Source organism: Bemisia tabaci, chromosome 3 (genome assembly GCF_918797505.1).
Source record: "Bemisia tabaci chromosome 3, PGI_BMITA_v3".
Classification (NCBI taxonomy): domain Eukaryota; kingdom Metazoa; phylum Arthropoda; class Insecta; order Hemiptera; family Aleyrodidae; genus Bemisia; species Bemisia tabaci.
The window spans coordinates 8,340,860-8,485,038 of record NC_092795.1 but is presented as its reverse complement, the minus strand read 5'-3'; the positions used below and the strand labels follow the sequence as shown (position 1 = coordinate 8,485,038).

The 144,179-nt window shown below is 40.2% G+C and overlaps 2 protein-coding genes across 2 annotated transcripts; both read right to left on the bottom strand.

The window, feature by feature from the left end:
- Positions 1 to 2,564: 2,564 nt before the first annotated feature.
- On the bottom strand, positions 2,565 to 60,130 carry FMRFa (FMRFamide related propeptide). The gene is made up of 3 exons (XM_019044377.2): positions 59,825 to 60,130; positions 4,734 to 4,942; positions 2,565 to 3,790 (listed from the first exon to the last, which is right to left on the bottom strand). Exons 1-3 carry the CDS (start codon positions 59,825 to 59,827, stop codon positions 2,755 to 2,757), a joined length of 1,248 nt encoding a protein of 415 aa, XP_018899922.2. The 5' UTR covers positions 59,828 to 60,130; the 3' UTR covers positions 2,565 to 2,754.
- Positions 60,131 to 81,685: 21,555 nt separating this feature from the next.
- On the bottom strand, positions 81,686 to 143,456 carry LOC109032303 (nose resistant to fluoxetine protein 6). The gene is made up of 12 exons (XM_019044368.2): positions 142,395 to 143,456; positions 114,831 to 115,063; positions 111,625 to 111,842; positions 104,203 to 104,288; positions 103,625 to 103,818; positions 100,277 to 100,431; positions 93,447 to 93,615; positions 91,017 to 91,210; positions 88,993 to 89,134; positions 88,011 to 88,200; positions 87,128 to 87,273; positions 81,686 to 84,668 (listed from the first exon to the last, which is right to left on the bottom strand). Exons 1-12 carry the CDS (start codon positions 142,717 to 142,719, stop codon positions 84,246 to 84,248), a joined length of 2,475 nt encoding a protein of 824 aa, XP_018899913.2. The 5' UTR covers positions 142,720 to 143,456; the 3' UTR covers positions 81,686 to 84,245.
- Positions 143,457 to 144,179: the final 723 nt, after the last annotated feature.

Sequence of the window (144,179 nt, the reverse complement as noted above, 5' to 3'; positions counted from 1 at the left end):
TGACCATGAAAGTGAAAGGAAGAAAGTTTTAATGGTGGTCAATCGTGTTTCAAGGGTTTCTCTCAAATCGATGAGCTTATAAAGTGAAAGAAATATATTATTATGCGTTACTAGTACCCAAACATATACGGAAAAATGGATTGCTGATTTAACAATTCAATTGTTAAAAAAAAGTGTCTGCAATGTTTCAAATGCACATTTTACAATAGTAAAAAGCTAATTTAACCACGGGGGTCGTTGAAGTAACATTTTTTCGTTGTAAAATCTACATTTAAACATCCTTTGTTTTTAACTAAAAAATTGTTAAATCTGCATTTCAATGTTTTCCGTGTTAGTATACTCTGTATTGTGAAAGAAATCAAATTTCTATTCAGTGGATTTCGTTTTTAAATTTCCCCAATTTTAATGTTGGAACTACCTCAAAAATGGGAAACGTTAAACGCAATTGCGACTTTTATTGTCTATAAACTGTTGAAGAAAAAATGCAAAAAGCACTATATCTGATTTCTTTTGGTAGAAATTTGACGATTAAAAAATTATACGAAGGCTGTCCCGAGTAAACTGAGAGTTGACCCGCTCAAAGCAAATTATTGAAGATATTGGAATTATGTTTGTAGAATCTTGTAGTTCATCTCATTAGCTTTCTAAAGAGCTCTTGGTGAGGTCATTAAATGAAAAATTAGCATTTCTACGGACATTTTTCGGCGGCGTGTAAAAGAAACCTCTCTTCCGAACTTTCGAGTTATTCCTCTTTCCAACTCCTCTTGATAAGGACAAATTAGCACAGGAAATAAAGATTGCAACCTTATAGAAGCAAGATTAGACTAATATACTACAGATCTTATGAATGAAGGTCAAAAGCTCACAATCAGCCTATCCGAGATTACCTCCACGTAGGCGCGGAAGAGTGTTTTCTCCAGTACGATCCCTTAGAAATTTAAGCAGCAGTAGGTATTATTGTTTTACCTTCAAGCTCATGACCCATGAAACGGTTACAGGACATTCCGTCACCAATTTTTTGTCCGCGCACCTGTTTTTTCCAGTAATTTACGTCCACGAGTTTTTTCGGCATGGGGTTTTTGGTCCACATGCCAGTTGAGACCCAAAGTTAATTGGCCCACATATAAATACAAACGACAATTGCTCACGACGTTTTTGGATGAAAACGTAAAATGTCTTGGAAGAATGAGGGTTTGCTTGTTTTTTTGTTTTGTCTGTTTGGTCCAACGGAGAATAATATATAGTTGAGAGTTTTGGTAAAAATGGGGGAGCGTCAGTTCCATGAGACAAAATTCACTAAAACTCTCTACACCTCTTTGGTGTAACAGGACTTAATTATCTTTCAAGAAGTTCCCAATTTGTTATACCTGAACCGGATGAACCTCTTGATTTGCCTCAGCTAAAGGCTCTTAGATTTTTCCTGTATACGATAAGTATCTTGCTTTATTTTGCGAGGAAAGATCTGTACTTTTAAAGGATGTCTGTCATTCTTTATACGTTCAATTTTGTATAATAGTGTGCAACCCCTCTGTTGTGAAATAGTTGCTTCAGGCGCCACCGCATGGCGGGCGGGCGGCCATCGCGAAACGCGCATTGGCGCCTACAAACCTAAGTGGATACTTCAAGCATTGTGCAATGCGTAAAGTATCCACGCATACGGCGCCTACAAACCTAAGTGGATACTTCAAGCATTGTGTAATGCGTGAAGTATCCACTTAGGTTTGTAGGCGCCAGTGAACCTCTCGCGCTGGCAGCACACCGCTCCGCTCTCTTAGGCTTTAATATTTATACTCGCATAGTCAGCGTTTTTTAACTCATGATTTTGAAATGGTTGCACACTCTGCATTGATTATTCTCATTTAAATTGATGGGAAAAAAAATATGTATCAATTTATATCAAAGGAGAATAATAACATGATATGTGTGTTTTAAATATTGGTGGCTCCGTGTCAAATTTAATGATTTCCAAAGCACTTCAATTTTTTCTTTTAAATTTTGTGTATGATGGGGGTTGCAAAAAAGTGTTTCTTTTGACTTAAGAGCTTTCACAAAATTTCATGTCTCCATCTTTATTTTTTCAAGTGTTACAGTTGGACTGCATTTTGCAATTTGGAACTATACATGCTGGCCTGGTTTAAAAACAACGTATGTGCCATTAGTTTCCCTATGCACATAAGTGTTTTTTTCAGATGAGCCAGAATTTATAGTTCCAAATTGCAAAATGCAGTCCAGTTGATCTCAGGTGCTGGTGGTATGGAATTTTTTCATCACCTTGTACACGCATGTTCAAGATATTAAATAGAATGGCCAATTTACTTTTTGGTCCACACAAAATACTAATGAATTTTTGCTGTGGATCATTTTCCATAATTGATTCGATGAATTTAGATCAACTTTAAAAATGTATTGTTGCAGATCATCAAATACTTAAAGTAACTGTAATTACCCTCTCAATAGCCACGAGGGTGAAAATTTCGAAAAAAATAGAGTGTGTTGGGATGGAAACTCGGCCGAATCGCTTCTCCTCAAGAATAAGGTATCAAACTCGAAAAATATCTATATCGTTCAGTTTTTCAAACTTTATTCTCCAAAAATATCGACAAAACTTAGAGCCTTAATATTAAAACAAAGAAACAAAAAAGGAATAAAAAAAATATCGATCGAGGAACAATAAGTTTATTAAAACTAGATTGATTAGAAAACAGAAACCTTTTGGTGGGAACGAAACAAAACAAGGAGGAAGAACAGGGTGCGTCAACCCACTTTGACCACGTAGTCTTTGGACAGGCTCGGACCTAACCTAACCATCGGCGAGCAGTCGGCGCTTCCGGCCAGCGCATCGTAAACATTACTATTTAACATGGCTAAATCCCGCGGCCTATAATCTTCGTACGTCCGCCTCTTGTGACGGATCGACGGAATGTGGAAATTCTTCTCCGGTGGTTCCGTCACCGGGAAATCGTTCATCTCGGTCGAATACCCGTCTTCCGTTTCGTTCCGACTTCCGTTCTCGGACCCATCCATCTCCGGTTCCGGTTCGACGCCGCCTTCCGATCCTGGTGGAACCACCACCAAGCCTTTGAACCCGATCTTGGGCACTACTTTCGGTTCTGGTGTACTCGAGTCTACGTCATCTAAAGAGCGTTTCCGGCGGTCTCCCATTTCCGGTTCTTTACTTCCGGTAGCCTTGGCGCGGCCTAGGCGGATGAATCCGGAGCTCCGACGGATCTCGACGGGGTTGACGTCGGCGACGAAGAGAGCCGGGAGGGGGTCTCCGGCTCGGGCGAAGCGGAATTCGTCGCCGGAGCGTTTGGAGCGGTAGTTGATGTTATCCGACGGCGTCCCAACTTCCGCGTTCCGCCCGAAGCGAATGAAGTTCTCCGCCCGGCCGAAGCGGATGAAGCTGTTCTTGGCCCGCGGGTCGCGTTCGGCCAAGTCGTCGGCGTTGCGGAAGTCGTCTTCGGCTACCTCGAGGTCGTAGTTGGTCTCCGGGTAGTGGAGTAGGTTGGAGGCGTCGCCCCGGCCGAAGCGGATGAAGTCCTGCTTGCCCCGGCCGAAGCGGATGAAGTCCTGTTTCCCGCGCCCGAAGCGGATGAAGTCCTGCTTGCCCCGGCCGAAGCGGATGAAGTCTTGCTTCCCCCGCCCCAGGCGGATGAAGTCCTGCTTGACGCGTTTCGCTTTGGGCTCACTGTCGTCGGCGATGAGTTTGTAATCCGATGGCGTCATGTTGATTATCTCGTCTAGTTCTGGCTCGTCCTGGTGTCCTTTGTCCTCCGAGCGCTTGCCGAACCTGAAAATAATCATAACCTTAGACCCCAGCCAGAAGGACGCCAACTCTGAGGACAGAGCATAAAATACTACTTCCAGTTTTTTCACACAGAACAGAGAAAAAGAGATTTTCCCCTCTACAGCGCGAATACTTCGCAGGGTCATGACGTCAACAAAGCTTTGATCGTATTATAACCAACTTGTGTCTATTATTTTTTTTTTAGATTTTCGTTTCGACGGATTCGTAATGGTCAAGACCAATGAAAATATGTATAACCATGGAAAGCACGAGGTAGCTTTCGAAAAATGGTTTAGAGTGGGGTTTCATTGAACTTGCATCGAAAGCTGACCGAACACCCCATAAGTAGGATGAAAAGCAGGAGTCACAGTAGAGGGGCAGAAGTAGGATAAAAAACATCGGAAAATGTTTACGTAGTACGAAAATATCTAAGTTAAATTAATTATAAAACTGATTTCGACGCAAGAGAGCAAAATCACCATCTTCATGCCAAGATAACTTTTGAATCGAAGCGCAAAAATTCGCACGCGACAAAAATGATGTGTGACAACAATTTTGAGTGACAAAAATTTGATACGTAGCTGGCATTGAATGAGAATTTTGGTCACGTTAGAGGTAAAAGGCGAGAACGGCCAAATCAAAAGAAATCTGGAAAGTACGGAGAGTGCTAAGTACTTAACCGTGATCACTTACTGAGTTTTATTTAACGATATAAAAAGAAATAATATGCACACAAATTTGGAATGATAAAGTAAAGCCCCATCACCCCTTTCACGAACCCCAAAGTCTGTCATCCTTTTTGCCACCAAGGCGATTATCTGGATTGCTTTCCTGTAAATCAGGTCATGTTAAGAGCGGAAACTAATACAATAATAGGATGTAAGGTGGCGAAAATAGAAAGCAGGTGACATGCGAGGATGCAAAAGTTGGTGTTAATAACGCTCACCTCATGAAATTTTTATCGAGAGGGCTCCTGCGCATAAGGGGGTCGATGGCCCGCTGGACGAATCGCTTTTGGACGACTCCCACCTCTGTGTCGTCATCATCGAGCGACCCTGTGTCCAGACCGATGACCTTCTCCGCTTCGACCAGGTCCGTGGAAATCCACTCGTAGACGAGCACGAAGAAACTAAAGTAACATAGCTTCAGATTCATCTGAAACAGAAAATATTTAAAATTAATAGATTTGTTGAAACGGTGTTAATTATCGCCTGAGACCTCCCTTCATCACGATGCAAACCGAAACCACGTGGGCCTTCCTGGGTAAAGGAGCTGTTAATATACTACTTTGAATATCGCCCTATGGGACCGCCTCTACATTTATCACGAAATGCTTAATTTGCGGTTTTTGACACCCCCCCCCCCCAACCTCTGTAACTCTCCGTAACGCTGTTTTAGACCCCCTAGAAAATTACGTAACGCTTGCTCCCCCCCCCCCAATTTTGATGAAAAATAATCTAAAAATCACCTTACATTAGGTACTGAACGGATTGGCTTTACTATTTGGTGAGGATAAGTGAAAGTATTGGACTGAATATTCTCGAGATTCTTTAAAACTTCCGACGAAAAGTCTATGAAAAATCCAAAAAAAGGCACTTAAACTCGTTACGCAACGCTTCGCCCTGTACCCCCCTCCCCTTCCTACCATGACCTGTAACGCCACGTAACGCTGGCATAGACCTCTCCCCTTTTTGGAGCGTTAAGTAATTTAGGGATGGCCCCCGTAAATCGTGAATTGCATTCGATGACAAGACGAAAGAAAAGTATGCTTTGACACACAACATTTGAATTTTTATCAGCGAGGATGCCTAAGTCTGGAGGTGCTTACGGAGTTTTACCTCAACACGGTGAAAAAACCAGCCGAGCATTTGAGATTTTTATTGCAGCGTCTATTGATTCCGAGTCGATATGTGAACTGTAACCTCACATTAAAAAGACGTATAGCTTCCTCACCCACAAGAGCGATTGAATAATTAATAACGATCGAATGGGATCGTCCTAGGACGATCACCTCAACCTTGCCACCCTCACACTCGCAGCGCATCATGAGCGTTTTGAATTCCTCCGAAAAGCTGAAAATCCCTTTAAAAGTTCGTTCACGCCCCGCTGAACTACCTTTCCGCGGGAAGTGCTGTATTTTAAGTCTCATTTCGTCGCTCCGCTGACCAGAGGGCGTAACTCAATTTTGACGTGAGCCGTGAAAAGCATCCAGTGATACGGACGAAAAGGTTCATCTTAACGTGAAGTTGCACCCTTCAGCGGCGATTTGGTTCCTCTAATTTGCCGTAACTTTTGAAAAATAGGAGGGCGGAGGAGGTTGCGAAACCCTCTTTCTTTGCGATTTAAGAGTACTGGGTGGAAAACTTATTTGACTCGAATCTTGAAAAATCTGACAGCTCAATGCCACTGACTGATTCAATTTTATTTATTTTTTCTGCAGGGATTACATTCATGAAAAATTGAGTACCGATTACAGGGAAATGGCATTTTAATGACCCTGATGAGCAACTTAGCGAAAATAAAATAAAATTCGCCAAATGATTATTGATGAAAGTTGGGGTTGCCTTAGCGAATATGCCTCTCCTAAACTGCCGTGCTAAGGAAAAGCGCCGTATGAACATTCGAGAGTTGCCAAGTTTTCTTCGATAAAATGTTCATCATTGAGGGAAGTTATGAATATTTTTCCTTGAAAGTTTCAGGAACTTTGCTTGAAAGTGCGAGCAAAAATCATCTTGAAAAATTAGCAGAAAAATGTTCTGAAGTTTAGCAGAAAATATTTGGCAAAATATTTTCTGCTATACTATATTTTTCGAAATTTGGCAACGCATGAAGGTTCTTACGGCGTTTTTCCTTAGCACGGCTGTATATAAGTGCGGGGTCTCTGGAATATACTGCCTCTGGTCAATCGTGAGCCTTCCTCGCCTTTTCTGATTTTGCTGACCCATGTTCTGGGAAATTTTCCTCCGCGTGTTTTGTTCATGGTCAACAAATATGGACTAAATTACTTTTCGCTCCTCAAAAATACACCGATTTGTACCAGAAAATACAAAATTGAGGCACTAATTTCACCACCGATAGGGTGAATTTCCAACATTTTAGTGAAAACTCCCTATATAATTCCAAACTAAACGAAGTCTCTCACCCTAAAAAAAATTGAGTTATCATTTGGACCGCTTTTGACAGAAACAAACCAAATCGCATTTCGTTTTAAAAGAACAGTCATTTGATAAAACGGGACGACGACTTTCTTTAAAAAGAGTAATACTTTAAACAAATTATTATTATCATCAGTGAAACTGGAAATTGATTTCGAAAGAAAATATTCGCTTAGGAATCAGGATGAAATATTGAATCTGAGCGACTATTCCTAGGAACTATGCCAGACAGAGAGACTTTACCTATTTGAAGCATTAAAACTAATTTTAAATGGGTTGAGAGGAGTGGCAAAAAGGGGAGGGTAATCATTCAGCGAAACAATAAACTTCAAAGCAAAGGCGTCACCTGCTTATTCATATACAAATTGCATCGTAAACTGATTTAAACTTTTCCGTATGCTGCAACTTCGTTATCTCTACGACGAAGAAACAGTTCCCGCCATCTTTTGAGCACGGCGAGAGCAGCGTAACAAGACAAAAATATCAAAAAACGACGAAAGGAAACAAAAAGCAATTTAAGTAAATTTGAACTTAAGTTCACTATATTACTCTCGAGTGTCGGGAGGCTGAGCTTGTTTTTATGTGACCTGTTTGCATTCAGATGAGACCTGTTGAAATCATGGAAATAGAGTGATATGTCTTAGATTGATAATTGGATAAAAAACGGCTGTAATATCGGTGCAACCAATCATCAAAATTTCTGTTAAAGAGCTCTACATGAATTCTCTTTTTTTTTAGATTGAAATTCATCCCTTAAAACCGCGTGTCGCATTACATTTTAACCGCAAAATGTACACTTTTTCGTAGCCCGCGGGGGTGGGGCGGAGGGGTCTTGTGGGTCTGCCTCCTTCTATTGTCCGGAAAATGATCTCAAAAAACTGTATCATCGTGTGATCATCGGGAAAATTTTAAATTAAGACCTCTCTGTGACACATTTTTAACTGTTTATGCCACTGTCTTTAGAAAGGAGAGATGAGAGGATTGTGATATTTGAAGAAAAATTAAAACCCTAAAACTATGCAAAATTATGCATTAGTATGAGAGATGTGACATTTCAGAATGTATACTTATTCCAAAGTGCGTAGTTTTTTTAAACACTGAGGGAATTAGAGGCAACGCGTACACATTCTTTTTTATTGACGTAGAAATAAAGCAACGCAATTGAACACGTTAGTAATAATATGCTTTCACCACCAATGGAAGTTATTTATGGTGCCTTACGCATCGCATATCGCTTGGTACATACTAACGCAGTAATTGGACCGCGTTTAGCAGAAAGGAGCCAAGCCACTTCAGCTATTGCCAAATTTAACTGGGCAATTTAATTTTTTAGAAGAGAACGTTTGTGCGGAATCCCTTGAATATTTTAAGGAATTTGCTTCGTACTATGCAGAAAATTCACTGAAATTTGCTCACGAATCCGCACAACTGTTTTCATGTAAAAAATAAATTGCCAAATTAAATTTGGCAATAGTTGATGTGTCTTGGTTCCTTTCTGCTAAACGCAGTCCAGATGGAAATGGCGCTTTCACATTGCACTGTCGCGTAGTTGCATCGTTCTTATAAGCTGTTGCCATGAAGAAAGCGAAAGCGCCTTCAATTTTTGGCTATGCAACATGGACATCCATTAAGTACGAAAAGTTGTATCAAAGCGCCTGAAACTCGATTGAATCGGCGTTGCCGAGTGAAAATTGGACTAAATCTTGAAATGGGGAACTACAATTTCTAATTAATCACGGAGACAACAGATTTGTCATAAATTTCCCGATGAAGATATGTTTTTTGTATATTAATTAGAAATAGTAGTTCCTTATTGCCAAAATTTAGTCCGATAAACATGTCTCCTATTTGCCCGATTCTCCTACTTGTGTTCTCCTATTTTGCACAATCTCCCACCCGTGGTTGATCTCCGGCGAAGATTCCTTGTGACGGCCAGGGAGAAGGGAGGAGGGACAATGACTTATAGAGTATGTGAAATTAGATCAGTGTTAATTAAATCGCAGCTAGGGTGAGTAGATAATTGCCTGCTTAGTCAAGGCGACAGCCTGAGCACAAGAACACTGACATTTCATGTAAGAAAGCGGGTTTCTCTGCTGGTGTAAAGCCAGATATGCGCGACTCAGCGCTGAAACTTATATTTTTACTGTCACTTACAATCAGTAACATTGGAATACTTTAAAAATATTTCCCATTTTTCCCCCAAAACAGTCATTGATATATTAATTAAAGGTACGGACAATTTTTAGTTATCAACACTGCAGTCGTATAAGGAAAAACGCCGTATGAACCTTAAGGCGTTGCCAAATTCCCTTTGATAAGATACCAAGTTTCAGCGAGAGTTGAGAATATTTTTCTTCAATTTTTCCAGCGAATTTCTTCTGCAAATACTTAAATCTAAAGGATCTGAAAATTTCAAACAAAAATGTTCATGATATTTCTGAATAATAAATAGTTAATGTAGGGTAAATTCGGCAACGTCCAAATGTTAATAAAGTGTTTTTTCAGAAGCACTGCAGCAGGTTGATTATTAAAATTGATGGAGAAAGCGATGGACAAAGAGAACATGGAGCGACCCTACATGGATCACATTTTGCAAAAAGGAACCACTATCTCTGGCTAAAAGCACATATCTGCATAGGGAAACCTATGACGTGTATACTGTTTCCTAAATGGGCAAGAAATAGTGGTTCCCTTATTGCAAAATGTAATCCATAGATTGATGGAAGTGCGTGAATGCAAAAATAGGTAAGTAATAGACAAATGCAACCCACGAGAGACCCTATAATTATTAGTACATCACTTTCTCCCTTAGTCTCTAGGAACTATCCGTTTCTACCGACAGGATCGCACCATTTATCCTTTATCTCCTTTGTCTATAGCTTTGTCTATCAATTTAAATAATCAGCCCACTGAGCAACGCTTATTTTAAACGATGGGTGAATCGTATGGAGAGGAAGAAATGGCGTGAACGATCGATCATCGATATTTCCCCATTTGAAGCTATGGTAAATAATCGATTATTAAGGTATACCCTGTTTATCGACCCTTTCCCATGGATTTAAATGGCTGATCAATCGATATAACGCAAAAGATGCCACGCAACTGAGAAATTGAAAGATCAAAAGAGGCAAGTTGCGGGTGGGGATACGAAGCCCAGAATCCGGGGAGGATCGCTTCCAGTGTCGCATCTTCGAGGTCAACTTTCCTCCGCTCATATTTCGGCGCCCAACCCCCTCCCCGCCCTCGCACCCCCATCCGCCCACCGAAATTTGACTGCGCTCTGCCGCCGCGGCCACAATCGAGTTTCAACCCCGTGTGAGAAATCGCAGATGGAGGGAGGGCATGGCCTCATGCATCCACGGTCTTAGTGCTATGCCGCCGATTGAATTTTAAAGCGTCAAAACTCCGATGGGTCCTACTGAAATATTTAAGAAAAAGTTTGTTTGTGACCGTTTCCGGGAGAGGGTCTTGGACCTGGGGGAAAATTTATTGAGATGAGTGATTCTCGTCGAACTGGGTCGGTAAATTGATATTTGAATCGATGCCTGCTGAAAGGACGTAAGTTCGAAGACTCACGAGCCTTGTCTTTCGTTGATCTCGTCGGACGCTAGAGCTCATGATTAATTTGACCTACGCCCACGGTAGCGGTCTATTTGCAGTTTCCACGATATTCACTCTCCTTAATAAAAAATATAAACATCGAATGGGATCTCATGTGTAACATAAATTGTCGAGTTCAACGTTTCGTGAGATTGCTCTAAATGTAGGGAGTAAAAATCCCGGACCACGAGGAAAAAACTACCTAGTAGGTGAACTAACGTAGACTCTATGGCTGTATTGATGACCAAAGCTCAAAACCACGTCCATTGAAATTTGTCTCGGCCTTCATTTTTTATGTTTTGTTTAAATTGTATTTCAAGAGAAACAAGCCAACTTTATAGCTAGACATTTACGCAGAATATTCTTCTGACAGAGATGAAAAATCATGTCAATTTTTGAGCAGTTACGACAACCAGTTTTCCAGAGAAAGAATATAGAATGACAGGAAGTCCGCAACGTCGCAAACGGAGATACGTGGTTTCGCACCTTTGTCATCGATATACGTCTATCTACCCGTATGCATACTCTCGTCTGCGTCCGAGGCGTTAAAATCACAACATTCAGAGCGATCTCACGGAGCGTGAAATTCGACGATAAATGTTACAATTTTTTTCTACGTCTGGTATTCCAAAGAATAACGCGAGCGGTATCTCTAAGGTTTGCTCCAAAAAAGTGCAAAGAAGAGTTATATAATGCATTAATTCTAAGTTTCAGTCCTCGGTTTATGCAACTACTTAAGCTTTTTTATAGTTCGGTTTGGTTTGAAATCTCGGTTGCACGGACCGAGGATACAGATACGGTTTCTTGAACCGGCACACAGGGCGGCATCCGTATGGACGATGCGGACAAAAATCGGTAAAAGACACTTAACTCTAAATAATGCCCTAGTAAAAATTGGCGATAAGAGCTGCGTTTCAAAATACCATAGGAATTCTTATAGCCGGCTAAAGAAGGCTATAGAAATCATATAGCTGGCTGTAGAATGCGGAGAAAATCATACGACCGGGCTATACGAAGCGATAAAAAAATATGCAGCCGGGCTATAGTTCCTATAGCCGGGCTTTACACTTTATCGCCTGGCTGTTGCTTTTTCGCCATCGATTATAAAAGGCTATAAGAAATTGTGTATAAATTCGTGTGCTTTGGAAATCATTAAGTTTGATACGGAACCACCTTAATATTTACAAAACACACGTTATATTTTCCTTTAATACATATTTCTTTTTCATCAATTAAAACGAGAATAATCCATACAGGATGTGCAAACATTTCAAAATATGAGTTAAATAACGCTGACTCCGCGAGATTAAATATTAGAGCCTAACACAAAGCGGAGCGGCCACGCACTGGTGCCTACAAACCTAACAGGGATACTTCACGCATTGCGCAACGCGTGAAGTATCCCTGTTAGGTTTGTAGGCGCCAATGCGCGTTTGCGCTGGCTGCCCGACTGCCGCACGCAGCGTGCCACGGCGCTTGAAGCAACTATTTCACACCAGACGTATTGCACAGTATCATTCTAAACTGAAGGCGCTCTATTATTAGGAATGACAGGCATCTATCAAACGTACGGAGTTTTCCTCGCAAAATAAATCTGAGAAGTAAGTAAATGTCAACCACCCAGAGCATTTTGCGTTTCAAGCGAGAAATCTTCATTTGAAGTTGACGTCTTTTTCCCGTGTATTTCTAATGGACCAGTGATTCTCGACCCATTTCCCGCCTACTTTCTACCCACATTTGAAGTAGTTTTGAGCGAAAAATTTGAAAATGAACCATAATTGTGAGTCAGAAATATCCTAAGGATGACAAACTCCAAAAAAAATAAAATATTCAAATGTCGAGTTGTGAATTTTTTTACTTTTGTCCACAGAGAGCCGCACGATTACATGAGCCGATAGCACAATTACATGAACACACTTGTAGTTAGACGTCATTTTGCAACAGAACTACAAATCATGGCTTACAATCTGTTTAGAAACAACATTTGCGCCATTAGTTTCCCTTTGCAGATAGGTTTTTTTTTATCAATGGGCCAGAAATTGTAGCTCCTTGTTGCAAAATGCAGTCCAGCTCATACTTTCAATCAATCTTGTTTTCAGTATTGTGTGGTGACTGCGGAACACCAATTTCAAGCGATCTAATCATGGTGAGGCGTGAATGATCGATTATCGATACTTCCCCATTTGAAGCTATGATAAAGAATCGATTATTAAAGTTTTCATCGCCAGCAACCTATTCATCGATACTTTTCCATAGGTTTAAATGGCAGATCAATCGATCTATCGTAAAGCACACCACACCACTGGATCTAGTATTACTTCTTTTTGCGAGATGCACGAGAGGGTGATCATCATCTCGTATTTTTGGGGACTCCGCGACGGGTGTGAGAACGGACACAATCCAGAGAGATCGCAGCGGTCGTCGCTCCTCTGACGTAAGGGCGTATCTCTATTCCCACATGAGCCCTGAAAAACATGGTGTTATATACAGAACAGGGCTCAGGCAAAAATAGAGGTACGCCCTTACGCCACGGGGACGACGGAATGAGCCCTTTCGTGCTGGAAATGCGGTCGAATAGAAGCCGGCGAGGCGGAAATCCAAATGGGAAGAAAATATTTGTGTTGCCGCAACGTATAAATACTTGTTGAGACGCCCCCTCCCCCTCCCCGTCCTCTATACTGCTTTCCGGGACTCCGGCTCCAGATGATCCGGCAAAGAGCTCCAAAAAATCCTCCCTTCTGGACGCGGGCTCTGTTTCCGGGATCCCGTCGCTAATGGCAGAGGTTAAAATTCGATAACCGGAGGGCAAGTTCCGTTTTTCGCTGACCTGCGGGCTGATTGTTGAAATTGATAGAGAAAGCTATAGACAAAGAGGACATAAGGAGTATGGAGCGATCTCATCGGTTGAAATGGGTATTCCTTAGGCTAGCGCAAATGATGGACTGACTAAGTCCAGATTTGTTAAAACTGAAAGGTGTCGTTGATTATCCATTGCCTATGGAAAAAACTCTTTTTAACAGTCGTCTTTGATTCACGAAAAATAGAAAAAAAAACACATTGTCAGAGTCTAGACTCTAAACATCGCAGAAGAAAATACTCTTGCTCCGTCAATTTTAATCAAAACACTTGAAAGTGGTGTCAAGTTTGACTTATCCATATGGCCATATGGGAAATAATACTCATATTTTTAACTAAGTATGTACAATCTTTTGCCAGGTTAAGTTTTTAAAGGGTATCACACAAATGTCAGGTCAGACGTTGGCAGAAAAGGGCCCCATTTTAACACAAAACAGCAGTGCGCACACTGCCGTCCAACGCAAAAACGCCGTAAACGCCATTTTACATTTTTTGGAAACAATGTATCATCGCAGAAAAACTTGTGTACCTGGGGTCAATGTTTTTACAGAATTCTTTCGCAAATACTATCAAGAACATAACCTGAAAATTTGAGGTGCATGGGTAAAACAGTTTTTATTTTATAGAGTTTCAAGTTCCAAAAAACGAGGGAAAATCTTGATGGATTTACGGCGTTTTCGCTTAGTATGGCAGCATATTTATCATTTAAAATGCATTTTTCGACTACGTGCACATTTTCTTCCTCGCCTTACGGATTGAACTTAGAAATTTTCAATTCGTTTTTTGTTTTCTGTGTGAACGTTTGGTGGGGAAATGTACGTTATGGTGTTTGAATTATATCTTTGTGGTCTATGCTCTCAAGTAAAACGTGGATATTCAAATTCCCGTCCACACCGTGCAAAAAACGGACCGAGCTGAGGCAAGCGCGAGGAGTAGTTTAGCAGCGCACAAATTAAACGAATCACTACGGGGGATTGGAATTCATTAGTCAACGGGGAAAAGAACGAAGGGGAGAATGCTGCGGATAATGCAGCGAGCAACTTTCGAAATGTTTTTGCTCGCAGAATATCAAATCACATGCGCTTCGCAGAGAGGGTTGTTGCGAACCACTGACTCCGTTGAGATATATAAGAGACGCCTATATCTATCACTGAAAAAAAGTATGGTAACATCTCTATGAGTCTACTTGATTTTTTACACAGTGATACTATTCAGAGAAAATAACCAGAATTATAGCAGTATTCACCAGAACTCGAGTGAAACTTACCATACTATGGTAAATGCTACAATAAAGTCTGTGCTGATACCATACTTGGATCACTGTATTAGAGTATGGTAAAATCTATCATATTATTTTTTCATGTATACGTATATGTATATATACGTGACATTGCTCATTTTTTGTCACGTTCTATTGTTTATGAGCAAATAAAACAACAATATTCATGATCAGTTAGGTTTTCTCGTATAAATATTGAAACGAGTGATAGCGAATCTGCCCACTCGTTACGAAAAATTCACAATGTATACAGAGTTTGAACATATACGATGTAAAATTAAAATTTGCACAAGGAAGCAGCTGCGAGATGTCTGATTTTCTCAACCATGAAAATAAAGAGTTTTGGGAATTTTCTCCTAGCTAAATAATTGAACATTTTTGGACAGCGAATCGTTCCAGATCGAAATTATCCCAGGAAAAAAAATTAAAATGCAAACATTGTACCTTCAAAATGGATTAAAATGCATGAGATCAAATGACTATATCTCTCGATGACTCATTAGACTTTGGTATTGGTTGTAGGACATTTCGTTAACGATGTTTTGTCCGTGCCCCTGTTTTTTCCAGTAATTTACGTCCACGCGTTTTTTCGGCACGGGAGTTTTGGTCCACGTGCCAATTGAGACCCAAAGTTAATTGGCCCACATGTAAATACAAACGACAACTGCTCACGGCGTTTTTGGATGAAAATGTAAAATGTCTTGGAAGAACAAGGGTTTGCTTGTTTTTTTGTTTTGTCTGAGAGTTTTGGTGAAAATGGGGGAGCGTCAATTCCATGAGACAAAATTCACTAAAACTCTCTACACCTCTTTGGTGTAACAGGACTTAATTATCTTTCAAGAAATTCCCACCTTGCTATACCTGAACCGGATAAACCTCTACATTTGCCTCAGTTAAAGGCTCTTAGATTTTTCCTTTGTACGATAAGTATCTTGATTTATTTTGCGAGGAAAGATATCGACGGTGAAACTACCAAACCACGTATCTCGGTTTGCGACGTCGCAGACTTCCTGTCATACTTTATTTTTTAAATGAAAAGCTACTTAACGTCCAGTCTTGAAAATTTCCGTGATTTTTCCTCTTCGTGCGGAGAAAATTCTGTGAAAATTTCAAGGAATGATATTGATTTGGTCTACTTCAAAAAAATAAAATGTGAGCGGAGATTTTTAAACACCGCAAACGAGATACGTGGTTTGGTAGTTTCACCGTCGATATGTACTTTTAAAGGACGCCTGTCATTCTTAATACGTTCAATTTCGTATAATACCGCGCAACACCTCTGTTGTGAAATAGTTGTTTCAGGCGCCGTCGCACGGGGGGCGGGCGGCCAGCGCGGAACGCGCATTGGCGCCTACAAACCTAAGTGGATACTTCAAGCATTGTGCAATGCGTGAAGTATCTACTTAGGTTTGTAGGCGCCAGTGTGCCTCTCGCGCTAGCAGCACGGCGTTCCGTTCTGTTAGGCTTTAATATTCATACTCACATAGTCAGCGTTTTTTAACTCATGAATTTGAAATGTTTGCTCACTCTGCATTGATTATTCTCATTTAAATTGATGGGGAAAAAATATGTAACATTCTGGATGTAAGAAAGTGTGTGACAGCTCACAAAACCCTGAATTGATCGCTACGGCTACAGCAGTTACTTTAGCAATGTTAAGATGTAAGACTAACTGCTGTAGTGGATTATTCAGCATTTTGTGAGTTGTCGCACACTTTTTTTACATCCAGAATATTAAATCAGCATTCTTTTTATTCGGTGTAACATGCGAGCAATAATAGATTAGCGTTATTTCAACGGAAAAGGGAGCCAAGAGAAATTAAAGGTTTAAGGTGATTCGATGATCGCCATATTTTGTGTCAGAACGGTATGCGATATATCGCATCAATTGGCTCCATTTTTTCAGTTACTCGTCATTATTTTCGAATTTTGAGATCGCAATTCTGTTGTCAGGAGACTAAAGCACTCCTTTACCAATTTTAACAAAGAAATTCAACGTGATAAAGGCGTGGTTTTTTTATAAAGAAAATATCGCATTCGAGTGCAGTTTCGATATCAGTATCGAATGCTATGTTTTCTCTCTAAAAAACCACGCCTTTATTACGTTGAAATTCTTTGTTAAAATTGGTAAAGGAGTGCTTTAGTCTCCTGACAACAGAATTGCGATCTCAAAATTCGAAAAAAATGACGAGTAACTGAAAAAATGGAGCCAATTGATGCGATACATCGCATGCCGTTCTGACACATAATATGGCGTCCATCGAATCACCTTAAATGAGAGTCTGCACATCAAAACTTTAATATGCGCCGGTACAAAACCAGAAACCAGGGGTCAAGCAGGTGCATTGGAACGATTTATACGTCCGTCATCTTTTTTTCGTGTAGGCGCCAGAATAAAAGTATTATTATGAAATGAAAACAAGGATCCAGAGATAAGATTTTCGGCAAGGCGATTTGCTGCGGGCAGGATTTGGCGCGGAACTCGTTCGGCGAAAGAGGGTTGTTACTCGGTGGGAGTGAGGGCTGAGGGATCCCGTTGACAAACAAGACCCCTGTGACAGTGACAGACCGCTAATCCGCGTGCTCCTTCCCGCCAGAATTGGACGCCAAACATCTTAATATCTCAGCTTCCTCGTCGCGGTCCGCATGATTTCTCACTTCCCTTCTTTAACCACAGCTCCACATTTAACTTCATTCTTCCGCATCAGATTTGTGTAATGTTTTCCTCCTGGAACGTCATAGAAATTACCAGGAGGTGCGCCCTCTGGCCGCTGCGCGGCTCAACCCCGGGAGACCGCTTCGCGCTCTTTAATGATTGCTTCATGGGCTCCTAGTGCATTAGGGTCGCATTCGGCTTACATTTTGCAATAAGGAACCGTCATTTCTGGTCCATTTTAGAAAAAAACATATATGCCATTGATTTCCCTATGCAGATTAATGCTTCAATGGAGATCCAGATAGTGGCTCCTTATTGCAAAATATAATCCATTTATAGTCGTTCCTCAAATAGCACCTTCTCCCGGTAGGCTCTTTATACCCATACCGTAAAGGCTATTGGATCTTCTCCTAGTATAATTATTCGCTCCGAACTTATAGATGTTGGATCTTTTTTATCAAATGAACATTTATATAATGTTGTAGTAACTTCTCATGCATGTATCATAATTTTCTTTATAACGATACCTTTAGTCATTGGTGGCTTTGGTAATTGGCTTATTCCGTTAATGATTGGTGCTCCTGACATGGCTTTTCCTCGTATAAATAATTTAAGTTTCTGACTTCTTGTACCCCCTTGGGTATAGGAGGCTCCTTGTGCCTATTGTGTCCAAGGGAGGTTTAAGGGAGCCCTAAAAAATATCCCCCAAAAAGGAAAAATTTTCTAATTTCGAGTGAAATCCAGCAATATAACTTTGGAAACGAGTTTCCTTGAGAGGGATTACTATTATTGCTTGTCATTGCAAAAAATACACGATACGAAGGAAATATTGCAAGTTTTGTAAACTTTAGCGTGAGTTCGCACCTACCGTAAAGTTTGCCAAAATCACAGAATTTTGTCTCATGTCACGAAACTTCGCATGGCGCTTGTGATACTCTGGCCGGAAGGTGACGAAATATGGGTCATATTTCCAAAATTTGGAAAGAAGGAGCTCATCTCGGGACCGTCACCTGTCAATAGCCGCAAAAATCAAGGAAATCGCCCCGGTAGAATGGTGGAACAGACTGTGTGGAAAATGAACATTCAGAGGGTCAGAGAGCTTAAATGAATGATTTTCCAAACGCTGGGGGCCGTATCTTTGTAGTTCTCCCTTAATCGACTCCTTCCTTCATGCAGGGTTCACATGCGCTTCAAGTTACGATTAACAGGAAGCAGGCCCCGTGGGTGGAAATAAGGGCAGTGACGTGGCGTGCTTTGCGACATATCGATTGTTCTTCTATTTAAACCTATGGTGAAGAATCTATTATTGAGGTGTTCGCTGCGAACACCCTGATTATCGATCCTTTTTCATAGGTTTAAATTACATAACAATCGATATATCGCAAAGCACGCCACGCCACTGAATAAGGGGAGTCGAGAGGGTAGCCAGATATCTACTTGGCCTTTCCCAAGAAATGTGAGATATTTTGCTGAAGAAATGCGTTGCACATCATTCATCTTTGAAATACAAATAGTGCTTCGATCAGTTTTTTGACATGGACAGCTTTTTTATCGCTCCTGACACGACTCAATTTTCCACAATTTTCCCGGGAAGCCCCGTGCCTCCTATGACGCTAAGGGAATCCACCGAGCTCTCCTTAATTGTTATGGGTTCCTTCAGATTCCCCTTTATAGGGTATCTTTTAGTGCCTCCTCAGCTGTGGACTTCCTCAGTTGCTCGTAAAGAATCATGACTTTACATTTCAAAGTAGTGGAATCAAAAGAATTATCTGGGAAAGAATGTATGAATATAAATGATACCGAATGCAATGTGAAGCAAAATTTTACAATTCCCAGAAACTTGGCACGTAATTTTTGAATCGCTCGGAGAAACCGAATAAAGTCCTGAACAAATGAAGTGAATAGTGAAAACTCTGAGAAATAACTCATTAGATACTGCAAAATCTGAGTCGGGGGGAGAGCAATGTACCTCATTACCATTTCATCTAATTAGGCTCTATGGATGGACGGAGAGGGATCAAAAAGTGAGGAGAGTGAAAAGATGGAACATAACAGGAAACTTACACGCGAAGAGAGTGGTATTATTGCTAACTTCAATCCGATGCTCCCATTATGGTCTACATATTTTAAAGTAGGTACATGAATACTGGTATAGATTTACACATAGGATATGCCAAAAACTGATATTTTTTATACAAAGCAAACGAACCAACGCAAGAATGTAAGGATCTTCCATATTAAGTCACGATTTTACGTGGCGTTTCAAAATGTTTGCTTAAGGCTAAACTATTTTTGAAAATTCCCGCCGAATGCATGTCCACCTAACTCCTTGCCCCTTGAAATTTAAGCTCCAGCGGCTAAGTTAATTTTTATTCTTTAATCACCGGAAAAAAGTCTCTTGAATCCAGAGTCCAGACTCTAAAAAAAAAATTGACAAGAAAAAATATAGTCTTGATTCAATCGGATTTTGCTTGCATCTTCAGCTAATCCTTTTAATTCAAGCAAAAATCTCTTCGAGTCAAGAGTTTTTTCTGTCAAATTTTTTAAGATTCTGGGACATAGATCCAGGAAACTTTTTTCCGGTAATTTCTTGTACTGATGTATGTAATTCTACTATTTTCAGCTGAAATCTACCATACATCGATACGTCGCAGGCGATCAGCAATCGTCGGAAATTTTCAAACGATTGTCCCAAGAAAAATGAAAAAATGCTCATCGGCATAATGAAGGTTTGATGAATTATTACCTTCAAAAGCACGATCTCAGCTTGGAGCGCCTTCACTTTGTCCGATACTCTACGCTTTTCCTCGGAGTTAGTTTAGTTGCAGCTATTTGCGCAGCTGCAGCACTGTTGATACAAATTTGTACATAGGTTAGGGGTGATTTTATTGCGTGATCCCCTTCTTTCTGAAATTATTGGTGTTTATATCGCCTAAATGGCTCAGCCGCAGCCGCAGGGGACCCATCTTTCAGGCTCTCTGCTCTATGGGTCCACTGGATGGATCAATCGTTTACAGCCAGAATTGAGACGTTGTGCTAAGAAAGAGTATTTCTGGTTACGAAATTTTAGAATCTCCAATGCTAATTTTTATTTTAGAGAGAGAACTATTGGGTGAATTTTCTGGAATTTTACGTTTTCAGCACTATAAAATCATAAAGAACATTAAGTGAAAGCTACCACATATTACATACATTTTCTTCAATCATAAAGGATGTAACCTTCGCGGAAATTTTGAGACACTGCAACCGGCTAGAAAATCCGGCAATTTAGGAATTTTATACAAAAAATGAGTCTACACCGTACCTACACCGCTGCAAAGATTGTTCAGCTAAAAATGTATTTTACTGATGAACCTTCATTAAAAATTACATTCGAAATATTTTTCAAGAGAATTTACTTAAAATTCAAATAGTAATTGAGGGGAGCACGATGCCTATGAATGTTCTTTGGAATGGACTCAAGATTGCAACGAAGTCTCACAATCTGAGCAGTGTTAAGTGGCAGAGACGCCCGTATTGTACTTAATACTCCAATTTAAAGTTGCAATTATCATTCCAATTAATTTCTATCCGTCACCAATGGTGAAAAACCCTAACGCCTAGACGATAAATCCTTGTAAAATTCTCCCTCTGATGATTTGACATCACGGTAGGAGCTGCGCTTCTAACTCCAAGCGCCAAAATTTTCAATTTGTGTAACTACCGCTCATGGTTGTTTACAAAAGCCGAGCAGACGCCACAAGCCGTACAGTGGAACGAGACTTTGAAGAGGTTGGACATGAAATTTTCTACTAAAATTGCGAAATTGCGATGTATTTTCTTTTACGAAATGAATTTTAGAGGGCACTTCTTGAAAAAAATGTTACGAGAAAACCAATGGAGGAACCACTTATAAACTTCCACATTTCATATCAACGGAAATATAAGCTTTTAAGGTCTTCATAGCATGTCTGACCTCTTCCATTGACTCGATCAACTGTGCGCCTCCGCGCAAAAATACTCCTAAAACACCATAAGAAGACCGCAAACATGTCCAGAACTTTTTTTTTACCGACCCGCTATCGGGGTTTCAAGTGGTAGCCCGATCGAATTATCTCCACGCTATGATGGTATCAATCGTTCTTTTCCATCACGTTCCTCTTGATTTCTCTCGATTTTCTGCTTCTCTTCACCACATTGACGTTGCAGAAAGAGTGCATTTCACCCATTGCAATGAATATTTGGACGTATTTCTGTCAAACGGAACTATGTGCTTTAGGACTTGAGCCCTGTTATGCATATTTTCTTATGGGTCTCAGGGCTCATGTCATAATGCACATAGTTCCGTTAGGTAGAAATACGTCCATTTGAGCCCGTATTCAGAGACAAATCGTCGCCTACCTGACATAAGGGCGTAACTGCACTATGCAATGAACCCTGTCTTCTACACGTTTCAATGCTTTTACGGGCTCATCTCAATGTGTATCTCCTTACGTCAGCCAAGCGACGAAATTAACGGTGAAACTTCAAAACCACGTATCCCATCTCGATGGCCAAAGTGCGAGACCACGTATCTCCATTATGGTATTGAAACATGTCTATTCCTATTTAATTTTTCGCAAAGAAACAACTCGACTTCATAGCTTGGTACCTAGAGAATATTCCGCTAATAAGAGGAATCAAGGTTTTCGGGAAATTACGTTCACTAGCTATCCAAATAAAAAATAAAGTATGAAAAAGAGTCTGCAGCGTCGAAAACGTAGATAAGTGGTTTCGCACTTTGGCTATCGATTTGCGGTGTTTTAAAATCCCCGTTCCTATTTTATTTGTTTTTAACAAAATGGCATTTTGTCGGTACCGTGCCTTCAATTGAAACATTATTTGACGGTATCGTAACCGGAAAATCTTATTAGAAAATTGTGTGTAAAATGGTGTACTGCTGGTATCTAATATTCATTTGATAAAAATTCAATACGAATGTACGTGGCTGCATTACAGCACGCAACTATTACTGCTCCTGTGCCGCTCACATTGCCTACTTTAATATTGAAGGCGCACTGGTCAAAAGGAGCGCACAATAGCACCGCGAGTAGATATTAGTTCACCAATGTGATGTTTGATACGAATAAACGTGCACTGAAAAAAAGATTGGTAGAATTTACCATTCTTTCACGCTGTATTTCACACAGCGTGAATTCAAAGTCGATTCTGCGAAGGAATGGTTACCTCTAACGTTTACCTTCCTTCTGGCAGAATTGACACTGAATATACGCTGTGTGAAATACAGCGTGAAGGAATGGTAAATTCTACCAATCTTTTCTTTCAGTGTGATAACATATATGCAAGCAACTATTAATGCTCCGAAGCCGCTTACATTGCCTCCTTTCTTATTGGCGGATTTTCGATGTATTAGCCGTGCAAATTTGACAAAAGAGCGTTCCAGATAAGTTGATCACCCTTAGAGCGTTTTATTGTGAGAAGGGCCGCCGCACGGGCACAGCGAGTACACTCCTTCCCATATCGTGCTGAAGAATCCGAAATTTTCTACATTTAAATTCATGTAAAATATTCATATTTTATCTCAAAACCAGGCAACCTCGGCTCCGTTTGACGGGAGCAGAGCGTAGCGTCTTCATGAATATTTCGCCTCGAACGGGGGAGTTTTGTGCGCGCTTGTCGCGAAAAACAAATGCCTCCGACTCCTGCCGCGGGGAGGGTATGCAAACTGCACGCTCGGAGTCGCAGTCACACAGTCTGCACCCTATGGAAAAACGCAGTATAAGCCATCAGACGTTGCCAAATTCCCTCCGACAAATCAAGAATTTTCAGGAAAGTTTGTGAATATTTGTCTTCGGATTTTTCAGAGGATTTTGTTCGTAATTTAATCTAAAAATTCTGAAAATTTCAAGGAGAAATATTTATAAATTTCTTGAAAAATGAATGTTTTTCGAGAGGAAATTTGGCAACATTCGAATGCTCATGCGGCGTTTTTTCCCAGCACGGCAGTAGTGCCTCGTGCGATCAGATTAGTCGACCGAGAGGGTCTTGGATCTTGTGACAAAGGGGGCGAGGATGTCAGACCGGGTGGTGAAAAATAAAGATACCGATGATGAAACATCCAAACCACCTAACTCTTTTGTGGTGTTTTAAAATCGCTCTCCATGTGTTTTTTTGAAGGAGGGTAAACCATTATTATTCCTCAAAATTTTCACAGGATTTTCTTCGTTCGAAGAGGAAAAGTCATGGAAGTTCTAGAGAATTGACTTTGAGTATTTTTTTATATTTTCAATTTTTCCAGTAAATTCGTTATTTGTTGAAGGAGATATGGCAACGTCTGAAGGCCCATACGACGTCCCTCCTTAGCATGGCAGAATAGGTCACAGGTCCTAATATCGGTAATGGCGGAAAATCTTCGAGGAATTGGACGTATTTCCATCAAACGGAACTATGTACATTATGATGTGAGCCCTGTTACGCATGTATTCTTAAGGGTCTCAGGGCTCATGTCTTAATGCCCATAGTTCCGTTTGATAGAAATACGTCTAATTGACACGTGGATCCTCTAAAAAAGATTCCCTCGGCCCTTAAAAAATAAGGAAAGCAGGGCACACGTATCAGCTGAACTTTTGCAAACTCTTTTCTGTCTAAAAAAAAAAATGGATTTAATCGTTTCATCTTCGGTGAGAATTGAGAGAAATTGAAATCACGATCTGAACTGTGCCAGCGTATTAAAACTCTTTGGGTTATTAATATGAACGCTCGCAGATTTGGCAACATTGTTGTAAACCGACCTTAGACAGAAGTACACTTTCGCGCAAATACATATATGATGAAAAAAAGTTCTTTGGGACGATGAGTATGCATTTCGCTTTTGATGCAAAGATTTCCTCTGACACTAAATAACGAGTTTCAGTTTTTCAGCGTGTTATCAGTGACACGCTCTATTTTTCTTACTAACACAAAGTGAGAGGATGTGAAATTCGTTGATTTAACCAGAGTCTTACTTCATAAAATTTTTAGAATCAGTAGTTCATGCAAAATCAAGACCGTGCCGTCGCAAAATGTAGCATAATTTTACCAAATGCGCATGAAACCAAAGGCAACAATTTGAAAAATCACCATTAACGTCGCCATGTTAAGAAAAAACGTCGTAAGAGCTCTCGCCGGTTGTTAAATGGGCTCTGATAAAGTAATTACATACTCTCAAAAAGAGGAAATGAATAATATTTTCCTTCCCGATTTTCAGGATCGTTATATACTCCTTTAATTGAGAACAAGATTCTGTGGGGCATCCTAAAAAACAAAAAACACATCAATTAGTGAGAAAATCGACTTTCATCTCAGAAATTTTGCAACATCCGGATGTAAATACGGTTGTTCTGCTCCAAACGGCAGACCAGGACAATAGCATATCTCAGTTGTAACTGGCGAGAGCTTATTGCGTGTAAATTTGGACTTGTTGCGTACTTATGGAAAAAAGAAACCAGAGCACCTACAATCTTGCGTGTATGCAACGCGGACATCCTTGGAGCACGTATAGTTGTATTCAGGCGTTATTATCAACTTCGTGTCGCTCCACTGAATTACGCCATGGTCTCATTTCTTTAACGGAAAACTTGGCAACTTTCTGACTTGAATCTCCATGATTTTATTATTTAAAATCCATGGAAAGTTCGGAGACAAATTACGCCAATATTTTTACAACATGTTTTCAACATTCATAAGATAATTTCAAATCATACAGAAGCTATTTGACTTTAGATAATTTTGTTGAAACTAAGCAAACTGCGCATATTTTACATTGTTTGTTTTTCATCCACTGCGAAGCTTATTTATGCCTGAAAAAATACCTCATATTTGCTGAGTTCCATTAATTTATTTCGTCTGATGATTAACCCCACCTAAATGAGAGTGGATTAGAGTGACCCAGTTCTTTGCCCTAAGTTCTAATTTTACCTTTTTCTTGCGAAATTAGGGTTCTATATGAGAACTTCACCCCAGGTGAACGTAAATGTTTTCAATTTGTTTTAAAATATTTCGCCTTATGCATATTTTACATATTTCTTGATTATATTCAAACAAGTTTAAGAAAATATTACAAAAATACTGTGAAATTATTTGAGATACAAGGTTAGAATGTCGTTGACCCGAAAATATTGTAAAAATAATTTAAAGGCTTCGGCGTAGCCAGAAAAATCTTTCAGGGGAGAAGGGACAGCAAAGGCCCATATATCCTTCATTCCCGACCATTTACCAGTATTAAGCGGCTACAAGCTATCGAGAATTTTTTAGGGGACCACCTTCGACTTTCTATAAAAATAAACTCACGACATATCAGGCTGAGTATAGCTTAGATTTCCATAAGAAAAGTAACATGAAGCACGCACTTGACGCAACGTTGATTATAATGCTATTTGTGCCTCATGAGATGTCCTTGTTGCATAAACACCAAATTTCAGGCAATCTCCTCTCTGTCGGCGTCCTGTGGTGAAGTGGTTGTGACGCTTACTCTATCAAAGGGAGGCTCCGAGTTCGATCCCCGACTAGGTGACTCGAGTTTGATGGCCTCAAACAAAGATTACCTGGGGCTGGCTTGATTAGGGACTGAAAAAGGATGCGGCTTTAGGGAGTTTTCGTCTCTTTTTACCACAAATACGCGCCCGCGACGAGCTCCTTCACTGGAAAAAAAGGCGTTTTGATCTAGAGTCTAGACTCTTTAAAACAACGACGAGAAAAAATACTCTTGATTCAATCGGATATTTTGCTTGAATGCTTGATTCAAAAGGAAATCTGCCTCAATTAAGAGGATTGGTTCTCAATTTAAGCAAAAATGCGATTGAATCAAGAGTATTTTTTCTTGTCGTTGTTTTAAAGAGTCTGGACTCTAGATCCAAGTGGCTTTTTCGCGGAAAAAAATACTCTTGATTTAATCGGATTTTTGCTTGATTCAAAAGGAAATCTGCTTAAATTAAGAGGATTGGTTCTCAATTTAAGCAAAAATCCGAGGGAATCAAGACTATTTTTTCTTGTCGTTGTTTTCAAGAATCTAGATCCAAGCGATTTTTTCCCCGGTGAATCACGGGGGGGGGGGGGTGTCAGTCCCACAGGGATCCCTGCACCCCATGTTTCGAGAGTGTCTATGTAACTGTGACCTTTCCGGTTTCTTAAACGGCCTTGTTTGCTCGAGCCCGGGAACCAAGCCTCGATTTCAGGCGCCTTTGAAAATGCTGCGACCACAAATGCGGAGCCCCTTCTCGGAAGTCCCGATCAGCCGCTGGTCACGGGTCGGTGAACGGCCGACCACACAACACATGCTTCACCGAGCGCCTTGATAACTCCGCAGATCCCGCGGATGCGCCAACTTTCATATTTAATAAACCCCTCCGCGAGGAAACCGAAGCCCGTCAACTATCCGCCAAGATTTAATTAAATTAGAGCCGGTGTCATGATGAAAGGCGATATTTTACAGTTTCTAATTAAAAGCAACTTTCCGAATGCGCGCCCCCGGCGGACGGGAAGACGTTGGACAGTATTTAAACAGGAAGTTGTTTGGATACTCAGCCGCGATTTTTCATCGGCTCCCGAGCTGCGGCCCGCCAACTTATCTCGTTTCGGGTTAAAAACTTAATCAAACGTTCGTGGTACCCGGAACTCGCAACTGGGAGGAGAGTAATCAGTTATTGGAAGCAACTCCGCGCCCTTTAAGTAACGGTTCCGCCGTCGGACACCGCTGGGGGCTGGGCTGGTCTTTTTCACCCCCCGCCCCCACGTTCTCTTGGAGCACTTGCGTGATTCCCGTTTCGGCGGGGCTGTTCTGTTTTGGCGCCAAAAATAGAAGACGTTGCGCGACACATTTTTCCAGGCCCATAAGACAGATAAAGTGACTCCATTCGGTAGAAGCACAATGGACCACTAGATGGACGTATTTATACGAAAGGGAACTAAGCGCCAAATTTCCAAATTTCAGTTTTTAACGGATCTGGATTCACCATGTAATAGGCTGCTCTCACACGTTAATATGCCCCCAAAATACTAATCTCATCCCCTAGAATCAGCCCCTGAAAAATCGCAAAACAGGGAATCAGCGATTACGAATAAAATCAAAAGGAACTATATGTAATTCCCTTTGATTTAATGCGCTAACCCGGATTCCGAATTAAATCAAAAGGCGCTATCTCCACTTGAATCACTTGATTGACGCGCGCGCGGCGAAGCTTGGTGGAAACTTGGTGAAATTTAGTATCGGGGGGTATTTTTGGACGGGAAACTCGAATTTCGGGTCAAATTTTGAAAATTCAGAAATCCAAGATGGCGGACATGGCCTAAAATGCTATCTCGGCCCCTATCCAGCCGATCTTTGTGAAACTTGGTATCAGGGGGTATTTTCGGACGGGAAACTCGAATTTTGGGTCAAATTTTGAAAATTCAGAAATCCAAGATGGCGGACATGGCCTAAAATGCTATCTCGGCCCCTATCCAGCCGATCTTGGTGAAATTTGGTATCTAGGGGTATTTGCGGACGGGAAACTCGAATTTTGGGTCAAATTTTGAAAATTCAGAAATCCAAGATGGCGGACATGGCCTAAAATGCTATCTCGGCCCCTGTCCAGCTGATCTTGGTGAAACTTGGTATCAGGGGGTATTTTCGGACGGGAAACTCGAATTTCGGGTCAAATTTTGAAAATTCAGAAATCCAAGATGGCGGACATGGCCTAAAATGCTATCTCGGCCCCTGTCCAGCTGATCTTGGTGAAACTTGGTATCAGGGGGTATTTTCGGACGGGAAACTCGAATTTCGGGTCAAATTTTAAAATTTCATAAAGTCAAGATGGCGGATGTGGCCTAAAATGTTATCTCCTATTTAAACGCGCATCGCCAAAAAATCCCAGATGTCGTCCCCTGAGTGACGGTCACATATCGACCGTGCGTTCCCTCTGGCTCGATCGATGTCAGTGTGCACTGACATGGACAAGGGGCTTTTAACGAGCGAACAAATTAACGAACCCATCGGAATCACTTAATTTTCATTAAAATCACTGTTAGGTACTTTATTGGAATCGGAACAGTATTTAGAAATTCATGAGTATTAAGAGCGCGCTGGAAGGATTACGTGGTCCAAAGCGTGACCGTCACCTAGGGGTTCGTCAGGCCCCATCTTGACTTCCTCGGAGACGCGAGTTTAAATGGGAGCTCAGAATACGCAACTTCGAACTTGTTTTCCGTGGGTTAATAATGTTTCAAAAAATCGGAGAAAATTCCAGCGAACTGTGCGTACTCAATCCTCCAAAAAAATGCAAAAATTAAAAATTACTGAATAACCTCATTGTTAAAATTTTAAACTCCAATATGGCGGATGTGGCCTTCAACAATAGCTCAATGCCTGAATCGTTTGTGTGAAGTTCGGTATTAGGGGCTCAAAATGACAACAGAAACTGTTTTATTTAGATACGAAAATTTTAACATAGGTAATCAGCACATGAAGGGAATTCACGATCCGACGCTGCTAGGTAAACCACGCACCTCGACGAGGCGGTGTATTGTGAACGTACACGGAGAAAAAAACTTCGTGCGTGGGACCCGAAGTTTAGGTCATATGGATCTGTGAAGTTTTCGGATTGAGCATCTGAACACTTTCGGTCCAGCTGCTGAGGTTTTGATCACACATCTGAAACTTCAGTTCTTACATCTAAAGTACTTCGGTTTTCACATCCGAAAATTTCGGTTCTCACATCCGAAAAACTTCGGTTCTCACACCTGAAGACTTCAGACGTAAGAACTGAAGTTTCAGATGTGTGATCCGAACCTCGACAGCTAGACCTAAAGTGTTCAGATGCTCAATCCGAAAACTTCAGAGATCCATATGACCCAAACTTCGGGTCCCACGCACGAGTTTTTTTCTCCGTGTAGAGTGCCATATATTTAAAGTTTACAAACGTGGAAATTTCCACATCTCATCCACATTGGCAAGATGCAGCGGGAAAGCAGATTGAGGTTAGGTAGGTATATTTGGGCTCCCACCACCTCCGGCCTTCACAGCCCGGCCCGTGCGCTTTACGCAGGTTCATTGGCGGCCATTCTAGACGTGTAGTGCGTTTGTTTAAGAAATAGATATCATTTTAAGCCACATCCGCCATCTTGGATTTCTGAAATTTTAAAATTTGACCCGAAATTCGAGTTTCCCGTCCGAAAATACCCCCTGATACCAAGTTTCACCAAGATCAGCTGGACAGGGGCCGAGATAGCATTTTAGGCCATGTCCGCCATCTTGGATTTCTGAATTTTCAAAATTTGACCCGAAATTCGAGTTTCCCGTCCGAAAATACCCCCTGATACCAAGTTTCACCAAGATCGGCTGGATAGGGGCCGAGATAGCATTTTAGGCCATGTCCGCCATCTTGGATTTCTGAATTTTCAAAATTTGACCCAAAATTCGAGTTTCCCGTCCGAAAATACCCCCCGGTACCAAATTTCACCAAGTTTCCACCAAGCTTCGCCGCGCGCGCGTCAATCAAGTGATTCAAGTGGAGATAGCGCCTTTTGATTTAATTCGGAATCCGGGTTAGCGCATTAAATCAAATGGACCTACGTGCAAAATCCCCTATATCTCGCTTAATATGCATTTTTTCCTAATTTTGGCAACGTACGTAATTAGAGGAACTCTTCAGCTTTCAAACAAGCTAAAGTAAACCAAAATCGGTCCATTAGTACGGAAACGCCAATTGTTTTAGTCAAACTTGCTTTACTGAGAAGTTTGGAAATGGCGTTTAGCGCCTTTTCGCATAAATACGTCCAGATAAGGTACGAATTTCAGCATTCTGATACGTGTTTCTTAACTAAAATTTCACGTAGAATACGACGCGCACAACGAAAATTACCGAAATCAACTCCTTCCAAAGATATTTAATGATTCTTTATGCTTGAATTCAAACCACCTGCTCATGACAACTCAATGCTCTGTGTGATTCACATCGTGCGCTAAACGTTATCATGACAGTCTCTGGGATATAAAATTCTGGCAACCTCAATCTTGACGCTTTGGCTCAGATATAGCCCATTACTTATAGTTTGAAAAACACATGGTAGGAAATGAACATTGCTTGGCTGAAAAGCTTGCTGAAAATGTTGTAGTGCGCGCTTTGACTCACGTAGAGCTTTGAGTTTCTTGCGAGCGGGCAGTTCAAATTCCTCGTAACCAATGTGAAATAAAAATGTTAATATCTCCGTTAGGAGTTGGTTTCAATAATTTTCGTTGCGCGAATCGTGTTCTACGTAAAATTCTGGTTAAGAAGCATGTATTAGAATGCTTAAATTCGTACCGTGTCTAGTGGTCCATTCTTTCAAAATAGCTCCCTAAGAGTTTGAGTAGCAGTGGCGTATTGTGCTTTGGGGTGATTCCATTTAAACCGATGGAAAAGGATCAATACACAGGGTGTTCGCAATAAACACCTTAATAATAGATTCTTTGCCGTAGCTTCAAATGGGGAAATATCGGTAAGCTCTATATGTGTGCAAAAGTTTCATAGTGAATTTTTTCGAGCAGGTCATCAATTACTTATATCAGTCTTTTTTAACATATTTTCTAACTAGCCGATTTCGTTTTAAACCCTAGCTGCCCAAGACTTTAGAGTGTGTTTCTCACGTAGTCCTTACAGCACTTCTTCAAATTAGACAAACTGATTTAGTACAGCAAGGAAATAGAGCAAGGGAAATGGCACGCATTGATGACGGCGCAGAGATACAACTATTCGTGCTTGATGGATGTCTGTGTTGCGTCTGCAAAATTGAAGACACTATGGCGGATACGTGAACTTGCAATGCTCCGCTCTATGCTCCCGATGAGGTGTTGCTCAGATTAGAGGGAACAATTGAAAAACGAGACTCTGGTACATACGTCTATCCTATCTTATGCTGTGTTGACTCTCGGTTTTTTTCTTTTTTTTAATTTGGTGTCTGATTCTTTTCTTATGATGTATTTGTAGACCTATATCTAAAGCTCTTTACCGGTCTCATGAAACCCCCGGGCCGCATGTTTTAGTGAGCCTTGGGTTAATTTAACCCGACTTGGGCATCTAAGGGTTTAAAACTTAATGATTCTCCCTCTCTCTCACTCTCTCTCTATGAAGAACAGTCTCTGAGAATGTCATGAATAATGTGAATATACTATCTTTTTCGTGTGTAAAATAGGAACGGTAATTTTGAAACACAGCTAAGGGATGTTTCTTCATCGGAAATTATTCTTATTTATCACTGAAAAAAAATCCCGTCATGTGATCCGAGCGTTCGGTGTTCCATATCATCCCAAATATTCGGTTTTTCAAACTGAACTTTCGGTTTGTGTAATGTGTAACCGCGAACGTTCGATATATGACCAAACTTTATTCGTCAGGTTACTTTACCGCACAAGTATGGTTACACTAACTGAAAGTTCGGTTTGATAAACCGAAAATTCAGTTTGGCAAACCGAATTAGTTGAGATATGGAACACCGAACTTTGGTACATACGACCGGACTTTTTTTTCAGCGTACATGAGCTTCGACCTCCAATTTGCAAAAATGAGGCACCGATATAACTGATGACTAAAGCTTTGGCGAGCGTTTAGTACGTAATTCTCACGACTGTATTTCCACAGCTCGTTTGGCGAGGAGGATTCTCACATATTGATCGCAATTTTCACCACTTCATACATAGGCTGTCCAAAAAGTACCGAGACTGGTTCTATAACTCAAAAACCAAGATAGCTAGAGGCTTGATCTTGGTCTTATTTAAAAGATCAACTCAATATCTATCGATTGAGACCAAAATCAAAACTTTCGGTCAAATATTTCAAAAGTTACAACACTGTTTGTAGAAAAAATATCTGGACCCCCTACCGTTTTTTATGACTATTTTCTCTTGCCGGGAACACTCTCTAAATTATTGATGATCAGTGCACGGTTCTTTTGCAACTAATCATGGCGAAACCTAATTGATTTGGAAACACTGTCAAGCCGTCGTCGTCCGACTACGGGTATAAGAGTTCAAAATTCCACGGGGAAAGAATGAACCATCGGTCAGCCACCCCTAAAAAATCCAGGAAATTTTCGGCAGTTGCTGACAATTCACAGTGCGTGCGTGGTCTACGCTGCAGATAGTGAGTGATTTTGTTTCTGTGTTAGATATTTTTGATACCTATATGGAAAGAGATAAAGCAGTGGTATTAAAAATTTCGAACACAGAAACAAAACCACTCACTATTTGCAGCGTAGACCACGCACGCACTGTGAATTGTCAGCAACTGCCGAAAATTTCCTGGATTTTTTAGGGGTGGCTGACCGATGGTTCATTCTTTCCCCGTGGAATTTTGAACTCTTATACCCGTAGTCGGACGACGACGGCTTGACAGTGTTTCCAAATCAATTAGGTTTTGCCATGATTAGTTGCAAAAGAACCGTGCACTGATCATCAATAATTTAGAGAGTGTTCCCGGCAAGAGAAAATAGTCATAAAAAACGGTAGGGGGTCCAGATATTTTTTCTACAAACAGTGTTGTAACTTTTGAAATATTTGACCGAAAGTTTTGATTTTGGTCTTCAATCGATAGATATTGAGTTGATCTTTTAAATAAGACCAAGATCAAGCCTCTAGCTATCTTGGTTTTTGAGTTACAGAACCAGTCTCGGTACTTTTTGGACAGCCTATGTAGTATCATCGATCATCGGCTTATTCTTTATGCGTTGATTCAGAAACCACTTCCAAGCATGACTGAGTTTCTCTCTCAAGCGAAAATATCTGGGGGATTATTCCATATCGAGTAGGTGTCTTCCCAGCTTGAAAATTTTGCATCAGCCTTACCTATTTGGTTTCTCGCACAGCAATATCGATAAATCGATAACGGGACTTGAGAAACACATACATCGACGGAGTGACGCCGCAACCACGTATCTCGGTTTGCGACGTTGCAGATTTTCTGTCATACTGTATTTTTTAAATAGAAAACTACTCAATGGTAATTCTTGAAAACTGCCGCGACTTTTTTTTCTCCGTGGAATGAAAATTCTGTGAAAACTTCAAGGAGTGATGTCTATTTGTCCTCCTTCAAAAAAATATAATAGGAGTGGAGATTTTCAAACATCGTAAACGAGATATGTGGTTGCGGACTTACACCGTCACTTCAATAGTTGGTGGATGATGTCCTTTGAATTTGACGGATTTTTTTCTTTGTTTGAAGAAAATGTTTTTTATTTGGAAAGAATTTCTCCCATTTTTGGTACGTGCCGTCGTTTCCTAGCCAAACAAACGTAACTACATACTAGCGATTCCAAATTTCTACTCGAAGATTTCAATGCTCCTTGGAAACTACATGTATTTTTATCCGAATAATTTTCAATGTTTTTTTTCTCATCAACGCACAAAACTCAACAAAATTTTGAACGATTTTTCAATCTAAGCAGTCGAAAAAATTTTAATTAATTGAATCGATTTTGCAACCTTGGAGTGGAGTTACGTTCCTTAGTCTGGGAAACTACAATATTATTTACAATTTAATCTAATCTACTTGACGCTATCAAGGAAATATATCAGTGGCTTTTTTAACAAATGAACATTTAATCGAGAAAAATTTGACAACACTAAAATGCTTTTGCGCCTTTTCTTCTTCTCACGACAGAACGGTCAAGTGATAAAGTAAGTACATCACTCGAACCATCCTCACAGTACCGGCATTTCGGTCTCCTTAATGCTCTTCGAGCTCCTTCTCCGGACTTTTTTCTTCCTTTTGCTTTTTTCCGGTTCTGCCTCGTAACAAGGATATATTAAAATCTTTCCTCGTCAATTCAACCAAGCGCTAAGACCGTCAAAATTGCTTATTTCAAAGGTTTAAACCGCTTTTTATTTCGAAGTCCGCGACTCTGGAGTTTCCAATAATCTCACATTAGCAAAGTACGCTGCGAGACGTGGTGTCTCCGGGATACGAAACGAGCGGTTTCCATCTATTTTTTCCACGACAGGCTTAGTGCGTGTCTAAGGTTCTCTCCTGCAACTCTATGCAAGTTTATTTATTGAAACTTACAACTCGATTTTTTGAGTTTTTTACTGAGTGAGACAAACATGAAAATAATTACAATTTCCCTGTTACATACCGATTGCAGAGAATTTTCAATACTTTTGCCGTGTTTAAGGTGATCATACCATATTTTTACAGGTAAATAACAGGTAATTATTTCACTAAGTTTAGTTCTCGCACGTTCTAAGCACGGTTCTCGTTGTGATTTAGGAGAATTTAAGAAATCCTTTAACACAGCATTATACGGAGAACAATTGAGCGTTTGAAGGTGAAACTTTGAAAACGCGTATCTACAAAAGATTATGACGATCTGCCACCACGAAGTAATAAGTAATTATAAAAAAAGAAATAATTCAATGATATTAGCAGATTTTAAGGTAGGTAATTTTAATAAGGCTCGCCTTCAAATTTGTAAAATCCAGAAAAATGTCCTTTGATATTCTACATTTTTTAAATGAAAAATCAAGGCTATTAAGTGTTTCAAATAAAACGTCGCGTTGTAAACGATAATCATCGAAAAACCCTATCAAATTTAATATCAGTTCGTGTTTTATACGACTCATTTAAGTTTATTTACGCAAAATACTCGGTAGGGATGCTGGGAAAAATCCAATCGATGACCTAAAAAAGACCAAATTTTGCGTCCTAGAAAAGAAGGGTGTTGGAAAAACTACCTAGAATCAAAGTAACGTATTTATCTCTTCGAAATTTGATCCTGAAAAGTGGACATTCCCATTCTCACATTTACGAGAAACATGGGGATACTAAATTCCTCGATGAATTTTTTCCACGGCGATTCGGAAAAAAACGATTTAAAATACTGCAATATAACCATGAGAGATAATTAAACAGAGGGAAGGAATGTTTTAATTTCAATTCCCTTGCTTTTAATGACCGGACGAACTACATTGTATTGAGGTAGCTCCGGTCAAAGTTCCTATTTAAAGCGTTCGTGTATCAGCAGAAATATTGCTTTCAGGAATATTGCTATTTATGTTCAAAGTCGACCTTCCAGAGATTAAATGAAAGGTGATCCAAAAGCAAATTTCATTTCAATGAAAATTAGTTTTCACACCCGAACCTTGCGGGCGAGCATTTTGTTCGAGTTCCGGACCTTGATGAGTCTTGAATCCGGACATTCCGATTTTTTAATGGGTTATTTTGAGTACCATTTTGCGAGTTGATTGGTTAGAATTTTAAGCTTTTATGCATTTGTGATCGGATCTGTCAAAAGGGACCTTATATTCCGGAGATGAATCTCCCTCATCTTTTTGCAAGTACATGGAAGAATAGAATTTAAAAATTCCGACTCAAGTGTTATCCTGAAAGCTCAAAATTGAAGTAAACATACGAGTCCTGAAGCTTCAAAACAAAAATTCTAGGATAAATTGGTTAAAATTTTTGAAAAAATTTGAGAAAAGTTTTCTTCCAGAAGACAAGGTTTTGATCCACAGAGCTGATCGCATTTAAGGTGATTCAATGGACGCCATATTTTGTGTCAGAACGGCATGCGATATATCGCATCGATTGGTTCCATTTTTTCAGCTACTCGTCATTTTTCTCCAAATTTGAGATCGCAATTCTGTTGTCAGGAAACTAAAGCACTCACTTACCAATTTTAACAAAGAAATTCAACGTAATAAAGGCGTGGTTTTTTTGGAGAGAAAATATCACATTCGAGTGCAGTTTCGATTTATCAGTACCGAGTGTGATGTTTTCTCTCTGAAAAATCACGCGTTTATTTAGTTGAATTTCTTTGTTAAAATTGGTGAGTGCTTTAGTCTCCTGACAACAGAATTGTGATCTTAAAGAGCCTCCCAAAATTTCGCCCCTTTTTCGGTATTCGATTCGACCATCGAACCAAGGTTTATAAGGAAGCTTATAATAACAGAAAACTCAGAAGAAAATTTCAAGATGAGTATAGGAACCGTTTTCGAGTCGCGGGGGGGGGGGGGGGCAAAGGGGTCAAACTCCGGCCTTTTCTTTGCTATTTTCTTGTTGAATTGATATGTCTACAGGGTTGTTATCGTTGTCTACACATGTTACACACACCGGTTCCTACATATTTTTACACGCAAAATAAAGTTTTAATGATGAAGAGTCGATATATTGATCGGTTATATCGATTTATTAAGATTCTTTACGGAAAATCGACGATTTTTTGAGATTGAAATTGTTCATTTTTGATTCATGTATGACTAAATGCACCTAATATGACTGAGGTACACCGACATCTACATATTTTTTCTTGTAGAATGGATTTTTAACGTTAATGATTCGATATGTCAATCGCTTATATCCAATTTTTGCGATTTTTTAGGAAAATCATTGATATAACTTATTCTCTCACGAGAAGTTCCCATTAGTGCATTCTAAAGAGAAACCGATTGAGTCATTTTTCAGAGGGAGCGAGGAAGACCCGAAAACAAACATAAAGCCATTCACAGCACGAAACACTTAAACGTGTGTAAAACGCATTCGAACAATGTCATCGTTCACCATATCGTTTTGGGGCTGGCGCGAGTAAATACTTTGAATAAGTAACGACGTTTACATCGAACGAGTCACGATCGATAGCATTTCGCTGCATAAGATATTTATTTATTCCAAGCTTAAAAACCCGCGGAGAGCTTGCATTCTTCGCACCCGTCAAGTTCAATGTTAGACAACGAATGTGCTAACTTTAGGCTGCTTATCGTCACTTTACCCCTAAATCTTCCTTTGCTTATTTGTACAGCTTAAGCACTTATAATACACTCATTGCGAGTAATTTGGTTGTTTTTTTTTTTTTTTTTTTTTTTTTTTTTTTTTTTTTTTTTAAAGTAGGGAATTCTTGCAGTAAAACAGTAGTTCACGGTTGGATCAGTCTATGGGTCAGTATCGTCACCTTCCGGCCAAAGAATCACAAGCGTAATGCGACGTTTAAAAATGTCCGCCCTAATTTTATTTTATTTTTTACAGAGAAAGTGCAGGTTGAATCTGTTTGAAAATTTTACTGGATTTTATCGGCAGCGCAAAGAAAATTCAGGAAAAATGGACAGGTTCGTTGAACAGTTTCACTGTGAAAAATAAAATGGCGGCGGAAATTTTTAAACGTCGCATGGCGCTTGTGATACTTTGGCCTGAGGGCTGAAGGTGACGGTATCTAGTGAGGTCACACTTTATCGTGTGATATTTCAACCACGAACAATGAAAATATCAAATCACAAAAAAAAAATGCCTTCAAATGTCCAGATACTTCACGCATATTCACGGAGTTAGAATATTTGTGCCACCCGAAAAATTGAAAAATCTTAAAATAGCATGAAATGCATTATTTTCATGGCGATTTCTTTTTCTGTGAAATTATTGGCCACAATTTTGGCGCTTCCAGACCATAGTGCAATGTTCAGAGAGCAAGTATCAAGTGTTAATTAGCATGTGGAGAAACGCAGGCCTATTCAAATTGAGTTTAATTGAGACGCATCTTGCATTGCGTAGCGAGGATTAAATGTAGGTTTATATTTAAAGTTAAAATTCACTGAAGGGGGTCATAATATTACTGTCTCAAATTCCAGAGGGGGGCAGATCCCCCTGGTCCCGAAAGCCCGCGTCCCACGATCAAATCAACCCATCAAATACTCATCAAATGCAATATGGCGACTGGTTTTCGCGCAAGTCCGCTATCAAAAGTTAGCGGGCTGTCAAATGTTGATGAACCCGCCATCTTGCATTTGATGAGTTCATTTGATCGTGGGACACGAGCTATAGCTACGCACATGCCAAGTCAGCACAAACAAGAAACTGACGTATCTAGACGTTTTTTTTTTACTAGACTGACGTTTTCACGTCGTATCTTGAGTTGCACCATACAGCAGCGTTTTTCTAGACGAACGATTTCCTTCTGCGATGACAGTTTCGGTTGTATGCTTTATTTTAGGAAAATTACCAACACTTTTCCTACGAAACTTTTGACTCTAAACTTATCTTTAATATGGGAACAGAATTCTACCATTATTAACAACGTAATTCAAGGAAGGAATTGCTTTAGGAGAGCACTTTTCCTCAAGTTCCGGAGGAAAATTGGAATTCAACCAAAAAAACCACTGTTTAATACATCGAAGAAAGAATCATATACGTAACAGAGAAAAAGTCGAGAAGGAAGTGAAGTAAGGTCAACATTCTCACCAGATTATATCGCCCGACTCATGCCAGAGACAAAATAAAACTGGAAATCAATTTATGAGTTCATTAGGAGGATTCTAGAAACGAAGCAAGTGACATGTAACGCAACTTCAAGCAAATCCTCAACCGAAGATATGCCCTCGGGCGATCCCAGCGTGTCTTGTATCTCATGGCGTGGAGTCTGTTTTTGGTCCAGGTCGGCCCAATAATATCCCTTGAACCTTTACTCAGATGAGTTGTAAACGCGAGGAAGAGACTTTGTTCATCATCACTTTTAGAACGTGCATACGATATGTGTATGGATACGTCATTCCTTTGAACATTTTAATCACCGTGTTCATTCGCACAATTTTACAAATTCACAAATCCACATGACATCTTTGTAGTGAGGCGTGTCTGTATTCGTGCGCCAAACCAAATGGACTATATTTTGCGATAAGTGAGGAAAAAATCACTAAGAAGTGGCCCGAATACTGTATGTAACAAGGTGGAGAAATGATGCTGGGCCTACACCATTTCGCGGGCTTGATTGGCCCCTTGGCTTTGATTTTCCCGCGGAATGGTGTGGACCCAGCACCATTTCTCCAATTTGTTACATTTTGCGATAAGTAACTACTACTTCCTCCTCTTTTCAAAAAATAAATATATGCGCCGCTAGTTTCCCTATGCAGGTAGGTGTTTTTGTGAACGAGTCAAAATTAATAGCTTCTGATCGCATAATAGAGTCAAAAATGTTTTTTGTTCGGCCTACAAAACATGCTGGATGGGTTATATTGGCGGTGAAACTACAAAATGCGTATCTACTTTGCGGTGCACTGTGGGCCAGGGAGGCCCGTTTTACGCGAAAAATACCGTTTTTTTTGAGTGTCCAGTATTGTATTGATGATGAGAAATTCGTTACAGTGATTCTCTAAGGGATGAGGATTCATCAAAATTTCATCGAATAATCGCCCAGCAGCGATGTATTGGAGGGGGTAACTTGGGTACCTCTCACACTGCACGGATAGTATATAGTAGCGCGTCCTGAACTGCAACCGTGTAAGGCCTTATCACGGTTCAGCAGTTTCGCGGTGTAAAAATTTGTTCACTAGGACTTCTTCTCCTAAGAGAGAGCTTTCATTTGATGTATACACTTTTTCCATTGCGCACTTTTCACTGTCCAAAAAGCTTGTTAGAAAATGTGCCTAATAAATCTTAAAAATTTCATCAAAAAAGCTTTCTGCAGTTTTTTCTTTAAGTTTCCTTAGAGTTTTAGGGCCAGATACTTTTTCTTTAAATCCTCAACATTCATTTGCACTACAGATTTGCTGCGGGAAACTGCGGGAAACCCATTTTTTTAATTTTTTTAAAAAAAAAGTCGACTCATCAAAAATAGGATCAAGTTCATGTTTCACATATATGACCTTAGATATCCTACAGTAAATGAATTTTTCCGAGTGAATAGTAATAATATTATTAAATTGAGCTGCTACGCTTTTGAGGGTGCGCAATTTTTCCATGGTTGCCACATTTTTTCGTATTTAATAAGTACAAAAAAGGTTCTCAGATGAGACGATACTATAAATCTGTCTGTCATTCTGTCTTTCATATTTTTCTTCTTTTCGTAAGTGAAATTATTAATACTACCATACGTGTACTATATGTGACGCAGCAGGACAACATGCGCCTTTAAATGAAAGCTGATATTGTTTAGTACATCAGAAAACAGTTTGAGGGTAAAAAAAAACCCCACACTACTTCAGTTTTCAATGATGATAATTCCTAATGTAATATTCTGAAGGGCATTGGGTCAATCTCTAGAGCCATGATTTGCATTATTAATAATGTAAGCGTTTAAGGTGGATCGTTCCTCAAGATACGCAACTGTGCAGACAAACTTTAACTGCTATTTACTTGGGAAACTTGTGTTTCTCCCTCGGACTTTCAAATGCTGCAAAGAGGGTCAAATTCAGGAATTTTTCAGTTATAACTTTGTGCCAACTAATGCAGAACTAACCCTTCTAACCCATGGTACTGTTCACCTCAAGGCAATTTTTTTCCTGCTGCTTCACTTATGACGTTTGGTTTCCTGAATGTAATTGTGTCCTACACATACCAGACCATCACAGCAACTCGCCTACGGTTTTCGTGCTTCTCAAATGTATTGACGATTTCAATCGCACTAGAAGCTGCTATTGTTGACTAGCTCAATCGACGGCAAGTCCGTGGATGTTTGAATTTAGATCTGATTTGATATAAAACTTTTTTTTCTTTTTCTTTTTTTTATTATTGTTTAAATTTCTGAATTTTGAGCTTAGCCGATAATTGGTAAACGTTTGGGCGGAACTTATTGAAGTCCAAGAATGTTGCACCAAATGCAAGAGTGGTAAATAGATACTGTTCAGCTGACCGTCATTTCCAATAAACGCTGTAAGTAAATGTTGTCCATTCTCATGCCAAGCGCCGCTAAACAAAAATTCATAGAATGCAAGATCCTCTGACATGATACTTGATAGCTTACAACAGCAAAACGTAGAAACATGAAACCATGGAGGGCATTACTTTGAAAAATTATTTTCACTTAAACATGGTAACCCACAAGAACCAATAATACGAGGAGACAGTGACAGAAAAAAAAAGAAAAAAAAAAAATTAACATGTAAAGCGTTCCTAGGTGAACATTCTCGTCTTTTATACTTCTAATTTTAACAATATTGAATCGTTTTCCAGACTCTTCTTGGTCACATCCAAGTTCTCAATTTTGTTTTTGAAAGTTTCTCCAGCGTTAAAATGGTTTCTAATCTCATTAAGATTGCTCGTAAAAAAGAATCATCACTGGACTAGCGTAAATCCTCATAACATACTTTTCCTGTAATTTTTGAAAAAATCTGATATCAAATTCGAGTTCAGCGACCCAAAAAACCCCCGTAAACCAAAACTTGGTGATTTTCGTTCGGATTTAGCCGAGATATCAATTATTCTCGCGCAACCGGCACCTCTGGCCCACTGTGCGGTGTCTCAAAATCTCAGCTCCTATTTTATTTTTTAAAATGAGATCAAACCAACATTATGGCTTGAACTGTGCACAAAATAGTCGTCTCAGAGAGAGTGTCAATCACCGAAGTTTTCAAGAAGTAACGTTTATTGGTTTTCCGCGAGGAAAATAAAGTATGGCAGGAGGTCTGCAACGCCGCAAACCGAGATACCAATACCGTTTTACCATCGATATGGCTGAATCCCTAACTCAAGATGAACATCGGCTAAATACTAAACTAAGAACTGCAAAAACCAGAGTTGCGACACAGACAACTGACTCTCCCCCGAACAAAGGGACACACCAAAAATACAACTTGGTGGGACCTCCGTGGGAAAGAAGGGCTCTGGACCTAGGCGATGATAACTCTTGTCAAACGCGTGGCCGATGGCTCGGAGGCAAAGTTGAAGCCAGCCGAACTTACAACTTACTTTGGTCTTGGGTTCTGACCCTCAGATGGCACGCGCGTCCAGTGGCGTGGCGTGAATTGCGATGTATCGATTGTTATACCATTTAAACCTATGGTAATGAATCGATTATTAAGGTGTTTGCTGCGAACGCCCTGTTTATCGATCCTTTCCCATAGGTTTAAATGGCAAATCAATCGATACATCCCAAAGCACGCCACGCCACAGGCACGCATGTCTCCAAGCATACATTCGGAACATCTTTCAATACCTCGCAATTTTGGGATTTCAGCTAATGCTCGCTATATGGATCACATTTAGCAAAAAGGAACCAGCGTGATTATAGTGTTTTCAAAATGGTGCAACTTCTCCGTTTCTTGAAAGGATTAAAATTAACATAATTGTTTTCCTTTAAAAGCAACAATTTTTTGTGGGAAGCCAAAACTATTTCCTACGCTGGGAGAATTTTTAGATTCTTATATGGATTGCATTTTGCAAAAGGAAACCACTAGCATTGCAATGATGCTAAGATTGTGCAACTTCATCTTTTGCAATAAAGTTGCGGAAATCGTGAAAAACTATGAAATTTAGATGGTAATTTTTGTCTTAAATTTACAGTTTTTAGCGAGTAAAATAGAAACTATGAGTGGACAATCGGGTTTTTCCTCCAAGACAAAAGAAGTTGCGCAATCTTAGCAACATTGCAATGCTAGTGGTTCCTTTTTGCAAAATGCAATCCATATAAAGAAGCAACATTTTTACAACACTGTAATCGCGCTGGTTCCTTTTTGCTAAATGCGATCCATATTGCTGAGCTTAGGAATAACGACGCAAGAGCCTTCAGACCTTGTCATATTTCTTTTAATATAAAATGAATTCACTGAGAAAATTATGAATAGTTTTCTTCATAAAATATTGTTAGCAATTAAGGAGCTTTGGATTACATTTTGCAAAAAGGAACCAATAGCGTTCCAATGTTGCTAGGATTGTGCAACTTACATTTGTTGCAGTCAAATTACTGAAATCACGCAACAAATTAAATTTACGAAGGTAATTCTCGTCTTAAATTTATAGTTTATTGAGACGATACCTTAAAGTTGATTTAAGTTCGTCGAATTTACTTATGCCTCTTACCGCCTCTTTGTTTGTAATTCTTTTACACAAATTATCCATTTGCTAAATGCAATCCTAGCTTGAGCGTTCTTGCCTTACGTAGTCAAAATAGCAGTAGCGGCAGCGGAAACCCGATAGGGCCAGCGGGAATTAATGCTGCTTCCAAATTAATCTTCCATCGCCTTCCTAAGGCGCAGGGATACAACTATTTGAACTCTCCGGAACGCGTGAGGTATCACGCTCGGATTGAAGGCGTTTTCAAGTCTCCTATCTTTACATAATGGGATTTTCTGGTTCCATAACATTCGGAGCTTGGACTGATCTTCCGAGCCATTGCCACGGTTACATTTTTCGCATCCCCATGTTTTAATTTTTTGTATCTTGCTTCCGTTCCGGTTGATTATGAGATCGAAATTCGCTCGGACGTGATTAGGTTGTAATTTCAGCTTTACATACACATTGTTTGTCGCAGTTTTTTTTAATTTTATTGTTCATTTGAGTAACTTCTATTTAGTGAAATTCCTACCGTTTCCTTATTTTAAAAATTCTTCTACACAAATTAGCCATTTGCTAAATGCAATCCATGCGGTCAAAACTGCGGTCAAAGCTGCTTCCATATTAATCTTCCATCACCTTTCTAGGGCGCAATGATACAACTATTTGAACTCTCCGGAACGCGTGAGGTATCACGCTCAAATTGAAGGCGTTTTCGAATCTTCTACATTTACACGACGGGATTTTCGTGTCCCATAACATTCGGACTATTGAGAGTAAAGATGAAATTTGTTTCAATGACCAGTCTATATTCGCAAGGGAAAAGAAGTTGCACAATCTTTGCAACATTGGAATGCTCTTGGTTCCTTTTCGCAAAATGCAATCCATTTGGAGGACAAGAAGCACAAGTGCAGTTTTTGAAAAAATTGAGATATTAATTATTTCATTTAAAACTAGTCTTAGTGCATATTCTGTGAAAAATTCGCTCCCAAATTCCAATTTTTAAGCATCAAAAAGTCAGTTTGAAGATTCTCTCCGCCATAAGGATCCTTGTAATTTCAAAACTTCAAACACGTATTTCTCGAAATAGCAAAAACTGCACTTATGCACCTTGTTCTCCAAGCCCCTCATTTGCTTTAATATATATAAAAATGTCAGCGAAAAGTATACATGACTTTCCTAAAAAATACGTCTTTCTTCAGGGTGGATTCGGCAACTTCCACATGTTCATACGACGTTTCTCCTCAGCATGGTAGTATAAGAGACACATACGGAAACTACGCTCTTATTGCAATGTCGAATCATGTTATCGCCGTGGTATACTTTTCAGGGCAGAAAGTTAGGAGTTGATTTCGAACTTTCCTTATCGTGATGTTTGAATCAGCTTCCATAAAAACCGATCCTTTCTTTTTGCCTCAACAAAAGTTTGCAACAGACTCATTCTTCAGAATGTTCAGGATGAAAAGTATCTAAACATCATGAATCAACAGACCCATTCTTCAGTATGTTCTAGATGAAAGACACGAATCATGAGTGAATATTATTCTATTCGATGATGAGCGAATCGCGTAATTGATCAGTGCTCATTATACTGCCGTGCCGTGAAGAGCGCCGCATGAGCCTTCAGACGTTGCCAAATTTCCTCCATAAAATATTAATTATTTGGGTAATTTGTGAATATTTCCTTCGAGTTTTTTAGGGAATTTTATTTGTAATCAGATCTAAATTACCTGAAAAATTTGAGAAAAAATATTCATAGCACTCCTCAAAACCAAGCATTTTAACGGAAGAAATTTGGCAACTCTCGGATGTTCATACGGCGTTTTTCCTTAGCACGGCAGATTAATGAACAGTTATGCGTTTGATTCGCGGTGCGTTTACGTAGAACTGCGTCTGCCACAGTTTATTAGAAAGCAGCGTAACGCCCAATAGGACTCAATGCAATTTATGCTAATTTTTAGCACAATTTGGCGACTATGATTGGAAATGAGCACCAGGGACTCGGTTTCAGAGGGGCCGCAAGACCGCAAAGGGCGTCGGGGTGGAAAGGGCGTCGATCCTCGAAAACGCCCCCTCTCAGTTTCCATCTTTACCGTTGCGTCGCCCACATTGTCCAAAAAGTGACAACTCACCGGCCGGCGGCGCTAACGAGTAATCGAAGAGTGAAAAAGTTGAATACTGACAATTGGTGAAAATGAATCTCGGACCGTTCGAGCGGAAATCAGTATCTATTTTCCAAAATCATCCAAATGCCTATTATTATTTTTAAGGTGGTAGAGAATCGACGAATTTTACCTCCAGCCATAAAAAAAGACTTCTTCGTGCTCCGCTCACAAGACAATCGTATACACTGGGAGAAAAAACACATTGGATCTAGAGTCCAGACTCTTAAAAACATCGACAAGAAAAAGTACTCTTGATTCAATCAGAATCTAGCTTAAATCAAAAACCAAGCCTCTTAAGTTAAGCGGATTTCGTATTGATTCAAGCAAAAATCCGATGGAATCAAGAGTATTTTTTCTTGTCAGATGTTTTCAAGAGTCTGGACTCTAGATCCAATGTGTTTTTTTTCCAGTGTATGAAAAAAGACTTATTGATTCTAGTTTAGACAAGACAATCGAATATGCATGACTCAGCATGCTCGCTTGGTTCCGTTCTCAATAAGTAACAAATAAATTTTAAGGCTAGGTGTCTTGCCATTTTCCTCGAGATAGGCCTTGTTGCGAAATTTGAAGCACCGCTACTAATAAGACAAACGGAGCCAAGTAACGTGTGAACAGAGTGAGGAAAACGATGCGCGTTGATGACGGCGTTGAAATACAACTATTCGTACTCGATGGATGGCCGTGTTGCGTCTGCAAAATTGAAGGCGCTATGGCGCGAGGCGTGCTTTCGCAATGCACCGCTCTATGTTGCCAATGGAGTGTCGCTCATTCGGAATGAAAGTCAAAAAACGAAACACGATTACGCCGCTCCTACCTTCGGCTGTGTTGACACCCGATTGTTTTCTTTTATTTCAATTTGATGTCTGATTCTTTTTGAGGATGTATTTTCTAGATCTTTATCCAAAGCTTGTATGTACTGGCAATATAACGCCCCAGAGGGAATAGTCGGGTCAATTTGATCCTTCTTGGGATACCTAAAGGAAGTTGTCAGTTAAAATTCGTTGGCACGTCAATCTTTTTCTCTTCTTAAATTTGATGTCCGATTCTTCTTTTACAATGTAATAGTAAAACTATATCTATAGGGTTCGTATCTACCGGCCCCACACAAGCCGAGGTCCACGTGTGTTTCGCGAGCCTCGCGTCAATTCGACCCGACTTGGGTACGTGAGAGTGAATTAAAGTAACCGTGCTTAGTTGACTCAGAAAATATTATGAAAATACGTCCCCTGTAAAGAGACGTTGTGTGCAATATTTATATTAAAACGAATTTTATCTCAATATTGTCTCGATATTGCCGAAAATGTGACGTAACATTAATATGTAACCGAAATTGCTGAAATGTTTTCATATTAACAAGAGATACATCGATTATTTACGTAAAGGTCGCATGACGCGAGGCCATCGACCGATCAAACTTTCACGGCTAATTAATTAGCTTTTCATTCCGGTGAAGCGAGCCTCTACATTCCAGAAGGTTGCTGAGTGCGTGTAAGGTCCGAAAAAGGGTTGAATGCCAACGATGAAGCAGGCTCGAATTCCTCTAATTGAAGGTGTAAAGAATGTCCGACCAAAAATTGATAATACGATAGATGTGTTTATCCAAAATTATAGCTTAACTGCACTTTACGTCGCCTAATTTCTTCTCGTGTTTTATTTTTTTTAACATTTTTTTAAAGAGAACGAAACACCATGCCGCCTTACGACGACCCTTGGATTTTCTAGAAATCATAAAAAATACACTTACAAAATTTCAGGTCAAGTGTTGCTTATTGTTCTATTAAAACTACAAAACATAAGAGAAACTTTGATAACTTCTGAAGTGGTTGGACTAATTTTGCTTCTACGACCATTACTTTCCTCCAGAGCAATTTAAATTGTAATAAGTAGTTTTACTGAGCACGATCATTATTTGTAAAGCTTTTGAAATGATTGTTTTTCTTTTGGAAAATTTTACTCAATCTTCAATTCTGAGAGTCTAAAAATTTCAAGGCAAAATATTAATAACTTTTCTTCAAAATTATTATTCTATCAAGAGAAATTTGACGATCTATGTGCGTTCATACGACGTTTCCCCTTTAAATGGACGTATTTTTATCAAACGGAACTATGTGCATTAAGACATGAGCCCTGAGACCCAAGGGAATACATCCATAACAGGGCTCATGTCATAATGCTTATAGCTCCGTTTGACAGAAATACGACCAAATGGCAGCATCGGCAAAAGTTAGATTTCCATACGCATGAGCAAGCACACAGACTTCGACTACACTCAGTGATTCCCTAGCGACCCGACTGAGCAGCTATCATCTTACATTTAAGGCATAAGCGTATAAAGTACATTTACCTAGGAAAAACAAACAGATGCAACAAAATTGAACCAGATCGATGCAGATGAACATGGTGAATATAACACGGATTAATTCGACTTCACAACGTTACCTTGTGTGACTCATTTCATGTTTTATGAGCGTTTACTCTTACTGCGTGTCCTCGAAGACAATATGTTTTAGAGTAAAGACCCTATACTGACTGATATCTTGGCCATAGTACAAAAATTACTTTCGAAAGTCGATGCTCAAATTCGCCTTCTCGTCACATTCCGGCCAGAATATCACAAGCGCCATGCGGCGTTTAAAAATTTCCGTCGCCATTTTATTTTTCACAGCGAAATTGTTCACCGAATCTGTCCGATAATTTCGCTGAATTTTCTTTGTGCTGCCGACAAAATTCAGTGAAATTTTCAAACAGATTCGACCAACAATTTTTCTGTGAAAAAATAAAAAGGGGGCGGAAGTTCATAAACGTCGCATGACGCTTGAGATGCTTTGGCTGGAAGGTGAATTGGCTTTCTTCTGGCAGAATTGACTCGGAACTAACTCTGTGTGAAAAACAGCGTGAAGGAATAATAATTCTACCAATTTTTTTTCAGTGTACACTTCATCTAGCGTTGAGAGTTTACTGATTACTTCACACGACCAGTGTGTAATTTTAAAAGTCGAAAATTGAAAAAAAAATTAAAAAAAATTACGCGATACACGAGTTTCTCCGTCAAGAACTCTCCCGCAAGAAATCTTTCCCCACCCGCCCGCCGGAGAGACGTGGCGTGCTGTCAGCGCGAAACGCGCACTGACGCCTACAAACCTAAAGGGCTACTTCACGCATTGCGCAATGCTTGAAGTATTCAGTTAGGTTTGTAGGCGCCAGCGCGCGTTTCGAGCTGGCAGCAAGCCGCGCCACAGCGTGCCTATAAACTTCCCACAATTCATAGGTCAGGGTGTTAAAATGTAGGCAATTTGACATCAAATTCGAAATTTGCGACTCAGGAAACATCAGTAACGGATCTTTCGTGATCTTTCAGTCATTATCCTACTTATTTCCTCCTATTCTTGAGTTTTGGACCATATTGCGCTGCCGGCGGCGGCGCTCATGAAATTCTCCCCTGCGTTCAATCGATTAGGTGAAAGGTAGCGTTGACCTTCGAATTTAATGCTCGCCTTACCCAATGCATTGCTCTGATTGTTCTAAAATGTATTGTATCCAAAGGTATGATGCTGATGGTGAGATTCGTTGGTAGGTGTGCAAAACTGGAGACCTATCATACTCATCAAAGGGGAGTCATTATATTAGGTACGTTCTCAATATGGTTCCTCCTTACTTCCAAATATATCCTCCAAAAATTCAAAGCAATTAGGTTGATTGGTTTCCCTAAAAAGAATAAAATATGAGCATACATATATGAAGATGAGGCCATCTAAATGCGTTGTTAATCTAATTCGAACATCTTTCCAAGAATTGAAGGGGTTGAATGAAGGGCAGAAGGCTTAATTGCATCGCAGTGTTGCTTGGTTTTACTTGAAAGTCTATATATTTACATGAGGACGGTATTAAATTTTCTTGCGCAAACTGTGACCGGAAATCTTGAAACAGAGCAATGAGGATACGTGGTTTCTCACTTAAGCCCTCGATATGATATACCTGAGAAAAATCAACGGGGCTCAACTATCTATCTACCCCTGTTTGAAAAACGCATTGCGAAATCGACAGCATTTTCGCAGAGGAATGATTGCGTCAAGCTCACGGTTCCAGGAACAAAGGCGCAAGGAATTTGATTGTTTAAGGGGTGTGGTGTGGTGTGGCTGAGGTCTTCGACGCGAACCCAGCACCAGATTCGGACAAAAGATTAATTAGCCGCGTTTAATGGCCAGCGTCTTAGTCTTTTAAGTCGTGAACCCCTGAGCTTAGTTGCCCCGTTGCTTCAAATCCTGCAACTCTGCCGTGATAGCCAAGAGAGCAGTAAGTGCAAAAATGAAGTTTTGAGAAAACGGGCTCAGAAGGGTGGTTTCACGATAACCGGAGTAGTTTTGTCGCCGTAACAGTCAACGCATTTTTCGATCATATTTTCAGTAGTAATGATAATCACTCGAATTTGTTTGCATTAATCTACACAGGGTTACGTGTTATAACGCTTTTCAACGATTTATCGCTCTACTTTTCAATTTTAATATATATAAATGGCCGAGAATGTGCTGCGTGTTACGTTAACTTTTTACCGCGTAACAGACAGCACATTTTCGGAATTTACATAATATTGAGAAGAAGAGCAATAAATCTTTAGAAAGCGTTATACTACGTCATCCTTTGAAGATTAATGCGAAAAAATTCGACATTACTACTAAAAATATGACCGCGCGAATGTGTTGTCTATTACGGCGACAAAACTATTCCAGCTATCGTGAAATCACCTAGAAGCGTTTGACCGGAAAATTTTACCGAAAGAAGCCTCCGTTTTTTGTCAAATTTCCACTACAAGAAGATAATTTTAATTTTAAGAAAGATATTTTTAATTTTCATGGAAGGCTATATTGTGAGGCAAGACAGCCGTAAGTGCTATATTCTGCATGCTTTCGTGGTCGCGTTTTGGACACACAACAAACACATTTTCAGGTTAGAGTTTGGAAGAAGAGGGCGGCACTTTACTTGAAAGCACTCTTTTCATTGGTGTGTCAGAAAGAATATTGTCACTTACTACTGTCTTGCCTGAAATTACGTCATTTTTTGCGCACCTGTGGCTTTCTCATATTATGTCTCGTCTTTATACAATCAAGATGAGTTTTGATGTTTTAGATCTTCCAGTGATTTCATCTAAAAGAGATTAGACGAATTTTGAAAGAAACTCGATTTCGAAAATTTGACACTTACTGCTCTCTTCGCTATCACGGCTGAACTGTTAACGTCGATTCATGCTTCATCACCCACGCGGTCCCTCGATAGGTCAATGTGAAATTATTCATAAATGTTCCTCTCTTTTCGTCGCTCCTTTGGAGTAAAGGCGTATCTCCATTTCCATCTGAGCCTCGAAAAGCGTGAAGTTATATGGACTAAAAAGCTCCCGTGGAAATTTAGATACATCCTTGCGTCAGAAGAGCTATTTTTCGTCAGTCAAAGTGACGTTGCGACGAAGCGGATCGGAGAACCATTTGTATTTCAGTAGACAATGGTCTAGTGGCCTAAAAAAAACCATCATATATCGTCACCTTCCGACCAAAGTATCACAAGCGCCATGCGACGTTTAAAAATTTCCCTCGAAATTTTATTTTTTTACAGAGAAGTTGTTCATCGAAGCTGCCCGAAAATTTCACTGAAATTTCTTTGTGCTGCTGATAAAATTCAGTGAAATTTTTAAGCAGATGCAACCAACTATTCCTCTGTAAAAAAATAGAATGGCGGTGAAAATTTCTAAACGTCGCTTGGCGTTTGTGATTCTTTGGCCGGAAGGTGACGATATTTTCTATTCAAAATTTTGAGTAGAAAAGATTCACACAACGGGTAATCTAGAAATCAACTCTTATACGAGACATTCACGAGTATATTTAACATAGATCAAATAAAAGTTAAATTATACTAATTATTAACGTCGTATGTTACATACGTATAGGGTTTTGTAATTTTATTAATGTTGATTGAAAACACTCATCTTGTTTAGGAGTTGATGCCCAAATTACCCGCTGTGTCATTCGTTTTTTTTTCTGGCAAATGAAGAGAAAATATGTTATGTAGTACTTCAAGTCAAACTTCGTCTAGAATGTAAGCTTCCTAACCGAATTTTTCTTTCGTGATCTGACTCGGGCTTGTGGTGATTCGTCTCGGACTCTGGCGTTGGCGAACGAATGTGTGATGTATCGTATCGATGAGTAAAAAATCTCGGCAGATTTTAAGTGTTAAACCAAAACAGAACGATAGCTCCTGCGCCTAAGTCTATAGAACTAGCGGAAAGTCCGTGACTGAAGTCACGGGTCTAGATGCTTCACTAAAAAGTACTATTTTAACAATGATGATTAATTTCTAGGAATTTACCGGGGCATTAGGCGGGTATTGTTTTGAGGATGATACCAATTCGACCAAGTGGGAGCTTGTTTTGCCTACACTAATATTCGAAGGCAAACTGACATGAAGTTAAAGTCACCTCCTCCCGTTTCCTTAAAATCTCTCAGTTTGTGATTATTTGGAGTAAGCGTGCTATTTCACGACAATACAGCTATTCTTGGATAGCTTCAAATGGAGAAATATCGATGACTGATCATTCACGTTCCGCCACTGATCGACTATCCAGGTGATGTAATTGATGTATCTTACCACTGAATCAATTAGAATATGACCAGGCTGAGAAATTAAGAAGAAAATTGCGCGGTCTATTCTCTTCTTTTTTTGCCATGACCACGCAGAAAACAAATTCGATTTTTATACAATCGTGCGGAGACGTTTACTCAATCATGCACGAAAAATTCGCTTTCTGGTTCTTTAATTATTCATTTTAACCGAGTTACTTTTACAGATCTATTGAAACCAACTACCTCCATAATTTGACAAATTTTCAGTGAGATCATTTAAAACTGATTTTTCTTCTGCCTGATGATGGAGCCTTTGTGCTATTGTCTTGCTGGTTGCGAAGAGTGTGGCAGCGATGTTCTACGTAGCGTTTTTCCGTTGGCTTTTTCCTCCAGTTCTGTGACGAGGCGTAAAAGATCGATTATCGATAGTCCCCCATTTGAAACCATGATAAAGAATCGATGATTAAGGTGTTCGTTGCGAACACCCTGTTCATCGATCCTTTTCCATAGGTTTAAATGACAGATAAATCGATATATCGCAGAGCACACCATGCCACTGCTGCTCAAGTAAAAAGAAGCTACAGCGATCTCTTCTTGACTACCCACACCGAGTAAATTTTGTCGGAATAGTCTTGTAACTGACATTGACCCATGAATCGTTTCACGTAAATGGATGTTCCTTTCCCTCTCACGGCCCTCCGACGAAAAATAAATGCAGGTTTACGAAATCAGTGGGTTGGTGTAAAAGTGATTTTCCTCCAGATTAATTTCTTTCGTGGTGACCGTGTTCCCTGCTTTTCAGTTGGTAAAAACTGCACAAAATGCGAATTTCAAAAATTTGCCACTGATCAATAATTGTATGGAAAGGAAGTGATGTTACAATAATAGCCTTTCAATTATAAAAATCCAAATTTCATTGAAATTTTCAGAAAAATCCAGATGGTGCCGTATTGTTCAATTCAATCATATTGCTGCATTGCGATAGCCATTTTGACTGAACTTTTCTGTAAAAACACCAATTTTTTATTTTCTACAAGAGCTCGTGTAAAATCCCGATTTTCTATTTCTCCAAAGGGAACCATGCCCACTCCACTTTTACCCTGTTTTTTACTCAACTTCCTAGAGGACACCATATCTTTTCCACTTGTCTTTAGTTCCGTTTGGCAGGAATATTTCCAACTTTCGTGAATCAAAAACATTTAGAATCCCTCGTCGCAAACGAAAATCAAATAAAATCAAAGTAAGATTAAGGCAATTTAAAACTATCGAATGACAGGTGGCGCTTGTTAGGTGCGGTAACAGTTAAGTGCAAATTTCAAGCTCTAAATGCATGTTCCAATGCATTGGCGTCAAAACCGGAACTCAACAAGAGCTTATTGCCTTTACTTGAGTAGGAAACCGCACGTGGTTCACGTTAAACGGAGGAATTCAACGGGAAAGTTGTAAGTTCAATTCGAACAAATAAAATCTTGCATCCCTCTATCGCGCGGAGAACCGTCGAGTTATAGCGGATACTTATTTTATTGCACCTCGAACAAGTTACGGGTTGAACTGTTCACCTCGGTCAAGGTGAACGCCGCTGATGCCAAATTGTGCCCAAGGCGGAGGAAAACTCTTAATTCGGGAAAATGTTACATGAAAAATTATCTTGAAAAATGGATCGCATTTAGCAAAAAGGAACCAGCGCGATCACAGTGTTGTGCAATGCTGCTTCTGCTTCATAAATATCCAAAAAAATTTCCCAGTTTAGTAAATAGTTTTTGCACCTCACCAAAAAATTGTTAATTTTAAAGGAAGACAGTTGTGTAAGTCTGAATACTGTAAATATATTGCGTATTTTTCAAAGAAAATAAGTTGCACGATTTTGAAAACTTTGTAATCGCGCTTGTTCCTTTTTGCTAAGTCAATCCAAATGATCTTGGATAATCATCAAAGTAGTGTTACAATCATCATCCCTATAGCCTCTCTGACCGCATGAATTTTCATTTTTTTTTTTCGCAATTCGTTCCAGGGTTCTACAGCCTTGATTTTCATGCCGTTTGTAGCTAACAACAAGTGGATCGCATTCAGCAATAAGAAACCAGAGCGATTGCAGTGTTTTAAAAATCGTGCAAATTCTTCTTTCCTTTTAAAAATACTCAATATATGTGTACAGTATTCGAGTGTACACGCAATTGTTTTACTTTAAAACTAGCAATTTTTTTGTGGGGTTCAAAAAGTGTCTGCTATTCTGGGAGATTTTTTAGATAATTATGAAGAGGCAACATTTTTACAACTTTGTAATCGCGCTGGTTCCTTAGTGCTAAATGCGATCCAAGTGATAGTCCCTAGTTGAGCCCGCTCTATTTAAATTTTTGCAATTTTTGCAAAAGTAACTCACGGGGACTTAAAAAGGCCGTAAAGGGCGTGAAGCACTCTCTAGGCGTGGGGCCGCGTAGCTAGCGGCCAGGATACATACCCCTTATATTGTCATACAGCTAGTCCGATGTAGCCTTTTCCCGTGAATTCACCTCTTAGATGAGTTTCCCGTACAGAGAAAGCGGCAGCGGTGCTTTGATGATTATCGAAGATCTTTTCGTCTCTTAAAGATCTTTGATAATGTTTTACTTTCACCGCGTTTCCTCTTTCTTCGCTAATGTTACGAATCTTAAACCTCCGAATGCGGAAAACCATTCAAGAAATTAAGTAATGATTTAATACCTCCAAATTTGAGCCCACTTGTATTTACAACTTCCGAAGTTCCCACTGCCTCTCTTTGTAAGTACTTAATTGTATATTGTGAGCCTTTACGATTTGTCTCTTTCAAATTCAAATACAACGCAGCCGTAATGACCAATGCCACTAAACAGCATGAATTATTTATCCGAACATCCGTGTATCTCATTTGCTTTTGATAATAATTCGGACGTATTTCTGCCAAACAGAACTACGTGCATTAAGACATGAGCCCTAAAACCCTCAGGATTTTATGCATAACAGGACTCACGCCATAATTTAGATAGTACCATTTGGCAGGAATACGTCCATTTATCTCTCTCAGTTCGCTGTTATGAGTGGTAGGCAGTATGCTTGCATAATATGTCTGCAGTATTTCGTCTATTTTGTTGAAAGTAGAGTTTATACTCTTTCAGCGAGTCGCGAGTTTGTATGTATTTGATGAAACAATACGGAAATCGGCAACAAGTCTATAATATTGATATCGTTAAATCTATTTATGGTCTGCACGATAATTCTAAGTTTATGAACGTTCCTTGTATGTCGTGCTGAGGAAGAAATGACGTATGGATATTCGAATGTTGCCGAATTTTCACCGCTGAAATATTTATTTTTAGGAGCACTTGCGAATATTTTATCCCTAAATTTTCGAATACTCTAGATCCAATTGTCAATCAAATTCTCCAGAAAATTGGGAACAAAATACTCAAAATTTTCTCGGTTTAGTCCTATTTTATCATCAAAAAGTTGGCACAGTTCGGAGACTCAAATGGTGTTTTTCTTTGTGCTGCAGCATTCACTTGCTCGGAGAGTTATGGCCGCAACCACAGAACACCAACCAGAGCACCACGTGCAGCACAAAATTCTTGCCTGACCGATTACATTCGTTGGGCAGAAAGGCTAAGAGGTCGACGAAAAAGGACACTTTTGTTCGGCCTTTGATCATTCATTGGAACATAGGTGGAAAATTCGAAATGCCTTGCGGGATGATGCAAGTGAGTATCAGTGGCGAAGCGCGGATGATCAAATATCGATATTTCCCCATATGAAGCCATGATAAAGAATCGATTATTAAGGTGTCCGTTGCGAACATCCTGTTGATCGATCCTTTTCCATGGGTTTAAATGGCGGATCAATCGATATATCGCGAAGTACTCCACGCCACTGGTGAGTATCAAAACAACTGTGAATCTATGAGGGTGAAAAATTGCTTGGAAAAGTGAAGGCTTTTATGAATAACCACCTCACTGTTTTCACCAAGAACTCAAAAACGGAATTTCCTGGCTCGACTCTTTCAAAATGACCGATTTTAATCTTTGCGATGCTGGAGTTGAATCGGTCATTCTCAAAAAGACTTAAGCGTCAATTATGGAAATACGAGAAAATCAGTAAAAACTGCAATTAATGCTCCGTTTTAAATCGTAGATTAATTAAAAATGTTATCATTCAATTCATTGCTTTAAGATTTTGGAGCTCTGAGATTTAGAAAGGGTCGATTTACCGTTTTCCTCTTATATCCATTTTTGGCGCTTAAGTCTTTTCGAGCATGACCTATTCAACTTTGTCGTGCTGAGGAAAAACGTCATATGAACATTCGAGAGTTGCCAAATGGTCTTCGATAAAATGCTTATTTTTTAGACAAGTTATGAATACTTCTTCTTGAAATTTTCCCAAACTTTAGGTGAAATTGCGAACAAAATTACCCGAAAAATTCGCATAGGAAAATATTCCCATGTTTATCAGAAATTCTTGTTTTTTCAAATGTACTCTGGCAACGCCTGAAGGTTCATATGGCGTTCCTCCTTAGCACGGCAGAATTTGTGTTGATTGTTTCGGACATATAGGGTCATGGGAGAGAACTAGTAGGTTATTGCGAGAACTCATCGAACGCGGAACGTCAAGATATTAACGTCAGTGGCGTGGTGTGATTTATCGATTATCGATTTATCGATTGTTATGTAATTTAATCCTATGGAAAAGGGTCGATAATCAGGGTGTTCGCAGCGAACATCTTAATAATCGATTCTTCACTATAGGTTTAAATAGCAGAACAATCGATATATTGCAAAGCACGCCACGCCACTGATTACGAATCTTCTGTTTTTGTGTCATTTTTATTAAATCCCTGCTCTAATACTGTCTCACCGTGCCCTCGAGCAAAAAAAAAGTGTGATTCCTCCGTCCCTGTCCGGACATTCTATTGTTCATCGCCACTTTTGGAAAATGTCGGGACTATTTTATATCACACAGGCTGATCACAGAAATTATTAGACAAAGCAATAGACAAAGAAGACGACGGTAAAATGGAACGATCCTATCAGTTGAAACAGGTGGTTGCTATAAATTAAGTGGTAAAATAATGGCCCAAAGATAAGGTCTCTTAAAGGTTAACGATAGGAAGTCTACATTTGTTTGTTTTGTCCATTGCAACGATCCGCAGCCACAAATAGGAATAGGATCATTCCAGTTTCTTTTGTCCTCTTCCTGTTTAGCTTTGTCTATCAATTCCAAAAATCAGCAAGCAGACTGTGACAGATTTGCCGGGAAGTACAAAAATATTTTATGTGCACGAGTGAAGAGACCCTTTTTCTTTTTTTTAGGTAAAGTAAAATTTCCGCTGAAAAGAAAGTTTCTCAGAAAAATTAGCATCAAAATTTTGTTAAACTCTAAAAACCACTGACATTGAAGCTGAGTACGAAATAAACGGCAAAATATGCAACATAAAAATTTAACTTCATGTGAAAGTTTGGTCAAAATTTACGAAATTAAAGTAATAAAAGAACTTGCAAAAGTGCAGGGTGGTATTTTTACGTTTAAGAGACTTCCTGACTCGGATATTTTAAAAGTGTTTGAGAGCTTCCTCTCTCAACTTAGGTAACGAGGTTTTGCAACTTTTTTCCAAGCAGTCAATGCTACTTGGCTGGTACAATAGTACCTGCATCGTATTCATATGCGTCAAGCACCTCATGTTACATTGTAATTGGACCGAGTTTATCAGAAAAGAACCAACCCACATTTTCGAAAAAATTGAGTTAAGAACGTTTTTGTGTTCCACTAGCCGTACATTTACTCCTGCTAAAAACTGAAAGTCGAAAAACAAAAATTAGTTAGTGAAAAGAGGGGTTAAAGTTGTTTTCTACATTGAGCCTTATGCAGGAATAAAGCTTCAAACCTTTTTTCTCAGTTTCAACTTAATGCGGGTTGGTTCCTCTATGATGAACGCGCTCCAATTATCACGCGCAAAAAACGTATGTCACGCTATCCGAGAGTGCGTCTTACGTGGTTAATGATGAATGATTGAGCCCGGTGCCCCAATGCATATTAATCACGATGTTAAAAATCAAAAGTGGATTTTACAAAAAAAGCACAAAAATTTATCCAAAAAGCGACAAGAAAAAAGGCCCGAGATAAAATTTCCAAGATAGAATGATTTTTATTCAAGATGCGAATTTAAAATTCAACCTTGTGACCCTCTCATTGAGAGTCCTGTGCGTGATCGGCTCATGGGAACCAAGTGGATTTACATTTTGCAATAAGGAACCACTATCCCTGACTCTCCCATAAAAGCACATATCTGCATAGGGAAACCGACGACATGTATGTTGTTTCTAAAATTGGCCAGAAATAGTGGTTCCTTTTTGCAAAATGTACAGGGAGTTTGGGAGTTTGTCAAACATAACGGAGAGGACAGCCGCAGGATAGGCACTTTTCAAAGAATAACTGCACGATTTTAGGATGTTACAAAATTGAGGCATAAAACGTGACTTTATTCCGAAGAAAAAGCTTACTTTAGAAGCGTTATCGGTAGAACCTGATTTTGGGTTTTACTTTTTTACAATACGTCGAATTTTATCGATGCCACACTCATAAAGAGTATGATGAACCATACGGCTAGCTGGTTTTTGACCTAGATTGTCTTTCAAGCAAAAGTCATCACAGTTCTAGCAGTCTTTAACGCACTATTTCCATCGACAAATGCTAATAGCTCTGATTACCACCACCTCAAAGTCGACTAAGATACAAAATCTCTATACTTTTTCCCCAATACGGGTTCCAATAAAAAATCTTGAAACTTTACATGATCTAGAAAAAAATATCATCTGAAAGTTTTGATGATAACGTCCTTTGATCCCTATTTACCTAAGAGGAAAATGACGGAATAAATACTGAAAGCATGAGTAAAGAAGGCTAAAATGTTAAAACGACACAAAAGGAGACTTCCAGAGCTGCCACGAGCTCATTGACTCACGCGCCAATTTTAGCTACGAAAAAAATAATACAAATTGATACAAAAACTCAGTGGCAAAACACACGTATTTTAAATTTTTCCGATATTTTTTTTTATCACAAGAAATGGTTTCGGACTTTTACCTGAACTCTTTTTTATTGCAACTGATGTGATTGATGGAGAAACCTAGGGAGTACGATGCACTATATTTGGAGTGGTGACGTAAACATATTTTTATCAATTTGTATTGTTTTGCAACTGAAAATTTGCCTGTCACAGCTCAAAATATCCTTCCGTTTTATTGTTTTTAACGTTTCAGCCTTGTTGACTTTTATTTTTTGCACGTTTTTCTTGCATCATGCCCTGATTTATTAGCTATGCAATTGGTGCATCTTCATGAGGAACTTTAATAATTTTCACCATCCAAATTTCAAAAGTATCAGGTAAAAGTCAAATTTCTTCAACTTTTACTCTCTCATGAACCGATCTTTCTTTCCAAAACCGATCCAAACACTGAGAAAATGCGCGGCATTTCACTAGAAGTATTACGGATTCTACCATTAGTCTATTTGATTTTTGACACAGTAATATAGGGTAAAGATAATCAGACATATTGTGGCATTTATCATACTTTTGGTGAATGCGATTTGAGTTATGGTCCTTGTTAGCGTAAAGTCTGTTGGTAATTACCATAATCATTTATGGATCGCATTCAGCAAAAAGGAACCAGAGCGATTACAGTGTTGTAAAAATGTTCCTTTTTCATGATTGTCTAACAAATTTCTTAGAACAACAAATTTTGTTTGCTTTCAACCAAAAAATATTCAGTTTTTGAAGGAAAATAATGAAGTAAATTGTAATACTGCATATTTCATGAGTATTTTTAAAAGAAAAGAGGAAGTTACACAATTTTGATCTACTGTAATTGCGCTGGCTCCTTTTTGGTAAATGCAATCCATACCGCTGTCGCTCAAACCGTGTTTTTTTTTCAGTGAAGTCTCAGCGGAAAAATTTCGCTTTGTCATTTTATCTTGGGCCCTTTGAAAACGCAAGGGAGACTTACCATGTCAACATGAAAATCGGACGAGTAGAAAAGTGCGGATAGAAATAACGGATAAAAATAAAGGAAAACGGAGAAGAGAAACTAAAAGGAAGCTAGCCGCGAGAAGAGCGATCACTGTCCGAAGGGCATGGGTGCGAGCGGATGGCGGGTGCTGTATCGTGCGATCGGCGGAACTCCGCGAAATTTCGAAAAAAACTACGCCGAAAATCCCTGCGGCGGGCTCACATAGTTGGGGGTCGGCGCGTCTCCGGGCGAGCCTGTATTTGGGCGGCGAAACTTGGAGAGAGTGGCGGATGGCTAATAGTGAACTTTATATTTTGTCGGAGTCCCTGTACCTCCCGGCCGGAGCCCGCCCCTGGGAGGGCGTGGGGGGCGCGGGGTCCGTGCGTCGGAGGGCGAGGGGCGGGGGCGGGGCGTCGCGCGCAACAGGGTGGCAGGGATGCCGGCTTCAGGAGGAATCAGAGACCAGCACCCATGTCCTCAGCTGTACCATCCCATGTAATGCTATACTACCCGTAAAAAAGGAACGCCGCGCGGTGGATCGAGTCAATGGAAGAAGTCAGACAAAATTTAGAAACTTTAAAAGCTCATAACTCCGTTCGTACACAACTTCAAGGTTTTAAAAGTGGCTCCATTGGATTCCTCGTGAAATTTTCTTTCAGATGCACCCCTTAGAATTTAAAATATGACGAATTTAACATAAAAATTTGCAGTTTTAGTGAAAAATTTCATGTCCGATATTTCTGATTGACTCGATCCACTGTGCGCCGTATGAGCCTTTCGCCGTTGCCAAATTCATCTCTTCTTATCATTCCTCCTTCTTCTCCTTCGTAGGCAAAGCTAGGTTATTTTGCTGTGAAGGGCCTGGCTCCACTATCAGCGGAAAGATCTGGGGGAGGGGGAGGGAGTATGAAAACCTCCCCAGCCCAACCAAGTTCGGGGGGCCTTCCCTGGATATTTTTTGAAATTTTATCTCTGTTTGGACGCATTTTAAGGCTTCCGTAACGAAAATTTTCCATTAGCATCTGCACATAAACTACGCTGCTCTAAGTATTCCCGGCTTAAAATACCTTCGAGTTGTTACAAATAATTACACTAGGACAGAGAGTTATCGTTGATGAAGATTTTTTTCCACCGTGCAGAATATCCTGGGGGAGGGGCGGCGCGGCGCGTGCAGATGATACTATTCTCAATTCTACGCCCTTGCTCTTTTTTTTTCGTTGACTGAGGCATAAGTTCTGTATGTCCAGCCATAAGTCTCTTGTATCAGGAACTTAGGAAAAGGATACAATCATTGATAAAATTTTATGAAAAGGAGGAGTGTCGTTAAGGGCTTTTTCCGGTCCTTTTCGGGTTATGGTAACACAGGTTACTCAACTTAAAACACAGATGGAACCAAGGCGGCAGAAACTGGCAGAAAAGCTGAAATACCATAATAGATAACTTTCTACGATGTGTTTTTCAAGGGCGATATCTTCGTAACTATCAGACGTAGAAATTTAGAGTTTTGATGGATCATATTATTTTTTGCGAGTCTTTAAGCATAAATCTGTGAATAGCGCAATGGGTTCATTATGAGCCCGAATGTGGTGAGTTAGAGGTTCAAATAAGTTTTGTTTAAAACCACGTCCTTTGACCGGTGAGCTTCAAATCGTTATAATTCCATTTCAGTTTAAAATTTTCCGGAATTTTTTTAGTCAAAATCTTATGAGACACTTATCCTAGTAATGGTATGAAAATTCGATGTAAAATTTGTATGGCTCAGCCATATACGATTTACACTTTAGACGGATACCTCTTTTACCGTAGATGGTCTTACTTCGATACCAATGGAAGGGACAGAAAGTTGTATAGAGAGAGAGATGAATGAGGTTTTCAGAACTGCGCTAAGAAAAAATCTCTGCCTCATTTAGAGGACAGCTCTGCTCTAATTTCCTCCCCCTTTTCTTCTAACTCTGATACTACAAATGCGTCATGCTTCCTCTCACACCAGCTCAGACAGTAATACGAACTCCCTCACCTAAAATGCATTTTCAAGTTCAAAGCTAATCAAATTTCATTCGCTAACCTTACCTTCCTTTTTCCTATTAGAAATATTTGCATGGTATTTGAGGCGTGAAATATTAAAATACAATAATGAAAGCGAGTAGGTACAAAGCGTGGTGTTGTACTTTGTTAACTGCTGCGGAATCGCTCGAATCTAAAAATAAAGAGGCTTGCACGATTTTTATTTACTTCGTTTTTATACACCAAATTTTTTATGTGTTCATGAGCTTCCATGCAACGACGCGACGCAGACTTCATAATGAACTAGCAAGCATGAATGCCCTTTGAGAATGCACTTTATGTCCTCTGTTATATTGCCGAGTATACAGATTTACTTTCCATGTCATTAACGTCGGATTCTCGACTGCAGAATTTCTAAGAAGTTTTTTCGTCGCTATTGGATGTTTTTCCTTTTTTTGCTACCCTGTCAAGGTAAGTTTCAAAGTCATACTTACAAAATGAATGCATGTACGAGTATACATGGTGTCTCAAAAATTAATTTGATCATTTTCAGATTTTGTAAATTGCAAAATATGCTCGAACACAAATGTTCAATAAAGTCAAGAGGGTATATCCGTCTTGAAGGCCTCGTACCTGCACATACCTATTTTTGGAATATTTATTCCCCAAAAATTACGTCAATTAGGCAAAAAGTACTTATTTATTATTTTTGATTCACATAATCTAGTAAGGCTCGGTATTATCATCGCGGGTTAAAAATTATTATCAGGTTAAAATTTGGGGTTCACGGACTTTATGTCCACTTTTTTTACGTCCACAATGTTTACGTCCACAGTTCTAAAGCCCACACTATTGTTAAGTCCACTACTTAAACGTTCACTAAGTTAAGTCCACAAATGTAAAGTCCACTAAAATCAAATTCAAGCGTCATATTTCAGTCCGTGTGTAAAATTATATTGTCAATATCGAAATGAGAAAATTAAGAGAGAATGAGGTGTTGTTATCGTAACTCATATTTTAAATGAAATGTTAATTGCTTCTTTTGATTCATCTTTTCAAATTGTCTTTGGTAAATACTTGGTTTCATTTCTATCCTTGAAATTTCCGATATAAAATATGCCTTAAATGTACTTTCTTTTTTTTTTAATGAAATTGATTACTTCATTTTAAAAACATTTACATTTTTAAAACGTGGTAAATATTTGTAAAACCTTCTCCAAGCAATGGCATCGATATGAATCTCAATGAGCCGTAGTTGTGATGAAAGAAACAATACAAACATTAATAAAAGAGGAAAAAAACTAGGAAGCACGCAATATTTTGTTTTTAACTTATTTGGACATCGACCTCCTTGAGTCAAATACGTCCAATTTTAAGCGTTTGGTTGCGCTTACACCACGCTGCAGCACAGTAAAAGCCCAAAACATAAAATAATAAATTTGAATGCTTTGGAAATCACTAAATTTGATAGGGGACCACTATTATATTTACAAAAAACACATTATATTTTCCAGTAGTACATATTTATTTTTCATCAGTTTAAAAGGGAATAATCAATGCAGAGAGTGCAAACACTTCAAAATCATGAGTTGAAAAACGCTGACTCTGCGAGTTTAAATATTAGAGCCTAACACAGAGCGGAGCGGCGTGTTAGCAGCGCAGAACTCGCACTGGCGCCTACAAACCTAACGGGATACTTCACGCATTGCGGAACGCGTGAAGTATCCAGTTAGGTTTGTAGGCGCCTATGCGCGTGTCACGCTGGTTTCCTGCCGCGCCGCAACGCTTTAAGCAACTATTTCGCGTACATCATACATACTCAAGAGCGAATTATTTCCGTCAGAGTTCTCCATCCAATTAGTTATTATCCTCCTTAATTTACCATACTTCTCGTGAATAGTGTCAAACTTGTTTTAAACAGCAGTTTGACGAAACATCCGAGTTATTTACACCACCACGTATCGTAAACACTAACGTTGAACATTATTCCACAGTGCTCTCTGACGCCCTGCGACGCCTGATCGCCAGAGTTCTCCATCCAATTGATTATTATTCTCATTAATTTACCATTCTTATTGTAGAATGTGCCAAACTTGTTTTCATAGTATTTGCTTTGATCAGCGGTTTGATCAAACATCCGGATTATTTACACTACCGGATATTGTAAACGCTAACGTTGAACATTATTCTACAGTGCTCTCTGGCGCTCTGAGACGCCTGATCGCCAGAGTTCTCCATCCAATTAATTACTATTCTCATTAATTTGCCATACTTATCGTAAAATGTGCCAAACTTGTTTCGAACAGCAGTTTGATCTAACATCCGGGTTATTTACACTACGACGTATCGTGAACGCTACCGTTGGAAATTTCGAAAATGCAAGCCTACAAGAGGATCAAAAGGCAGGATTCCTGATGCTCACTAATGCTAATGTTCCGGCTGCAACCCTGAAACTCCCTGCATACCCACACTGTCGCAGCGGGCGGTAGTGGTCGTGGTGGGAGTCACAAAGTGGCGACACGTACGTGACCCCCATTTTTCAATTACGGCGGGATTTGGGGACCGCTGGTTTTTTGACCATGTTCCCCGCGACTCGCCGCATCTTATGCCACAAAACGTCGATCTAACTGCGTAGCGGTTCCTCCACCCCCTCCCTCCAAACCACACGTCAAACCGACATGGATTTGTCACCGTGCTACCCCCTGCTTGTCCACTTACTCTCATTTTTGAACACTCTCCGGTTGTACTTGTGTTGTTTCGTGCTAAAGAAATACACTGTCGGAATATTCGTAGTTGCCAAATGTCCATTGGTGGATCCAGACATTCGGCAACGTTGCTTTTTCCTCGTATAACACATGGAAATTTATCGATTCTAGAAGGGGCCAGGTGCTCCGACAAGATTCGATTATTCAACACGGGTTTAAATGGAGAAAATACAGTGTTGCCAAATTGCTGAATTAGCCTCTGCGAACGTCTTCAAAGTATTGATTTTTGAGGAAATAAGTTTCAAATTATTTTTCTTGGAATTTTTAGATATTTGAGACTCTATTGCGAGTTGAATTTTTCAAAAATTGGAGATAAAATGTCCTTAAAAAATTGTACTTTACTAAATTGTACTTTACTTGTACTAACGGCTGACGACTCATGCGACGCGTTTCCGTGCTATACTGCAGTATTGGTAACATTTACTCGGTTTTTCATGAGAATTGGGCAACGCGGTTCGCGTGCTTTTTTCAGGCTTTCTAAAACTGAAACTTCCGGTAATAGTATACCATTTTTTTGCATAGACAAGGGATTGACTGTAAACGATACGTTTTAAATCTTTGAGAGTAAACTCACTTGCACATTGCCTCCGCTGTTTTTACTAGGTCTCCATACGGGTATCTGTAGTAAAAAATGCGCATCTCCTATTGCAACGTTGCAAATCGCAGCCCGTTTTATTATTTTTTAGGGAGATCCCTCTTTTCCTTTAGATACACAAACAGACGAAACCGCTGTTTTAAACGGACAAGATTCGCCACTGGCCAGAGCGAAACGTTTGCGTCAATGCACTTCTCCACCCACAAGAGCACGTGGGTGGAGAATTCTGACCGTCACTCTGTTCCTACCGGTATAAAAAACGACTTTTGTTGCTGAATCATAGCAGGCGGGAATTTCCCTTCGCTCTCACAGAGGTTGCCATCATCTTCAAAAAGGGTAAAAAAATCTACTCTCAGAGGTTTACCCGTAGCCTGTGACGATGGGCAGGTAGCAGCACTGTCGTCGGTGGAAAGTGTAGCTTGCACGTAGGTCGTAGGATGCTCATCCGTTCCTATTTGCATGGCCCAGTGCGACTCATTAAGGCATCGCCACTCGGGCACTTAAGTTGCGCCGCTGCGTTAAATCTTCTGATTCAGGGTCGGTCCCTTTTTAATTAGCTTTATTTCAAGGCTCTGAAGTCCCTCCAGGGGCAAATTTTGAACTGATGATGCACAAAAATGCAGGCACGTCTTCTTCTCAGCCACGCTCAATTGAAATCAAGGATTTCAAGACAAAGTTTCCCCCGTGGAAGATGCGCTAATCTTTACATTACTACCGGGCAAGGCAGGATAAACCGGGTTTCTTATGCTGCCGTGCTTAAGAAAACCCCATATGAACCTTTCGGCGTTGCAAAATTGCCTTAGATTAAAGAAGACTTTTCCGGTAAACTTATGATTATTTTTCTTTCAATTTTTCAGATAATTTTGTTCGCAGTTTCACACAAAGCACCTGAAAATTTCAGGGGAAAATATTCATAAATTTTCTCAAAAATAAACATTTTAGTGAAGAAAATTTGGCAACTCTCGAATGCTTATATGGCGTTTTTCCTTACGATAGTATGGGACGGGTTTGTTTTCCCAACAAACCGATTCAATACAACAAAGAAATAGAGCAAGGAAAAGGATGTGCGTTGATGACGGCGCAGAGATACAACTATTCGTGCTTGATGGGTGTCCTTGTTGCGTCTGCAAAATTGAAGGCGCGATGGCGCGAGGCGTGAACTCGCAATGCTCCACTTTTTGCTGCCGAAAAAGTGTCGCTTAAATTCGGGAGAAAAGTTAAAACACGCGGAACTATTAAGTCTCTCCTATCCATGGCTGTTTTGACGCTCGATTTTTTCTTTTTTTCGATTTGACTTTGGTGATTCTTTTTTTAGTATGTACTTGTAGACCTATAATAACTAAAGCTCCAATGCACCGGCTCTACACAACGAACGGGGCACCTGTTTCCCCGTTCGTTGTTTGGAGAATCTAGGGGCATCTTTTTTCATTTTCTCTACCTTGAGAGTATATTTCGTCCAAAACTAACATTCTAAGTTTTTAAAACTAGAATATTCTGCCATAATATTATGCCACATTTCCCGAACTTATTTGTGATTCATTCGTATTTAGAAAAGGAAACAGACCTATAATTGGATCGCATTTAGCAAAAAGGAATCAGCGTGATTACAGTGTTTTAAAAATTTCCCTCTTCATTATTATCTAAAAAATCTTCCGAAATAGCAAATAGTTTTGCCTTCCCATCAAAAAATTGTTAATTTTAAAGGAAATTAATTTTCTAAATTCTAGGACTGTGCAATTGTGCATATATACAGTATATTTTTAAAAGAAAAGAACAGGTTCATTTTTGCTAAATGCGATCCAATAGAGAATTTGCAGGTGTCTGAAATTTTGAGAATGTCATCATTAAAATGATACTGCTAGGAAAACTGAGTACGTGGATATCCTTGATTTCTAAATTGGACAATTATTCGAGGAAATATGACAAAATAACCTAATCTGCTAAAATACATGTGTTCAAATGGAAAATGCCGCCAGATGACGTCATGAGGCGGCACATTTTCTCACTTTTAAATCTGTTTTTCTCCAATTTCCCATGCTAGAAAAAAATTATGAAAAATACTGCGAACTCAGCCTATTAAGAACTCTCAGATGAAGCAATACAATTTTTGTCTGCAAATTCTCCATTATGCCGTAATAGTATTTTAGGGATTGGTATGCGAAATAATCTAATATGGATTTCAACTAAAGTCAGCAGTGAAACTAACCAAAATTACTCCTGGATTTCTCGCTCGCAACATATGTTGTGGCTGCGAGGGAGGAGAGCGGGCTACCAGAAGCTAGGGAGAAGGAGGACAAAAGGCAAGTCAACTAAGATATGACGGATTTAGTGCGTCCGCTCGGCTAATATCCCGCATTTCAAAGGGCGTAATCCTGAAGGATACGGTCCGCGGAGGACACGGAGATCGCGTCACACTGGAAAAACAATGAGTCCCCTCTCTTTTCCACGCCATGGATGCCAAAGATGCTCCGAGCCAAAGTTTGAGCATCGGAAAATTCGATTCCCAATCTCGATTATCTGAGGACGAAACGAGAAATTGAGGGGCTTGGGGGACAAAGCGCATAAGTACAGTTTTAAGAAAAAAAAATTGAGATGTTAATGATTTCAAGTAAAACTGAAGAGATTTCGTGAAAACACAATGTTAAGATGTTATGATATGCGCTCATTAACTCGGACTCGAAGCTTATCGATAGTCATAATCAAGGCCAAGGCAATTGCAAGACAATTGCGTGTAAAAATAGAAGTAGTCCTCAAGTAAAACTAGTATTACAATGCATATTCAGTGAAAAATTCGCTTCCAAATTTCCAATTTTTAAGCGTCAAAAATTCAGTTTAAACCTTCTCTTCGCCATTTGGATCCATGTCATTTTCGAAACGTTAAACAACGTATTTTTTGAAGTAGCAAAAACTGCCTTCATTAGCCTTGTCCTCCAAGCCTCTCAATCGAGGACCAGGTTGGAAGAAGGGCACTCATAAACGGTACAGCGTTTTGAAAAACACACTGGTAAAAAAAATCTCTTGGTTCGAGAGTGCAGTTTCTTGTCGCCGGATTTAAGAGTCTGGACTCTTGTTTCAATGCAAAACCCGCTTGAATCAATGCAAAATCCGCTTGAATCAATGCAAAATCCGCTTGAAACAAGAATTCAAGACTCTTAAATCCGGCGACAAGAAACTGCACTCTTTAGTCAATGCAATGCGGCATTGGTCCAAGAGGTTTTTTTTACCAAAGCACGCATTTGGAAGGTTTAAAAGCGTGTCTTAACAAACTGAATGAAATTTTGAAATCTATCCTTCTTATACGTCTTCTTATATGTTCTTCTTATATCCTTCTTATATGTTCTTCTTATATGTCAAGAAAACTTATTATTTCCATCTCTGCGGACCACTTTGGTTCTCTTCTGCGAGGCCTCCGTAACCTCAGGCAAGTATGCCCTCGTTCGTCATATTGGTCCGAGCTATGATATTTGGTAAAAACGGCAATTATGGAGCGCGCAGAGTGAAAGAAAAATGAGGAGGAAGGTGTTAATAAGACTTTGGTCACCAAGGTACAGTGCTGCCGTGATAATGCTGCGTTTAATAATGGCCCAACAGAGTGCGCTACCGTCTGACGCGAGTACGTGCTAACTAGCACTGCCGTTGTCACGGTTGATAAATAAGGCTTTTATTCTGCCGGGCTTCATTCTCCTTTGAGAAGTCTTTGCAAAATGGTGTCGTTAAAATAAAAGTATCTCGGGGAAAAATTAACGTGCTTGCTTGGTTCAAGGATACAAAATAACTATTGAAATCGAGACTGTCAAGCGGACATTCGTAGTTCGCTTGAAACGTTGAAATTTTTACTTTAAAGCCCTTCATCCTCCATATAAAAGCGATTTATACCGATGCATTTGAATTGGTGGCATTGGAAGAGGTCGTATCAATTTATTAGTCGTTTGGATAAACTTCGATGTAATGGAAAATCCACATAGTGACGTCATACATATTAGCACCTATGAATCAGCTTCTGGTTTCAGCTTGTCTTCATATGAAGCATCTACCATGCATATGGAGAGTAATCACACATCGATGGCCCAAGTATGAAACCATGTATCTTTATTTGCTGCGTTGTAGACTTCCTGTCATAATTTATTTTTCTTTGGAAAACTAGTCAACGTGATTTCTTGAAAATTTCCTTGAATTTTCTTCTCTGTTGGTTAAATATCCTGATTAAATTAAAAAAAAAATTAAAAAGTCAAGCTGTAAAGTTTACTTGTTTCACTTCGAAAGAAATAGAATAGGAAATCGAAAATTTTGGAAACCGCAATGAAAATACGTGGTCTCGCTTTCAGGCCATTGGCGTACACTGTTTCTAGAATGAACTAGAAAAAGCAGTTCCTCATTGCAAGATGTGGTCCTCTTATTCCACTTCATATTCAAGGTAAAACTGATGAGGTGTTAGAATGTCTTCAGAGTTTTTTTTCGTCCTGCACACAACCCCGTAAAAATTCCAATATGGCAACAAAATTGAACTAGGTAACACTATGTAACTTGTTACTACGGCATTCTTCCGTCATAGATGGCTCCAGTTAGAACAAAAATGTAGCAGATCCCTCGTCACGTTTTATTTAGAGTCCCTGAATAGAGAGAGTTGAGCGAGACAACGCGGCTCATGGGTGTCACAAACGGGAATGAAGATTAAACAAATCGGACGTTTTTATACAGGATTGCAAAATCTTTACAATCCTGTGATCCTAGGATTTCAAGCTCGCGGTGTGCACTGTTCGATAATGGTAACGGGGTTGGTTCGACACCAAGAAAATACGACTTGAGCGCGCACCGTGGTAAACGCGCAATGTAAGAAGTATCCAGCAGACTTGTAAGGCGCTGCCTGCTGCCATGCGTTGCGTGTTGCTTGCACCGTGCTGTACGCGCAATGCTTGAAGTATCCTGCGGTCTTCTAAGGCGCATTCCCGGATTCCTGTCTCCGTTGCCGTTCCCTCTCTCATTCTGTTTGCTCCTAGCCGTGCCCACGATTCCCCGGTCCATTCCAGTTTATAATCTTTTTAATTGGTGAAAATGTAATCTTTATTCCCGTTTGTGACATTGTGAAGGCCTAAAGTACGGGAGCCAGTCGGAAAAGGATTCGCATTGTCAGGAAAAACGCCGCACTGTGGATTGAGTCAATAGAAGAAGTCGGACAAAATTTGGAAACTTTAAAAGCTTATAACTTCGTTTATGCAAAACTTTGAGGTTCTAAAAGTGGTTTCATTAGTTTCCTCGTGAAATTTTCTGCTAGAGGCACCCTTTTAAATTTAAAATGTGACGAAATAAACATCAAAATTTGCAGTTTTACGCAAAAATTTCATGTCCGAACTTTCTAATAGACTCGATCCACTGTGCGCCGTATGAATATTCGAATGTTGCCTTTGCCCTGAAAAAACATTTATTTTGGAAGAGAGTTATGCATATTTTGCCTTGAAATTTTCAGATATTTTAAATTGAATTGCAAACAAAATTATCTAAAAAATTGGTATAAAAATATTCACAACTTCCACAATAAATTCGTATATTATCAAAGGAAATCTGGCAACGCCTGAAGGTTCATACGGCGTTTTTCCTGAGGGCGACAGAAAGGGACACTAATTTTATTTTTCCGAGGCAGGATGAAGATTATAAAATCTCTTGAATATAATAATCCTTCATCCCGTAAAAGATTCAAACGAAATAAAACATGGCAACAAAATAAAACTCTCGCCGATCTTTCGTGAGTGCTATTTTCGGCACTCAGTCACGGTTAAAAATGCTCCAAAAATGATTTATTAATTCGTACGAAAACGAAGCTGAATGCAGGCGGTCCTCGTTCGGAGCATGAAATTAATGTCTCAAAAATTCAAGAAGTCTCGTTGTGATCTCAGCTCACCCGTGAGGAGGAGGAACGTTCGAAAGAACTTTTGGACGTTGCCAAATTTCCCTCGAAATAATTTGTCTTCATGAGGAATGTAAGATTCTGTAACATTAAGATTTTCTGATATTTTAGATCCAATGGAGAATTCGCAAGGGTCTGAAATTTGATGAATTTCGTGTTTAAGTCGGAAACTACTGAGTGAACTGAACACGACGATACCCTTGGTTCATGAATTGAACAATTATTTAAGAAGATATGACAAAATGATCTAATCTGCAAAAATGCATAAGTTTAAATGGGAAATGCCGCCAGATGACGTCACTAGGTGGTGCATTTCCTCACTTTTAAATCTATTTTCATACTATTTCCCATATCAGAAAAAATTGTAAAAAATACTGTAAAATCAGCTCTTTAAGCTCTTTTAGGTGAAGCAATAAAAAATTTGCATGCAAATTCTCCATTGCGAATAAAAATCTCTGAAAAATCTGAGGAACAATAGGATTGCATTTTGCAAAAAGGAACCACTAGCATTGCAATGTTGCTAAGATTGTGCAACTTCTTTTGTCTTGGAGGAAAAACTCGATTATCCATTCATAGTTTCTATTTTACTCGCTAAAAACTGTAAATTTAAGACAAAAATTACCATCTAAATTTCATAGTTTTTCACGATTTCCGCAATTTTATTGCAAAAGATGAAGTTGCACAATCTTAGCATCATTGCAATGCTAGTGGTTCCTTTTTGCAAAATGCAATCCAATAGTTACAAAGTCTCCCCGAAAATTCCTAGTTTATCGAAGGCAATTTGGCACCGTCTGAAAGCTCATACGACGTTTTTCTTAAGCGTGGCGTAGCTTCTCCCGAGTGCGTGAGGCGGAGGTGCTGGAGGCGATCAAAAAGAGAAAAAAGCGCACTTCCAGAAGTCTCGCCCCCGCGTGAATAATATATCCTCGCTCCTCTCACGTTAGGGCGTAGCTCGATTCCTACGTGAGCTCTGAAAAGCGTGGATTCTTATGTAAAACAGGGCTCACGAGGATATTAAGATATGCCCTTACGTCGGAGAAGCGACGATATGACCTCTCGAAAGTTTCCGGGAACCTGGAGCAACTTCCCGGACGATTACCAACCCTCACTTTTACAACTTTGCTTTTTTCGGCTGACGGTCAAGGCGAGTTCATTTTTGTTTTTATTTTCGTTCATCAGACATCCCGATCGATTTGAGGACGCGCCTTTTGATTTTGTGCCTTTGGGTGTGGGGATAGGCCGAGAAAGTGAGGTGAAAAGGTTAAAACGGAAAATATATTCTAATGGCCTGGTTACACGATCAAATTCCCGTCAAATTCCGATCAAAATGATGACCAAGATGGCGGTCGATAGTTATCTAGATTGATGAGTAAAATTAATTAAAACAGCGTGTTGACTGAAATAAGCACGGTTGTGTGGAAATCAGATGAAGGATGAGCCCCACAGCTCCATCATCTACCATCAAAGTTTTGCAGGCCGCAGAAATTTGATGGTAGATGGTGCGCACCAGTCACCATTTGATCGGAAATTGATGGGAATTTGAGCTTGTAACCAGCACATAATGCGATTCATGAGAGATTACCTTTGATTGCGAAGTTACGAATCTCCGATTATTTTGATTTATTTTACATAAAAGTAGCAAATTTTAGAATATAATGTGAATTTCCTCCTTGTATTCAAAAATATTTATAGCAAATTTCAAGGAAATATTATTATTGGGCTTCTTTTTTTAAAACAAATTAAACGTAATTCAAGAAATCAAAACGCTGCTCTGGAGACATCCGCGACTGTTGGCATTTATCTACAGTTTGATAGACTCGAAAAATTAAATTGAAGAAAAGTGTTCCTGAACTTGATTGCTTCAGCTGGGTTCATGTCCATGCATCCTGATAACCTGCAAAGAAAAAAGATGCAAATTGCTTTTTCAATTTTGGAAGCACATTAATGCCTGACTTTTGAGGGAAGATAACTTCATTGCGTTTCAAAATATCTGCGGTCTGCTCCAATTAATCTTTGAAAGGAAAATGAATGGGTCGATTGCGCTGGTCATAGAATAGTGTGTTGATGCTTTATTAGGCAACTTTATACGTTTAATATTAATCGGGATATCGTGCTTCGGAAAACTCGTTTTTGACGTCATCCATCGTGGTAGAGGCACCCTTGATCTCTTCCTTCTTGAATTCATCAATCAGTAATAACAATAATACATATCGACGGCGTAAGTCCGCAATCACATATCTCGTTTGCGGTGTCTGAAAACATCCGCCACTGTGTTTTTTAAAGGAAAACAAATTGACATCATTCCATGAAGTTTTTGCAGAATTTTCTTCGCACAGAGAAGAAAAATCACGGCAGTTTTAAAGAATTGCCGTTGAGTAGTTTTTCATTTAAAAAATAAAGTATGACAGGAGGTCTCCTACGTCACAAACCTAGTTATGTGATTGCCGACTTACACTGTCGATATGCACTAGTTGCTGGACTTTAAACGTGGACAAAACCAAGAAGGAAGAAACCAAGGGTACGATTACCGCGGTAAATGACGTCGAAAACCGAGTTTTTCAATGCGCAATATCTCGGTTAATATTGAACGTAGGAAGTTTCTGCATGGATAAATCTTAATTTTTTTAGCTTATCTACAAGAATCAAGCATCAGAATATAATTCTGTGACTAGCGCAGCTGGCTCATTCTCTAGTTACAACCTATTGTTAGTATCATCGCATAATTTTATACCAAGAGGGAAAATCACAAACATTTTCTAGAGAAGACATTAATTATTGTTCTACTGAAAAGCTGCAGCGTGACAGACAATTTTAATTCGAATATCCATACAACCGTTTCTAGAATTTATCAATCAATATGTGTACTTTAATTGACGGCTCGTACCTTTTCCCAGGCAGCGGTGCTTCGCCATTTCGACGGACGTGGCACAGTTTTGATGAATCGATGTTAACGCCTGGATATGATACAAATATTTCTACTCGAGGAGTGTATATATTGCTGCTAGGAGAAATTGAAGGCGCTCCGGTGTTTCATCATTCATAACAATTCGTGCGGTGCCGTGCTTCTAGTAAGTCATGTCGCGTATAATCCCTCAATACCTTCATCAAGTGCAAGAAAGCCCCGGAGCTTTCAACTTCTTAAATTGAACTACCTAGATATGTGTTTTCAGAATCGGTCGTATTTATGCTGAAAGGACCTATGTGCATAGGGTTTGCAGGAGACATAGTCCCTTTTAGCATAAATACGTCCAATTTATGTACAGACGTGACAGTCATTGGGACTCAATTGTGCTCCATAGAATTATGTGCAAATGAATCAAATTAGAAGGACATATAACTGCATGTGCATAAGATATTTCTGTGCGACAAAGTTCTTTTTTTCAAATTTAGTTCATTTGCACATAGTTCTTTGATCTAAATATGAGATTTCAACACGAAGAATCGATTGATTTGACACGAAAGAACATAACACAAAATAAAACATCCAACAGCTCGTGTTACTTCGTGTTTTACTTCCTACACAAAAAAAGAAAAAAAAGAAAAAAAAAAAAAAAAGATCGGTAGAATTTACCATTCCTTCACGCTGTATTCAAAGTCCATTCTGCTAGAGGAATGGTTACCTGTACCAGTATATAGTAACGTTTACTTTTTTTCTAGCAGATTTTACTCTAAATTGACGCTGTGTGAAATACAGCGTGAAGGAATGGTAAATTCCACCCATCTTTTTTTTTTTCAGTATATATTAACACAAGATTTTGGTTCATTTTTCTTATTCACCAGAATCCGGCATCAATCGAGTTAACAATGGAGAGAAGCCCTGAATTCCGTCCACGAGCCTGCGTCCAGCTGGTCATGACGTCACCCAACGTGGTCCGCGATGACGTCACCGTGGCTCGTTAGGCGGGGGACGAGGGGGAACTGGGCGCGGGCTGCGAGGGCGCTGTGACGCGGGGATTAACGTCACCGAAAATTAAGACAGCCGAAATTTGAGCCGAGAAGTTGACGGGTTAACCCGGGCTGGTCCGGCCTCCCACTGCGCGCCACGCCGCGAATTCTCTAATGAAAACTCGCTCATAAACCGATTTCTGGAACCAAAATCCTTCCTCTGTCTCCTCGAGGGCCTATCTAATGTCATTTCCTTGCGCTGGATCGGAATGATAAGTTTCCGGCTTTTCGTCCGAGAGGCGGATACAGCAACTTGGCAACACCGGATTTCCTCCATTTAAACCTATGCTTAATAATCGATTCTTGTCCGAGTAAAAATATTCATAACATTCCTCAAAAATAAACATTTTATCGGAGGAAATTTGGCAACTCTCGAATGTTCATAAGGCGTATGTTCTTAGCAAGGCAGCATTCTCCATCATTCCTCTATGGCGCTTAGTTACGATACGCCGGAATCACACGCTGAATTTGGCAGCTGAAAATGGAAGTCAACAGTCATCGCGCTCAACAGCTGAAATGTCTCGAATTCGAGTTATTTTCATCCAGCTGTGTATCAAATCTATTCGAATGGTTCAGACAAATCCGACATTGTCCGATGGTCGCCCGATGCCTCCTACATTCAAGCCACATTCAGCTCTCACATTCAGCGTCGCGGCATCAGGCAGAAATTCGTTTATTTTTAAAGTAAACAACTTAAAACGGGACTAAGGCCGGAAATAATAAAACTTAACTGCCGCTCAACGCTCTGAAAACTGAGAAAAATCCTCACGCTGGCTGAAATACATACATACATACATAAAATGAATGACATATATATTCGTGATCTACGACTCGAGATCGGTGCTCTTTACATGGTCCCAGGTCTAGGTCCCACCATGAGGGAGAACGCAATAGTGTATCTTTCCTTCGGAAAATACACTAAAAGAAACACATAAATTAAAATAAAAAGCCCGGGGCGTTTCGCATGGATGACACCCGCATTTTTAACCGGCAAAACAAGAAAAGTAATAAAAGGACACTATAAGCCTCACCGTTGTAATTGTGAGACTGATAAAGACTGAAATGCGGGTGTGATTCCTGTGAAACGTCCCGGGCTTTTTATTTTATTTTATGTGTTTCTTTTTATTATTTGCAGCCTTTTGTCAGTGTTTCGGGCCGATTAAGTTGTTCTATCTTTATTTTTAAAACTCTAAAATCCCAGCAAGACGGCAACAAGCTCGATTGGTTCTAAATTAAAATCCGCTAGCCACCGGAGGGGGAAGATGGTGGCATGGAATCCGCACTGTTTGTCGTAAACTTGAGGGAAATCGTCGCTCCCCTGGCGTGACGGCCTATTTCGAGTTCCGCATGAACCCCAGAAAGCACGGATTCATACGTACCGCAGGGCTCACAAGGGAATACAGATACGTTCTTGCACTAGAGGGTTGTTTTGACGACCCTGTCGGACATCAGTCCACTTGTTGATACCATCCCTGCATCGCGCTTTAAGCCCCCTCACTCCTCCCTCTAGCCCCCACGTCCACTTTTACACTTCTGCCGGGGTCGACTGGTGGATGCTGACAGTTTAATCAACATTTAATAATGCGCAGATTAGCGATCATATTTTTTTAAAACAAAGCAAAAGATACATGAATGTACGGGCATTTTTCGCCAGTGGCCCAACGATATTACACACGCATGTTGTCGGCTTTCATGTTTCGTCGAAATAAAATATTGAAATTAAAAATCCAAGGGAATAAATTCTACTACCAGGGCTGACCGCGCGTTAATATTCGGTGTAGATAAAGCTGTTGGCATTGTTTCTTGGTTTAAGGCTTACGTCGCGTCCGCGGTGCATTGTCAAAATGACATTCCGCGGGGCTGCGAAGAATGACGGGAGGGGGGGGGGGGATTTTTAAACGCTTTGCATTAAACTTTGGTGGTGATAATCCACTTTCCCACAGACCCTCGGATTCCCGCCAAGGCTGAACCGATATTCGCGTTGTCTTTCTTTCCTTGGAAAAAAAATGACTTGATTGAGCAATCTGCCGCCGGTGAAAAATGTATCATCAAGGCTGAATCATTCAAACGTTATGGAATTAAAACAAGCGAGAAAAAACTCCAAAGAAAATCGTCGATCGAACCTTGGAAATTTCGGAATCCATTAGATAACCTACGCTTTCAGATTACAAAAAATCTGAATCAATGTCAAACATGTGATGACTCGTTTTGAAAAGGAGAGAAGGATGGCCAGTGATGTGGAAAAACTCCGGAACATACCTCTCTTCAATATGCCGTCTTTTCGAACCCGTTAAAAATAAAGCTGATAGCTATGTAAAACATTACCTTCCTCCAAATAATTGGAGTTCCAAATTGATTGGGCTCCTTAATTGCCAGGTGCGACGAAACCTGGGGTTGTACTTCTAGGATACCAGGAGGGGCAGCCGCAGGTGGTTGAACTCCTTAATGCCACGTGATGATCAACCGAGGTTTAGGCTCCTCGGATGCCAGGTGGGGCAGCCGCCAGGGAGTTGGGCTTCTTGGATGCCAGGGGGGGAGCCCAGAGCGTTGGGTTACGTGGATGCCAAGTGAGGCAGCCCCTGTGGGCTGTGGGTTGGGATTCTTGGATGCCAGGGAGATCGCCCGAGAGTTGGGCTCCTTGGATGTCAAGAGGGGCAAACCCCGGGGAATTGGGCTTCTCGGTGGGACGGTTACAGGACATTTCGTCAACGATTTTTTGTCCGCGCACCTGTTTTTTCCACTAATTTACGTCCACGCGTTTTTTCGGCACGGGAGTTTTGGTCCACGTGCCAGTTGAGACCCAAAGTTAATATGCCCACATGTAAATACAAACGACAATTGCTCACGGCGTTTTTGGATGAAAATGTAAAATGTCTTGGAAGAAAAAGGGTTTGCTTGTTTTTTTTTGTTTTGTCTGTTTGATCCAACGGAGAATAATATATAGTTGAGAGTTTTGGTAAAAATGGGGGAGCGTCAATTCCATGAGACAGTATTCACTAAAACTCTCTACACCTCTTTGGTGTAACAGGTTTTAATTATCTTTCAAGATTTTCCCACCTCGTTATACCTGAACCGGATAAACCTCAGCTAAAGGCTCTTAGATTTGTCCAGTGCACGATAAGTATCTTGATTTATTTTGCGAGGAAAGATCTGTACTTTTAAAGGATGCCTGTCATTCTTAATACTTTCTATTTCGTATAATACTGTGCAACACCTCTGTTGTGAAATAGTTGCTTCAGGCGCCGCCGTACGCTGGGCGAGCAGCCAGCGCGAAACGCGCATTGGTGCCTACAAACCTAAGTGGATACTTCAAGCATTGTGCAATGCGTGAAGTATCCACTTAGGTTTGTAGGCGCCAGTGAGCCTCTCGCGCTGGCAGCACGCCGCGCCGTGCCGCTCCGCTGTTAGGCTTTAATATTTATACTCGCATAGTCATCGTTTTTTAACTCTTGATTTTGAAGTGTTTGCACCCCCTGCATCGATTATTCTCATTTGAATTGATGGGAAAAAATATATATAATAATAATATAATGTGTGGTCATACACTGTTCACGGTTATTGGGTATATGAAAAAAGGAGAGAACTAAATGAGATTACACAACCTTTTCTTTTATTTTAGATAACATTATAAACAATTTAAACACAATTTAACATGGCCAACGTTTCGAGAGCCGATCGCTCCCACCATCAGGGCTCAATGAACTGTACTTTTAATCTACGGCGGGAAATCGTGGATCCTGTTGGCGAACTCGCACCGGTCAAGGTTGGAAGAAGTGATAACAATGCACAAAAACAACATTTCAGGAGTTACTGTTTCATGACATGCACGCGTACAGCCAATTATTTACAAATACTCAGGGCCAACTAAATAATCTTCAAAATGCGCAAATTCCGTTATTGAATTTACTGCATTTTCATTTTTTAATATACTCAGACTCTTCAAATTTAATCTGCAAAACTATGAGTGGGAGAGAAACTTAGAATTTTTAGAGAACTGCAGATCGCAAAAAAAAAACCAAAAAAATGATAGGGAAGAGCGTTGCATGGAGATTTGAATGTTGCGATTTTTCCTGAATGAAACACGTTTTTAGAGAGAATGTATGAATTTTTCCCCAACAAAATTTGTACAATTTAAAGTGCGAAAAAAAAAGGTATTCGAACAATTCGTCGAGTTATACAGGATGCGCCGATTTTTTAAAATTTCTCTTGTTACAGCCCATTCCTTTAATTTCGATGAAGTAACTTCACAAATATTATGATCACCTGGAAATCTAATTGCCAGCTCCAGATGCCTGATTATCCCTACAGTAATAGTGACTGCGTGTGGAAATTATGGCTCAGTCTTTCGAATTTAACCAAAGAAGCTAGAAAAAAGAGAATTATTGGAGATTCGGAAGCAAAGAACAACAACTGCACTGAAAAATTACGAAAAAATGTATCAAAACCACGAGCCGTCTGAATAAAAACGATCCACAGTATACCGAAGAGCGATCCCTGCTAAAAATGTTCCATGAGGCTTATTTCCACTAAGTTCAATAAGAGGCGAACATAAACCACTGTGTCTCAGACCTTTTACTCGTTTTTCCAGGTGGCTCCTAGCATTACCACCGATCAATGGCGTGGCGTGCTTTGCGATATATCGATTAACCTGCCATTAAAACCTTTGAAAAAGGATCGATAATCAATGCTCGCGACGAAAACCTCAATAATCGATCCTTTACTATATATAGGTTGAAATGGGGAAATATCGATACGCGCCACTGCTTTCAAAATCGAAAGCTCTGAGCTCCGAAGAAAAATGTCTCCGTTTGCATTCGGTTTATCCACTGAATATTGTGCGAGCGTTTCACGACCACTTTCGCCGTATGAATGAACCCACGAATGGTAAAATCTACATTTGTTCAGAAGCATTGTAAAAATGTAACCAGCTCATTAATTTGGCAACAAAGGAGGGCCAGGTTTCAATGAACAATTAAATTTTGCGCGTCTTTCACAACAAAGGACAAGAGCCCGTCGGCGTCGAAAGGGGGGTTGAAGGGCGCGGCGATGGGGCACAGGATCTGGTATCCCTCTAATTGGGGTTTGCGGGAGTTATTTACACCTAAAACATAACGGCTATGAGATGAGGGGTACGCCTCACGCCTAAATTCAGCGTCGTTGTTCATTATCAGCTTGTCAAAAGGGTTGCCATATCCTTCCTTCTCTTTGCGAAAAATAGCACATTTTCTATGACCGGCAAAACAACACTATCCACGATCATTGCCAAACGGTCATCATTTACATCATCATTTTTTGTGCCTTCATCATCATCATTTTCTTTTTCTTCTTTAGATTCTATGAAGGAAAGTAAAATCATACTTTTATCGTGCCCATCATCCCTCCCTACCTCCCTCCCGCACTGAACCTGTCTTCCTCTCCCCTTCCGGGAATTCGGACTTAAACCATCGAAACATCGTAAAAAATGGAATGATACAACAATTCAAACTTCCGTGTGTTGCACAGTATCATTTTCAATTGAAGGCGATTTTCCTTTCCTGGCGTCAGGCTTTCCTTACTACCTCGCCCCCCCCCCCCCTCCTCCTCTCGCATGCAATAATTGTCTTGCCATTATGTTATACTAGCACAAAATCCGTGCTACTCACGGAAAAAACATAACTATACTTGTAATCAGCGAAACAAGTGAAGAGTTGCAAAATCTTGTTGTATGTGTATTCCAATTCACCAAAAATGTATCTGACTCTTGAAGAAAAATCGTAAGTTGAAAAGCTGTGGCTCCGAAAGACACCATTTTGATCACTGAATTATTCAATGTGCTCATTTCCTCATGTTTATTTTTACCTGGATTTCCTGTCATTAGAGTCCATTTTCACACCACTGCCTAATTTTGTTTTTATTTTAATGTCTCTCTAACTGTAACATTATTGCAGTTTTTTGCTATTACACCACTTTTCAACATATTTTCAAAGCTTTCTATTAACTTTTAAAAACTTTTGGATCCTCTTTTGCGGGTCCTTTACTTCTGTAATTTTAGACGCACGCGTAACCTGCATAAGATTGGAGACTAGAAAGTCGTATTTTTGCCTTAAGAGACTTAGAGAGTTAAAAAAATCATACTTGGATCATTGGACACATGCAAGGGAAAAAACGGCGTAAATCGCACTGTTGACGCGGGTCAAAAGGGAAGGACTTCGTAATTTCAGACGGCTGAGGCCTTTATAGTATTGGTGACGTCACTGAGGCCGAGATAAGAGTACTGCACCTGATTGGCTGGCTTGGATCATCGAAGCCATATCAGCTTCAAGTTCAGTTATCACCGAGAATAAGCATTATCACTGATGGTTAAGAGATACTCGATAGTTGAACAAGATTTGAAAAAAGACTAAAATATGAAATTTCGTAAAACTTTTTCTTACCGATTTTTCTAATTTGATAAAGTATGGCCGATAAAGTTAACAAAAGAAGTGACTAAAATATGAACTCTCTAATAACTATACGTGCCTATCAATCGAGAAAATATGACGGGAAAGAAAATTCAAGTTAAAGTTTTAGCCCACAAGACAGCACAATTTGAAAATTATGAACTTTGAGGAGGTATAAAGGAAGGGAATTATTCGCTGACACTGTAATAAATTAATGTCATGGGCTAATAATTTTCTTCAGTAGATGATTTTATTCGTGTACCTACAAATTATGTACAAATTAAGAGTGAACGAACATTAGCAAATAACTTAACTATTAAATTTCTCTATTGTTCATACAATTGTTTAATGATGTTGAACAAATAATTAATGTTCATATCAATTACAATCTTTAAAAAGTGGAAGGGGGGTAATAAATTTTCAATAAATACATTACACTTTTTACGATTTAACAAAAAATCCTTACATTGTTGATCAGTGACGATTCTTGGTGGTCGGCACCTACTGTATTACCTCCACTTCAGTGTATGTTAAAAAAAATCCCAAAGGTAAAAAATGGTTATGATTATCTGTCAGTTTGTCAAATCCCGATAATCATTAAAAACCCTGAAGGGTTACATCTCCCGATACGACTCAAGTATTTTGTTCACAGGTAAATCAACTCGTTTACGATATCTATTTGTTAAGGATGGGTAGAATTTAAAAACCATTCAAACAATGCGAGAGTTTACATACAATTAGAGGGTAAGAAAAGGCAGGACTAAATAATTAGATGTATCACTGCAGTTATTTTTTGACCTCTCAAAAAATACCCAATGATCCTAAAAAGTATAGCTTGGCACAATGACGAAGTTTCAGTTTTATTGAGTACGCTAAATTAATGTTTCAAGTCTTAAAATCAGAGTTAACGAGTCAAGATTTTCAGTTCCAATCACGTCACAGAACGTAAGCTAGAGTGGGTGTAATAGTTAGGTACTGTCCTAGATAATAAAATTCTCGAACTTCCACGGTTTTGTAGTTGAGTTGGATAGTATGAAATTCTTGTCGAGAATATAGTCTAAAAGTTAAGTAGTGCATACTTCATACTCAGTTTTGTTCAATGGGATATGCATAGGTTTGAACTTCGAAAAAAATTATGCAGTCTTAACGAGGAAGTTCATGCCGACACGGAAAAAAAAATTGGGACTGTTCCCATGGATCTGTTGCATGCGAGAGATACAGCCAACTGAATACACATACTAAGGGGAAATTCGCTTGAAAATTATGTTGGGCACATCAAATAAGTCTGAGATCCACTCCTTAGCGCGCAATCTGCGCGGTAAAGTCTCTAACGCGCTATTTCAAATTTACCGCGTGTGCGGAAAGTTTTTCTCGGTGGCCGGTAGTTAGGTTTGCACAGAGAGAGACCAAACCTAAATAATCAATTAAACAATCTCACGAACTGTTATACACTCCTTGCGTAAGATTTAAATTGATTCGAAGTTTTGGTTTTTGCAAAATAAAGCAAGAAAAAGGAAACAAACACTTGATAGCGATTGAAATTAAACAATATGTAGAAAAAGTTAGCGAAATCGTGTGTCTACTCGGGTCAGTTTTTTTTTTACTCCTCTATCTGTGCAAGCCTGGTCCGGGGTGACTGAGAAAAACTGCCCGTAGACGCGGGAAACTTGAAAAAACGTCACGAACGACGCAGATTGCGCACTAAGGAATGGATTTCAGACTTTTTTAACGTGCCCAAAGTTATTTTCGTACAATTTAACCTGTGAAGGGTATATTTATTTGACTGGATCTCTTCCGCACAACAGACCCGTTGGTTGGATGATATTGGCATTTCCAATTGATTGTGATAGTGCCGCAACATTTGGGTTAATAACCTAATTTATTGGGGTACTAACACAACTAATTGGAAATGGCCATGTCATCCAACAGCCTTTACTTCTTCTTTGTCCGTGGTCTTTCTCATAAAAATATACAAAAATTTCTCTGGGAGACTGATTTCAGTGAGCATCAGTCTACAAAACGTCAGAAGACATCAAACTTGGCATTTGAATCGATAATATTTTTATGTTAGGTCCAAGAGGACTTACAGTAAAATGGTTTGTAAACTTGGTAACTTTGACCGAATTTTATTAACCTCACTACTGAGATTGATTTTGTGTCATTTCCGGATGAGACAGCTTAAAATTTTAAGGTGCACATTTGAGTTTTTCCAAATTTGTAACGACTGATACGTAACAAATTCTTTAATTTAGCAAAATTTTTGCTCATCCACATCATATTCTAAATTATTTGGATATGAGGTCCAACCAGATGTCGTGGATGGGCAATGGTAAAAAAATAATATCTGTACATCGTTATGTACCATTTATTTTTCTCCAATAAAAAAGAAAGGAAACTTCGGGTGGACCTCATATCCAAAGAATTTAAATTCTTTCAGTAGCAAAGAATACATCGAGGTCAAAATTAATTTTTTCGCCGTAAGTCCCTAATTTGTGGTTTAATTCCCGTTTTAATTGTGAAAAATTACGGAATCACAAATTTAGTACCTACGTAACGTGGCAAATTTTCGATTTATTTTACTTTTTTGAAGGATAAAAGGACGGATTAAAGCAGAATCAGCGTGAGAGCGTTCACAGTGCCTTAAATCCTGTTTTTTTTTCTGGCGATTCTGCTAAAATCCGCCTGACTAACAATCCTTAAAAATATAAATTAAATATAAAATGTCTCCGGTCGATTTCTTAAAAAAATATCACAGCCTGAATTTCATCCTAACCTAAGCGACCCGAGCTTAGCTGGGCGTGAGCATGGACTCGAGCTTATTCGACAGCTCTTGGGGTCGATCCGCGCTCTGGGCACTATCCGACGGTTTGATCGTGTAGTTTGAGAAACTGGCGACGGTGGCGCTCTCTTGCGGTTCCTCTACGGACGACGCGGAGGATATGCAAACGGTATCCCTGGGGAGGACGTTGGCGATCTCCGCGTTGGTGGTTTTTGCCTCCCTGTCGGTGAGGACGTAGGTGCCGGTCGTGGGGACCTCGGGGGCCTTTTCGACCGACGCTGGTGGGGCTGATTCTTTGCTTCGTCGGGGCCCCTGTCTCATGATGATGCGTTTGAGCATGCTGCTCAGGATCCCGGCCGGCGCCTCGATGATGCAGTAGAGCCAGAACGCGATTGCGTACGAGCTGAAGACGTCGCCTGTGCCCATCCAAACCTGTGATAAAACGAGATCTCAATTGAAAATACTCCGAGGATGTTGTTGGTACACTGGAAAAAACAGTTCGGTCGTATGTACCCAAGTTCGGTGTTGCATATCATCTCGACTAATTCGGTTCGTCAAACATTTGGTTTGTCAAACCGAGCTTGTGCGGTGAAAATAACTGACGAACTAGGTTTGGTCATATATGCCGAAAGTTCGGTTATTTCAGTTTGACAAACCGAATATTTATGATGATATGGAACAACGAACGTTCGGTTCACACGACCGATTGTTTTTTTTTTTTTTTTTTTTTTTTTTTTTTTTTCAGTGTATGTTCATAAAATGCGTCAAAATTTTGAGCCTTAGAGAGGGCATAGTGCCAAAATCAGGGAAGGGGGGGGGGGGTCCGGGGGACCTGGATCAGTTCCGCACCATTACTGAATAAAATCCCCCCAAAAACGTCATTTATCGTGATTTTCGAGAAAATCTTTATCTTTGGGCCTCTTTTCCAATAGAGTTTTTTGAACGAAGACCCCAGAAACGTCATTTATCGTGCTTTTCGAGAAAATCTTTATCTTTAGGCCCCTTTTCCATGAGAGTTCTTTGAACGAAGACTCCCCCCTCCCCTTCCATGAAAAATTGCCAAATTTCCGAGAAAATTGGTCCCAAAGTGTCGAAAACGGCAAAAAATCGATAAATCGCCGCGTCTAAGGTTCAAGAAAGTGGAGTACATTTTTCATACTGTACCAGATAACAGCTCTTATCCATCCATACAACATACTAAAATATCATAGTTGTACCTGGATTCCCACGATGTGAAAATTGACCGAGATGTCGATTTTAGCGGCCTTTTTATACTTGAAGGCAGCTCTTTTGAATGTTTTTCGACCTTAGTCACCCTCTATGGGTGTGTACTATATGTATTTTTCTACGTACTTTTCATATCTGGCCATAAAAATGGCTTCCTGTGAGTTTTAAAAGGCCTAACGGTCCATTGTTGCCAATTTTCACCAATTTTTAGGGGTTTTTTCAAGTTTACGTGTGTGAAACTTAATTTAATCTAGAAACCGTGTACAATTTCGGAAAGAACGTAAAAAAATACATAGAAATGTGATTTGTACCTTTTCCCTACGTTGCCAAATTTTCGAGAAAAATCGTCCTGAAGCGTCAAAAATGCCAAAAATTGGATTAATCATCACGTCGGAGGTTCCAGGAAGTGAATTATGACATTCATGTGGATCGTGGGACACTTTCTCCACGCATTTTCTGTTCTTCGGTATATTTGGCCTGTAGCAAGCATCTTGAGAACCAAGGATTATCTCGAGGTTACAGGAATAAAGAGGTGAACTGGAGTGAAGGATAAAGTAAAAGCACCTTGAGGGCCCGTTTTGTCACGTTCATCTGCGCCATTACATGTTCCTTGAGATGCATTGCAATTTTCCATTTTCGATACGTTATTTGTAGTGAAAAAAAACTTGAAATTCACTTCCTGGAACCTCCGACGTGATGATTAATCCAATTTTTGGCATTTTTGACGCTTCAGGACGATTTTTCTCGAAAATTTGGCAACGTAGGGAAAAGGTACAAATCACATTTCTATGTATTTTTTTACGTTCTTTCCGAAATTGTACACGGTTTCTAGATTAAATTAAGTTTCACACACGTAAACTTGAAAAAAACCCCTAAAAATTGGTGTGAAAATTGGCAACAATGGACCGTTAGGCCTTTTAAAACTCACAGGAAGCCATTTTTATGGCCAGATATGAAAAGTACGTAGAAAAATACATATAGTACACACCCATAGAGGGTGACTAAGGTCGAAAAACATTCAAAAGAGCTGCCTTCAAGTATAAAAAGGCCGCTAAAATCGACATCTCGGTCAATTTTCACATCGTGGGAATCCAGGTACAACTATGATATTTTAGTATGTTGTATGGATGGATAAGAGCTGTTATCTGGTACAGTATGAAAAATGTACTCCACTTTCTTGAACCTTAGACGCGGCGATTTATCGATTTTTTGCCGTTTTCGACACTTTGGGACCAATTTTCTCGGAAATTTGGCAACATAGGAAAAAATTTTACTGAACATTTTTTATTCATTTTTTTACGTACTTTTCAAAAATGTACACAGTTTTTGGATTAAGTTGAGTTTTTCTGGCCGCGCCACGTATCATACGGAAAATGGGGTCTATAGGACTACATTCCGTAATATTTGACGTTGTAGTTATTCATTTTTTTTTAGGAGAGTTTATCGACAGGTTATGCTTCCCCATTTTATTTTGTTTCAATGTCATTTGGGTATTCTCTTGTGTTTCATTAATACTTTGTTTTTTTCTTTAATTTTATTAGGAGCTTAAGTTCCTTTGACATGAATGAAGGAATAAAGCATGTCATCGCTACGAAATTATTGTATTCTTGATTGTATGACCAATATTTTGAAAGGAATTTACATTATCTTTCAGGCGAACTTACCATCCTCCAGTGTGAGAAGTAAATGGGAGCGCGGACGTCTGCTGAGGTGTACATTTGCAAGAATGGATGAACTAGGAAGGCGCCGAAGGTGAGACGGCTCATCGGAACGTAGAAATCGTGACACAGTATGTACTCGAGTGAGCTTCCTGCACAAAAGTAAAGAAAACACCGAATTTAATTTTTTAAAAAAAAAAATACAAAAAAAATGTGATGATGCCCCTGCTAAGCACAGAAGTATATGATCATTGTTGCATTGTGAAAATTCCGAACCAAACTTCGGGCTTATTAGTGAAATTGATATACAATGCGATAGGCAAGTAGAGGACGAGGTAAAAGTCGCGAGACATGGATAGTGCTTCTGGCGAGTATATTGGTCGGTATGCGTGAATTAACGATTATAATGGCACCAACCCAACTTTTCGTGCTTAGTGTATGCCCGTGTTGCATGAACACAAAATTGAAGGCATTTCAGTCACCTTCTTAAAGAATCAATAAGCGCCAATCACAACATGTCTTTGATCGCAATCGAACAAATTGAGGTATAATTCATGTCATTCTATGTATCCGCGCCAATACCTGCGGGCTGGTTCGACAGAGAGCAGTGGAGGTTAGGTGTCGTAGAGTGCGAGAGAGTGCTATAAAGCGACCTACATGTATGTATGTAAAATGAAAATTCCTCCGAGAGTCGCTTTTAAAAAGGCTGAAATTGTCTTTAGGACGAACGAATTTCTCTGAGAGACAAAAAACTTCTCTCAGTCCAAAGAAAAGAGAGTGGAAAATATTCATCGGAACTCCTATTGATTGTAATAAAAATCCTTCTGTTTGATGAGCGTGTATCCTTTCTAGGTTCTATGCTCACTACGCATAATTTTGCAGAACTTACCGAAGCCCCAGCAGAGATGCACAATTATAATGCTGCATGCAAGAAGTGACCATAACGACCGGTGGAAGGCTGCATAGAAGCTCCTTTCAATCAGAGATGACTCGGTGTGAATATCGAAAAATTTCCACGCGTACATTTGGGAGCCCTCGGCCACTACAGCTACCATAAGTACTACGAACCAACGCATACCCTGCAAGAGAAATCATAAATATCATTATACGAATCTATTTATTTTTTGTTTGTTTTTTGTTTGTTTTAGCAGCCTATAGAAACTGCAGAAAGGGAGATGAATAAACGTTTTGGGTCGACTACGGGAAGATGGACCTTTGAAAAAACACAAAACTAACGTGTTTTACTGGAAAGTGTTATTTTATGGATCTTTCAGCGGAAAAACGCCGGAGAAATCCCTATTAAAATAATTTGGCCACCATAGACTGGGTCCCTTATCCTCTCATTATACTACACTGGTCACATTTTAATTTGTAGTCCAGAGGAATAGTTAGGTTTATTTCATCGCCGAAATTTTATTCTGACTATTATTGGTATTTTACAGAGCTGGATATATTTTTGGCAGTGGATATCAGTAGTGCGCTGCGCGGAGACAATGTAGCACCTGAATGCATAGGGCAGCCTCCTACCTCCATTTTCACGGCTGCTCGAGTTGCATATACACAAAATTGAAGGAGCTCTCAAGCGTCAGAAGCGACGGCGGCGATGACCATAGGACCGGCTTCTTGTAAACCGTACAGCAAAACGGACCTATTCTGCCGTGCTAAGGAAGAACACCGTATAAACAATCGAGAGTCGCTAAATTACTTCCATTAAAATGCTCAGTTTTGAGGAGTGTTATGAATATTTTATCTTGAAACTTTTAGGTAATTTAGATCTGATTACAAACAAAATTCCAAGAAAAAGTCGAAGGAAAATATTAATACATTTCTCAGATAATTAATATTTTATTGGTGATAGTACTCATACATACCATGGAAATCTTGACTTTCTTTTCCCGGAGCACAGTGACAAGATACGCGGAGAGGATACCAAGCAAGTATGGTGCGGCCCTGTTGTGGCCCTTCACGTAGAAGTCCCGATAATGGGGAGCGGAGATTGGGTCAGAGAGTACCCTGAAATCCATGAGAAAAAGAACGTGAGCAATTTTTCAGACAAATAACTTAATATTAATATTTTCTTGACTTATTTAGCAGGGCCAAATTATCCAAACATCAGGAGAAAAGAGTTGGATAGCCCATTTGAATACAACTTTTATCGGAATGAGGGGCTTGGACGACGCATAACGTCGCCCCTCGGACGTTAAGGCGTATCTCAATTTCCACGTGAGCCCTGTTTTATATATAAATCAGTGCTATCTGAGGCTCATTCGGAAATCGAGGTATGCCCTTATGTCAGAGGAGCGCCAGTAAGTGCAGTTTTTGAAAAAAATTGAAGTATTCATGAGCTCAACTAAAACTAGTTTGAAAGTATAGTTTACGTATGGAATATTCACAACCAAAATCTATTTTTAAAGCATATAAAAGTGAGTTTAAACTTCCTTCCTGCCATAAAACTCCAAATAATTTTGAAACTTCAAACATGTATTTCTTGAAATCGCAAAACCAGCGCTTATGCCCTTTGTCCTCCAAGCCTCTCAAATGTGCTTTTGTTACAGAAGTGAGTTTAAACTTCCTTCCTGCCATAAAACTCCAAATAATTTTGAAACTTCAAACATGTATTTCTTGTAATTGCAAAACCTGCACTTATGCGCTTTGTCCTCCAAGCCCCTAAAATGTGCTTTTGTTTCAAAAGCAACCGGGGCAAATAAAATCCTAACCCCTCAGAATATTATTTTAGAGATAGCCCCTATGTAGTAGCATACGAGGAATCCGCTCTGTAAGGAATTTTTCAATGTCTGCAACCTCAACATCGAGTGACCGTAAAAACATTTGATTCTATAAATTTGACAACTTATTCCTCCTAATTCATCGGATTTCGGAGTGGAACTTGAATCAGTTCTGCGAGAGGTGAACCACCGCAGCTGCCCGCGGTGGATGCCATCAGACACCGCGGTCAGAGTCTGAGGTCCCGGTTTCCAGATGGTCCCGAGCAAACCCGGTAATTCTCCGATTTAAACCGCGTGAAAGAGGCGTTTTTAAGCACACAAACTGGCTACATGGTGAAGGTGAACCAACTATAATGCGATTCATCATAATCGATGGAAATGAACGTCCGCGAATTATCAAGTCGCATAACATTTGCTGTGGGTCACTCGCTGGGAAGTATACAACAAGATCTGCCTCTCTGGCTGCCAGACAATAAAGTCAAAACCTGTATTTGACTCTCCAGCAAAGGAAAAAAACCTTAGGTATTCTTAAGGCGATATTGAATAATGAATCGTGTTACAAAAAATGTCTGGGACATTTTTCTGAGGATAAAATAGGAAAACAAAAGTAGGTAGGTGCATGCAGTCGTATAGTATAGTCGTGGAATACGTATTTCTATTACAACGGTTTAAAAATGTCCGTCATTATTTCATTTTTTGAAAAAAAAACCTCTTTCGGCAACCTGGTACCCAAACCAAGCCCGACGACATCCGAAAAGAGATGGGGAGATGCCAGTTTCTGGAAGATCTTCACCATGACTTACACTGGAAAAAAAACACATTGGATCTAGAGTCCAGACTCTTAAAAACATCGACATGAAAAAGTACTCTTGATTCAATCAGAATCTAGCTTAAATCAAGAACCACGCCTCTTAATTTAAGCGGATTTCGTTTTGATTCAAGCAAAAATCCGATTAAATCATGAGTATTTTTTCTTGTCAATGTTTTCAAGAATCTGGACTCTAGATCCAATGTGTTTTTTTTCCAGTGTATTTCTGCGGCGGGCAGGCGTCGCGGAGCACCCTAGTGCGCTGTATAAAAACCACTAATACATACATTTAAAAAAAAAAAAAAACCCAGTGCATGATAGAATACAAATTCATCCTGGTTAATTAAGTTTATGAAATTACCTAATGTATGATCTTAAAATGCCATCGTAGTCGTTTAAGTATGTGTTGGCGAAGGGGATGACCCAGGAGAAGAGAAGAGCTGTAAGCAACATTTTCAAACCCCTCGATTGGCTTCTCGTGAACGTGTATACGATGAGAGCTCCTAAGGCAAAGAACTGTAAATCACAGGCTAGATACCACCCATGCACGGTGCACTGAGAACATAAAAATAAAGCATGTCAAAAATAATCTTATTGAATTCCACATTTCATAGAAGGCATGCAAATATCTGATTTTGTATCATAGATCGTAACCAAGACGATCCGAGATTGATGGTTGACGGCTAACGTGCACTGAAAAAAAATCTCGGTGTATTTACTGAGAAAAGGGTAAAATTACCAAGAATTCAGGGTTCTATTTGATCCCAGTTTATTCTTGGTAAAATTACCATTTATGGAATTGGTAATTTTACCAAGAAATCTCGGTAAAATTATTGAACTTTCTCGGTAATTTTACTGGACCTTGGTAAAAACGCCAATATTCTTTATCGACTGTGGTAGAATTACCGAGATAAAATGGCAAAGTTACCGGGAATTGATTACCAATAAAAGTGGTATTCTTACCTGAAAAAACAGTAAAAATACCGGTTTTTAGGTAAGCTTACCAGTCTGTCTTGGTAAAATTACCAATAATCGGTAAAAAAAAGTGAGATGGTAAAGGTACCAACGGACCTTGGTAAAAACGCCGAGAATTTTCTTTTCAGTGTACCTCTCGGGATCATAACGAAGAATTTACGTGATGATGCATACGCAGGGCCTTTCGCAGATTTCTTAATGTCAAATTTTAATAATGTTATTGAGAGGAAGAAAATCCTACTATGAACCAAAAGCTGTTTCACATTATTCTTGTTCGTGAAAAAATAATTGAGGCGTTCTCGAGTGCAAGAAGGACACTTTTCGGTTGCGGCGTTTCAGAATCTCCACTGCTAAATTACATTATAGCATTATACAGAGGAAACTAATGGTTGAATTTTTTGAAATTTTTCGTTTCAGAGCATTATAAAATTATGAAAAATGTTCAGTAAAAGCCTCGACAAATTACGTGCATTTGCTTTGATCATGATGGAAGAAACACTGGCTGATATTCTAAGACTTAGCAACCGAAAGGTGCCTTCTCTGCACATAGCGCTTCGATAATCAGTTTATTACGACGTAATCAGGCTTATGAGTTTAAACCCAGTTTCATTTGGTAAGATATACTAGTGAATTTGGCATGACTTGTTCAGAATAAAGTCGCAGCTACGCTCAGTGGGCGGGTTATACGGAGGAGCTCGTCTTTAAAACGGGTCTGGATAATGCCGCCGTGTTAAGGAATAACGCCGTCTGAAGGCTTAAACCCGGTCATTTTTCATATGATAAAATATTTATTTTCAACAAATGTAATAAGCATTTTCCCTTAAATTTCGAAAAATATCCTCTGAAAAATTCAAAGCAAATCAGCCATACGTTTTCCAGAAAACGTGTGTTTTATGAGAGAAAATCTGGCAGCAGTTGAATGTTCATACGACGTTTTTGCATACCGCAGCTAAATATGCACGGGCAGAATTTTGATTTGTAATCTGCTTTCCCGTTAAATCGGCTCCATCTGCGTATAAACCTGTTTGGGATCTCTTTTCTGTACAGAATATTTTGAAAATATTTGTTCCAGTACCTGTTAAATGAGGGATACATACTTCTCCGGGGGGCACAATTGAGTGAAGTTGCGTTGAAGTAATTAAGATTATCGATCAGAGGTACCTAATTGTATTTTATCTTCACCGGCGCATAGCCCAAGTACCATTTTTCAATTAGCACCAAATTGAGATGAAGTTACGATTTTATTGGCATTTAATTGCGATAAAATCGCGAATTTGTATTAAATTTATTGGGAATTGCCAATATAATAGATTATTTGGAAATTTTATTCACATTTAATTGATAAAATCGCTAGAATTATCAACATTTTCGAAATTTTACGTATTTCTCTCATAATTCATCGCTATTTTTTCACCCTCAAAGTTGCGAAAAATCGGCATAGATAAAGTAGCGATTTTATCACAATACTAAAGTTATTACACAGCAAGTTTTTGCTCCAATAACACTGTAATAAATTGCCACCAATAGAAGAGCTTTGAATTATCTGCCTATCGCATTGCGATAAACCGCAAACACTGGTACGTAGGTATTGTCCTGTCCTTAAAACATTCTATTTTAAAAATGTCTCCTTTCTGAAGAAACTGCGTCTGTTGGTCACTTTTCTGACAAAAAAGCGTAATGGTACATTGAAATGAGCCCTGGAAAACGTAGACTTGTATGAGCGACAGGGCTCATCGCAGTGTGAAAGTACGCCCTAATATCAGGAAGGTGACGTACATCGACAGATGTTGAATTAAGTCTATGCTAGAAACGGTACCATTTTCTCAGTATTGACATAGTTGTTGATGACGAGAAGGTTGGTCCACCAGTTTTCCTGACATCTTTCAACTTCTCTCCAAACGATCGTTTTCCAAAGTGGGCCGTCGTCAATGTAAGGGAATACAAGTACGAAGAAAGCCAGTATCATCATATACAATGGCATCATCCTGCAACAAATTAAATCAACAATTTTAGGGTTCTCTCCTGTGATGAGTATCATTTCAAATTCAAACCCTCTATCTCCACGTGAAAATGAGGAATTGAACATGCCAAAAGAGGATTGATATCAGTTGACATCGCTAAGAAATCAATCAAGTTAAGTCGAAAATGTTGTGTTGTGAACATCATTAGCTATCAATCGATATTAGTGATGTTAACTTTATTATGACAGTGATTACCTGATCAGTTTTACCAGAAAATACCAAGAGACCTAGATTGCATGTGTGACATGTGACTCTCATGAAACGCTAGATCCACATCCTACGATTTAGTATCAAGATGCACCATGATTTTTGATACAAATATTTTAACTCCGGTGTGGGCGATAAAGTATCACCCGAAACTGAAGGCATTTTTAACTGGTGACGACGGGTGACAACAGCTTGCCTTCCTCCCGCCCCCCCCTTGCGTTAAAAAGCAGGGACATCAATTCCGCGTTTATTAAATTAAATCAGAAAATCAAGATGTCACTGTTTATCACACTGTTTATGCATGAGTATCGGCTGACATTAGCGACTTTTAACGGCCAAGGTAGGCGTCAATGCGTCCGGGTCGAGCATCATTCACGTAAGTTCGGGAGTAATCGCGCCGCAATTCTTCTTCGATATGCGGTATTTTCTGATTCCTCTTCAATTTCCACATCCGGCCAAGCTACATTTTATGGTGATTCAATTTGTTTTCCCATGCGTATGCTCCTAATTAACTTTGAAAATATCAAACGTTCTACATTAACGACGGAACCGGACATTTTCTTCGGAGGCATCGAGAAGTACACCATCATGCGGAAATCTGAGAGCGTGTAAAAGTACAATTTTGCGAGACTCCCCCTGGAAAATTTTGGAAATCGAGACGCTTGAAGCACAATTTTGAGCTTTTATTCGTCAGAAAATGGAAATAAAATTTCAAGGTTAACATACATTTTTTTTTTTTTTTCTACTTCAAATAGCCTACAAGGGCTAATCCTTGCGCTTTGGTCCCGTCCCTCCTCCGTCCCTACAACCAGTATCAGGCAGCCATTGTTTGAGACCATCAAACTCGGGTCGCCTGGCCGAGAATCGAACCCAGGACCTCCCGATTATAGGGCTAGCGCTACGATCACTATATCATAGGAGGCCGACTTTGGAAATGCCAACTTATTATGGGGAAAGTCTCCTTAAAATTTTTACAGGAGGTTAAGTGGACTAAATTTTACAAAAAGGTACTACTATTTCTGGTTCAGTATAGAAACAACGATTTCAGCATTAATGTTCCTATCAAAAAAAAAAAATGCTTTTACAGATGAGTTAAAATTTTTATTTCCCAGCTTCAATATATAGTCCGGGTAGAATTCTAGGGAAATCACGTCCTCCACCTCCCAGTTCAACTTATGCAAAACGCCGAGTCTGCCCCGGGATTTCTGTCGGGGATCGAACCCGATTGGAAACTTTCCACTGGCTGCGGCGAAGATACCCACGAGGTTGCTCAATTTCACCATAAACTCGTCAATTTTTTTCAAGTCAGGAAACTTGGAAAAGCTGTGAGATTTAGTCACCATTTGGAAACCGCAACAAGGTCGGTAACGTTCAATGTCGTCAAATACTAGCTAAAATCAACAGAAGATCTCTCCGATGACTATGAACGTCGGGGGATTTTCACTGATTTAGCAACTCTGATGATGTTTTATTCGTGCAAGAATCTCTGTGACGGTGGATTCCCCGCCGTTTTTATGTTCCTCTCTGCAAGAGAAAGACCAAAAGTAAAATTAATCTTGTCTACTGACGTATATGTTTTTCACGATCGCAGTGGAAAAGTACACCAGTTTCCGCCAAGATGCGACCGTTCGAGAGAGATGAATCATAGAGCGGTCCTTTCTCCGCTATAATTCGTTTGATGCGTTTTTATTTAACGCGTGAGTACAGAGAAAGAGTATACGTAATAGCGTTCTCCAGGGCCAAATTAAGGGGGTGGCCGGCGCCGGCCGCAGCCCATGGCGCAAAATGTAGGGGGCGGCTTTTGCAATCTTTTTTCAATCAAAATTGCTCTCCTGGAAATTACCTCTCAGTTAAAAAAAAAGTTGATCAAAATCGGATCGATAGCAACCGAAGGACAGCGCTTTGAAAAAAACCAAAATGGCGAACTTTAACGCCCGCCATCTTGCTCCAGTCGCGGGTCTCACAGTGTTTTCCCTTTCAGAATTACTCCTGAGGGTACCACCAATGAGCCATGAAAGCGGTATATTCCAATTAAAAAGTGCAGGGTTTTTGCCATTTTTGGGTCGTCGTCAACGGACTATGGCACTGATGACCGAGCGATCAAGCTGCGTCAAAAACATCATTAGTTCGCGCGAAACGTAAGATCAAATTAAATGCAATTTTCGATTTACAGATGTCCGACGGGTACCGCCTCGATGAGATCCACGTACGTAATCAAGATGAATTGTTGACGACCGTAAGGAGATTACGTCAAGTGTTTTTGTTTCTTTGTTTATGGGTAGATGTATTTTGTGCAGAGTTAAAATCGCGGATCAAATTAATCAACCGGTAATTTTAATAACCAATTCAAGATCAGACCGCATTTGGTTCGGCTCAAGCGTACGATGACGTCGGTTGAATGGTCTGAAACGTCGTCCGTCGTATATTCTTACTTATCTCCGCGATGGTATCGATGCAGAGACTCATTCTGAATCGATGATTTGCCGCGTGAAATTTAAAAAAAAAATCATACACGATCAGTGTTAAAGAATTCTGCCTCATTTTAGAAACCACATAACCACTAAAACTTTACGAACTTCATCACATTGGCTAATTTGGTCGCACAGAGATGAGAAAGGTCAGCCCATTCATAAGCTAACGTTTCCCAGACGAAAGAACTTAACTACATTTCAGCGTTGCGAATTCTCCACTCCACGAAAAAAGAGTTTTAGGGGTTATCCCCTGGAATTGTGGCACTACCCCAATTTGTTGGATGATATCGGCATTTCTCACGAATTTTGTTAGTGCCGCAACAATTGGGCTGGTAAACTAATTTATTGTGGCACTGCCACATTTAATTGGAAATGCCCGTATCATACAACGGGACCCCCACCTCTATTTTCGTGTTGCAAATACTATTTTACCTAATGACATTTCTTACTAAAATTTTAGCAATTTTCCTTCCAATTACACGCAAAAAATAAGCAAATTTTGAACAAAAATTTCATAATTTCAGAATCCTATAGAATTTATGATTACTTTTTTTTAAAATTTTGCAACTTTGGAATGGAAGTATGCTCCCTCGGGTGGGTAAAGACGATGTACGGACTTTGCTCATGGTCAGCTCCGCCTATTATATTTTTCAAAAAATTCCAAGTATAACTAACATTGATATAATAAGAGCAAGATCAAGGTCGTTATGACCAAAGACGGGCAACCCTACTTCTCTCGGTGAATCTGGGAGCTTTTGAATGTGCTTATTTATTTATATTACAAAAATAAAATCGATCCGGTAGCACTGTAACTAGCCGCTCTAGATTTTTATTTCAGGCGATATATTTAATCCTCAAATGTGTTTATTAAGAACATAAAGAGGGGGAAGAGGCGTCTGTGTAATTTTGGTATCTTTGCTGGGGCAATTATGACGAAAAAAATTGACGCCCACGGCGAGGAATAACGTGTTACTAACGATCTATGGCGAGGCGTGAATGCTCGATCATCGATACCTCCTCGTTTGAAGCTGTGGTAAAGAATCGATCATTAAGGTGTCCGTTGACAACACCCTGTAAATCGATCCTTTCCTATATCGACGGTGAAACTACCAAACCACGTATCTCGTTTGCGGTGTTTAAAAATCTACGCCCGCATTTTATTTTTTTGAGGTAGACCAAATCAATATCATTCCTTGAAATTTTCACAGAATTTTTTCCGCACGAAGAGAAAAAATCACAGAAATTTTCAAGACTGGACGTTAAGTAGTTTTTCATTTAAAAAATAAAGTATGACAGGAAGTCTGCGACGTCGCAAACCGAGATACGTGGTTTGGTAGTTTCACCGTCGATATACCTTTACATGGCAGATCAATGTATATATCGCAAAGAAAACCACGCCACTGCTAACGATCAGTAGCCATCCGCCTTAATGTCTTCTAGCGTCTGAGAATAAACCCGTAAAAGAGATGAGGAGCAAGGTCTTTTGCCCCTTAATCATAGGCTGCACGTTTTTGAGGTCCATGCCATCCACCTGCTATGCCGTGCTAAGAAAAAACGCCGTATAGACATTTTAATGTTGCCAGACCTCCACTGCTAAACATTAAATTTTCGAAAAACTGTATGCGTATTTTTTCTTAGAATTTTTTACAGAATCGCATCGATAATTAAGTCTGATCTATAATTCATTGAATAAAGATAGTTTTAGCCTTTCTTGAAAACAGATTGTTTGCCTGCAGAAATTTCGTATCGTCCGAATTTTCATACGTTATGCGCCGTCGTCTCCCGCACGTAGGAACGTAACTCCATTGACGTAACTCCTTTGGTTGCAAATTGACATTGCCATTGGTGACTCAAACAATTCACTTTTTTACGAGGATGTAATCGTGCAATTGTCGTCTAAATTAATTTTGATTTCTGCGTGAGGTAAGAAGAAAAATTATTTAAATTCTCATCTAGGAACGCCCAGGAGCCTGATAACTATGCAATTTACGAAAGGTTTGCTATATTGAGAGGCAGTTAACGTTCCTTCGTAAGGGAAACGACACTCTTTCAATGTTAAGGTACTTTTCCGTAGCACGTCAGTAGAGTGATAAAAGTGGTCGGGTTTTTAGACGATCTGACTATCTAGCGCTCGCCTGCTCGGATTTTTGAAGATGGATGGAGATGGTTATTAAGTTGAATCTGCGAATGAAGTCAGTCGTGGGAATTAAGTGACAGTAAGGTCGTTCGTTCTTCGTTCCGCTTCTACCGATGGCGTCGGCGTTAAATGCGAGGCGTCGCACAGAGAAACCCTTTTTTAGCGCTATGGAACCCCATGATTAAGAAACCAGGAATGCCCCCCTTTGCTACTACGCAGCCCGCCATTCCTTAGACTTAAAGGCATAGATACACACGGCCGTTTAATCGCCGCGAGTAGGGGCTAGAGCCAATGAGAAGCCTTAATGGCGGCAAATGCTCACCAGATACGCGGTAAAAAAACTTCAGATTCGGATTCAGCGACCCAAAAAACATAAAGTAAGCCAAAAAAATCGCTGTGTACCCAAAATTCCAGGTAGCCTCATTTTTTAGCTACCAGGCACCTGGACTATATAGGCTGTTCTTGGTGCGGTGTCCACAATTGAAATAGCCTCCAATCTGCCTCCATACCCGCTCGGCTTATCGATTTCCTTTGACATTTTTGCAGTAGTGAATGCATAGCTGAAGTGCGCTACAGCTAGAATTGTATTCAGCAAACGGGTGGTTTTTATACGAGGGTTAAAAATAAACAAGTGGTACGGAATATAACAAAAGAATATCGACGGTGAAAGTCGGCAATCACATAACTCGATTTGCGACGTCGCAGACTTCCTGTCATACTTTATTCTTTAAACGGAAAACTACTCAACGGTAATTCCTTAAAACTGCCGTGATTTTTCTTCTATGTGCGAGGAAAATTCTGCAAAAACTGCAAGGAATCATGTCCATTTGTTCTCCTTTAAAAAAATAACATAAATGCGGAGATTTTCAGACACCGCAAACGAGTTATGTGATTGCCGACTTGCACCGTCGATATGAACTATGCAAAACGATAATCCGGGTATCGGAACTTGGCTGATTTGAAAACGCCTTCAAATGCGGCGTGACACCTCACGCATTCCGGAGAGTTCAAATAGTTGTATCATTGCGCCTTAGAAATGTAGCTGATTTTTAGCTTTGTATTTGTAGCTTTCAAGATAGCTGAACGGAACGGAATTATTTTTGCCTTTTCAAGATTAAATCCAAAACAATTGTAAGATTTCGTCTTTCATACCTTCATTATTTTTGTACGGAAAAATAGGTGCTCGCGAAGTCCTGATAGCCTTAAAATCAACAGTTCAAAAAAGTTTCCATTTTGCAGATTTTATTATATTATCATAATATTATGACCTATGTATTAATGATTAATGAAAAGTAAAATTTGCCAGGTAGAAACTTTTTACGAGCTGTTTAAGTTCAGAGCCAAAGAATAAACCCCTTCAGAACATCTACCCTAATTAAGACGTATTCCTGCTAAACAGAACCAGAGACAGGTGGGAGAAGAGGTGTGCTCGTCACTTTAAGGGCTGTAAGAATGAATGAGATCTATAAAGCGCCAGTGACGTCAGCGGTGACGACGGAGCTGACATGCGACGATCCGACGACGCGACGCATCAACTCGTGAGCCCTATGTCCATAACGATCTTGTCACACGTCCATGGCTCATGAGTGCTGTATATAGTTGGCACTTAGTTCTGCTTTTCCATACCCTTAAAGGAAACCACGTCCACTTATCCATCGTTTCTTATGTAGCTTCAACGAGAACACCCCCATCTTTCCCACTTATCCATAGTTCCGTTTAGCAGTAACACGTCAATTAGGAGTTATATATTACCGAACCATTGGACTACTCCGACTAAATTAAAGTGAAAATCGCGAAAATTTATAATTACCTGAGCCATCTGTAGAATAGAGTGAATGGAATGACGGCACGGCTAGCTCTTTTGAAAGCAGGATACAGCAGCCAAAAAGTGAGGAATCCACTGACGGTGAAGAAAGTATCAACTAATTGAGTACTGATGATTGTGATGCTGGGTCCTAGGTAATCCTGAAACGTTGGAAAATACATGCATTAACTAAAGTTCCTGACTTGTTGACAAGTGCACCATTTAAAGTCAGAATACACCAACCAGCGAAGAAAATTCCGATGATAGCGTTATGCATTCCTTGAATTGATCATTCTTTTTTGAAGCCGCCGCTTGCATTTTTAGTGGATGATTGCATTCCACTGCACAATGCACCTACGCACAAACAATTGAAGGATCGAATTTTAACTTTTTCGGGGCACGTATGAACTTTTTAAATATTACACATGACTATTATACAAGTCAATTCTTATACACGTGTACAAAAATAATACGCAACTTCAAATTGTTTTGTCTATATTTTAAGTAGCATTTTTACAGGAAAACTTGCAGTGAAGTTTGATTTTTTTATGTTTTTCCATTCATTTATTTATTTTTTAATAATATTTCTATAAAATTAAAGTCGGAGGTATTTATGCTATTAGGAGCTACATTGCACGCTAAACCTTATGCTTATTGTCTTTTATATGACCCAATTTTCGATCAACATTTTCTCAATTCGCCACTCCTGCAGATATTTCATGTAAAGATAGAAAACGATGCAAATAAGCAACACGGAATCAATCCAGAAATCACAAATTCATCCCAAAGTATCACGCTAATATCATCGCTTTATATCAGAGGATAGGCAACATGCAAACACAAGTAAAAGTCGCGATAATTTAGCAACTTCTCCGTAACTTCCCCACGAAGGTAAACTACTTGAAATCAAATTATTGGAATTTGACGATCCGATTGCTACTCAATCAATGTGACATCTGGGATACCGGCGTCAAAACTGCGTCAAACTACCGGCGGTTGGTTTGATATCACATCAAACCGAGAGACAAAGTAAAATCGATGTGAACCGTAGGACTCTTTTGGGTGAAATAATGTCAACGATTACGTTGAAATAGTAACGTTTAAATAATTGGAAATTGAAAATAAATCTCACTTCTTTGCATTTCAAAGTAGTCGTAAGGGCGTAAATTAATCAATTAAAGATTATGTTGAGAACCATGCCAACTCAACCAGTACCTACTGAAGACTTGCAAATTGGACCTCTTAAGGAGGAACACAATTTACCATGCCAATTCCGCGGTAATTAATCCAACGTGTCGAATCTAGAAATTATGGTCGTAACGTTCCTTCTTCCTCTGGTATACGCGTGCAACTAAGAAGGCAAGATTTTGGTAAGTCACGAATTCTTGAAAACCCGTAGGTGCTAAAATTCTGTGATTTTATGATTAGAAAGTATCTGTGCGCGTAAAAATCCGAATAACATGGCATTGGGTCATGCTAAAAGCATTTTCAATCCAACCGATCATTTTATTTGTGGACCTAAGCCCTTTAATATCACAACTGGGCTTAAAGTCAGGGTCAATCACTGAACTCACTGATGCTTCGATATTTGTCACTCGAATGTTTTTTCCTCCCGCGCTTAAGAGTAACATTTTCCTTAAATCTTTGACTGATGTACAGCAGTGCTAAGGAGGAACGCCGTTTGAACCTTCAGACGTTGCCAAATTTCTCTTAGTAAATCACGAATTTTCTGGAAAATTTGTTAACAATTTTCTTTCAATTTTTCAGATAATTTTGTTCGCAATTTCACCTAAAGTTTCTAAAAATTTGAAGGAAAAATATTCATAGCTTTCCTCAAAAATAAACATTTTATCGAAGGAAATCCAGCAACTCTCGAATGTTCATACGGCGTTTTTTCTCAGCACGACAGTATAGTTCTGGGTGTTCGAAATGATCGGAATTTTCCGGCGGAAAGATACATGCATTGAAAATTCGTATTTTTGTTTGGTGTTTCGTTCAGGCGTCATAACGTCATGTGAAGCGCACGGATTGAGTCATTTACATATGCAGATAAACATAGGCGGATTGAAATACTTCTGCGAAAGAAAAGAACGGCTCCTTTGGCGTGACACCGCATGGCAACGGTTAAAGAGGTGTTAGTTATTCATTGATGATATTCAAAAATAAACATGCGTACTTGATTCTTATGTTGAAATTATTTTATAATCAGCACAATTATTAACTATCTTGGCATAGCTATTCCACAATGTAATTGTTGTGCACCAAAAAGGCTTTAATGTAATACTCAACTATTAAGTGAAGGTTATGATGCCACATTCTCTCAGAAGAATTCCTATGTTAAAAAAAAAAAAAAAAAAAAAAAAAAAAAAAAAACCTTATATAATTTGGCCAATACCCGCGATTGCACGCGAGCATCTAAAAACTAAAAGTTCCCGCGTTAATTCCACCTGAGCCGTCCATTTCCGCAAAGCTGAACGGCAAAAGTTCTGGCTTTTTATTTGTCGAAACTATTTTGAGAGACAAAAATGTGAATTATGTCGAGAAGAAAACTGACAAAAACATCTCATCAACATTTTCTCTGGTCATTTTTGAAAGAAAGAAAAGAATTACAAAACTTTTCAAGAAAATAAATTTGGTCCGTTCAGTTCTATAAAACAATAAGAGCGAGATGGAGCGTTGCAATCAGAGCTTTGCGTTTTTCGAGTTAGCTAAAGATATATTATAGTAACGGCAACACCCAGCATTAAAATCAGCACTGGAAAAAAAAACACATCGGATCTAGAGTCCAGACTCTTAAAAACATCGACAAGAAAAAATACTCTTGAAATCGGAATTTTGCTGAAATCAAGAACCAAGCCCCTTAATTTGAGCGGATTTCATTTTGATTTAAGCAAAAATCTGATTGAATCAAGAGTATTTTTTCTTGTCAATGTTTTCAAGAGTCTGGACTCTAGATCCTATGTGTTTTTTTTTTCCAGTAAGAGGGTCCATCCAAGGAGGGATGAGTATTTTACCGTCCTATTGAAATTCCTTGCAAAATTTTGTTGTTCCCTTTTATCACAGGTCGTATATTTTATCATGCCGTATGCCACGTAGTCGATGAAAGTGCAAAACCACGTGTCTGTATTGCGGTGTTTCAAAATCTCCGCTCCTATTTTGTCCTTTGAAGCGAAGCAAGCTAACTTCATAGCTTACAATTCATACGGAATATTCTGCTGGTATAGAAGAAAAATCGAGGAAGTGTTCAAGAAATTAAGTTGAATAACATTCCGCAGAACATATAAACTTTGAAAGGAAATCTACAACATCGCAAACGGAGATACGTGGTTTCTGCACCTCGGAATGCTTGCTTACCTTTTCAATGTTTCCGGCATTAGAAACGGCTGATCCAAGAGTGAACATGAGCCGGTGACCGAAAATGATCATGACCATGCTGATGAATTTAAGACCGTCCAGTCCGTTGAGGTTGGTGCCACCGCCGGTGTTGGTGAGACTCCTGAAGCTCTTCACCATTGAGAAACCCATCATGATTTTCCAGAAAGTGCCACCTGAAAATCGATTGCTGCCAATTAGAAGCTCATATAGTCTTATTCTTTGGATCAAGTTCGACAGACACACACAAGTCGCATTTTGAAGGAGAATGAATAAGGAGTAGTTTCGGATGTAACTTTTTTTTGTGCCAAAAATAACTGTAAGGACGAAAATGCTTAAATTTCACAGATTACGTCTGTAAAGTATATATTCCTCAACAAAATAAAATATTCATTGCCTGTCTCACTTGCTAGGTTAATATGTATAGTCCAGGGGGTAAGTGTGAATTAGATTCTAATGCAACCTTAACTGTACAGTACAGTACAAGTAACGCGAAGGCAGTGTTGCTTAGCATAAATTAGCGTAATTAAATGAAAGTTACTCATAGCTTTTGAGGATACCTTGATAGGTTGATTCCGTATGAATCAGAATGTGGTGATAGCCGGTCACAACGATGCTTATTCCCGTCAAAACCAACAGAAAGGTCCTGAAACAAAGTAGAAAAGTCGATAAAAAATTTTAAGAGTTGACGTTCTACTGAAAACATGAAAAAATTCACTGATTTTTGCATGATAATTTTTCAAAATTTCAACTTTAAATAGTCATGTCATGAGAAAACTAACCGCAAGCGTTTCTAGGGACTGGGCCTAGGAAATAAACAATCATCTATAGTCTCAAATTAGGCAGATTTTACGGGCTAGAGCGGTGAATTAGCGTTGATGTGGCTATAAACTCATCAGTGAACGAAAGGAAGATGTATGAAACAGGCATCGTGGGTTCAGAAATGGCTTCAAAAACCTGACCTAACAATGGTACTCAATGCCTGATGAAAGTCGCGGCACTCGTCGTAAGAGGTGTAAATCACAGCAAAGAAGGCCCGCGAGATTACACGCATTAGTTGAATGAATTACTGCTTAAGAGAGGCCAACGAAAAAGGACGATATTTTGAACTGCTTTGATGAAACTATTCCTGCTCAATTGATTCTGTAATGCACACTAACGCAGATAATTGCAGACACACTGCAAAGAGTTTCAAAGGAACTACACTACATTAATGAAAATTCCCTAATACAACTATTCGTACTCCATGGATGTCCCAGTTGCATACGCAAATAATTGAAGGCGCTTTAATATTCTTGCCCGCACATCGCGCCGCGCCGGCCGGCACTTCAACCAGTAGGATCGCTCGTTTTAGGACTTTTTGTCTTCTTTACATTTCGTTTCGTTGATCGATTATTGAATTGTCATTTATTATTATATTTATTTTATTGACATTTAATTGTCTTACAAAGGGCGACATGAATAATGACTTGAGTAGGCAACAATTGGTGTCCTGAACTGCCGTGCTAAGGAAAAACGTCGTACGAGCCTTCAGGCGTTGTCAAATTCTCTTTGATTAATCGCCAATTTTCAAGAAAATTTGTGTATATGTTTCATCCAATCTCTGAAAAGTCCGGAAATGTCAAGGAAAAATATCGATAATTTTCCCCAAAAATAAACATATTATCAGAGGAAACTTGGCAACTCTCGAATGCTCTCACGGAGTTCTTCCTTAGTACGGCGGTGTACGTAGTTAATGTCTGGTATCACGTGGAATTGAAGGGGATTTTTCCATTTGTCACTAATTAAAAAACTTGAATATTTCCTAGAAGTCTTCCTACTTAAAACGTGACGGTTTTGTGAGCTTCCTCGAGCTTTGACGATGGTCAGAAAACAGTGTCCCGAGAAGAGAACCTCGGTGAAGCGTATCAATTTCGACGAGAGTAAGTAATCGGAAGGAGCCGGACCTCGCCGCGCCGGAGTGACCGCTCCTCGGCCATGCAGACAGTGTCAGTTTTCAGTTTTCATAAGATGCTCGTGGCACGCGAAGAGTAACTCCTCTTAATTACGGCGACCGCGAAGAGAAGCAACAAGGAGCCCCATTATCCTTCTCGTTATAGGGTCGCCGGAAGCGATTTCCGCGCATTTGAAATTACCGCATCGTCGAGTCCGCGCAACTTTATCGCCAAGCGTGGGAGGAGTCCATAGTTTTCCTTTCCCTGAATACTTTGTAAGCAAAAAGGACTCGGAACCAGAGTCCCTTCATACTGAGAGTCAAGACAACACCCCCTCATGGAGTCACAAACGGGAATAAAGATTACAGAAATTGAACGTTTTTTGTAATCTTTGATCGCCCCATTCTCAAATTCCTTTCTCCGCTCCTTCTCTCATTCTCGGATTGCTTTCCTCGCAAAAATCAAATTCACAAAAAATTTGAGCCTACACATTGAGAAAAAAACTTCGTACGTGGGACCCGAAGTTGAGGTCATATGGATTTCTGAAGTTTTCGGATCACGTATCTAAAAACTTGAGGTCCAGCTGCCAAGGTTCGGGTCAGACATCTGAAATACTTCTATATATACCGAAGGGTTCGGGTCACACATCTGAAGTACTCCGGTACATACCGAAGTGCCTCGATGTCTGACCCGAACTTCGCCAGCTCGACCTCAAGTTTTCGGATGCGTGATCAGAAAACTTCAGAGATCCATATGACCTCAACTTCGGGTCCCATGCACGAAGTTTTTTTCTCAGTGTAGTAACCGAAATTATGTGGAGATTCTCCATTACAAGAACATGAAATTTACATGAGAAATCGACAGTTTACAAAATTCCATCGAGGAAATATCCCGGCACATGCGTGTTCCAAATTAGCACAATGATTTGGAGTCATATTTTTCCGCTCTCTGCCCGCCTTTTCCTCCTTTCCTAGTGGATCTACGCATCGTAATGATACAAACACTTGCACCTAAAAGAGGATTCGAACGTATTAATTTGGTAAGAACAATCCCAGGGCATCGTTGACGGGTTGACGGGTTGACGGTCGTAATTTGTGGTTTGCGCGTGCCTTTGCCAATTCGAAGGTCAGTTAAATCGCGTTTGGAAATATAGATTAACCGACTCACGACACTCACGCTCAGTCACACGTCCCTATTTAGATGGCGCTCATGCTCGTGGTCGAAGAAGATTAACATTAAATAGAAGGTGTTGTCGAACTGTACTCAAGATATTTACTTGAGATTTACAAGAGATTTAACTTGGTCTAATGGAGAACTTCCCTTACTTTGACCTTCCGCAAATAATCTGAGTGGCGTCAAGATCATTTATAATACTATTGTGGAAGTTACTATTATTATACCCCTTATTTTGCTTGGTTTAAGAGGTGTGATTTTATTTACATTTATTATGGAAAAAAAAGAAAGTTTGAGCCGATAATATATTCGCGGTCGAAATATTGGTGCCACTGCTTTCAGGAGTTTTATGAGTCTTTTGGCTCCATAAACGTCCGAAAGTGTCAATTCTAATTATTTTAGTCAGACAGGTTTGGAGCTTGCTTTTTGAAAAACGCAATTTTCAGAGAATTTTGAATTATCCTCTTGTTTGAGCTTAAAATCGTAGGATCGAAATGCAAATTACCGCCGCTGTTAATATTATAAACGAAGCCGTTCGTTAGTATTTTTGGAGATACTAGACTATTTTCTGTGTTAAATTGAAGTTTGGATCTCAAACAGAGCCTTGCTTTCTAGAAAAAAGCTCCCCTGATAAAATTGCCTCCGTTCGTTAAGGTCTCTCCCTCCTTGAACAAGCACGATTTAAATGTGATTTAATACGCTTTCTTATTTTTTTTTTTTTCATTATTTGAAGAATCACATTATTAAAAATAATTCAATATTCCGCGTTAACTTTTATGTTGGGACTTCTTGGAGGCATTTGAAGGCTATTACGCATTCAAGCAACGGAAGTGGTACGATAGAAATTTATAATGCGGTGCACATAAAATCTATGTAAATATACCTAACATCCCCTTACTTACTGTTTTATCTTATTGAAGCATGGCCTGAGTCGCAACCATTACTTACATTTGAAAAATCGTCTAACAGCTCAACTTTTGTTTTCATCATTATGAGTAGCCGAAATACGAAAAATCCCTTCATAAAATTTAAGTTTTATGATTGCTGTTATAAAGAAAGTATCACGGAAAAATTAATTTGAGTAGCCGTTAAAAGGGAGTACAGAGCCTTTGCCCCCGTCGCGAAATGTACAAGGAAAGATGTCCGAATGGCTTGATTACCAGCATTGGCGTTAATACGAGAGGCGAAGAATCATAATTACGGATAATTTTCGTTATGAAATGTTACCATTTCAGTAAACAGAACAAGGAAAATCGTACGAAAGTAAGTCGTACGAAATTAACGCCTGTCAGTCAAAATTCTCTTGTTAAGAATAAAGCACCATTAAAGAAGTCATCATTAGGAATGAGAAACTAATGTCGAAAATGGCTTTAAAAAAAGCAAGCCCTCTGAAGTTCCTCTGAGTCATTTATCTAACAAAAGCTTTGTCTTCCCGAATCTGAGAAATTTAAAATTTCCTATGACTCATTTATCGAAGAGGAGCCGAGTCTCTTAAAAAAACCAAACCCATGCATGTAACTAAAAAGTAATTTTATTAATTCAAGGTCGGTGATCACACTGGTCATATTGGGGCAATGGGCTTCGAAACAAAGATTACACTTTTTCGTAACGATGGCCAAAATGCAAAACCACGTAAGTCGGTCTGCGATAATACAGACTTCCTGTAATACTCTATTTTTTATTCACTGGTAAAAAAAAAACCTCTTGGTTCAAGAGTGCAGTTTCTTGTCGCCGGATTTAAGAGTCTGGACTCTTGTTTCAATGCAAAATCCGCTTGAAACAAGAGTTCAAGACTCTGAAATCCGGCGACAAGAAACTGCACTCTTAAGTCAATGCAATGCGGCATTGGTCCAAGAGGTTTTTTTTTACCAGTGTGGGAAACAATACAACGTAATTTCTTAGAAACTTGATTTGGAAATATCAGAATGGATATGCGTGCGGTTTCACACTTTGGCCGTCGATATAAAACTGTTAGATTTCGGTAGTCCGTGAAGTTTTCGGGTCAACATACTCATGCCGATTATGCCGCGAATGTCATCTAAAGAATATCCGAGCTGATTCATGGTTTATTCATTTTTCCTCAGCCAATAATCAGCTGTGGAGGCTGCTCAAAAATAATCCCTCGCGGAATCTTTCCCCGCTTCGTAATTTTTACACTGAGCTATGCTTTTAGATTTCTGGTCGTGTACAGCGATCTGATGACTTCTTTTCCTTTAATTAATGACAAAGTTCCGGATAAGTATCTCCGCATAAGTGCACTCAAAGGAATCCTCGTGATTTCGTTGTAAGTTCAGTTACCAGATGAAACTTTCACTTTTATTTACTTCGAAATAGATCAATTTCAAAGTACAACGCTGAAAAAAAGTTACGGGCTATATAGACATACCGTCCGTCCCGGGCTCAGTGACCGAAAGTTCCGGGTGCTGGATCCGGAACTTTCAGCCTTTAAGCCCGGAACGCGGACGGTATGTCTATATGGCCCGCAAGTACGGCTTCCACGGCCGAAAGTTTTTTTTCAGTGAAGTTTTGACTGATATCCATCCAACCTGTAGGGATGGTCCAATGGGTCCGGGAGGGACTCGAAAATTTGTCAAAGAAACATTATTTTCGCAATTTTCGAGGATTGCGAATTTTTGGACAACTCCTTTAACATTGTTGGCCTCACGTTTAATTATTTTGTTCAATCTACTTTCTGAGATATTGAATTTGAATTGTAACTCAGTAATTTAAGTCCTGAAGTAGAGGAAAAAATCCGCTCTCTTCAGAAGACCGTGAATAAAGTGATTTTGATGCGTTTCTTAATTTTAACAATAAAATTGCAAGCATAAAAATTCATCGATTTTCATTGAAATTTCTTCCTTTTCAGACCAAGGACTAAAAAAATGTATGAAATACTTTCTTCTCAAAATGGACAAGGCTTTAAGTGGCATGAATATAACATGCCAAAAGACATTCTTTCAATGAATGAGGCAATGTTGCGAAAAATCGAAATCGTCTAGGACTCTGATATATCCTTATGCAAGAAATTATGAGGTTATTCCCGAGATTTGGCAACTATGGTTCTCCTTTAACGGCAATTTAGTTGGCGGCGTCAAACTACTTCCTCCTCCGCGCTACAACCTCTGCCATAATTTATGAGGCAACAAATTATACATTTAGTCCTATATTCCATCGTAGAAATGTCAAAAATTGCAAAAATCATTTAATTTTTTTCTTTAAAACTTAAGATGAACATAGATTTACCAAGTATCCGAGAAAACTTAACCTTCGGAACGAGATCATCTTAATTCGAGGAATTTTGTTAATTTGGCAACTAATAAGACCATATTGTAGACGTATGCCTTCAGCAGATTTGCCACCTGCCTGTCTGCCTCATCTCTGTTGCTGATTTTAGATCAGGAAAATCGAGACTAGTGGCTGTTTAGAGCTGCAACTCAAACCTACACCGTGTCTCTATCGAGATGGTTCAATCTATGGAGCCATCAAACTAGATTTTTATTTACGCCCTTCGAACCATTTCCTTTTATTAAAAAAGCCAGTCGTGCGTTATACGGTAATAAGAAGTGTTTAATCAAAATACTCGTCGCACGGTGGATCGCGACAATAGGAGAGGTCGGACAAAATTTGAAAACTTCAAAAGCTCATAACTCGGTCTATACAGCATTTTGAGGTTCTAAAAGTGGTTTCATGGGTTTCCTCGTAAAATATTCGTCAAGAAGCATCCCTAAAAATTTGAAATGTGACGAAATAAACATCAAAATTTGCAGTTTTAGTCAAAAATTCCATGTCCGACCTTTCTGATTGACCCGATCCACCGTGCGGCCGTTTGAATTACTCGAGTGGAAGAATACTACAAGATGAGGAATGAACAAGTTACGAATCAAAGCACTTATAGTTAGTCCTGTAATTCCGCTTCAAAATTTAACGTCGAAAATATTCCTTATTATGGTGGTCCGGAAATTAACTCCTAACATAGGTGTAAGCACTTATACTTGACATTGGTTAAATGACAAACAAATACATGTAAATAACGTCAGTTGTATAATTTAATTTTTGAGCCATTCGGTTCAGATTCACTGAACACCTCAATTTGTCACTAATTTTTTTTTTTAACGGAAACTATACTTCGTTTCCATAGTTTCTCGAAAAGTTCAAAAAATAGAAGTATGGCCTTTTCAAAGAAGAGTTAGCGATAAGAGTGAAAATCAGCCCTCTCCTGGAGTCCCGAGATTTTTGATATTTTATTGTTGATGAATTATATATTACAGAGACATTTTTGTTTCGGCAATGCTTACATTTTGGGCTTCAAACCGGAGGCCAAAAACCACGGAAATGTGTGGGTTTTTCAGTGTTCCATACCAGATTTAAGGAGTGGCCCAAGGTGTTGTTTGACCATCTTCACATATTTTAAATCCTAAATTGTCCCAAACAACACATCCAAGGCTGATTATAGCCACCACTTTTAAACCCAAGGTACAATCTAATGTGGAACACTAGGGAAACGCAAATTTTTTGTAGATTTTGACCTTCAGACCCAAAATTGGATTAAATTTTGCAATAAGGAACCACTATTCCTAGCCCATTTTAGAAACAACATACATGTTATTGGTTTCCCTATGCAGATATGTAATTTTATGGGAGAGCCAGAAATAGTGGTTCCTTATTGCAAAATATAATCCAATTAAACCTTCACTCCGAAGCCAAAGAATGTGAGTATCGTCGAAAAAAAAATGTTTCTGTAAAATACACGTCATCAACTGCAAAAACCTCGGAATTCCGGGAGTAGACCGATATCGGCCCTTATCGATACTCTAACTTTGTAAGAATTCACTACGCAAGATAAGAAAAGAGCAGTTAGGCGCATTGAAAACTCACAGGAAAAGCTTGGACTTGGCGGGAAACTCGCCGTCATCCTGATGGGCAGAGCATTGGCGCTCATTTAGGGTGACGTTGACAAAGATGTTGTGTTCCTTCTGGACATCGGCCAAAACCTCCCTGAGGGACTCCTCGACATCCTTCCAGCTGCAGGCTGCAGGCACACACACCGCCCACTTCACGAAGTCCCGCCTCTCTCTCGCAGGCTCTCGGCTTTTCTGCAAACATGAATACAGAACAATCAGTATCGGTAAAAGTCTTGATAAAGAAAATTAGATCTAACGTAGTATTCTTACATATGCATTTGAAGTTTGACAGCTGAAGGAACGGACACAGAGGATTCCAAGAGCAGCAGAGATGGATTTCTGGAGGAGGTCTGCAGACATTTCTACAATATTTTGCCACTTTCACCATGAACGTAGTGTTTGAGACTCATTTCAATGAGCCAATTAATATTCCACGATTTTTCTACTGTCTTTACTAAAAAATAATTTATGCATGCACGAGTTTCAGATTCTTCAAATCAGATTTTGGCACTCCAAAATTATCATTAGTCGCGCGTTTCTCAAAAAATGTCTCCAAGAGTGATGCAATTAATCTGAAATGCGTATGATATTGCATTTTTCCCCTCCTCCTAACAGACTCCCACTTCCCTCCAGTCGACCGACCTCTAGAAAAGCTGACGTTTAAAGTTGTGAATGAAATTGCTTTTACGCCAATCGGTGACTCATCGGAACACCTCGATTGGTGATCCGCTGATTACGCAAAACCTCGTCCTAACACCAATGCCCTCATTAAAATATACAGTATACTCCGTGTATGCAAAAAATAATCTAAAACAAATGCAGACATTTCATACGAATGAATCATGGGTCCTTCTTCTTACACTCTGATTTTCCGGTGACTTCCGGCGTGAATTTTCCGATTACTCGATGATTCTTAAATCAGTTGTTTGAGTTTACATTTTACTTAAATGTATATTGTTGATAAAATATGAGACAAATAGAAGGGAGAAAAAATAATTTTCTTTAATTTTCTTTAAAATTTTTTCTTTTCTTTAGTGACACATCGCTGAGTAAATTTGTAGCGTCACAATGTCACGTTTGCCACTAACTCGATGACAAAAGTTTAAAAACCCGTACCTTCCTCGGAACGTTTGATAATCTTCAATTAAGAGTTACTTTCATGGAAGCATCATAGGCGATCAAAATACCCTTTTGAATTTGTCTGTGCATATTTTTGAATGAATTTAGAACATATGCACAAAATCAACAAAAATTGTTGATTATAGTTTTTCTATAAAAAATAAAACGTGAACGGAAATTAGCTACTTTGCATTGAAGATGTGTTCGTAGGTTTCGACATTCGTCATCGATATTATTGACACGGGTGAAATTGAATTTTTTGTTTTTTTTTTCGTGAGGTCTACACTGTGTCCTATGAGAAAGCTAAACAAGTCACTAAACTGGCCGAGTTAAGTGATCGGGAACATGGTCTCTGTTGGTTGACGGGTTCCACAAATCTGGGAGCTGGGCAAGTTGTCAAGCAATCAAGAAAAACATCCTAACAGGAGTGAATGAATAAAAACGTTTCCCAAATGTTAAGTCGCGTCGAGTAGAATGTTTTCGGCTTTTGACATTTCAGAGGAAATATCCACTGCTCGTACCTAACAAGGAGCATTTCTAAACTTAATATCAAAATATATCTCCGTCACACGCCTTTGCATGTTTTCCTTGTGTTTGACTTCATCTGGACTTGCTTTTTATATGATGACTTTTATCTTATTTTAAACTTGCAAAATTCGCCACGTTATGGAGAAGTTTTCCGAGGATCGAGGATTAACTTGTAATTTGGCGCACTTCCCAGATTCATCATGGCAATTCCCAAAATCTGATACCAAAGTCATCCTACTGTCAAGTTCGATATGCGCCGGAAAAAGAGCATGCGTCTTTGGAGTCCGACTCTGTTTATTTGTCTTCATTTATAATTTAACATTCCGTACATACCATAGGGCGTGGGGCGATCTCTAAAGTGGATCATTTCACGCGCAGTGAAAAAAAAAATTCACATCGACGAAAAATTGACACTATAGTAAAAGTCCCGGAGAATTATTACCAAAAATCGCACGGTGAGAATTCTCCGTTTGAAAGTTGAGGAGGGACAAAAAATTTATTATTAAGTAACACATTTTGAAAGGCAGACTTCCGTATGATTCAGGGAATAAGAGTAAATAAATTTCTCTCTATGTCATTACATGCATGATAATTTTCATTTTGAGTCCAAGTGGGAAATTCAAGATTTAAACTTGTCATCAGTGGCAACCTAAGTTTTGCTCTCTGTGCGGCGAGTTTTATTTTGAAGCACCAAGGTATGTGCGATCAACTCACCAATATAAGCATTTAACCTTGGGAATATTTGTTGCTGCTGATGCAGATAGAGAGAGCTATATTTCCAATGGAATCCTCTCTCCAGAAATCCACAACCAACGGCACCAAAGCTTGTTATCCCAGGGTTCCAATGTATTTTATTTTTCAAGGAAAGACTCTGAAGTTCAGTGAATATAGAGAAATTTCGACGGTGAAACTCCAAAATTACTTATCTCGGTTTGCGACGTTGCAGAATTCCTGTCATACTTCATTTATTAACTGAAGAACTACTCAACGTTGATTCTTAAATATTTCCATGATTTTTTCCACTGGGTGCGATGCAAATTCTGAAAAAACTTCTGGAATAATGTCGATTTGTCCTCTTTTAAAAAAGTAAAATAGAGGCGGAGATTTTTGAACACCACAAAGGAGATACGTGGTTTAGGAGTTTCACAGTCGAAATGCTACGGTTGCACCAAGTTCCAAAAACTGAAGGTATTAGGCACATTGCACATAAAGCCTCTGGCGAGTATCTCGGTCGGTGGGAGTGCAAGACGAAGAACGATTGTAGTAGCGCCTTGTTGCAACTATTCGTGCTTAATGGATGCGCGGGATGCATATACAAAAAATTGAAGGCGTTTCAGTCACCCTTTTATCCGGGAACCAAGACACACATCGGAAACCGGACACCGGATCACCGACAGGTCAGTGGTTTCTCAAAAGACACAAAGAGAACACCCCCGATTTAATCATATCGTTAAAATCATCATAAAATTGCGATAATATCGCGAATTTTTGCACCAAGATCCTAGAGGATGGGATAATTTAAAAAGAACTTACTTTAACATACTCCCAGACGTTGACATCCGGCGAGGGGCTGAGACCCTCCAAAGGGAAGCTGTAATACTCCGGATAGAGTCGATAAGTGGGCGAGAACTCGATTTTGGCCAGACAGTAGCGGCCGGACACTCCTGGAGCAGTGTCTTGCACACTCACACATTCATCGAAGTTCCCGAGCTGAGAGGGTTGCCCGTACAGATACCCGCTTGCAGATTTGGCTGAGGCCTCGCGCACTGTGAACAAAATAGGGGTATTAAAATCCACCCTTAAAAAAAGAAAGATGTCTTAAAAGAAGTAGCATGAGCATTAAGATAGTTCTTCTTCCTGAGCGTCGTTTTTAAAAAATTTGAAAATTTTAAAATTTACCCGGTGCATGGCAGCCCTTGACTAACTTCTTGGTCCCTCTTCCCTTTCATTAGAATTCTCTAGAGAGAAATTGAGGAAATTAGTAAAATGGCTGAGATTTAGTCTTTAGGTTGAGAAACATTATTTTTTTGAAGTAGGAGGCTAGCGTGAGACCATGCTTGAACCAATCGCCTCCCTTACAGATACAATATCCCTTACAATATCCTCCAAGCCCCCTTAGCTCCTCACCAAGAGGCTTTTATTGTACTAGAACAAGCTCTCGTGATTGAAATCAAATATTTAATTTTTTAAATACTAGGTTTATTATGACACCTGAGTAAAGTTACAGATGAGCCTTTTTTTAATTTCGAAATACTCAAAAAAGAGAAACACCCTTGTGTGCAATTGTAAGCGATCCTGTAATTTTCTTGTGTTGTTTAAGAAAAAATATTTTTGAAATTATATTAAGTGAAGGCATGTGAGCGAATATGCTTACATTTATCAGAGATCTCATTTATCGTCCATCATTATAATAGGGCAGTTCTTTACTTGTTACTAGGTATTCTCAATTATTATCACGGAAACATTTTAGCCGGATAAGCGCGCATAGAATCATGTTTCTCAGCGGAAATTCGATGACCCTTTATTACCATTCCGGAGAAATGATATATATATTGCCAACTTCATGCAATATCTAGATGTGCCTGAGAAAGACCTGCTTGAAATTTGTGAATTGTGCAGTATATTCGGCAACGTCCGTGTGTTCTCACCGGAAATTTGTCGAAACTCGAGGGAAATGCAGTCATCGGCCGAAAAAAAAATTTAAACAAAATAAACAGGTGCTCGGAAGAATGTGCGAGCTACGCAAAAGAATTAGCTATGCGCGGAGATTTTTTTCTTGATTCAGAGCAAAAAACCTCGTTCAGTTGAAAAAAAAATTAATGAATGAGCAGGACTGGTCTTTTACCTTTTACGCACACTCATTGTATTTTCCCATTCATAAAAGTGGTCGTATTGTGTGGGAATAACTCTACAAAGGTAAAAGATTGGTGTGTTGTTGATCGTTTGGATGTTCCTTTTCGGATTATGAAATTGAAAAATTATGTTGTGTTAATTAAATAAGATGTTGATAAAATTGACAGCTCTCTTTAATTTCCTTCAATTATGAATTGCTAAAAGCATCACAGGTGGGTATGAAAGCATAAAGTAAAGTTATCTTACGATGAATTTTTTTACAAACAGACATTCCGCATTACTAATAACGGTGAATTTATGTACTTTCGAGAGACTTAAAGTTTTCAAGGTCTGTGGTTTTTCTTAGCTTTAATTTCACCGGTCATCATTCCTAATTGCGATGCAAAAATAACACAATTAACGAGAGTAAAGTCATGAAGTCAATGTTGTTACTGTAAAACTACTGCAATCCCAAACGCAGTTTCACGAAATCCGTTATCATTCAGTGTCTTAAAAGAACGCAAATTGAAAAGGAAAGTAGATGTCGTCTTGAAACCAATAAAATGGTTTTAAACTTGTTGTAACTGTGGCGTTATAAACTGAGAAGTTCAGTTTTATGCTGACGCAGTTTTTCTATTAAGTCTTGGCACTTACCCGGGCCTTGCAGCAGTCAGCTATTTTGGACCTCCCTATAGCAAGGCGTGGCGTGAATTGCGATGTATCGATTGTTTTGCCTATGGTAAAGAATCTATCATTAAGGTATTCGCTGCGGACACCCTTTTTATCGATCCTTTTCCATAAGTTTAAATGGCATAACAATTGATACATCGCAAAGCACGCCAGGCTACTGCTCCCTAGAGAGACTTAAACGCGCGGTATGCTAACAAAACAAGGATTTTTTAAAATTGAAAGGAGAACAAATTCGCTCTCTCTAACTCGTTAATTGACCAACATTCTATTGTGCCGTTTCCTTTGACCTATGTGTTAATCTAATTTCATAGTAATGATCACTCTCACATAGCTGTTTTCCGGTGTTTTTACGCACATCAAGTTCCGGAAAAAAATTCCAGACTGACATTTTTACATAAGGCATACAACTTCATTGTCTGCGTTAATTGCCCTAAGATGTTTTTCTTTTTTACTGAACAAAGGAGGTGAATTTCCTTTTAAAGAGCACATTTGCACGGAATAAAACATTCGTTTATAACCGAATTTAAACCATTTTTTTTCTCTCCACATGCGAGGTTCACTTTAAATTACAAAACATATTTTTCCGAGTGCAGACATTCTGTACGATTGTCTTGCAGGCGGATACAAAGCACATTGCCTAGCATTTAGTTATTTTAGATTCTATTCAAAATTTTAAATATGTTGCCATCTATGAGCATTAATCTGTAACTAGTTAACCTCTTTTGTACAATGAATCAACTTTGAAAAACTTATTTAACAAACAATGAATCCTATTTATTTATCCGTGTGTTTGTTGGGTTTGCTAATGGCGCTATCATTATTTTTAAACTCGATGCCCTTGACGTCGTCCCTCTTTACTCGAATATAAAATGATCAAATCGTCTATTGGAACGTTCTCTGCATCTACAATAAAAACTAACCAACAGCAAAATGCTACAGTACAGTAATAATTAATTGCACGGGATGAGAGCGTTCGTATTTTCCACATTTTAACGTCAAAAGTCTTCCACGTCTGTGCTTCAAGGCCCCGCTCATTACGGTATACAAAATCATGGTACCTGGTACCTTTAGGATGAATATCGACGGTAAAGCTACCAGTGGGCCGATTATTGAAATTGATAGACAAAGCTATAGACAAAAAAGACACAAGGAGTGAAGAGCGATCCTGTTGGTTGGAATGGGTAGTTCTTATAGACAAAGGGAGAAAATGATGGACTAACTATCGGGTCTCTTGTGGGTTGCAGTTAGTTAGTCTATAACCTACGTCCCTTGTCCAATGCGACCATCCGCCTTCACCAACGGGATCCCTCCATATCCTTTTTGTCTTCTTTGTCTATTGCTTTGTCTTTCAATTTCAATAATCAGACCCGCGGACCACGTATCTATTTTGCGTTGTTTAAAAATCTCCATTTCTACTCTATTGTTTTAAAGGGAAACAAATAAAAATTATTCCTTGGAGTTTTCACGGAGTTTCCTTTACACAGAGAAGAAAAATCACGAAGACTTGACGCTAGGTAGTTTTCCATTTAAAAAATAAAGCATGGCAGAAAGTCGGCAACGTTGCAAACCGACGTGCGTGCTCCGGTAGTTTTACTGTCGATATGATATTCGCGGGAAATTTCACGATGGCAAAAAGGAATACCTATTTTTTACAATACTCTGCGATTTCCGCGAACATTTGTTTTGGGTCATGATTGGGACTTAGTCATAGCCGTATTCTAGACAAACGGAATTATGGGATCGTTGGCAAGGAGTATACTTTGTGAAAATCTTTCGAGATTTTTGTCAAAACAAAACAAAAACCAGTTTGATTTGCGATGAGTCTTTGATGGTGGAAAGTCCCGATGAGCAATTCGAGCATTCCACAAACGCTCGGTGGAGCCTTCAATATTCAAGTAATAAAAGTGAGAAAGGATGAGTGAGAGAGTGGGAGGGATTGAGATAGTGAAAGGTTAAAAAAGAGGAAACATAGGTATATTGACAGTATCTTCGCGATAAGGATAAAAACACCGATGGAAATATCTGAGTGCAATTAAGGATGACGCAAGAGAATTCCCTATTTTTCCACTTTCTGCTTTCCTGAAGAATATCAAGACGTAGAGGTGTAAAATTGAGCAGTTATTTTTCCAATTAGTGCTGCTTTGAATGAGGATTCCCGACAATTTGAACAATTGGTGAAACCAATAGATTAAATTAAAATGCCTAGAAAATTTCCACCAGAGATACATAATGAAAACTTAATTTTAAATTGATTTACATCATAATAATTGGAGATGCTGTGCGTAAAAGCAGCTTTTGCAATTTCAAGGATACGTGTTTTAAAGTTTCAAAATTACATGGAGCCTCATGGCGAAAAGAAAGTTCAAATTCACTCTTTGATGCTTAAAATAGGATTTTAGTGGCAAACTTTTCAATAAATTTTAAGATTAGTTTTAATTAAATTCATTTATAGTACATACAATGTTTTCGAAAGCTTCTTTCGTGCGCCCTGTCCTCCGAGCCTCTAAATTATGCATTGATTCTTTATTTTGGGTGCGTTTAGCATATGGAAAAGCACTTCATTTGACCTCAACTATGGGTAAAAATTAGACAAAATATTGGGAGCCTTAGAATTTAAGAGCCGCAACCGTATCCCCTGCATTATTTTTCCGTTAGCTCTCCTCATGATGTCACGCCTGTTTCAGTGAATAATGTTTTGTCACTGCAGTTTCACCACTGAAAATGAGATGGGAAGTAACCAAGTCTTGAATTATTCTGGGAGGGAGAGCTTTGTTTGGGCCGTGAACTTGAATAAAATCGCGCCAAGCGGCCGAGCCGTTACAGACAGCGCGGAACCCAAACACTGAGGTCATCTTAATGTCTTTACGGATCGAGAAGATGAGAACAGCTACGTCCTGTTCTGGCCTCTCCGGGTCCTCTTCGCTCATCATCGATGACGCAACTTCACGCGACTTTTATGTAAATTACGCGTCGTTAGAATTGGAATATTTTACCCGACTTCCATACCGCCGTGCAAAGGAAGAATGCAGCATAACCCATTCGCTCGGATCTATCCAGAATCAGCCAGTGGCGTGGCGTCATTGCGATATATCGATTGATCTGTCATATAAACCTATGGAAAATGATCGATATACAGGGTTTTTCGCAACGAACGCTTTAATAATCAATTCTTTATCATAGCTTCAAATGGGGAAATTTCGATAATCGATCACGCTTCGCCACTGGAATCAACCTAACTGCATTCCTTGTTTCCTAACTTCCTATTAAGTTTAATTTCTGTGGCAGAAAACTAAACAACGTAACGACTTGAAACTTTCTGTGAATTTCCCGTGGATTATAATGATGATTGGAAGTATTTTTCATGCTCAGTTGTCCCAGTAGTTTCATTTCAGACATGGAATTTTCAAAAATTCAGACACCCATTAACTCCACATTTCTTCCTGATGTTTTATGATAAAAAATTTTATTTAATCTCCCTCCTTTTTTTAAAAAAAAAAATTGCTCTTTTTTTAAAACAAATTTTCTCTTTTTTTTTAAAAAAAAAAATATTAAACTCATACTCAACCCTCAATAAATGAGGGTAGTTAGCGGCAGAATAAACACACGTGAACGAAAAAACCATTATTACCGTTATCATGAGGAACAACACCGCTAGGACGATTGGATTCAATTCACCGGTCCAAGTTCAAGGTCGGTACTTCATTACTTATGCATCCGCTCATCGAGACGACGATTTCCATTTTGCCGATTAAAAATCAACCGAGTCTTCCATTACGTAACTAAACCGTGAGGCACAAATTTTGATCGATTTCTTCGTAAAATCATCCATAAGAAAAACCAGAATGAAAGCGGGTACATTTCACCGCCTCCCGGGGAAATCCACCAGATCATGATACTTAAAATAAGGACACCGCGCAGGGGATGCATAATTTCAAGAAAAACTGTCGTTTTACTTATGAAGAAATGAGGAACTAACGAGATTTGAAAGTTTGCACTCTTAGTCCATTTAAACTTCAGACATCGATTAAATCCTAAAATCCGCCGAAACAGCATTTAAATAACTTTGACAAGAGACTCTTGTTTGAAGCCGGTAGAACTAGTGCTTAATTACATTTTGTGCACATCCTGACACAAATCTGTCCCACCAATGTGGCACACTTTACTTATAATTTCAGAGCAAAGGCGCACTATGGTGAGCTTTTTTAGGTATGGTAAACACGATGACATCATTATTTAAGTTCAGTTGCATAAGATTGATAAAAAAAGATCGCAATTCCATCGTCACCTGGTCTCTGAGATTGAGATCTGAAAAAAAGAAACTGCTGTGCAGAAAGAAGAACAACAGCAGTATATATATTTGCACACGCTACTAAATAACAATGAGTATGAATATATTTAAGTCACGAGCATTTATCGCGCAGATGTGTCTAGATCGCGTGGGAAAAATGGTTTGCACCCGATAGTGTAAAACATTCTTGTATCAAGATTTATCATCACAGAGCTACCATTGGAGGCTAGAGTATGCAGCTGTAAGTATATACGAGATAAAAAGTGTAATGGTAGTCACCTTTACTAGCATTATTTGTGGTCCTCCACCGAGGAAGAGATCTCATCCTTCTTGGTTCCGACGAGCAAATTCCAAAAAGATTAAAATTGAGGAATTGATACCACCGATTATCAAAAAGAGTGCTCCAAATATCCGAACACATAAAGCCCCCGAAATTTTCTACCAAGACCAGAGTCATAAGTGGCCATAGGTATGCAGTTCAAAAATCGTAGTTTAGAGGACAAGTTTTCCAACTTTTCATGAATCATCCTTAGGGCTAAAAATTGTAAGATTATGATGTAACTTTTTGGTGGCATGGAAAATAAACTAGTTAGTCTGTTGCACAAGGAAGATACAGCCATGCAATAAGCATGCTAGGCTCATAATGGGTAACTAATTATTTGTAGAAATGCGGCGTGGCGCGACGTGACACTCCAATCGCTAAAACGAGGGCGCAAAAAGTTAAAACGCCTTCAGTTTTTGCATATGCAACCCGCACATCCGTCGAGTACGAATAGTTGTATCAGCTCTTAACAGTAATTTAGCATGTTGTCGCGTTGGCGCGCCTACCAAGTCGAATGAATCGTCCCATCCTAAGATATGGCGTTTGTTCGAAGAAACTACAGGAACGTGTTCCTTGGTTTGCAACGTTGCAGACTTCCTGTCATACTTGATTTTTTTAATGGGAAAATACCGAAAGTCATATCTTGAAAACTGCCCTGATTTTGCTTCTTTAGGTATGGGAGATAAATCCTGTGACAGTTACAAGTAACAACGTTGCTTTGTTTTCCTCGGATGAAATACAATGAAAGCGGAGATTTTTAAAACACTGCAAACGAGATACGCGCTTCTGACGTTTCGCCGTCAAAAGTCTCATTTCAATGTAAAATTTTCTTATGTTTGCTATCAAATGTTTCCCCAATGTCATACTTTTACAGATAATGGACCACCAGACAAGGTACGAATTTCAGCATTCTGATACATGCTTCTTAACCAAAATTTCTCGTAAAACACAATGCGGATAACGAAAATTACCGAAAGCAACTCCTTCCAAAGATATTTAATGATTCTTCATGCGTGAATTCAAACCACCCGCTTTATGCGTGATTCACATCGTGCGCTAAACGTTATCATGATAGTCTCTACGATATACACATCTGGCGACCTCAATCTTGACGCTTTGGCTCAGCTGTAATAAATTGCTTATAATTTCAACAACACATGGTGGGAATTGAGCATTACTCGATTGAGAAGCTCGTGAAACCGTTGTAGTGCGCGATTTGAATCACGTAGAGCTTAGAGTGTCATGTGAGCGGGCAGTTCAAATTCCTCGTAACCAATGTGAAATAAAAACGTTAATATCTTCGTTAGGAGTTGATTTCAGTAATTTTCGTTGCGCGAATCGTGTTTTACGTGAAACTCTGGTTAAGAAACATGTATCAGAATGGTTGAATTCGTACCTTGTCAAGTGGTCCATTAACCGGATTTTTCAGTATTTTCATTCGACCTATGAATTTTTGATGCTCATATTGCTCAACAAGAGCGCACTGGGGAAAAAAAAACACATTGGATTTAGAGTCCAGACTCTTGAAAACATTGACAAGAAACAATACTCTTGATTCAATCGGATTTTTGCTTGAATCAAAACGAAATCCCCTTAAATTAAGAGGCTAATTGGTTCTTGATTTAAGCTAGATTCTGATTGAATCAAGAGTACTTTTTCTTGTCGATGTTTTTAAGAGTCTGGACTCTAGATCCAATGTGTTTTTTTTTCCAGTGCGATGAAATTGAAATGAGACAACGAGGTACTTATTCGGGTCCAATTAAATCCAACGTGCGAGATCCAAATGTGACGTAGGTCAAGAGCAGATCTGACGGCAGCGAACGACACTCTTTCACTGTAAACATAATGGACCACTAGACAAGGTACGAATTTAAGCGATCTGATACATGTTTCTTAACCAGAATTTCACGTGGAAAACGATGCACACAACGAAAATTACGGAAAACAACTCCTAACGAAGATATTAACGTTTTTATTTCACATTGGTTACGAGGAATTTGAACTGCCCGCTCATAAGAAACTCAAAACTCTACGTGAGTCAAATCGCCCACTACAACGGTTTCAGCAAGCTTCTCAATCGAGCAATGTTCATTTCCCATCATGTGTTGTTCAAACTATTAGCAATTTGCTATAACTGAGCCAAAGCGTCAAGATTAAGGTTGCCAGATTTTTATATCGCAGAGACTGTCATGATAACGTTTAGCGCGCGATGTGAATCACGTAGAGCATTGTGTTTTCATGAGCGGGTGGTTTGAATTCACGCATTAAGAATCATTAAATATCTTCGTAAGGAGTTAATTTCGGTAATTTTCGTTGTGTGCATCGTGTTTTACGTAAAATTTTGTTTAAGAAACATGTATCAGAATGCTGAAATTCGTACCTTATCTAGTGGTCCATTCTCGAAATTTGCGAGGCAAATGATACAATTGCGTAATTTGCAAAATTCTAATGGGATTCGATAACATTGGAAGAATTACACGGAGCATGACGTCCCGCACGTCGCGAAATATTATGATAATATTTTTATAAAATCGAAGACGGTGAACTTGAGGCGCTGATATCCGGTTCCCGGTTACCTCCTCCCCCTCCGCCCTGGGTCTCGGATTCCGGATCGGGGATTTTTCGACGATTTCAGCCTCGGAGTGGCGAGGGGGGGGGGGGCGATCCCGCGACAGCCAATTTAAACTACATTAGGAATCCTCTTACGGTCTTGAGTCGTTCAACTCGTGCCGTTCCTTACAAGGCGGCCAAATTTCATTCTTCACTCGCTAAGATATCTCATCGATCATTCCTTTGTGACTGTACACGGGGAAAGGGACCCACACTGAAAAGTAAGATTTGGTCTCATGAACCAAAATTCGGTGTTCCGTATCATCCCAACTTTTCGGGTTTTCAACAAAAATTTCCGGTTCGTCAAACCGAACTTTCGGTTCTTATAACCGAACTTCAGCGGCAAAGTGAACTAACGAACAAAGTTCCATTAAGTGAACTGAATGTTCGGTTACTGGAACCGAAAGTTCAGTTTGACAAACCGAATAGTTGGGATGATATGGAACACCGGACGTTCGGTTCATATGGCCGAACTTTTTTTTTCAGTGCAAGTTCATAGAGGCAAAATTTTCGATGCAGCGATTTTTTTCGAGCTGCGTCGGAGAATATAATTTTGACTTTTAGATCGGAGACTCTCTTGTGCCTAGCAAAAAAAAGAGAAGAAAAAATCATCGGACTCCTATCTATAGAATCGCCATCATTGGTTTCCTAGGAGCCAATCAAGAATTACGGGAAAGGGGAGCAGAGCTTGACTTACGGGATCTTATGACAGGGAGAAGAGTAATGCTTAAGCTGACGTAAATCCTTACTTTAAAAAAAATATCAATTTAAAATAATTTTAAGAATTTTTTAAGGGTTTCTCTGTCATTTTACGAAAAAATTGGGGGGGGGGAGGGGTAAGCCAGACTCTCTTGATTTAAAAGGTGGTCGCTTACGGGTGGCTGAAAGGCGGAGGAAGAAATTTAAAGAGTCGGCCAAAATAGTTTCCGGAATATTCGAAATTCCCCTCAGCTGATTGGTGACGGAACATGAAGTGGCGTCATTTTGGTGTGATATAGCTGATTCGGACCGCGTTAAGCAGAAAGGAACGAAGCCACATCAACTATTGCCAAATTTAATCGGACAATTTAATTTTTTGCACGAAAACGGTCGTGCGGATTTTTGTGCAAAGCTCAGTGAATTTTTTGCATAGCGCGAAGCAAATTCTTTTCAATTTTCAAATGAATCCGCACAAACGTTCTCTTGTGAAAAATTGGCAATAGCTGATGTGGCTTGGTTCTTTACTGCCTATTCAATATCCATTCCAACTAAACTTTTTTCCCGAGGGATCAACATGAAACGCGAAGGCCGAAGCGGGACCTCGCACCGAATGTTAACCTACGCTCCAGCGGGCAGATTATCGAAATTGATAGACAAAACTATAGACAAGACAGACAAAAGAGATATGGAGAGATCCTAATGGTGGAACTGGGTGGTTGCAATGGACAAAGGAGGTAGGTAATAGACTAACTAACGGCAACCCACGATAGACCCGACAGTTAGTCTATCATTTTCTCCCTTTGTCTATAGGAGCCACCCTTTTCAGCCAAGAGGATCGCTCCATACACCCCCTATGTCTTCTTTGTCTATATCTTTGTCCATCAATTTCAATAATCAGTCCACAGAGCCCTACTGGTATTCCTCACTACGGGAGGAACTGAATTTCATTCCATAGCTTTGGCAACGATTGGGATTCTTCCCGCTGGATCACCCAATCGACTCCCGTGGCTCGATTGTTAAATCATTATCGAATGAACTTGATCGATACATAACATTGTCAAGATAGGGAAATATCGAACGATCTTATTCGATAACGATTCAACAATCGAACCGCTGGCGCGACGAGGATTCACTGTGGCTATAAATAGAACAGAGAATCAGGTTTTTCCACCGCGAAAATAATCGGCGAGTTCACAGACAAGGAGAGTACCCGTAGAATGGTAATAGTTTAGGATGTTTCATTTTCATCATGTATTACGACGCAAAGCGACGCAATAAGCGTTATTGCAAGACGAAAAAGTCAAGGCAGGTGGCAATCACTGAATGACTTTAATAAAGATACAATTTTTTCAGAAAAATATCAAGTTCATCCAGTTAATTCAATAAACTATTAAATTATCGATTCGCAATGACACTTTCTTGAGAGGAAACAGAATTGTCACAGAAAGTCAATAAAAGCACGCATATTATTTCTTTGCCGCCTTCAATTTTCGAGCTACACCATAGACCATACCTTCTGTGCAGGAATAATTGGACTGCATTTTGCAATTTGGAGCTAAAAATTCTGACTCATCTAAAAAAAACACGTATGTTGTTCACGCCGTGAACATGGCTCGGCCAGTACCGGCCTCGCCGTCGGCCGACTCCGCGCCGCGGTCGCTCCTTCCCCGCGACCCGCGCTCCCCCCTCCTCGCCGCCGCGCTCATCTCCTCGCGGCCGCGACCCCCCGCAACCCGCGCGCCCTACCTCGCGGCGTCGCGACGCCGCTGTCCGCTAGATCGCGTTGACGTACCCAGCTTTAGACGTTCCGCCGCTCTCTCCCGTCGTCTGATTTTGACGGCATCCCAGCGGCGCGGCCCATGCAAACTGTGATCCACCATTCACTCATCATCCAAGCTTGAGCACCTTGGTAAGTGAATTTTCACCACTTCTCTTTCAGGTTTTCAAGAAGAAGCATCCAGTCCAGCGCCCAACGCTGTCGACTTCACAGTCCAGCTTCCTACGCTGTCGACTTTCAGTCCGGCTTCTAACGCCGTCGACTTCACAGTCCAGCTCCCTACGCTGTCGACTTTCAGTCCGGCTTCTAACGCCGTCGACTTCACAGTCCAGTTCCCTACGCTGTCGACTTTTCAGTCCGGCTTCTAACGCCGTCGACTTTCAGTCCGGCTTCGAACGCCGTCGACTTCCCAGTCCAGCTTCCTACGCTGTCGACTTCTCAGTCCGGCTCCTAACGCCGTCGACTTGCCAGTCCAGCTTCTTACGCTGTCGACTTCTCAGTCCGGCTCCCAACGCTGTTGACTTCTCAGTCCAGCTCCCAACGCCGTTGACTCCACAGTGGCTCCCGTGCCTGGCCGCTTACAGCGCTGCACGGAGCAACCCGCAATCGCCTCATCGCGATATCCGTCCGAGCGATTCGCTTAGGCAAGCCCTGGGGGTATCCCTTGGGGGTCTTCACCGCGCTTCAAGCGCACAAACTGAAGACGCCGCGCCCACTGTCGCGGATTGCCTGCCTATCAGGCGCCCACCGCCTGATCCAGTCCACTCAAGCGCTCGGATGAGCTTCCATCGCCGGCCTTACAACCCGGTGCTGCTCTCCGTCCTGCGCGCTTGAAATTACGTGCCTGCGCGCACATATATGGTCCTCCGAGCCGGATCTTTTGAGGCAAGCACACTTCCTTGAAAGACGGCAGACATCAGTCCTCTGGACACGCCACTTGCTTCCAACTTTCCAGTATGGCAGAAGGCGGAGAAAACTCCAATGCAAACGAACCGAGGTGGATATTGCGACGCGCATATCCTCGCTCTCGCTGAAGGCTAAAAGGACGATGGTGCTGTCAGAATTGCGAGCCATCCACACCGATCTCACCCGAGAGATCCCAGCGGAAGAAATAGAAATCTTCCGGCCGTCCTTCAATCGTTTGAACGTGCTGAGAGAACGCTTCGAGGAGTTCCAGGATCAAATAATCCTGTTGAATACCTCTCTGCCACCCGAGTCTGAGATTGAGGTGGAAGTTCTGCAGGCCGAATTTAACCGCCTCTTTAATGAAGCCCAGCGCTCATTCCTGCGGAAAACGCAGCCCGCCCTGGCAGGCGTTTCCACGCTCAACAATACTTCTTTCTCCGTGTCCTCCATCCGACTGCCAAAGTTAGAGCTCCCGAAATTCAGCGGAGATTTGGGCGCATGGCGAACCTGGTATAACCTTTACAAGGCATCGGTTCACACCAGCCCCTCACTCCTGGCAGTCCAGAAATTTCAATATTTGCTCGGCAGCCTAAAAGGTGACCCTCTTGCACTCATCACCGGGCTAGACATCACAGATGCCAATTACGACGTCGCTTGGACGTTGCTCTGTGAACGCTACCATTCTGAGCGTCGCCACGTGTTCCATCACTATAATGGCCTCCTAGACCTTCCTGATGCCCAACGCTTCGAGCAAATACCTGCGCTGATCACCAAGATCAGGGAACATTCCCAAGCGCTCCAAGCCCTCGGTCACCCTCCAGACTCTTACAGTGGTCTGCTGAGCGCCCTAATAGTGCGAAAATTGTCCACTCGCCTGAAGCAAAGGCTAGAGGACTACCGAGGAGCTGATCCCTCTTACCCCAAGCTCGACGAACTTCTTAGCTTCCTGGAGAAGGAACGTCGCAGCACCGAAGATAGCCCTCCCAATCGCAGAGAGGCTAAGGCTCTAGTTTCATGCCATGAGACTAATGCCCATCCCGCACCCCGCAAAAATAGAGCCAAAGGCTCCAGAGCCAAGTCTCGCTCACCCAACGGCACCAAAGTTTTGGTATCATGCGATGGGTCGTCTGATAGCTCTGACTCCTCCTCTGAGCACGAGCAAGAGGATAGAGACGATCACAGCAAGCCTCAGACCGACCGCGCACGCCAACCGCAATGCCCTTGTTGCCCAGAAAGACACCGACTCTTTGACTGTTCCGCCTTTCGCGCCAAACCCATTTCTCAGCGTCGAGAATTCATAAAGGGTGCAAGTAGGTGTTTTAACTGTCTGAACACTCATTTTGTCGAGTCGTGTGTCTCACCTCGCCGTTGCATGCTTTGTTCCAAAAAGCACCACACTCTTCTCCACGAAGAGTCTCCGGCAAACAACTCTGACGACCCGGATGCTACTTCTGACAGCCCGGCGTCCTCAGGTTCCTCCCAGGAGAAGGTCCTGCTGAGCACCAGCAAAACTTCTTCTACCATTCTCTTGGCCACCGCCAGACTGCGCATAAAAACTCGCAAAGGATCGGTTTTGGTCCGCGGGATTTTGGATTCAGCCTCACAAGGCACTCTGATCACCCGCGAGTGCGCTGACAAGCTCGGTTTGAATGTCCAGTCTCCCATGAACGCAATGAGTGGCTTAGCCGAGAATCGTGTCGAAACCTTTGGCCGTTTCCACGTCACGCTGGCATCTGTGCGCCACAAGCCTGTGGCCAAGAACCACCCAGTCACTGTGGTCCAGACGATCACAAACTCCACTCCTTCCACGGCCATCGCCGCCTCGGTCAAGGATCTAGTTAAGGAATGGAACCTTGCCGACCCTACCTTCGATCAGCCAGGCCCTATAGACGTGCTGATCGGCGCAGAATTATTCTCTGCCCTCATCGTCGGTCCACCGCACCCGCTAGGACCCTCGCTTCCCACGGTGTTTGTGACACCCCTCGGAGCTGTCCTGATGGGCCCAGCCCCGACATGCGAAAGAACTCAAACCTCACTGATTACATGTTTGTTTAACGCAACACCTCCCCGGGTTCCGGTGATCCAGCCTGGATCCCGCAAGTCTTTCGATTGGAGAAAAACAGAATCCTCTAAATTCTCGTTACTCCCGAAGAAGCCCACAGAGTGCGTCTCTTGGAGAGCTACCAGAAAGCTTAACTCTGTCCACACTTCAGACAAGCTCTCTGACGATAATTCTCTCCGAGAGAATGCAAAAAAACCCGCGAAGCCACGCTTCGCCCCACCCGCCAGACGCCGCCCATTGAAAGGGCCCCTCCCGAAAGATGCTTGTCCCCAACTAGCATCTCCCAACTTTGACTCATGGTGCCAGGAACGATCTAATCTCCATACCGCAGGCGAGACAACCGCAGTCCGGCCTAAAAATACTCGTCAGCTGAGTAACAAAAACTCTTCATGTGAGCAAGGACTGACACAAGGATCTACTAAAGACACAAAAACGTCACAGCAATCATGTCTTAAACCGCCAGTTGCTTCTAAATCAAAGGAAACAGTACCTGATGAACGCTTAGAAACTGACCGGGACAAACCCCAAAAACTGGGACCCTCTAAAACTAAATTTTGGAAGCGATTTCTCAGCCTTCTTAAATCTTAGTCAATTTTTTCAATTTCTTTGTAAATATCATTGTTCTCAGCGAATTTTAATTTTTTCTTTATTTTTCCTTGTATGATGAGCCCTTAACGGGCCTCATGGGGGGCGGTACATGTTCACGCCGTGAACATGGCTCGGCCAGTACCGGCCTCGCCGTCGGCCGACTCCGCGCCGCGGTCGCTCCTTCCCCGCGACCCGCGCTCCCCCCTCCTCGCCGCCGCGCTCATCTTCCTCGCGGCCGCGACCCCCCGCAACCCGCGCGCCCTACCTCGCGGCGTCGCGACGCCGCTGTCCGCTAGATCGCGTTGACGTACCCAGCTTTAGACGTTCCGCCGCTCTCTCCCGTCGTCTGATTTTGACGGCATCCCAGCGGCGCGGCCCATGCAAAGTGTGATCCACCATTCACTCATCATCCAAGCTTGAGCACCTTGGTAAGTGAATTTTCACCACTTCTCTTTCAGGTTTTCAAGAAGAAGCATCCAGTCCAGCGCCCAACGCTGTCGACTTCACAGTCCAGCTTCCTACGCTGTCGACTTTCAGTCCGGCTTCTAACGCCGTCGACTTCACAGTCCAGCTCCCTACGCTGTCGACTTTCAGTCCGGCTTCTAACGCCGTCGACTTCACAGTCCAGCTCCCTACGCTGTCGACTTTTCAGTCCGGCTTCTAACGCCGTCGACTTTCAGTCCGGCTTCGAACGCCGTCGACTTCCCAGTCCAGCTTCCTACGCTGTCGACTTCTCAGTCCGGCTCCTAACGCCGTCGACTTGCCAGTCCAGCTTCTTACGCTGTCGACTTCTCAGTCCGGCTCCCAACGCTGTTGACTTCTCAGTCCAGCTCCCAACGCCGTTGACTCCACAGTGGCTCCCGTGCCTGGCCGCTTACAGCGCTGCACGGAGCAACCCGCAATCGCCTCATCGCGATATCCGTCCGAGCGATTCGCTTAGGCAAGCCCTGGGGGTATCCCTTGGGGGTCTTCACCGCGCTTCAAGCGCACAAACTGAAGACGCCGCGCCCACTGTCGCGGATTGCCTGCCTATCAGGCGCCCACCGCCTGATCCAGTCCACTCAAGCGCTCGGATGAGCTTCCATCGCCGGCCTTACAACCCGGTGCTGCTCTCCGTCCTGCGCGCTTGAAATTACGTGCCTGCGCGTACATATGTGCATAGGGAAACTAATGGTACACACGTTGTTTTTAAACCGGACCGAAATTTATAGTTCTTAATTGCAAAATGTAGTCCAATTAAGAAGCGAATTGTGACCATTTCGTCGCTTGGCTGACATAAGAGCGTAACTACACTCTGCAATGGACCCTGTCTTCCATACATTTCAATGCTTTTCTTGGCTCATCTCAACGAGTAGTTACGCCCTTGTGTGAGCCAAGCGACGATTTGTTCCCGAAATTGTTGGAAAAATCAGTGTTTTCCTAGTGCTCATGCCAAAAATAACGCTAGTCAGGACGAATGGACGATGGGACATTCTCCTCAAAAGTATATATAGTGGCTGCAGATGAGAACCACGTTATAAGGTCTTAACGTTATAACCACGTTTTTTCATAGATTCGTGAAAATCAGAGGTCTTGTCCCGTCCGTCCTGCACGTAAATAACTCCTGTACGCTCCACACAGACACACTCAGACCGTACGTTTACTGAGCATTCCGTAATTCGTAAATGTGACTGATGATTCGTAAATGTTGATTTAACTACCCCCGCAGTAATATTCTCATCCGAGGCATGCAAACTCGACTGTATAGATGGTTAAATTAACATTTAAGAGTTACCTCGGACATTTTTTACAGCCAAGTTAGTAAATCTACTTTTCATTTCCTGAGTTCATAACACATACAATCTGAGAGAGAGTCTCGGTAACTTTAATCACCACGAGTGAACCTGCACAAAAAATTTGGCCGCGAAGTTCATCGGCCGCCTAACTGGTTGTGCGTTCCCATCCTTCCGTCATCATGGGTCATCCCACCCGCGGGAACATTAGATATTTGACTCACGATGAACTATGATTACCGAATCAGAATCGGAAGAAGTGACTCTACCTTAGAAATGAAAATTACATATCTCATTTGTGCTGAAAATTTCGAAAAACTACACCCAGAAATAGCGCGAATATCCAAAATCACAGATATAAAAAAACAGGATAATTTTCGAGTTTGGAAAAAAAACACATTGACGGCAAAATACGAAAGATAACTCGGATACAATGTTTCAAAATGTTTGCCTCCACTTACTTTATAAAAAGGGCTCTTAAGAAGGAAAATAATAAAATAAGATATCTGTACCAACGTTTAAAAGGGCTCATTCTGCATCACATGGTACAAAAAACCCTGAAATTACCCCTAAACTCTTTGAGAGCATTGCAAAATCATAGTAAAAAAATTCGCACATTTTTGAGAGAAACGCCGATAGAGTTTACATGCGCAGTTGCGAGTCTGAAATTTTTATCAATGTTCTTCAGTGTAATAGAAAGCTTTTAGTATCGAAAAGTGAAAAATAGTGTTTTTTACACTAAATCGGTTGTTTTACTGTACAGATCAATTTTACCACCTTAAGGACCCATTTTCCTGACTTCTCATTTTTCCGTCACATTCTATTGCATTTATTAGAGTATACAATTTATTATTATATTTTGCATGTATTTATGTATGTATATCTTAAATTTTTTAACACATTTTTCAGAGGTTAGATAGGAAAATTGAAATGCATTTGAAGTCGGGTGCAAACTATTAAGAGCCACCATTTAACGATATGGCAACATCGCGATGCAGATTCTGTGCATTAATCTAGGAGGGCAGTGCCATTTTCTCCTCCAAACAATCTATTTTTAACATAGTATAAAAACGGTTTTGGTTTTTCCTATCCATCTATGACAACTTGGTGGATTTTAACTGGCGATAAAACACAAAATCTTGCGACTGTGGGATGCTGTGCGACGCTTATTAGAATATACCATGTAATCATAATCGGAGCCGTCTGGCTGAGTCACGCCCTCTGTCGGCATAATTTTGTAATCAACTCGGGTAACTGGACGAGTAAATATGAATTATTATAAGCAGCTATCTCCCCCATTCGATATTCTAATGGAAAAAAAATGGCCGGCCAAAAGTGAATATTTGATTTCAAGTTGCATAAGCTGATGGGTACAGTACTTTAGACGGTTGGAGCATGAGGCTAAGTGGGACCTTGAGTACCCTGAACAGCGTTTGGAAAACTGAAAAATCATATTTGAATTTTACACGACATTACTGTCGATAATGCAAGAGACTCATTACAACTACCTACACTGGCAGAGCATACATTTATTAGTTACGTGCAGGGGCAGGCGCATGTATATTTATTCATATACAGCATATGCACTCATATGAGATTTTCCATTTATAGATCTAACTTAAAGATCGGTCTTTACAGATTGTTAAGGCTGTGCTCGTTTTTTCTTAATTTACGGAAAACTTCCTCCGAATCTTAAAAGAATGAACCTCTTCCGAGGGAGGGCGTGAGAGCATTTTTCAGGCGTAAAACTTATTTTTGAAAGTCTCCATTCGATCTTAACGTGTAAAGAAGAGTATTCATAATTTCTTCACACCTTGACTCTTTAATTCCGAAATTAGAGAACTGCGTGCGCTACTTTTCTAGTGCAACGTTTTCCAGGAGGCGAGAAATGATGCGTCAGGTTTGTCACCGGCCAAAACAAAGACTCGATACTACGATAAACACTGCCTAGAAGAAGAAGTGCAGTCGGTGCGAGCTTCAATATGCACATAATTTGAGCATGCATTGTGATACCTCCACTCAAATGAGGTATCCACATCGCACGACTCACCTACTTTTCGAATAATGATTTTACTTCATTGCAATTTTCCACGCATGTCTTCCGCCCGGTATAAAACGTTCGACAGATATAGGGATTTATAAGTCGGAGGATTTATAAAATGTTCTCAAATAATTAAAGCGAAGGAGGTACGCATTTCCCTTCACCGAAAAAAGAGATGCTGATTTAACATACATACATACGAGTCGCTGTTATAGCGCTCTTTGGCGCTTTGCGACACCTAATCGCCACAAAGCTCGGTCTTCCCACAGGTTATCAGGGAGTTGACACTCCCTCATCTCACTTAACACCCCCTGTCGCCAACCTCTCACTGGGCGTCCCCTACGCCTCCTCCCAGGAGGAACCCAATCAAGCATCTTTTTTGGCAGCCTCTCTTCCGTCATCCTATTGACATGACCATACCAAACAAGTTGTTTGGTCATGACGTCGAACACGATGTCATTTTCGACTTCCATTATCTGACGCACTCATTACGGACCCGATCTCTCCTAGAAATTCCTGCCGACCTTCTCCAGAAATCCATCTCCGTTGCTCTTAGCATATCCTGTGTCCGTTTCTTCAGCTGCCAAACTTCACATCCGTATGTTAATATACTTTTTACTACAGCGTTGTATATCCTCCTCTTGTTATCTTTGGAAATCCGCTGATCCCAGAGGATTCCATTTAACATCGCTATAGCCTTCCTTGCTAAGGTGTTCCTTTCCCTGATAGCTTGATCCGTCCTTCCATCCTGGGTCAACCGCACTTCCAAGTACTTGAAGTGCTCGCAGCATTTGATCTGATTTAACATTCTGGATATAAAATAGTGTCACTCACAAAACGCTGAATTAATCGCAACAGCAGTCAGTTTTACATCTTGACATTGGTAAAGTAACTATACTGTGGCGGTTAATTCAGCGTTTTGTGAATTGTCGCACACTTTTTTACAGCAGTTAAATCAGCATCTCTTTTCTTCAGTGTTTTTAGACCAACTAGTTCCTTTGAAAAGTGTTTCCCGTCTAACACTACTTACGTCCGGGCACTTTGTGTGTCTATAAATACCATTAGAAAAGTGCAATCTCAGCTATCCATGTTTTCCTGATGACCGAGGCCTTACAAACATGGAATCGACTTTAGCTGTCACTAACCTGGTTAAGTATCGTATGATAGGCAATAAATATGCCGTCACTCAGAATATGGCATTAACAGAATAAGCATCAATATTTTACGTCTCCGTCTATGTCAGATCCGGGATACACAGGGCATGTGATAATGCCCATGTATTTCAGCAGGCATTTTTCTCGACCTGTCTAGTTTTCTCGTCTATGCTCTGGAGATAGAGTAACAGTTGCAAAACACGTTCCTCTATTGCGGATGAATTATAAAATCTTTGGATCTTTTTCTTCATCGACAGAAAAAATGACTACTCGTTTATGGATTTTTCACAGAGTAAACTATTTACATTGAGAGGATTCTTAAAGACACACACTTTGTTTTAGCCAACAAAATCGGACCATGTGCGGCCGAACGCGAGCCGTTTGAACGCGCCGAGGTGCTCGACGCTCCCGCCGAATCTGCGAGGATTTGAAGTCCGCTACAGGAGAAGAGCTTCTCTGCCAAAGCCTCAGTCGTTCATCACTGACGAAAAATCAAAGAAATTTTTGTAGAATAAGGGGCTTACCTCACTTCTCCACATAACCAGCTCGATCCAAGCAAGTCTGATACTGAGACTAAGACTAAGAGAACAGCTTTTGGATGCCTCGTGCGTGGAAGTCTTTCAGCTGACCGCGGATGAAAGAGTGGACGGCTTGTTTGACCTCTTCCACTGATTCAAAATTAACTCCTCCGAGTTCAGATTTCAGGAACGGAATAAATGGTGGTCTGGTTTGCCATTTATTACCGTATCTGAAATCTGAACTCGGAGGAGTTAATTTTGAATCAGTGGAAGAGGTCAAACAAGCCGTCCACTCTTTCATCCGCGGTCAGCTGAAAGACTTCCACGCACGAGGCATCCAAAAGCTGTTCTCTTAGTCTTAGTCTCAGTATCAGACTTGCTTGGATCGAGCTGGTTATGTGGAGAAGTGAGGTAAGCCCCTTATTCTACAAAAATTTCTTTGATTTTTCGTCAGTGATGAACGACTGAGGCTTTGGCAGAGAAGCTCTTCTCCTGTAGCGGACTTCAAATCCTCGCAGATTCGGCGGGAGCGTCGAGCACCTCGGCGCGTTCAAACGGCTCGCGTTCGGCCGCACATGGTCCGTAATCTATTTACGATTGAGAAGATTCTTAAAGAAACACACAACTTTGTTTCATAACTCAAAAATGTTTCCTTCTGTTGATTTCATTTTGAAAATAAAACGTCTGTAAGTTAAAGGATATGTAATATCTGTCTAAGATACACTGATTACTTTACACTGATTGTTTTACACTGATTATCGACGGTGAAACTACCAGACTATCTATCTCGGTTTGCGATGTCGCAGACTTCCTGTCATACTTTATTTTTAAATAGAAAACTATTCAGCGTCAGTTCTTGAAAAATTCTCTGATCTTTTTTTTCTCTGTGCGAAGAAAACTGTGTGAAAACTTCAAGGAATCATATTGATTTATTCTGCTTCAAAAAAATAAACTGGGAGCGGAGATTTTTAAACACTGCAAACGTGATACGTGGTCTGGTAGTTTCACCATCGTTACGTACCCTGGTAAAAATTGGTAAGAGCTGCGTTTCAAAATACCATAGGAATTTTTATAGCCGGCTAAAGAAGGCTACAGAAAATCATATAGCTGGCTGTAGAATGCGGAGAAAATCATATGGCCGGGCTATACGAAGCGATAAAAAATTATGCAGCCGGGCTATAGTTCCTATCGCCGGGCTTTACACTTTATCGCCTGGCTGTTGCTTTTTCGCCATCGATTATAAAAGGCTATAAGAAATTGTGTAGAAATTCGTGTGCTTTGGAAATCATTAAGTTTGTTATACGGAACCACCTTAATATTTACAAAACACACATTATATTTTCCTTTACTACATATTTTTTTTTCATAAATTAAAATGAGAATAATCCATACAGGATGTGCAAACATTTCAAAATCATGAGTTGAATAACGCTGACTCCGCCAGATAAAATATTAGAGCTTAACACAAAGCGGAGCGGCGACGCACTGGCGCCTACAAACCTAACAGGGATACTTCACGCATTGCGCAACGCGTGAAGTATCCCTGTTAGGTTTGTAGGCGCCAATGCGTGTTTCGCGCTGGCTGCCCGCCGCGTACCACGGCGCGCTTGTAGCAACTATTTCACACCAGAGGTATTGCACAGTATCATACGAAACTGAAGGCGCTCTTATATATTAGTAATGGCAGGCATCCATCAAAAGTACGGAGCTTTCCTCGCAAAATAAATCAAGATACTACGGCCCAAAAAGAGAACAGTATTCCAAAAACTCACTAAGTCCTAGCATCCGTAATTAATAACGTTTAGCATACACTTTATCGCCTGGCTGTTGCTTAATCGCCATCGGCTATAAAAAGCTATAAGAAATTGTGTAGCCGGCTATAGAAGCTATTGGAAAGCTTACAGCCGGCTGTAGGTCTATGGTATTTTTGAACACAGATTCTACTGCCAATTTTTACCAGGGTATTTGCTAAAATTATAAACGGTCACCAGTTGCCGTTTTGGCCACCGTCAATTTCGGTTTTTTCATAAGATGAAAGATTGTATCAATTGATTTTTATGGAATTTACGAATACTTTTTCCGAGCTTATCAGTTGATTTTTGGCATTTTAATACTTAAAGCAATATTTCTTATGTTTTTGAGTGGAATTTTGATTAGGTGCCTTACCTATATCAGCGGACCAGTCTTATCGCGTCTAGTGGTCCACTGGACAGCTTTCACTATCAATAGCACGATGACGAATCATTCAAACTTGGATATAGATCACAATTTTTACAGTCCCAAAGTAAATGGACCAGTATAGCAATTTTTCATTATTTTAAGTGCCTCGTTGAGTTTAAAGCAGAAAATGTGATACCCACATTTCTCTAAAAAAATATGAATAAATTTTAGTCCTAACGAGCCCGGATCAGATTTTAATAATTTAAGGTTGCTTGAATAAATGACTGGAAGAAATTTCCGTCAGAGATCTAGCAAAGATTTCATCCAGAAATAAGAATAAGTTGCAGGCTTTTCTCACATAAAACTTGTAGATCATCCTGATGCCCGATGAATGTAAATCTTTACGTCCGCATCAGGCACTCGTCAGTTGGAGCTGGCGCTGATGGTAATCATGAGCATTGTAACCCGACCGCAAAGAATTATTCCAATTTATTTTATTCGCTTCCAGTTTGGACCGAAAATTTTTCCGTGCAATTTGCGTGACTTCATAATTGGCCTACTCTCTTCCTCCATTTTTAGGGCGAAATCAATGGAACCTTCGGAAATATTGAGTTTGAGTGATTCCGAAAGAGAAGAATATTTGACTGCATAATCGGTGCGCGCCGCCTTGGCTAAAATATTCAAATGAAGTCTATTAATCATCAATTTCCATTCGGTAACGTCTAGCAGCTGATCGAGCGGTTCCTGAAATTCTTTTGTGACAGCATACCGTTGCTAATTCGAAGTTCTGATCGCGGTAATCTTACGCTTTTTTCGCCCACTCATCACAATTCAAATCCATAAGTTAAGATTGACGCCGGCAAATGTAATGATCTACGTGACATCTTCAAAAGACACAAGGGATGTTCAAGTTCAAGTTTTATGTAACATTTTTTTCTTTTTCTTGTATTCCGTTGTATTTCGTTACCTTCCTTACTGAAAAAAAAACTCCGGCCGTGGGAGCCGCAATTACGGGCTATATAGAGATAGACCTACCGTCCGTTCCGGGCTCAAAGGCCGAAAATTCCGGGTGCTGGAGGCGTAGGTTTAATTGCTCCGGGTTCAGAGGCCGAAGCTACAGCTCCAGCAGCCGGAATTTACGGCCTTTGAGCCCGGAACGGACGGTATGTCTATATAGCCCGTAATTGCGGCTCCCACGGCCGGAGTTTTTTTTTTTTTCAGTGCTGACAAAAGTCGAAACTATACCCTTTACACGACGTCCATACATTTAATGCTTTTCCGGCCTCATCTCAATGTGAAGTTACGCCCTTTTCGTGGTAACCCAAAGAAGAAACGTAACTCAATCCCAAGATTTCAAAATTGACTAAAAAAATTCCATTTCCATTTTTTACAAGATGTACTTGTGCAATATTTGTTTGAAATTTTTCTGCTTTTTGCTCAAGAACTTGAGAAAAATCAGTGAAATTATCAGTTAGGAATGCTCGAGAGTCTTCCGGTAAAAATGTAATTTTCCAGGAGAAAGGCAACATCGAAATGTAGTTGCGTTCTTACGAGAGGGTAACAACGTTTTGCCACCGGCGACGATTTTTACAGCAGGCTCACCCCCAAAAAATTGCCGAAATGATGAGCTAAACCCACCCATTTTTTGTTGGTTTTTCACTGGGACAAATAGTGTTTAAAAAATGTGTCCTCTCTTGAATATTGAGCAGCTTCACCAGTTTGATCGTTCCATAACGCTTTGTCCCAGCCGTTTTCCCGAGCATCGTAATACTGATATGGAATCCATTTCCCTCTTATATACTATACATACGTGAGGCTATTGCACTATTGGTTTTGGATACTGTCAAATTGTTTCGTTAGGCTTTCATTCGTTTTAAATATAAACTAAATAATCTGATTAAATTTTTAGAAGTTTGTTTCTGAGAGAGAAGAATTGTTATTTTCATTTATACTCGGAGAAAGTATCATGAGAGAAGTTATTTGTTGTTGGATTCTGTCCTTAACGATGACTTTTAGAGCTACCGCCGGTCGCTAGTATTAATAAATATTCCTTTTGAGAAAAATGGTGGTAAAATTGGTCGTAAATCATTTGGAGCATTAACCGTTAGAATTTCGGATCTTAGCTATCGTGCTTTTTTCCTCGCCGAGGTTGACCACTATTCTGAGTGGAGTCTCATCTTTTCCCCACTTTAAAATTTAAATAAATTTGTAAACCCGCTTCGAAAAGTTGGAAAAGTCATAATTCGTGTCATACGCAGGGGGCATTTTGTACATCAGAGCGACTTACTGTCGTTCGATTCAATTCTGCGATTGAATTTACGCAATGAGGCAGAACGAGAGAGATTAACCAAATGAATAACGCGTATTAAAAGACGCATGGTTCACACCGCTGGACATCTGGTATCGGCGACTACAAGTCACCATGAAGCTTTATGAAAGACCAAGTTTACAGACGGCTGTTTGGACAGAATGCAACAGAGAATCACAATCGAGTGCGTTATTTTTAAACGATGTCCGCGACAAAATTTCAGTCAGAGACCTCTTTAAAAGGTGGAATCAATAGCTGAATATCTAGGTTTTTGGTGCTAAGGACCAGAGGTGTTACATAGGGAAAACCGGGGGCTGCAACCCCCCCCCCCCCTTCTCCTTCATTCCAAAGTTTACACTCTTAAGGGGCTATTTGGACCGCGTTAAACAGAACGGAACCAAGCCTCATCAGCTATTGCCAATTTAATTGGGCAATTTAATTTTTTACGAGGAATCAGTTGTGCGGATTTTCGTGGATTTCAACAGTACGAAGCAAATCCCTCAAAACATTCAAAGGAATCCATACACACGTTCTCTCGTAAAAAATTAAATTGCTCAGTTAAACTTGGCAATAGCTTATGTGGCTTGGTTCCTTTCTGTTAAACGCGGTCCAATATCGGTCATTATTGAGTATTAGTACGGCGTTATTAGGAGATTTTTCGACAATATCGCCTCCCCACGCGCTAAATTCGATGTATTTAAATCAAAAGGAACTAAATCCATTCTGACTGAGCCTTGAGATCCATAGGAATACATGCATGGTATGGCTCATGTCAAAATGGAGATAGTTCCTTTTTCTTTAAATGCGTCCTTTTGGTTCCCTATGAACAATTTCCTCCCCCACCCCTTAGTTTTGATTGAAACAACGCCCCTGGTTTTTTTTCCTGCAAACGGTCCGATATATCTAAAATGTTGTAGCCAGTACTATCATTTCGCTAGGCAACTTTACCTGGAGGACAAAATTTCTGTTCCAACGACTGTACTTCAGTTCAAATGGACCTTAGTTTTCGGTAATAGAAACCAAACTCTTTGATAAAGCATGCAAATCTTAGTATAGCTAACAAAAACTCATTCCGTGAATTGAAGTTCAAGTTACCAGAACAAAAAACTTTCGTGTGCTATAAAAACTAAAGTTTTTGAGCCTCCGTAGAGGGTTATGCTTATAATAGATTAGCAGTCAAATTCAAGTGACTAGAGTGTTGGTGATTTCGCCAACGTGCGTTCAAAATTTAGTCAAATCTTCAGGTCCGACCACAGTCCAGACCAGAAACGCGTCTGCAGTTGCCACTCTCTGATTGGTCGTGACTAGTGTTTCACCAAACAGCATAACTCTTTTAAGCTGGTCGGATGAACTTTTGCTCTCTATAGAGAGAAGAAGTCATTATAATGGAACTTCGGTTTCAGACTGATTTTGAATTTTGAACGCACGTTGGCAAGATCCAGGGTTGCCACAGAATTTGGAAAATTAAATTCCCTGACATTTTCCTGATTTCCCTGACACATTTTGGTGAAATTCCCTGACGATTGAACAAATGACAGATGTTTAAAAAGATTTAGTTAGAAATAGTTTTCAGGTAAAATTTGTTGTTTGAAACGTCAACCTCGCTCGAGGAAGCATATAAAAGTAATTTAACGATTTTTCCCTGACATTTTCGTCTTTTTCCCTAACATTTCCAGGTTTTCCTGACTTCTTAGATGTCCCTGACATTTTCCGGAAATCCCTGACTGTGGCAAGCCTGCAACACTCTTGTCAAAACGACACGTTCAAGTCAACCCGCTATCACCATTGCCAGATCCAGCAAATCGGCAACATTGATTTTCCCCATTTAACATATGGAAATGCACCGATTCTCGGAGGGGCCAGGTGCTCCAACAAGAATCGATTATTCAACATAGGTTCAAATGGGGGGATCCGGTGTTGCCAAATTGCTGGATCCGCCTCTGGCAATCACCTTTTGTTAAATTCAAGTGCGTTACGATGAGGATAAAGCACAAAAACATAGCCCGAATATACGAAATAAAGAGGAGATTTAATTAAAGTATGGGTAAACAAGGCTAAAAAATTATTAAAACATAAAAGGCAGGACGTTTCGAGCTGTTACCAGCTCATTTTCAGCTGCAAAAACACTTAAAACAAGTAAAAAATTGAGTGGCGACCTGACCCCAGCCGTTCTCATTCCAGTGGTTTACGTGATAACGGCTGGGGTCAGGTCGCCACTCAATTTTTTACTTGTTTTTATGTGTTTTTGCAGCTGAAAATAAGCTGGCGAACAGCTCGAAACGTCCTGCCTTTTAGTGTTTTAATACTTTTTAAGCCTTGTTTACCCATATTTTACCTAAATCTCCTCTTTTACGATGAGGTAGCACTTACTTTGCATGGCCCACAGCGTGAGGTTCTTGAGGTGCTGCTGGTAGATCTCGCTCTGGGCGTTGCACTCGGGGTTGCCGGTGGCGCGGGGGCGGAACTCCGCGAGCTTCTCGGCGAGGAGCTGGGTGATCCAGACGGAGCGCGAGGCCCGCGGGACGGCCGGGGCCTCCGGGGACTCACGCTTGGTCCGCGGCTTGACGTCGGGCTTCGTCTTCGGGCTCAGCTCCAGGTCGAAGAAGATCTCCTCGACGCTCCGGTGGAGGCTCCCGTTCGCCGGCGTCGCGTCCGTCGTACCGTCCTCCCCGACCACGAAGTTGGCTGCCAGCATCGATGGACTCGAGGAACGCCGCGTCCAGCGGGTGGACCGTGTCGCCGCGGGAGATGGGCGGCCCCAGGGTCGCCAGCCAGAAGATGGCCGCCGCCAGGAACACGCCTACCGAGGGCACGCGACGTGGAAACATCCGGTACATCGTCCGATTCTCAGATCGCGAGGAATTTTCCCGCGATTATCAAATTATAAAGGACGAATATCGAACGATTCTCAGGCGAGTGACGGAAATCGCAATTTCCCTCAAACTTTCAGGGGAAAAAACACGAATTGACTCCGGAAATTGCTGTAGATTTTGGTGTAGCACCGAACCTGGTTCCTTAAAGCCTCACCGGGATCGAATCGACGAAAACGTAAGGAACGAAATGAAGATGAACCAAAACAAATTTAGCCGGAGAGTTTCGCAACGAAAGAGCACAAGCCTGGGATCTCGTCAAAATGAACGGTTAAAATCGCACAAATTCTGGAGTAAGACTACCCGGTCGCACTGAACTGAAGCACTCGGAAACCCGTCACAATTCCTGCCGCAAACTTCTCTTCCTTCACACAACTCGAAAAAAAAAAAACGAACGAGGAGAACTAAAAAAAAAGAGTTGGGTTAAACTGAAGCGAAATTGGGGTGGCGGAGCGTCGTGCCGCTGGTGGGAAGCACCGGTGGAAATCCTCTGGGCAACTGAAGAACGGCGGCGGCAGAAGCGGCCGTGTGCCGTGTGCCGGGTCCCGCGGCCGGGAAATCGCGAGAGGACGACCTTGGACTTGAGCCGCGGGACTCCGAGCCGGGCGGCACGGCGCGGCGCGGCGCTTCATTTGCAATTTTCGCGGATCCGCGGGCCGCATCGCGGTTAAGTGGCGAACGCCCCGAAATCGCATCACCGAGGGAAATTTTGTATCGGACTCATGGAGTAAGAATTTGTGACTAGAGCTGCAGGCCCGCCACTAGGGGGGATACTGGGTCCCTGATACCGGGGCCCGTGTTACCCGTGAAAAACCACTACGAATTCACATGAAACCCTTTTGTTTCGTAAGAAAAAGTGAAAAATTTACCCTAAAAATTTCGCAAAAGGTGATTAGATTTTCAAAAACACGCTGGGGCACCGTAGAATTCTTCTTAAATTTTCAAAGAAGTATACGTCTTGGAAAATTTCTATCTATTTTGAAGATTTTCAGTATAGAGGGATATTTTTAGTAACTGCGTTTCATTTTCTTCCGTCAATGATAAAGACAAAAATTTTCTAGTAAAGTAGTTTATTTATGTACAAGTTCTTATAGTTAGGTTTTTTAGTACTTTTTTACCAATTTCTCAATTCTGTTTCTTTTTTTCATTTTTTTTTTTTTTTTTTTTTTTTTTTTTTTTTTTTTTTTTTTTTTATCACTAATTTTGTCTTTGTATAGTAACATTCTTATTCTATTTAGCTCTTCTTTTCCACGACTCATATTTACTCATATATCTTAACAATTTT

Excerpts from the sequence above, each read along its gene's own strand:
- LOC109032303 (XM_019044368.2), bottom strand. The coding sequence starts at position 142,719 with ATGCTGGCAGCCAACTTCGTGGTCGGGGAGGACGGTACGACGGACGCG. Across the intron at positions 115,064-142,394 it reads CACGCTGTGGGCCATGCAAA|TGCGCGAGGCCTCAGCCAAA; the intron begins GTAAGTGCTACC and ends TTTTGTTCACAG. Across the intron at positions 93,616-100,276 it reads CTATTCTACAGATGGCTCAG|GATGATGCCATTGTATATGA; the intron begins GTAATTATAAAT and ends AATTTGTTGCAG.
- FMRFa (XM_019044377.2), bottom strand. Across the intron at positions 3,791-4,733 it reads CTCGATAAAAATTTCATGAG|GTTCGGCAAGCGCTCGGAGG; the intron begins GTGAGCGTTATT and ends GATTATTTTCAG.